The 136,832-nt window shown below is 46.3% G+C and overlaps 7 protein-coding genes and 2 pseudogenes across 20 annotated transcripts; 4 read left to right on the top strand and 5 right to left on the bottom strand.

Moving 5' to 3' along the window:
* Positions 1-17,005: 17,005 nt before the first annotated feature.
* Positions 17,006-21,299, bottom strand: LOC130596327 (N-alpha-acetyltransferase 20). 2 transcript variants are annotated; one of them, XM_057403822.1, is made up of 6 exons: positions 21,221-21,299; positions 21,052-21,076; positions 20,885-20,975; positions 19,374-19,509; positions 18,218-18,363; positions 17,006-17,333 (listed from the first exon to the last, which is right to left on the bottom strand). In XM_057403822.1, exons 1-6 carry the CDS (start codon positions 21,271-21,273, stop codon positions 17,248-17,250), a joined length of 537 nt encoding a protein of 178 aa, XP_057259805.1. In that variant the 5' UTR covers positions 21,274-21,299; the 3' UTR covers positions 17,006-17,247. The 2 variants fall into 2 exon arrangements, with proteins under 2 accessions (XP_057259805.1, XP_057259806.1); XM_057403823.1 differs by having other exon boundaries at positions 19,374-19,434.
* Positions 21,300-23,953: 2,654 nt separating this feature from the next.
* LOC130596326 (guanylyl cyclase-activating protein 1-like) lies at positions 23,954-34,381 on the bottom strand. The gene is made up of 4 exons (XM_057403821.1): positions 33,893-34,381; positions 28,064-28,213; positions 25,696-25,786; positions 23,954-24,669 (listed from the first exon to the last, which is right to left on the bottom strand). Exons 1-4 carry the CDS (start codon positions 34,088-34,090, stop codon positions 24,542-24,544), a joined length of 567 nt encoding a protein of 188 aa, XP_057259804.1. The 5' UTR covers positions 34,091-34,381; the 3' UTR covers positions 23,954-24,541.
* Positions 34,382-36,972: 2,591 nt separating this feature from the next.
* GOLGB1 (golgin B1) lies at positions 36,973-82,508 on the top strand. Of its 9 annotated transcripts, none has more exons than XM_057403812.1 (23): positions 36,973-36,991; positions 39,497-39,614; positions 40,203-40,355; positions 41,118-41,270; positions 44,616-44,774; positions 46,724-46,846; positions 47,276-47,389; positions 49,044-49,455; positions 50,125-50,216; positions 50,500-50,599; positions 56,155-56,228; positions 58,902-58,986; positions 59,726-59,793; positions 60,605-65,625; positions 66,645-68,592; positions 69,745-69,923; positions 71,121-71,286; positions 72,971-73,102; positions 76,690-76,848; positions 76,983-77,080; positions 78,019-78,153; positions 80,293-80,398; positions 81,610-82,508. In XM_057403812.1, exons 2-23 carry the CDS (start codon positions 39,504-39,506, stop codon positions 81,742-81,744), a joined length of 9,723 nt encoding a protein of 3,240 aa, XP_057259795.1. In that variant the 5' UTR covers positions 36,973-36,991; positions 39,497-39,503; the 3' UTR covers positions 81,745-82,508. The 9 variants fall into 9 exon arrangements, with proteins under 9 accessions (XP_057259795.1, XP_057259794.1, XP_057259798.1 ...); XM_057403811.1 differs by lacking the exon at positions 36,973-36,991 and adding an exon at positions 37,167-37,246; XM_057403815.1 differs by lacking the exon at positions 36,973-36,991 and having other exon boundaries at positions 39,192-39,614; positions 41,118-41,228.
* Positions 82,509-86,265: 3,757 nt separating this feature from the next.
* LOC130596323 (hematopoietic lineage cell-specific protein-like) lies at positions 86,266-104,123 on the top strand. Its single transcript, XM_057403810.1, has 15 exons — positions 86,266-86,534; positions 88,549-88,632; positions 90,264-90,337; positions 91,108-91,237; positions 92,409-92,519; positions 93,131-93,185; positions 95,835-95,945; positions 96,400-96,510; positions 97,118-97,173; positions 99,072-99,141; positions 99,387-99,520; positions 100,483-100,599; positions 101,078-101,369; positions 102,087-102,158; positions 102,518-104,123. The coding sequence occupies exons 2-15, from the start codon at positions 88,549-88,551 to the stop codon at positions 102,652-102,654; spliced, it is 1,554 nt and encodes a 517-aa protein (XP_057259793.1). The 5' UTR covers positions 86,266-86,534; the 3' UTR covers positions 102,655-104,123.
* Positions 104,124-106,025: 1,902 nt separating this feature from the next.
* LOC130596330 (olfactory receptor 2A12-like) lies at positions 106,026-107,649 on the bottom strand (annotated as a pseudogene).
* An 8,117-nt stretch (positions 107,650-115,766) lies between these two features.
* Positions 115,767-119,185, bottom strand: NME6 (NME/NM23 nucleoside diphosphate kinase 6). The gene is made up of 6 exons (XM_057403809.1): positions 119,087-119,185; positions 118,689-118,791; positions 118,564-118,603; positions 117,972-118,132; positions 117,541-117,717; positions 115,767-116,074 (listed from the first exon to the last, which is right to left on the bottom strand). Exons 1-5 carry the CDS (start codon positions 119,174-119,176, stop codon positions 117,572-117,574), a joined length of 540 nt encoding a protein of 179 aa, XP_057259792.1. The 5' UTR covers positions 119,177-119,185; the 3' UTR covers positions 115,767-116,074; positions 117,541-117,571.
* Positions 119,186-119,251: 66 nt separating this feature from the next.
* Positions 119,252-130,499, top strand: LOC130596321 (rab-like protein 2A). Of its 4 annotated transcripts, none has more exons than XR_008971502.1 (9): positions 119,252-119,388; positions 119,471-119,500; positions 119,635-119,714; positions 125,671-125,750; positions 126,610-126,721; positions 128,592-128,689; positions 128,935-129,018; positions 129,270-129,656; positions 129,937-130,499. XR_008971502.1 is itself a non-coding variant. In XM_057403808.1 (9 exons), the coding sequence occupies exons 5-9, from the start codon at positions 125,709-125,711 to the stop codon at positions 129,345-129,347; spliced, it is 414 nt and encodes a 137-aa protein (XP_057259791.1). In that variant the 5' UTR covers positions 119,371-119,388; positions 119,471-119,500; positions 119,635-119,714; positions 120,216-120,263; positions 125,671-125,708; the 3' UTR covers positions 129,348-129,689. The 4 variants fall into 4 exon arrangements, 3 of the variants coding, with proteins under 3 accessions (XP_057259788.1, XP_057259790.1, XP_057259791.1); XM_057403808.1 differs by lacking the exon at positions 129,937-130,499 and adding an exon at positions 120,216-120,263 and having other exon boundaries at positions 119,371-119,388; positions 129,270-129,689; XM_057403805.1 differs by lacking the exon at positions 129,937-130,499 and having other exon boundaries at positions 129,270-129,689.
* A 1,897-nt stretch (positions 130,500-132,396) lies between these two features.
* ARSA (arylsulfatase A) lies at positions 132,397-136,338 on the top strand. 2 transcript variants are annotated; one of them, XM_057403804.1, is made up of 8 exons: positions 132,397-132,652; positions 132,953-133,193; positions 133,644-133,862; positions 134,313-134,482; positions 134,984-135,108; positions 135,270-135,397; positions 135,698-135,800; positions 135,912-136,338. In XM_057403804.1, exons 1-8 carry the CDS (start codon positions 132,414-132,416, stop codon positions 136,211-136,213), a joined length of 1,527 nt encoding a protein of 508 aa, XP_057259787.1. In that variant the 5' UTR covers positions 132,397-132,413; the 3' UTR covers positions 136,214-136,338. The 2 variants fall into 2 exon arrangements, with proteins under 2 accessions (XP_057259787.1, XP_057259786.1); XM_057403803.1 differs by having other exon boundaries at positions 135,264-135,397.
* A 334-nt stretch (positions 136,339-136,672) lies between these two features.
* The window catches only part of LOC130596318 (acrosin-like), a 3,770-nt pseudogene continuing 3,610 nt past the window's right edge, over positions 136,673-136,832 (bottom strand).

The raw sequence follows: 136,832 nt of genomic DNA, 5'->3' as shown, positions 1-136,832 counted from the left end.
GCTCACATTCATACAGGAAAAGCATTTGAATAGAATCAGTCCAGAGCCTTCTCTCTGCTGCGCAGCAACACAGTCAGCAGAATGAACAGTGGCATCTGCTCACACGGCAGAAGGAGCAGCAGGCTTTTCCATTGGTGCATTCATCGTTGCTTTCACTGCTCACTTTCATACAGGAAAAGCATTTGAATGGAATCAGTCCAGAGGCTGCTCTCTGCTGCGCAGCAACACAGTCAGCACAGAATGAACAGTGGCATCTGCTCACACGGCAGAAGGAGCAGCAGGGAAAGCTAGTGCTCTGCTTCTTCAGCACACAAGCAGCTTTGCAACAGGGTCACCATCATTCCCGTCAATCTCCCGTAGCCCGGCCCTCCCGCCGTTCTGATTGGTTCATCGCCGCAAGTGCAGCCTTTTTTCTCCACCCTTTGCCGTACCGATTATTGGCCATGTGATCGCAGCACCCATCGTCTCCGGGCGCCGTTCCTCTGCTTCCCCACGGGCAGTGCCGCGGTTTGGACACACGGTAGCACCGGAACGCGGCCCCCAGCCGCTTTCCCCCCATCACCGCCCGCTTCGGTGCTGAATTTTCGACAGGGAAGGGGAGCAGCGGGCGGTGCCCGGGGCCACAGCGCGGCCCCCCCCCTCCCATCAGTACCGGGATTTCGACACAAGATGGCAGCAGCGAGCGGCGCTCGGAGCCGCTCCGCCTCCCCGCCTCTATCTCCACCGGGACCGGAACGGACCTGAACGGTTCCGAACGGATCTGGACTGACCGGAACGTACCTGAACGGATCCGAATGGATCTGGACCGACCGGAACGGCCCCGGACTGTCCGGAATGGATCTGAACGGATCCGAATGGACCCGGACTGATCCGGACTGATCCCAGTGGATCGGAACGGACCCGGACTGACCGGAACGGATCCGAACCGACCCGGACTGACCCGAATAAACCCGGACTGATACGAATGGATCCGAACCTAACCTGGACTGACCCGAATGGACCCGAACTGACCTGAATGGACCGGGGCTGACCTAAACTGCTCTGAATGGACCTGACTAATCCAGAGTGACCAGAAGTTACCCAAAATAGACCCAAAAATGATCTGAAGTAACCCAAAGTGCCCCAAGTCACCCCAAAGGACCCAAAGTGACCCCAAATGCCCCCCCCAAATGAACCAAAGTGACCGTAAACTGATACAAAGTAATCCCAAAGTGACCCCAAACTGCTCTAAGAACAACTCAAAATGGCCCAAAGTCACCCAAAACTGCCCAAAATCACTCAAAATGGCCCAAAGTTACCCCCAAAAATCACTCAAAATGACCCAAAGTAACCCCATACAGACCAAAATGACCTAAAGTAACCCCAAAGAGACAAAAATGACACAAAGTAACCCCAAAGTGACCCCAAGTAACCCCAAAGTGCCAAAAATGACCCCGAGTAACCCCAACGTGACCTCTAGTAACCCCAAAATGACCTGAAGTAACCCCAAAGAGGCCCTGAAAGTGACCTCACTTGACCGGAAGTAACCCCGGGTTGCTCAAAATCAGAAGACATGACCCCAAGTAACCCCCAAGCCACCCAAATGACCCCAAGTGACCCCCAATGACCTGAAGTAACCCCATTGTGACCTCCAAGTGACCCCAATGACCGATAGTAACCCCAAAATGACCTGGAGTAACCCCAATTGCCCCCCCCCCCCCCCCCCCCCCCAGTGCCATTACCAGTGATGGACATGATGCAGGTCGGGGAGTCCCCCATGGGGGTGACCCTGTCATGGCCAACACAGCCCCCACTCCCGGGAGGGGGGAGGGGGGGTGGGGCACGTCCTGGACTACGAGGTTAAATACTATGAGAATGTGAGAGGGTGCAAACGGGGAGATGGGGGCACTGGGAGCAATGAGGGTAATGGGGGCATTGGGAGCAATGGGGGCACTGGGGGCAGTTAAGAGGGGAAGGAGTGCTGTAAACTGTGCTGTCTCATGGGCCGGGCTACGAGTGATTGACAGGAGTCTCGGCCAATGGCGACAGCGGGGTCGGTGCCAAAAGGGGGGGGGGGGGGCTACAAATGATTGAGGGGCTTCTCTGCCAATAGCGGCCACCGGGTGCCTGAAATCCGCTCCCATTGCCGCTCTGCGGCTCCTCCCCTGCAGTACCGAGTTTCGACCACAGGATGGCAGCAGCTAGCGTTGCACTGAGCCACTCCTTTGCCCTCCCATCTCCAACACCTGCAGTACCGAGGTTTGGACACATGATGGCAGCAGCGAGCCGTGCCCTGCGCCACGCCATGCCCCTCCCGTACCTCCACCACCTGTAGTACCGTCGTTTGGACACGTGGTGGCAGCACACGATCACTTTTCGGGACCGAGCTGAGCGCAACAGCGGTCCCCAGCCCAGTTTACGTTCTCCGGGGAACACCCACTGCTGACTGGGGACCTGAGGACTGCACTATTGGGGCTGGGCTAAGTTGCTAAGGGAACTTTTATTGGAGATTCTTTCAGGCTTGTTCACTTTTATCCCTTTATGTTTGCTTTGCAGGAGTTTATAATCACATTCTGCTCTTGTACTTTTTATTCTCTTTACACATTTTTATTTATTTGAGTTTTCATTCAGGGTTTTTTCAGCTGTCCTGCTTTTTAGTAACTTTTTTTTTTAGGCGCCCCATACCTAAAATGGGCAAAAACGGGTTAGAAAAGGAAAAAAAATTGATTTAGAACACATTACAAATGGTCAAAAATAGAATAGAAATGGCCCCAAATGGATTAAAACAGGTAAGAAGTGGGTAAAAATGGGTCAGAAATGGGCAAAAATGGCTTAAAACGGGTTAGAAGTGGGCAACTACGGGACAGAAATGGCCATAAATTGTTCAGAAATAGCAAAAAAAAAAAAAAAGCTTTAAATGCGTTACAAATGGGAAAGATGGGTTAGAAATAGCCAAAAACGGCTTAAAACTGGTAAGAAATGGGCAAAAAATGGCCATAAATTGTGTAGAAATAGAAAAAAAATGGCTTAAAATAGGTTAGAAATAGGGAAAAGTGGCTTAGAAACAGAAAAAAATGGCTTCAAATGGGTAAGAAATGGGCAATAATGTGTTTTAAGTGGCAAAAATATTGGTTAGAAATGAAGAAAAATGGTTTAGAAATGGCCAAAATGGCTTAAAACAGGTTAGAATTGGACATTAAAGGGTTACAAATGTCTAAAAACGTCATAAATCGGGTTAGAAGTGGCCAAAAATGGGTTAGAAATGGTCAAAAATTGGTTAGAAAAAGAAAAAAGTGGGTTAAACCGAGTTAGAAATGAGCCAAAAAGAGACGGAAATAAAAAAAAAATGGCTTTAAACAGGACAGAAGTGGACAAAATCGGGTCAGAAGTGGCAAAAAGAGTTTAGAAATAGCAAATAAAAGCTTACAGTGGTTTAGAAGTGGGCATAAATGCTCTTGAAATAGTCAAAATGGGGTTAAAATGGGTTAGAATTTGGCAAAAATGGGTTGGAAATGGCCAAAACCAGTTTAGAAATACAAAGAAAAAAATACATTAAAATGGGCTAGAAATGGGAAAAATGTGTTTAAAAAAAAAAGTCAAAATGGCTTAAAATGGGTTAGAAATTACCAAAAATGGCTTAAAACAGGTTAGAAATGGTCAAAAATTGGTTTGAAGTGGCAAAAAATGGCATAAAAAGGGTTAGAAGTGGCCAAAATTGGGTTAGAAATGGGAAAAAAAGGTTCAAAACGGGTTAGAAAGAGCCAAAAAATGGCTTAAACTGGTAAGAAATGGGCAAAAATGGGATAGAAATGGCCATAAATGGCTCCGTCTTTCCCTCCTTCCTTCCCTCCTTCCTTTTTTCCCTTCCCTCCCTCCTTGCTTCCCTCTCCTTTCTCCAAAATCCGAGGAAAGCGGCCCCCAGCAGCAGCTCATCACTTCAGTAACTGCATTCACACAGGCACACACACCCCAAAGAAAAGGCCAGAAAGATGAGGGGACAGCACCCACAGTCCTGTCCCACAGGCTGCAGAGGATGGTGCCATGGCTCTTGATCAGGCTCTGCTCCGCCATGTTCCCTCTCTGCTCCCATGCTGGGACAGGCACCTCAGAGCACCATGGGCCCCGTACCTACTGAGCATCACGAGACATCTGCAGCAAAAGCCCTTGAAGGTACTTTTCTCCCCACCCCCCGGAGCTACAGACACTGCTACCAAAGACCCTCAAATTCAAGCCCATTTGGCTACCAAGGACCATTTACAGATAATGTTAAAAGTCTGAAAGCATCCACTCCATCTTTTTGTGTTCTGGCCCCGCTCCTTGGCATACAGATGCCAGTGAGAAAACACACCAAAACCAAACTCCTTCTTGAGCATGTGTTTCGAGAGAGCAGTGTGCAGAGCAGGTAAACACAGAGTCCTGATGGGCTGGAAGCAAGGCCAAGGCTCTGAAACAAGGTGCGCAGGAGAGGGGAATGGTTCTGATGGGGTCAAACTATGCCAGGCTTCCAGGCACACCCCCAGAACTGTTCTTCCTGGTGCTGCAGCGGCTGACCCCAACAGGGACACATGCACCCTGCCCAGTCAATGTCTGAAATGTGCATCACTTCCATCTAGTTCCTCTTGGTAAGAACCTTGAACACAGAAGACTTATTTCTGCCATGGCCCTCACTGGGGTTCACAACAAATATGGTACTGATGGAGGTGATGAGTGAGAGACTTGGCAACCACAGCCTGAAGAGAGGTGAACTGAGGTTAATAGCTTACATCAATGAAAAGCCTTATTCAGTAAAAAACCACAGCGTGCCAACTACGAATGCTGTTCTGTTGCGCTGGTATGTTTACATAGATATGTTAAAAGGAAATGGATGCAATAAATACATATAAAATACCTTTGTTATTACAAATTACATATTGCACTGTTCTATATTACCCATTTAATAGATAAATGCATAGTGAATTCTGTATATGCACACTTTCATAAATGAAATGTAAGAACCCTTGGCCGAAGTTGGGTGGAAAGAAGGGAAGAAAGATAAACTCATTCACGTTGGAATACATGGCTGCAGTCACTCAATGAAGTTGTACTAAAAAGAACCCAAAACCCCAAGGGGGAAGGATATTCAACTTCTCACTGATCTCCTGTTACTCACTTTCTAAATAAAAACTGATCAACCGTGTCAATACCACAGTAATTTGCTATTACTGTGCTACAAAAAAGTTGTGACTGCCCAGTTCTGGAGAAGCAGCACTCCTGGACTTTACATTGCATTAAGAGTAATGACTGAGAGAGCTGGAGCCCTCCTGAAATAGGGAACAGCGGGATTTATGGATGCACATTCAACAGTGCAAGTAGAGCATGCCTATGCAAGACAAGTGGACCACTTGTTACAAAGACTGCTTTTCGTCAGGCAAGATCTTTGCTATCAGATGTAAGAACCATAATAGCAGATACATCGGAAGAAAATACTAAACGTTATACGACTTCTTTGTCTCTAGAAAATAATGAAATATTTTCTAGACTATAATATTTTCTATAGTCCATTATCAAAAAGAACTGCGTTCCTCATGTCGAGGAAATGCTTTGATTTCAGGTGTGTTTTGTGGAAAAACCCCATGAAGCATATGGTCTTTCAGTAGTGAATATAATTCAGACTAAGCATTAAGAAATGAAAAACGTGGAAAGCAATGTTTTGTAATGCTATGGGGAAAACCAGAGTCACCTCGCAGCCATTAAACTTAGAGCAACGGCCTGTGCAATACGTTCCTGTCGCTCATCGCTCTGCCCAGGTGCAGGAAAAACAGGAAATCAATTCTTCTTCAGCAGCCTTCCATACAGTGTTTTATAACTGGTTCAGAAATACAGACTTTACCGACATCTGCTTTGCTAAAACCAGGGGCAGTGCTCCCATATGCTTCCAGGAACTGAAAATGTCTCTGAGTTTTATAAAAACTGTGAATTACTCCATTACAATTTTCTGTTACATGATTTGTGATTTCCTTTGCACCCACGATGACAGATGATGGTAGGGAGGAAACTTTAATCCTAAATATATAAAGACAAATCAGGGGTTTTGATGTCATTTTCCCTACCTTCCACACTATGTCTGCCAGAATTAACTCGACCTATTTTTGGAGGTAGAAATTTTTATTTTTATTAAAATAATTTTTATATACATGTTCTCTGTGTGTCTCGTATTGGTTTTAATAAGCAGTACGGTTTTAGGAGTCACAAACAAAATGCCTCCCATGTTACCTCTGAGACAGGCTTCCTCAAGAAGTTACTGCTGGTAGCACTGTAGCTGCGCAGGATGGGGCACATGAGGGGTTAAAGCTGAAAAATGGCATGAAGCAGTTGAAATGAAATGGAGAAGCAGTTATCCCATTGCCCCCAGTGGCTCCACTGCAAATCTCCTGCTCCTTCCTTTCCGAATGCCCTTTGGACAGTGGCTTCCTCACATTTTTTTCCCCATTAGAAAACTAAATGGGAAAAAAAAGAAGCAGCAAAGAGCTGTTATCAAACATTAGATTCTGGTTTGCTTCCTGCAGAGCCTCGAGCTTCCTGACAGTGACAAGGGCATAAAGGGTGCCTAATACTTACTTTTTAAAAGGGAGAAGCTGAGGGTCAAAAAACAAACTGTCTTTACAATTCTGTTTCATAAAGCACTTAGATTTCTCAGAGTAAACACTGATGCAACATCCTTCCTTCCTGAGCAGCTATTTCCACGCAGAAGTGCTCTGTTGAAATCAAGGGATTCATTTAACTCTCACAACTCAGAATTTAAACCAGAGACAAGCAAAGCAAGGCGTGCAGCAGGTATCCCAGGGAAGGTGTGCTTACAGCTGCCTGCCTCCCAGACCTCTCACTCTCCTTGCTATGGGCACTGGGTAAACACCAGAAAAAAAAAAAAAAAAAGAGTCCTTTCCAACCCAAACCATTCTATAATTCTATGAAATCCCCCCCACCAACCCTTGCAGACCCAGAATCAGGGGTTTTGGAGTATTTTTGGGCCAACAGAGTGACTCCAGCTCCACAAGCACAGCCCATCATGGAAAGGTCATTTTGGGGGAATCAGCCCCAAATCAAGCTGTTACCCTCCTTTGTTTGGAGGGCCCCCCATCCTCTCATCTGCTCCTCTGCCAAATCATCAGCCGCCACAGTGACACTGGGGTGCCTCAAATGACACCATCCATCCCCAGATTCCCACACATCACCCTTTTTATTTTACCACCCAAAAACCACCTGCAAAAAATGAAAAAAAAAAACATCCCAAGGAGCAGCTCGCTACTTCATTACTTTCATAACTGCCATTTACACAGGTACATGCACCCCTAAGAAAAGGGGGGCTCTGCTTGAACGAAACAACAGGGACAGCACCCACAGCCCCTGTCCCACAGGCTATGGAGGATGGTGCCATGGCTCTTGCTCAGGTTCTGCTCTGTGACATTCCCCCTCCATTCCCATGCTGGGATGGGCACCTCAGTGCACAATGTCCCCAGTCCCTGTGAGCTCAGAGGTATCTGTTGAGCATCACTAGATGCCTGCAGCAAGTCACCTGAAAAACAGAAATCCCAAATTACGTTTCCGCATGTTAAAAAAAAAAGAGCACAGAAGAACATACATAGATGCAATCAAAGGCAGATGATATAACAATTGGTGAGGTTAGAGATCCCCACATGGTTTTACTTGGCAGGAGGAGTGGGAAGGAAGGAGATCAAGTCCCCAGCGCTGCAATCCATCAGGCTGCCAAAAAAGGACTGGTAGATTTGCCAACGCTTTTGGCTGTCCCAAAGCACACAGAGAGGAACAGGTTTTTATCCTGTCATAATAACAGTTTTTAACTGTTAAAACTGAAACCTGCAAAATCAGTTGTCATGGTTTAAACCCAGTCAGGTAACTTGTTCACTCACTCCCAGTGAGTGCTGCCAAGCTGACAACAATCGAGGTCCGTCCGTCCGTCCCCCTGCACCGGGGCTCTCCCCTTCCCCGCTCCCGGAGGAACGGGGAGGAGGATCGAAAGAGTGCAACTCCTACGGGTTGAGACAAGAACAGTCCAGCAACCAATGTACAACACAAATCACCACCGCTACTATCAACTACAACAATGATAAGGGGAAATAACAAGGGAAGAGAATACGATACCACCGGCCAAGAAAACGAGTTCCACCCGGAAGCCCGTGTCCTTCCAGGTAACTCCCAGTTACCCCCCACCCCGGGCATGACGTGCTGTGGTATGGAATACCTCCCCGGCCAGCCCGGGTCAGGCGCCCCATCTCTGCTTCCTCACAGCTTCCCCTCCTCCCTGGCAGAGCATGAGCCTCACAAAGTCCTTGGTCAGAGTAAACATCACTTAGCAACAACCGAAAACATCGGCTTCACCAACACTGTTCCCAGGCTGGAAGTAAAAACACAGCACTGCACCAGCTAACACAAAGGAAAAACATGACTGCTACTGCTGAACCCAGGACATTATCCACCCCTTATTCCACACCATTCACGTCGTGCTCAGATCCCACATTATCTAGGTGTTCCTGCTCCGGCAGGGGGATTGGACTAGATGATCTTTCAAGGTCCCTTCCAATCTCTAGCATACTGTGTGTGTGTGACTGTGTGATTTTCAATACACCATCGCTCTCCCATATATATACATCCATATACATACAGACCAAGAGGAAAAGATCATTTTCTTAGTGCATGGACCAATCCCTATAATGCTGCCGAGTCCATTCGGCCCATGATGTTCAAAGTTCATTCTCTGTTGGGATGATGGCTGGAGGGAAGTCAGGGCCAGTAGCTGGTTACCTGGAGACATCTAGTTGATGGGCTATAAAAGTATTACACAGCAGGCAACAGCATACAATTGAGTTCACTGGCTGTTTTCCCCTAAAATCAAATCCCCTTGAGGTATACATCGGACTTCCCCATCTTCCCGCATTACTCACCAAGTATATCCAGGTCCCTGAGCAAAAGCAATCCCATGAGTGGGTTTGCCTTTACCTGAAGCAGGAATAACCCAGACTGTCTTCCCCAGCAAATTCTTCGTATGCACCACGGGAACTTTGTCCCCCTCTACAATATGTAAAAGTTCTGACTGGGCTGGGCCAGCCCTGTTGGCAGATCCTCTGGTGTTGACCAACCAGGTGGCCTTTGGTAAGTGTGTATCCCAATGCTTGAAAGTTCCCCCACCCATTGCTCTCAGTGTAGTTTTTAACAGCCCATTGTACCGTTCGATTTTCCCAGAGGCTGGTGCATGGTAGGGGATGTGATATACCCACTCAATGCCATGCTCTTTGGCCCAAATATCTATAAGGTTATTCCGGAAATGAGTCCCATTGTCTGACTCAATTCTCTCTGGGGTGCCGTGTCTCCACAAAATCTGTTTCTCAAGGCCCAGGATAGTGTTCCGGGCAGTGGCATGGGGCACAGCGTATGTTTCCAGCCACCCGGTGGTTGCTTCCACCATGGTAAGCACATGGCGCTTGCCTTGGCGGGTTGGTGGCAGTGTGATATAGTCAATCTGCCAGGCCTCCCCATATTTATACTTCAACCATCGTCCTGCATACCAAAGAGGCTTTAACCGCTTGGCTTGTTTAATTGCAGCACATGTTTCACACTCATGAATAACCTGGGCAATAGTGTCCATTGTTAAGTCCACCCCTCGGTCACGGGCCCATCTATATGTTGCATCTCTGCCCTGATGGCCTGAAGTGTCATGGGCCCACCAGGCCAAAAATAATTCACCTTTATGTTGCCAATCTAAGTCCATCGGAGCCACTTCAAGCTTAGCCGCTTTATCCACTTGTTGGTTGTTCTGGTGTTCCTCAGTGGCCTGACTCTTGGGTACATGGGCATCTACATGACGTACCTTCACCACCAGGTTCTGCACCCTGGCAGCAATATCTTTCCACAGTGCAGCAGCCCAGATGGGTTTACCTCTGCGTTGCCAGTTGCTCTGCTTCCATTGTTCAACCACCCCCACAGGGCATTTGTCACCATCCATGAGTCAGTATAGAGATAAAGTACTGGCCACTTTTCTCATTCAGCAATGTCCAGGGCCAGCTGGATGGCTTTCACCTCGGCAAACTGACTTGATTCACCCTCTCCTTCAGCAGTTTCTGCAACTTGTCGTCCAGGACTCCATACAGCTGCCTTCCATCTCCGATGCTTTCCCACAATACGGCAAGAGCCATCAGTAAACAAGGCATACTGCTTTTCACTTTCTGACAGTTTATTATATGGTGGGGACTCTTCAGCACGCATCACCTCCTCCTCTGGTGACATTCCAAAATCTTTGCCCTCTGGCCAGTCCATGATGACTTCTAGAATGCCTGGACGACTGAGATTTCCTATTCGAGTTCGTTGTGTAATTAGTGCAGCCCATTTACTCCATGTAGCATCAGTTGCATGATGTGTAGAGGAGACCCTGCCTTTGAACATTCAGCCCAGCACGGGCAACCGGGGTGCCAGGAGGAGCTGTGCTTCAGTGCCAATCACTTCCGAAGCAGCTCGAACCTCTTCATAGGCTGCCAGTATCTCTTTCTCAGTTGGGGTATAGCTGGCCTCAGATCCTTTATATCCCCGACTCCAAAAGCCAAGGGGTCAACCTCGAGTCTCCCCTGGAGCTTTCTGCCAGAGGCTCCAGGTACGACCGTTCTCCCCAGCCGCAGTGTACAGTACATTTTTTACATCTGGCCCGGACCGGACAGGTCCAAGGGCTACTGCATGAACTATCTCGCGTTTAATTTGCTCAAAGGCTTGTTGCTGCTCAGGGCCCCATTTAAAATCATTCTTCTTCCGGGTCACATGATAGAGGGCTTACAATCGAACTGTAATTTGGGATGTGCATTCTCCAGAACCCCACTGCACCCAAGAAAGCTTGCATTTCTTTCTTATTAGTTGGTGGAGACATTGCTGTTATCTTGTTGATCACATCTGTGGGGATCTGTCTTGCCATTTTATTCCCATCTTGCCATTTTATTCCCAAAAATTGAATCTCCTGTGCAGGTCCCTTGACCTTACTCCGTTTTATGGCAAAACCGGCTTTCAGCAGGATTTGGATTATTTTCCTCCCTTTCTCAAAGACTTCTTCTGCTGTATCACCCCACACAATAATGTCATCAATGTATTGCAGGTGTTCTGGAGCTTGCCCCTGTTCCAGTGCAGTCTGGATCAGTCCATGGCAAATGGTAGGGCTGTGTTTCCACCCCTGGGGCAGTCGGTTCCAAGTGAACTGGACACCCCTCCAAGTAAAAGTAAACTGTGGCCTGCACTCTGCTGCCAAAGGAATGGAGAAAAATGCATTGGCAATATCAATCGTGGCATACCACTTGGCTGCCTTTGACTCTAGTTCATACTGAAGTTCTAGCATGTCCGGTACGGCAGCACTCAATGGTGGTGTGATTTCATTCAGGCCACAACAGTCTACTGTTAGTCTCCATTCTCCATTAGACTTTCGCACTGGCCATATGGGGCTATTGAAGGGTGAGCGAGTCCTGCTGATCACCCCCTGACTCTCCAGTCTATGGATCAGCTGATGGATGGGAATCAGGGAGTCTCTGTTGGTGCGATATTGCCGCTGGTGCACTGTTGTGGTCGCAATTGGCACTTGTTGTTCTTCAACTTTCAGCAACCCCACAGCAGAGGGATCTTCTGAGAGACCAGGCAAGGTGGACAGCTGCTCAATTTCCTCAGTCTCCAAAGCAGCAATACCAAAAGCCCACCGGTACCCTTTTGGGTCTTTGAAGTACCCTCTCTTGAGGTAGTCTATGCCGAGGATGCATGGAGCCTCTGGACCAGTCACAATAGGGTGCTTTTGCCACTCCCTCCCAGTCAGGCTGATTTCAGCCTCCAGCACAGTCAACTCTTGGGATCCTCCTGTTACTCCAGAAATATAGATGGGTTCCACCCCTTGACAGCTTGATGGCATCAGGGTACACTGTGCACCGGTATCTACTAGAGCCTTATACTTCTGTGGGACTGATGTGCCAGGCCATCTGATCCACACAGTCCAGTAAATCCGATTGTTCCCTACCTCCACCTGGCTGGAGGCAGGGCCCCTCTAATGGTCGTCACAGCGTTGGACACTTAAGTCGTGGTGAAAGGGATTATTCTTCGTTATCACAGGAGCTGGAGTAAAATCAGCTCTTCCATTCCATCTGGGAAACTGCTCACCAGAGACTGAAGCCGTAGCTCTCATGGGACGATCAGTCTTGGCCCTTGCTCCCCTCTTCAGTCCACTCACCTGTTCCTCCAAAGCTGAAGTAGGTTTTCCATCCCACTTTGTCATGTCTTCTCCGTGATCCAGCAGGTAAAACCATAGGGTACCCCGTGGCATATACCTCCTGTATCTCCTCTCTTGAACAATAGGACGCCTTTTGTTAATAGCTGAGACGTGTGTTGGTACACATGAGGAGCTGGATAAATCAGATAGATCGTCCCTCAATTGTTCAAGGTCCTGGGACAGTTTTTTCACAGCTGAGATGATGGAAGGGGTGAGATTGTCTTTGAACTCTCGGAGTTTATGAACCATTTCATCCACTGTTAGTGGTACTATGTCATTCCAGGTTACTGTTGCCAGTGAATGGGCGTATGATGACGGTGCATTCCGTGTAAGTTTTCGCCACATGGGTCGTGTACATTCAACTTCATCTGGATCTATAGGTGTATCCCCATTATTCGGCTTGATGTGATAGATCATCTCTACGATGGCCGATTCCCTCAGAGACTGGATGCCTTTGTCTATAGTAGTCCACTTGGCCGAACGACTTGTAACATCGTCCTTGTACGGAAACCTTTTTTTCACAGCTGCCAAGAGCCTCCTCCAAAGGCTGAGGGACTTTTTCTCTCTTGCAATTGCTTTGTCAATTCCCCCTTCTCTAGCAAGTGATCCCAGCTGCTTGGAATACCTCCCCGGCCAGCCCGGGTCAGGCGCCCCATCTCTGCTTCCTCACAGCTTCCCCTCCTCCCTGGCAGAGCATGAGCCTCACAAAGTCCTTGGTCAGGGTAAACATCACTTAGCAACAACCGAAAACATCAGCTTCCCCAACACTGTCCCCAGGCTGGAAGTCAAAACACAGCACTGCACCAGCTAACACAAAGGAAAAACATGACTGCTACTGCTGAACCCAGGACATCAGTGATGCCATCAACTTCTGGGAGTTGCACTGTGCTTGTGTCTTTGGAAGGAAATGGACTTTCTTTCTTTGTAGAAGATGAAAAGTCCTCTTGCTGATGAGTTTACTACCTAGAACAGCAAGAAGGGATGTGAGGTACAGCAGAAGGGATCTGAAGATCCCCTCTGATGGAGAGTTCCACAAACACAATTTCTTTGAGAAAGTTTTCTCTTCCAGAAATCTCTTTCCAACTGACATAAAAATTTATACATCGTAGGGTAAGGAAAAAGGACACCACTGAAGCAACAACTCACCAAAACCACATCCAGAATCACCATCCCTGCTTACAAGGCTGCCTATGCTTCTCCAGAAAGCCTGGAAAACACACAGAAGCAATACTAATTTATCCCTTGGGTCCATGGCTCCTCTGCAATCTTGGTTGCTTCTAGTACAGGCACTAATGCCTTACAGCAAGGTTCTCAAGTACTACTGCAAGCTCTTTTAAAAACTTATGAACTGAGAAAAGAGAAAACTTTGTGAATATCTGAGCTCTTTCAAACACTTTCTTTTCTCTTTCAGCACTGCAATATTTTCACAGTATCATTTAATTGTTAAGTGCACAGAAACAGATTGTGCTTACAGGAGACAATAAATGGAGGGGAGTAAGCTTCACATAGCATCACATGCTACACAACAGACCTTATTTTAAATATTTGTCTTAAAAATATTCCATAGAAAAAAACAGAGAAGGAGAGTTGGCATAGTCTTGATGTCAACTTTAAAGTCCATACTACAAGTACCTTTGGAAAAATCCAGACACATATCATTGACATACCTAGTGCTTGAAGACCTCTACAGATTCATCCCTCTTCCTTTTCCTTTCATTATGGAACAAAGGGCGACTGCAGTGAAATGGTGGCAGCCAACCTCAGGCCGAGAGAGGAAAAAAAAACCTTTAACATCAGGGTGGATAGGAATCCAAAGCTTCCCTTGTTGGTGCAGCTTTGTGAAGACTACAGCCAAACCAAGGTAAAAGTATTTTTCATCATCTTTGTTACAGCTGGTGATAGAGGCTGCTAGAGCTTTGCATTGTTTAGACAACCCTGCCTCTAACTCACTGGCAGCTTTGAGTTTCAGTAGAACTGCTCTGGCGGAAACACAAAGGTGAGGGACACAGATACCCACACGCTTTTTCTCGAGCCTACGCACAGCCAGGACTTCCTCACCCTGCTGGTTCCAAGTTGGATATTTTTTGGTTAAAGTGTGCAGCAACACGTCTGCCCTTGTCAATGCCTCCTTGCAAAAACTGAATTATTTTTATTTTTCCAGGCCACTTCTCCAAATGGCCAAGATCTTTCACAACTGCAAGTGTGCCACCTAAGGGCATGACTGAGGCTGCCTCCCAGCTTCTGACCATCCTAAGATTTAACAGACACATGCTCTATTCCATCTCCCAACAGCTAAAATACTTAACGCTCTAAGACTCGGAGCACAATCCTGTGCCTGCCCACACACGCCTGTTGTTCATACAAGGAGCTGCCGAGCATCCCTGTGAGCATGGCAGCGCACACAACATCAGTTTCACCAACGTCGCTGTTCAGTGAACATGGTTTCTGAGGCTTTAAACCAAAAACCGTTATCTTGACACTTCGCCATAGTGGAAGCGATCCCTAACTCCAACTCTGTGAAAAAGCAGCAAAACAAATTACAAACACACAGCAGCAACATGTCCCAAAACATTTAGACTCAGAACAAAAAAAAACCAGCTCCACTGCATGGCAGAGGCAGGCAGAGAAAAGGGTCAGCATTCATAGCCCCTACAGGGTATGGCATTCTCCTTCTATTTCAGAACCAATCTGTTAGATTTAAATATTGCAGCACTACTACAGCAATATTGAGAGTAGGCAATGACAGCCCTGCTGCTGGACCTGCTATTGACTGATGCCATTTACTCAGCAGGACACACAGACATGTTTTGCCACACACAACCCTGATTTCTTGAATATTTACGTTTCTCAAAAATAGCCATTTGGAACATAAATTCATTACATTTCTACTGGCATCTAGGTGCTCATAACCGAACTATACTGACATCATGTATTACTAGAAATCTAGTTATACATATAAAACTAAAAGGCTACTTTAAATTTGCCCACAAAATTAGTATGATGAAACAGAGAAGAAACTGTCCAAAAGACATTAACAAGCAGTTCTTAATTTATCGTGGATAAAAGTTCATGCTTCTACCTGCAAGGAAAACATTCTTACCTATCAAGGGACCAGTTCAGGTACGGGGCATGCTCTGTTGACTGCAATTTTTCATCAGATTTTCTGCACCAGCAGCGAATCTGCCTTTTCTCTGGGTCCCACGCAGTTTCTGCAGCATCCTCGAACTTGCTTCTGCTGGCTGCGAGCACCAGAGGCTCTGGCTGGGGGATTGACCACTCACTTGCCCAGTGCTGGTCCCAGAGCAGAATGGAACCAAGCAGCCACCACTCCAGCCCCGAGCAGAGGGAAACAATAGTGATGGGCTGCAGGACAGAGACAGGAGGTTAAATACAGGCACAGGGAGCATGACAATGACACAGAGAAAAAGGGACAGAGAAGACAGCACTGGGGGAAAACCAACTGTAATGGGCACTGAACAGCCCTGAATGTGCCTGCTCTGCAGGACTTGGGGAAAGATTTCATAAAATACAGTGAGGATGTAAAAGTAGCCACTGAAAGAACATTTTAAAAGCAACCACACTGAGGAAGAGCAAGAGAGGACAGCAAATTAAAACCCAGACACAGAAAGAAGTAGGACAGAGAACAGGGAAGAAGGATTGAGCAATAGAGAGAGATACAGATAGGAACAAAGTGACGGAGAAGTAATGGCATGAAGGACCTGCTTCTAGCAACCTGTCACTCCTGATGTCAATTCCTCGGCCTCGAAAATTGGACATGGCAGAAGATAGAGGAATGGGAGAGTGAAGGAAAAGTCACAGGGCACTTCTTAAGAAAAAAACAAGAGACAGCAAAACAGTGATGGAGAATGGAGTAGGGATTGGGAACAAGAGAGGAACAAGAGAGACTGGATATCAGACAGAATGTGAGAGCTAAAAAGGGATGGGAAGCTGGATATAAGGATGGAAGAAAACCAGGACCAAACCCCAGTATTTGTTACACAGTGCAGCCAATTAAATGTAAATAATCTACCATCTTGAATGGAATTACTCACCACAGTGGCTTAGCCTGCATTTGTTTATTGGCAGGGTACAAAGCACTGTAAAACCCATGATAAAGCAGGACAAACATGCTTACAGGAGCAAGATAAATTAATTATGTGCACAAGATCTGATACTGCTTAGTCATAATCCTGTCTTGTATGGCAAACTAATACTCTGTTCTCTGAATTTCACTTCTGCCAATCCCACATTTATCCATGTTTCTCCATTAACCATCTTGAGTGTTAGATACAGAGTTGTTTGAAGATGCCGAAGATGCAGGTTCCTCAGAAATCCTACACTGACCTTGAAGTTGAGCAAGAAGAGTTGAAAAAAAACAATAAATCTTGACCACAGATTACTTCAGTGAACACAGCATGTTAAGGCAAGTATGGGGGTACCCAGAACACAGAGCTCATCCTGAATCTGGTCCAAGGTGGAAAGAAAGCATCAACTGCTTTGGCTGTCTGGCTTTTTCAAATCAAACCTCAGTTCAGTTCCAGGCCTGTGCCATGAAGAGGGGAAAGACATGTCTACATGTGTAACAGCTTTATGTTCTATGCCAGTATTAATACATTGCTTTCCCCTGCTGTGCTTCTTGGATATTGTATTGTGTTCTCACTGGTCATGAATAAATGCATATGAAGAGTTTTTACTGTTACTGACTTCAGTTATGTTTGGGCTGAAGGAAAACCAAGAAAACATCATACATGAGGTAATTCCATTTTAATAGTCTCTGAATTTCCAGTATTTGAAAGGAAAAATAATGGGGTAAGTGCAGGAGTATGCAGCCATTACCAACAGAGCTGCACTAGTAAGCTTCTCAATGTTGCTTTTTGGTATTTCATGGGGAAAAACATTGAGATTAAGATTTCTCATCTATTAGTTCTTGGGGGCCAGGGGTATAGAAGGAACCTGACACTCTTCAGTTGCCCAAGGACCACAGCTTACAGTTACTCAATATCTTCTGGTCTCACTGGATGAGGCAGAGGTATAATTGATTTTTTCTCTGCATCTCTGGAAAGAGCTTTTCTCATATCTGTAGTAAAAGGGAAAAAAAAAAAAGCTATTCTAGTAAGACAGCCAATGCACAAAGCCAAAGTGAATGAATTCTGCAGTGCAGTAAGATCAGTTTTAATTGCTCAGCAGCGTTATAAATTGGATTATAACACTGCATGAAACTCAACTGAATGGAAAGCAAATGGCTGAAAGGTTAAATACAGAAATTAGGGTGTCTGCAACACTGGTAGATTTCTGTTTGTAGCTCCTGTTTTTTACAGTGATATACAGCATGGCCAGGTAACCCACTGGGGAGGATCTTAGAGGAAAGAAGGTCTAGAAAGAGGAAGCTGGTACTTAAGCTTTGTTAACAAAATTAACATTAACATACTTGAAGTTCTATGTTCCTTCCTTTTAAACTGAAAATGCCACCCAGTTCTTTCACACTGTTGACCACTGACAGCTGGAAATTTGTAGCTGGACATCTGAGAAAAACAGAGCTTCAAGTCCCTTTTGTGGGAAGAAATGAGGAAAACACTGCAACTCCTTCCCTCAGTAACAGTAGCAAAAAGGCCAGCCACTGGGTGTGAGCATTTCTCAGCAAGAAAAACTAGATTAGAAACTGCATTTTTATTTTCATCTTACATACAGGATGAGTGTCTTTGTACTTTTAGTTTATTCTTATTCTGTATTTTGCCACAGGTGCTACAAGAAGTGTAAACTACAAGATTAAGTTTTATAACTGATGTAATCTTCAGTAGGAGAAGCTACCTAAAGAAGTATGCAAAATTCTATTCACCAACACCTATCCAAACCTGTTTCAAATTAAAAAAAAATAATAAAAATCATGCAAACAAACCCAGGAACCCTCAACATGAGAATCTTTCCATTCAGCTTGAGTACTTACCATAAGCAAGTACTTACCATAAGCATCTTCATCTGGCTCTCCACTGCTAGCAGAGTAGTACTCAAGTACTGTTCGGTACACACTGTAGCCTAGCTGCTTATACATATTTACTGCAACCTGGTTTGATACCCTCACAAAGAGATCGACGAAAAAGCCACCCTTTCTGTGAAAAAAAATCCCAAAATCACAGTAAGCAGCACCAAGTGAACATGTTTCTAAATAATAACCCATAACTTGTAATCAGATTAAGAGCAGGTCCATTGATGTGGAACACTAATCCAACATCTGTCACACTGTGATAACAGATGCACTCCTTTACCAAGGGACAAATCTAGTACAAATTTCATTTTATTTTTGTCATTGACCATTCCTTTACAGCCACTGCAGGTTCAGAATTATGAACTGAAAGAACAGGACAGGCTGAACACCCACACAGGCCTCACAGCCACAAGAAATTATAAAAAAAAATAAATAAATTAATCCACATTTTAGATTGCACTGACTTAGGGACTGCGTCCTTCCAAGTGCATGGCTGGGGGGAGTGATGGAAATAGTCACAACTCGGCAGCTGCCCAACCAGAGACAACCCTTCTCCCAACATGGCAAATTTCTCAAAACGTGATACTACTTTCTGATCCTACTGATTGCAACTGGGCTGTGCCACCAGCACAAGAGAGGACATTCCCCCATGGATTCATCTGATGCTAAATTAAACTTTCAGGAGGTACAAACACCCAAGCACAGGACAGCGAGCTAAAATACTGTTTGCCCTACAAAATTTTTCCAAGACTCTGCATGTGGGAATTGCATGGAGCCCAAGATTCTGAACAAGTGTGTTTGAGGCCCTACATGAAGCAGTTGATGTTTCATGAAGCTCTCTTCTGTGAAGAAAAGGGCCTCTTACACAGTATCTCTGTTGGAATTCAGGCTAATTATTACCCATCCTGGGAAGTCAGCTTTCACAGAACCCTGAAATCTTACAGAACAAAGCAACATTTTTAAATCTTCTCTAGCTACAGGGAATTTCAGTCAGTTAGAACACTACTTAAAACAAAATTCTGGGCATGTTTCATGCAAATACCTAAGCCATGAACAGGTGTCTGTAGAAGGATTAGTTTAAAAGATAAATTCAATCTTTAAGTTTTAAAAGATAAATTTAAGGATAGTACTCACTTTTCTGAAATTTCTTCCAGAAGTTCCATCAGTTTAGCAGCCAAACCCAGGCGTCGAAATTCTGGTGCAACAGAGAGAGCAGTAACATGTCCATGCCATTCTTCCCTAGCCACAGAGCCTTCTGCTTTACCCATTACTGTGAACACAGACAGCATCAGCACAGCAACATCTTTAGAACAATGCACCACACTCTCTACACCTTTAGCAAAACACCCCCCAGCATATAAATAAACGTTGGAAGGACTGTGGTAAAGGCTCACACAGGGATGTCTATGTTATCACTTGGTGCTTCAGCAACCACTACAAATGTCATTTTGCTCAAGTGTTACAGCTGTTCCTTGATAGCGTAAAAGGAAAAAAAAAAAAGGAAAAAACTGCCACAAATATTCTGAAAATCCCTGTTTCAGGCATGACTGCCAAATGCAAATTTTAAGGAATTCTTGTGAGTCTTTAACTGAGCAGAATCCAGGATCTAACTAAAATAATGGAGGAATGGAGGGCTGGAAAGCCAAAACTAAGTCACCATCCTGGAAACTGCTGGAGACTTTTGGTGACTGTGGAGGAGCAGAGCCTGGGAAGCTTTGCCAACCTGGTAACAGAAGCCAAGGCCTTGTAAATACAGAATGTTTAAGAAAAAAACCAAGGGGCTATTGGGGTGTTTTGGGTGCTTCTCTGTATTTCCTCTCCTTTCTACACAGAGCCAAATCAATGCTAGTTCACTAATGAATACTCACACTTCTACATGGTACTCTTATAAACATCAGTCACTGCCAATAAGCAACTGATGTGGTAGGTACAGAGAAACCTTCCGTAGAGCAAATGCTTTAAGCTTTACTATGTTAAGTAATTTATTTCCCTTAAAGACCCTTTATTCTGCTCCCCAAGGGAGGTCAGAGGCAGGGGGGAAGGAACAAACAAACCGACGTTTCCATGTGGAATGATTTCTGCAAAATACAAATATTCCACAGCAAATAAGCAGTAGACACCCATTCCCAGAGCTTTCCCTTACAGGACAATGCCAAACCCAAGCTCAGAATTTTTACTTATGATGACTGACAGCATGAGATCAGAGCTGAGCGCAGGGAGTGAGGCTTACAGGCTGAGAAAGTTGGGGCTGTTCAGCCTGGAGAAGAGAATGCTGCGTGGAGACCTCATAGCAGCCTTCCAGTAACTGAAGGGGGCCTAAAGCAACTCTTCATCAGGGACTGGATGATCTTAAGGTCCTTTCCAAACCTAACTATTGTATGACTCTACGATTCTATGATTACAGAAATGCTTGTACCTGTGTAAAACCTGCTACCACAGTCAAGAGCTCTTGCTGGCTAGCAACACCAAATCAAAAACTGGCGCTGTGAGTCCTACCTAATACCCTAAGAAAGGTATGAAACAGGAAGATGCTATGCGATAGTCCTCTTCCCTGTTGGAAAAAGTGAGTAGTAGGAAAAGCTCCTGCGTTATAACCCCCCAACATGCAGCACAGCGAGACGGCAGCGCCGGGACCCCGCACTCACTGTAACCCATTAGCTCGCCGCCAGGCGCCTCGGCGACAATGAAATACTCGGGCCAGTGCGCCAGGTACTGCAGGTAGAACGGGATCCCGTACTGGGCTCTCGGTTAAGGAGCAATCTGCGGCAGCCCGGGCTGCGCCCCGCGCTCCCCCCGGCAGCAGGAAGGATACGGTCTCCGTCAGCGGGTCCAGGTTGCTGCGGGGGAAGAACAGCGGTCACCGCGGCCCGGCCCCGCCAGCCGAGCGGCGCCCCTAGCTCCCGGGGAGCCTGAGGGAAGCCACGGCCGAGTGAGACGGAGCTCGGATCGGCGGGGCCGGGCCGTGGCAGGCCGGTGCTCACATGTTGTTGAAGCAGAAGAGATCATCGCACGTGAAGGCCCGAAGCGTCGTCATACCGATGCCGGTGGTGGTGCTCGGTGGTGGTGCTCGGTGGTGCCGCTCGGTAGCGCCGGTGCTGGTGGTGCCGCCACACCTACCCCCACAGCTCCAGACGTCGTCATCGCCGCCCCGGAAGCACTCCCGCCGCCCAAAGGCCCCTTCCGCCACGGAGAGGCGGAAGTGGAGCGATGTACGCCCGCCGGGAGAGCTGCCCCTGGGGGTTCTAGTGAGCAGAGGCGGCGGGGAGCGGCAGTGGAGGGGGGGTCGGGCTGTGGAGGTTGAGGCCGCTTTCGGCGCAGCGCGGAGCGGCGCGGCTGCGAGGCCGAGTCGCCCTCGGAGCCCGGCGCAGCGGCAGGGAGAGCTTGAGCAGCGCCCAGGGGTATCCCCGTGGCGAGCCCCTGGCAGTACGGTTCGGCCGCACAGATCGACACTGCGCGAAACATGGGGGAAAAAGGGGAAAAAAAAAAAAAAGGCAGCCCTTGGCCTGGGATCTTTATGGGCATTGATAACACACGTCTTCTCTAGGAAATGCCAAGGAAGACCACTACAGAAGTACACACCTACTGGATGCCTGTAAGAAGCAATGCCTGTGATACCCAGATGGATGGCAACAAAAAGGACCTGAGAGAACACGGGAGGGACACAGCTATGGTGCTGAGTTGCTGGGGGCACACCTCAGAGTGAATGCATAGTAATATATTTCACTCAAGCCGAATGAACAAGGATACTATTCACTGTGGTCCACTTTGTACAGCCTGTTCCCTACCCCTCTGGCTACTATTCACCTCTCTGAGCTACAGTTCCTACAATATTTGCCACACTTGTGCCTAAATCATACTTTCTCATTAAAGTAACCTCAAGTGGATGGGAAGTGGACTAGAGGGGTTCAAAGGGAGTAAGAGAAAGCCTTGGGACATAACGGGGAATGCAAGAGGGGTTCTGAACTACTGAGTCCTCAAAAGACTACAAAGTCGAGAAAAAATCTGTACATTGTGTATAGCAACTTGCTGTAACACTGCTGGCAGCTACAGCTTCTTGGTGATTTCTTCAATATGTCAGCTGCACTTAAAAAATTCTTCACTTTCCCAAGAACTAAAAAGGGGGGGGGGGGGGGAAGGTGGTTTCTGTATGTCACATGATAATTAAATTATATTTACATAAAACCCCCTTGCAGGGGACTGAGGACATCTAACAGGAACAGGACAGGTTCAACAGAATCTTGGGGGGAAGAACTCAAGTCTTCATCAGTATACGGGTTCCAGCTGGGATGGAGTTAATTTCCTTCCAAGTATCTGGTGCATTGCTGTGGTTTGGCTTTAGTCTGAGAACAATGCTGATAACACCAATGGTTTAGTTGTTGCTCAGTCACTTCCCCTCACCACAGACTTTTCAGTCTCTCATGCTCTGCAGTGAGGAGAAGCATGAGAAGCCAGGAGGGAGCAGAGACAGAACACCTGATCTGAACTAGCCAAAGGGGTATTCCATGCCACAGCACATCATGCTTGGGATAGAAAGTGGGGGGAGTTCCCCAGAAGGGGCTGATCACTGCTTGGCCCAAGCTGGGTATCAGTGGGTGCTGAACGATTGTATTGGGCATCACTGCTAATTAGTGTTGTTTTTCTCTTTTTTGGTTTTATATTTTGGTCCCTTGTTATTTTCCTTATCGTTAGGAGTAGTATTACAGTGTACTTTAGTTACTAAACTGTTCTTATCTCCACTCGTGGGATTTATATTCTTCTGATTATTCTCCCAATCCCACCCTGGGGGTGATCAGGCGGCTGCTGGTGCTGAGTTACCGGCTGTATTTAAACCACAACAATCAGTCCAAAGGAACAACAGAGTCCAACAGCACATACTTAAAATAATCCCCTGGCAAAATGAGTGATATTTGCAATACCCAGGTTCTGAGTCCTCTCAGAAGCTCTATGACTGCAGACATAAACATAACAGTAGGACATGGGTATATGCCCACCTGGGAAAATGTTGGTGCCTACTCTAAACGTGATCGCTCACTCCAGTGACAATACTAACTAAATCTCCTGTGACTTAGAGGTAAGCCTAGACACTTTGGTATACATAAGCCATCACAGAAGGTTAAACATAGGCAAGACTAAATCCACTCTCAAGTCTTCGTGTTACTGGTCTGCAAGTTCTCCAACTGGCACAGGCACTCTGCTGAACTTTTCCTGAATTCCTCTTAACTTCTGATTCTCTCTCCAGATTCAAAGGACTTTCTGATTGTGACCTTACCTAATGTCTTGTTAGTAAACAAGACAGAGTTTGCTCAGTTTCTATTATGCTACATGCTCTTCCCATCATGTACAAAGACACAGAGTCATTTGTGGCATGCTGATCTAAACTATCAACTTCAGTAGTCACAAAGTCACCTCACTGAGTTGTTTCTTTTGCTTCTTAGGTTTTCTCCCCAAGAATAAAAAGAAAAACCAATAAAAGATGTGTGAAGCAACAATATTAAGAATAACTTCACATAATTTATTCAGTTGTATGAGAGAAGTAAGACAACTACTGTAAAAAATAGTTAATTTCTCAGGTAATTTTTCTGCTTTGGGAAACAGAGTAGCACATTTTATTCAGTTACAGAAGCTGTTCCTAAACTGTTGATTTGTTTGGTAAAGAGCTCTTTGATCACAGAAAGCTGCAAACAGCATTACTGACAGTGCAGCTGGGAACAGATTTGTTGTCAGACTGGTTTTTATTTTGGTTCTGAGATCTTATGAATAAAGCTATTTCTGTAGAGACTACAAAATCCAACCAGATGTTGTATGGACGAACATGCTGGTGTTTATGATCTAATACAATAACAAGAACAGTGGAAGTTATATTCTTTCGATAGCTCTTTATATTGATAACAGTTTGATGCTCCTCTTTATACACATCAGAAATTCTCCACATTCCATCATCCAGTTCTGACAGTGGTCTTCATAAACTTAGTGTTACTTTTAGTCCATTGCCACTTGGCAATCAGGGACACAGAATAAAGAGGAAATACATGCCTTGAAACTTGGCCTTTAAATTTTAGGAGGTCAAGTCAAGCATTGCCGTGCAAATCCATTTTTTCTGAACCTGTCCTGCATGTATGTGGCTGAGCTTCAATATTTTTACAGGAACAGGCACTCAGATACACAAATACAACAGTATCTTTCTGTTCGCAGTTCCATATGCATGTTTATGGAAACTTTTTTGTTGTAAAAAATGCTGTGTCTCCTTCCTGGTGTATGTACATCCTTCTGGCTATTGGCAGAGTGTTTTCACCCAGCTTGATTTATACACTATGACGACGGTTGTTGATCATGGCCACAATGTGTGACAGGTCCAAACTTTTCATCATAACCTCCATGAACTCATCATCCTTCCTTGCTCCCTCCACAAATTCTTCCAGAGAAAGTTCACCTGTGTCAGGCACAGACAGAGGAAATTACAATCATGTCAATCCACAAGGAGTATGGTAATCTAACTTTAGAGAGCACTTACTATACATACAGTGTTCTAAAGCACCAAGAGGCCTCAGAGAGTCTTTTTTGAGTTCATATGAAATTTCCCCAATATCCAGGCTATTCCAGCTTCCTTTCCTTCCTTTCCCGACGTCAGGGAAAGGGTACGTAAGAAAGAATAGAGGAAGTGCATAGCTAAAGAGTGGGATCATAGTGGGATCATCCTGTAAATAAGGCTGTATTAGTTGCTTCCTTTTTGGCCTAACCTGTCAAGGTCCTAACCTACCCCATACTTGCTGGTTATCATGTTTAAAAGAAGTGACAGAAGGGAGCTGTGGCAGGCAGAAATAGGTTTTCTGTCCTAGGTCAAAAAGCCCCTGTGCAGGGAAGCAGCTTGGCAGAGTTCTTCTGGAATAACAAAAGAGCATGTCAGAAAATAATAAGCACATGAAGCAGCATGTATGTGTCAGGGACAAATAGCAACTACAATGGCCTTGACCAGCTTTTGACTGACTGGATCACATTACTTCATGTGCTTGCTTGCCTATACCAGACCCAGTGAAGAAACTGTGAACTTCATTAAATTCCAGTTCTTCCTTTCCCTGCTGCTGAAATATTTAGGAGCAGTTTGGGACATCTGTTGATATTTCCCACTTCTACCTCTGACATCAGCTACACAGCAACATACAAAAAGGAAAAAAGAAAAAAACAAACCCAAACCAAGCAAATCTGCTCCAAAACCCCACTACCAAACTCATGTGGACAGAACACAGCTGAGACTTTGTGTGGGGAAAAAAAACTGTCATACTGATTATGTATGATGCAAGGAAAGAATGCTTCACGAAATTCATGGAGAATGCATTCCTGGATGAGAATTCAAATATAAAATGAGGAGGCATAAAATTCAATCAAGAAAGGAAGACATGGATGTCTCTCTCTAGCACAAGAGGCTATCTGTGTTGAATGATGTAGACAAGGCCTTTACCATCTCCATTCACATCAATTTTGTTGAAGACTCGGTTGGTGAATTCTTCTGCACTAGTTTCATGGTCACCACCATTAATAGCTCGAATAGCCTAAAAGAAAAGAGCAAGAATAACAGGAAGCTGCTTAATGGCTCCCAAAAAATGAGAGAGATTCCACTGCAGCCTGCCAGCATTGATTCAGAACAAGGCAGTCATCCCTGGTACCTTCCCCATACAAATGAACCAGCATCATAGGTAAACACAGCAGAAATATTCAGGCCTTACAGTTCGCACTGAAAGGTGCAAAGGGAGCATGGTTCTGAAGCATGGAATGAGCAGGGAAACCCAGAAGATCACCCTAAATCTGCTTAGGTAGCAGTTAAGCACTGCAGAAATGGCAGAATCAGGATCCACCTACTTGATTCACTTTTTATTAACCTATGGTCCACCAAGGCCCATAAACACTGTCAAACACCCTTTACATTTGACATTACGAAATTCCTTTGTTATACGCTGTGATCATTTATTTCTATTCTTGCTTTTCCTATTTCCATTTATATACTGCTTTGTGTATGTCATGTTTCTCCCTGAAGCTCACTGGAAATTAATTTTCAGTAAACAAAGGTTAATCATTATTCATTACTGTTTATTGGAATTTATCTTATTCATAACCATATAGTGAAGGGTTCCCTTTCTACGCCTTTTTTTTTCCTTTGTTTAAGGGTGTCCATGAAATTATGTGATTCCAGAGCCTTCACATTGATTCCAAGACTACTAATTTTCTAGTTTTTACCTTCTGATATGTGGATTCTTCATTCTTTTTCAAATGCTGTTTTACTAAGTCTAAGTATCACCTTAGCAACTTGCTAAGTCTGCCAAAAAAGACACTGAACTCACAAAAGCCAAAGGGCAGTAAATTCATTGCTATTATGGTTTAAGCCCAGCTGGTAACTCAGAACCACGCAGCCACTTGCTCACTCCACACTTTTTTCCCCTCCCCTCCCCCACCCCACTTGTGGAGGGATGGGGAGAATAATTGAAAGAAAGTAAGTCCCATGGGTTGAGATAAGAGCAGTCCAGTAACTAAGGTATAACACAAACCACTGCTGCTACCACCAGTAATAACAAGGGCAGAGAATATAAAACTAAAAGGGGAAAAGGAAACAATAACCACAAGTGATCCCAATGCAATTGCTCAGCACCCACCAACCAATACCCAGCCCAACCCCAGCAGCAATCTGGGCCTTGCGGGTGATTCCCCCCAGTTTCTATACCGGGCACGAGGTGCTGTGGTATGGAATACCCCTTTGGCTAGTTTGGGTCAGGTGTCCTGTCTCTGCTTCCTCCCAGCTTTCCATGCCCGTCTTCACTGGCAGAGCATGAGATTGGAAAAGTCCTTGATTGGAGTAAACATTACTTAGCAACAGCTAAAACACTGGTGCGTTATCAGCACTGTTCTCAGACTAAAGCCAAAAACAGCTCTGCACCAACTACTAAGAAGGAGAAAAATAACTGTTACTGCTGAACCCAGGACAATCGCCACCAGTTATCACCCACAGGACTTGTTTTTCAAGAGCTCTGTGTTAAACAGTTAATATTTCTTGCTTCACTGTGATGTCTGTGTATTTCTATTGCAAGTTATTGGTAGGAGGCTGTATATTTTCGATTTGATTTGGTCTCTCCATGCCCAGCACTAAAATTCATATCCAGATGAGAATTCATTGCTAACATATTTTTAGTGGTTTTATTTGTGACAACTCAGGCTTCAGATCTTTATCAAATCCATTTTCTGACTTACTTATTCAGAAACATGAATTCTTTATGGTCATTTAGTCTTTCCTGCGTCTTTTCAGTTTTACAGTATCTAGAGATAATTCATTCTGAGATACTCATAAGGTCATCTTTATGCCTGTAATTCCAACACCTTCCACAATAGCTATTTGTATACTTCTTTTTTTGTTGTTGTTTTTTAATTGACAGTCATTCTTCTTCAAACTATTTCCCAGAGTCAGAAATTTTGTATTACATTGGCATTTAGGAGCTGGTTCTAAGAGACTAACTGGGAGTAACACTCCAACTACAATTTGCATGGGGAAAAGGAGATACGAAGGACACGTTGCAGAGACCACAACTGACAGTCATGGGGTCTGAAATCTTGGAAAGTGCAATTTAGGTCCTAGGCAGCTAAAAAAATGTATGGAGTTCGCTATGCTGGAACATATGCTGTGGTGGACTACAAGATTGTGGGGAATTCTGCTAAAAAAAAAGAATGCTGTTAAAGAAGGTCTCATTCAGGATCATCCATATAGGAAACAGCAAAAGTCTTACATGCGTGGTGAAATTTGTCTTTAAGGAAAGAGAAAAGAACATAGATCCCTGCAGACTCACTTTAATGATGTTGAGCAATTCATGTCGATCAATGCAGCCGTTGCCATCTACATCATACAGCTTGAAATACCACCGCAATTTCTGCTCCATCTTCCCACGGAGAACAAGGCTGAGGGCAGCCACATATTCCATGAAGTCAATATATCCATCCTGTGGGAAAATGGAAACCAAACTGTGACAGGAACAAACTGAGGGACTTGCTGCTCTGATGCTCTTTTAACTTTTCGCTCTCTAGATTCACAGCTAAAAAGAAAAAGAAAACCAAAATTGACCAGGTTGCTCCAAGCCCCGTCTAGCCTGGCCTTGAACACTGCCAGAGATAAGACAGCCACAGGTTCTCTGGGCACCCTGTGCCAGTGCCTCTGCACCCGCACAGGGAAGAGCCTAAGAGCTCATCTCAACCTCCCCTCTGGCAGGTTAAAGCCATTCCCCTTGGCCTGTCCCTACATCCCTTGTCCCAAGTCCCTCTCCAGGTTTCCTGCAGCCCCTTTAGGCACTGGAGCTGCTCTAAGGTCTCCCCTTCAGGAGCCTTCTCTTCTCCAGGCTGACCCAGCCCAGCTCTCTCAGCCTGGCTCCAGAGCAGAGCTGCTCCAGCCCTCGCAGCATCTCCATGGCCTCCTCTGGCCTCGCTCCAACAGCTCCATGTCCCTCTAGCCCTGCTGCCCCAGAGCTGGATCAGGACTGCAGGGGAGGTCTCCCCAGAGCACAGCAGACGGGCAGGATCCCCTCCCTGAGCTGCTGCTCACACTCTGGGGGTGCAGCCCAGCACACGGGGGGGTTCTGGGCTCAAGGGCACACTGAAGCCGGGTCATGGAGAGCTTCTCATGGCCAGTGTGAACAACCCCTCTCTGCCCACCAAAGCTGACTGCCTATGGCCTACTGGGAGAGAAAACTGATCCAGAGTCCTGGCTGCAAGAAAAGTGGAAGGTAATTCTGCCTTAGGTTTTCTGTACTAGTCTGCTTTGTCATCGTGGAAAACTACTGTTATTTCAGTGAGCCATAGATCTTATCTCCATTCTCTGGAAGAAAAGAAGTGACTGAAGATATTTTTTAAAACACATAGAACACGATTTGACAGCTGGAAAAATTGTTTTGTATTTAGGTTTTTAAAATTGATTTCTTGCATTTGCAAAGAAACTTAAAAATCTCTTGTTTCCTCTGGAAGAAAAATGCCAGACAGTAAAGGTTCATAATCCCTAGACTTAACACTGACTAAAATTTGAAGTGGTTAAAAAGAAAAAACAACAAAAAAGAAAATGTATTTCTGTCAAAGATTCTGAATAATTACTTCAACAAATTACAGAGCATAAAAATGAAGCTTTCATTTATTGAGGTATTTAAACGAAGTCAGGTGCCTTTCCAGAATCAATATAAATAAATAGCAACTGCAGGTGGGCTAGCAGAGCACTGCTGCTTCACAGCAAGCATCATGACATTTTCAAATACTCATCCAGGATCACTGTAGTATTCCCCTTATGTGAGTTTTTCCCAACTTCATTGAGCAAAGTCAAGGAAAACAAAAACAGCTCCAAAGATGACAAGAAGGGCATGAGTGCAATTTTTAAAATAACTCTATTGAAAATTTGTCCTTTTGGTCCTCAACATCTGAAGGTCCAGGGAGCAGATTATTCCATCCATCAGCATCTGTATTACAACAGAGTGGCTCTTCCTCTGGGTGCTGTTGTTCCTTGCCCTTGTTTATGAAAGGAGATTAGATTAAGTGGCTGTTACAGGCTAAGATTAACTGATGTAGATCCATCTCCACTAGTTGTCACAATCTTACTTCATTGCCCTTGAGATCACTATCACTTTATTTAGAAGATATCTTTTTTATAACCAAATTTGAATTTGAGAGTCTTTTTAAAACATTGCTTACTGCATAACATGGGGCTTACAGGAGAACTTTGGGATGTGTAACATCCTTGAGCAAATTTTGAAGTCCTTAAATATCCCAAGAAATGGCAGAAGTAAAGGGAAAGACTTGTGCAAGACCTCTAAATGCATTGGTTTAGTTTATTAAACTGTTTCTCGTCACTGTCATCATCCAGGGCACAAAGAACTTCAGGATTAGAAAGGATATTCTTTGAGATGTGCAGTGATTTCCAGTCATTACATGCACCACAAGGTCTCAGCTACCCTAATGGAGCCTGCCTGCTCTAAGAATTTTGTAATATTCCTTAGAATTCCTTAACACCTTACGCCTTCTCACATGTTGTCCAAACCAATGCTCTTTGCTCAGTCCCTGGGCTTTCCTTCTTCAAAACTGACCCTGTGATTTCCCAGCTGTTTCATGTGTCCCTGTGACATGCCCCTCCCTGATTCACAGACATTTGCTCCAGCCATTTCAGAATCTTGGAGCAGAGAGCAAAGCTGAATTATCGAGGCTGCCATAAAACCAAATTTCTCTGTTACTGAGGTTACAGGCCTTCAAGCATAGGCTTGAGTATATATGGATAAAAACAGGCAAAAATGAGGGCCATTGCATGCTTAAAGGAATTATGGGGGCTACTGGTTCTTACCTTAAAGACAGCCAGTGGTTGCCTGTCACAGTGAGGAGTACTACCTACCTCCTAGCTCCTGCTACCTGCTATCACAGTATCACAGTATCACAGTATGCTAGAGATTGGAAGGGACCTCGAATGATCATCTAGTCCAATCCCCCTGCTGGAGCAGGAACACCTAGATAATGTTACACAGGAATGTGTCCAGGCGGGTTTTGAATGTCTCCAGGGAAGGAGACTCCACAACCTCCCTGGGCAGCCTGTTCCAGTGTTCCGTCACCCTCACTGAGAAGAAGTTTCTTCTCAAGTTTAAGTGGAACCTCTTGTGCTCCAGTTTGTACCCATTACCCCTTGTCCTATCATTGTTTGCCACTGAGTAGAGCCTGGCTCCATCCTCGTGACACTCCCCCTTTATATATTTATAGATACTTATAAGGTCACCCCTCAGTCTCCTCCAAACTATAGAGACCCAGCTCCCTCAGTCTTTCCTCATAAGGGAGATGCTCCACTCCCTTAATCATCTTTGTTGCCCTGCACTGGACTCTCTCCAGCAGCTCCCTGTCGTTCTTGAACTGAAGGGCCCAGAACTGGACACAATATTCCAGATGGGGTCTCACCAGGGCAGAGTAGAGGGGAAGGAGGACCTCTCTCGACCTACTAACCACCCCCCTTCTAATACACCCCAGGATGCCATTGGCCTTCTTAGCCACAAGGGCACAGTGTTGGCTCATGGTCATCCTGTCGTCCACTAGGACCCCCAGGTCCCTCTCCCCTACACTGCTCTCTAACAGGTCGTTTCCCAACCTATACTGGAACCTGGGGTTGTTCCTGCCCAGATGCAGGACTCTACCCTTCCCCTTGTTATATTTCATCAAGTTATTCCCTGCCCAACTCTCCAGCCTGTCCAGGTCTCGCTGGATGGCAGCACAGCCTTCTGACGTGTCAGCCACTCCTCCCAGCTTAGTGTCATCAGCAAACTTGCTGATAGTACACTCAATTCCCTCATCTAAATCGTTGATGAATATATTAAATAATACTGGTCCCAGTACTGACCCTTGAGGCACTCCACTAGTTACAGGCCTCCAACTAGACTCAGCCCCATAGACTACAACTCTCTGGCTTCTCTCCTTCAGCCAGTTCGCAGTCCACCTCACTACCTGATCATCCAGTCCACACTTCCTCAATTTAGCTGTGAGGATGCTGTGGGAGACTGTGTCAAATGCTTTGCTGAAGTCAAGGTAGACCACATCCACCGCTCTGCCATCATCCATCCACCGTGTTATTTCCTCATAAAAGGCTAAGAGATTGGTCAAACATGATTTCCCCCTGGTGAAGCCATGTTGACTGCCCCTCATAACCCTCTTATCCTTGATATGCCTTAAGATGGCACCAAGGATAAGGTGTTCCATCACTTTCCCAGGGATGGAGGTGAGGCTGACCGGTCTATAGTTACCCAGGTCCTCCTTCTTGCCCTTTTTGAAGACTGGAGTGACATTTGCTTTCCTCCAGTCCTCAGGCACCTCTCCCGTTTCACAAGACTTGTTAAAGATGATGGAGAGTGGTCTAGCAATGACTTCCGCCAGTTCCCTCAGCACCCGCGGGTGCATCCCATCTGGACCCATGGATTTATGGATGTCCAGATTGCTCAACTGGTCTCTAACCCATTCCTCATCGACTAAGGCAAACCGCTCCGTCGACCTGACTTCATCTAAGGTCTCAGGGGTACAGGGCTCTTCAGGACTGCCTGCAGCAGAGTAGAGAGAGACAAAGAAGGCATTCAGTAACTCTGCCATCTCTGTATCTTCTGTCACTAGGGCACCCATCCCGTTCATCAGTGGGCCTACATTGCCTCTGGTGTTAGTTTTGTCTGCCATGTATTTGAAAAAGCTCTTTTTGCTGTCCTTGACCCTTCTCGCCAGGTTTAATTCTAAGGATGCCTTAGTCCTCCTAGCTGTCTTCCTACTTCCTCTAGCAGCAGCCTTATATTCCTCCCAAGTGGCCAGCCCCTCCTTCCATGACCTGTAAACTCTCCTCTTCCACTTGAGCATACCCAGCAATTCCCTATTTAGCCACGCAGGTCTCTTGGCCCTCTTCCTTGACTTCCTACATGTCGGGATGCTCCGATCTTGAGCACGGAAAAAGCAGTCCTTGAATGTCAACCAACTATCTTGGGGTCCTTTACCTTCAAGCAGCCTTGCCCATGGGATTTCCCCTAGCAATTGCTTGAAAAGGCCAAAGTTTGCCCTGCTAAAGTCCAGGGTTGCAATCCTACTTGGTATTCTACTAGTCCTACCACACAAGATCCTGAACTCCACCATCTCGTGGTCGCTGCAACCAAGGCAGCCCTCAACCCTTACTGCTTCAACCAGATCCTCCTTGTTAGTGAGGATGAGATCCAGCAGCGCTCCTCTCCTGGTCGGCTCATCCACCATTTGCAGGAGGAAGTTATCATCCATACACTGGAGGAACCTCCTGGACTGTGGCTGGATTGCCGAGTGGTCCTTCCAGCAAACATCAGGGAAGTTAAAATCCCCCACGACAACCACAGCCTGTGACTGTGAGGCCGCTCTCAGCTGCCTGTAGAAGGCCTCGTCAACTTCCTCACCCTGATCTGGTGGTCTGTAACAGACACCTACAACAGCCTGCCCCTTAATTCTCACCCACAGACTCTCAACTCGCTCGTCATCTGTCCCTGGACAGAACTCGGTGCATTGTAGTTGCTCCCGCACATAAAGAGCAACCCCACCACCCTTCCTGGCTGGCCTGTCTTTTCGGAAAAGGACATAGCCCTCCATGACTATATTCCAGTCATGTGAGCTGTCCCACCACATCTCTGTAATTGCCACCAGATCATAGTCTCCTGACTTAACACAGGTTTCCAACTCCTCCTGCTTATTTCCCATGCTGCGCGCATTGGTGTACAGACATTCCAGGGAGCGAGCTGAGCACACCTCCTAGCATTGAGGGAGCGAACTGAGCACCTCCTAGCACTGAGGAGAGCCCCATTGATCATCTGCCCAGTCTGTCTGCAGTGTGAATTTCAGATGCCAATACCTGGAAATTAATTCCTCTGTGAATGCAATAATGATTTCTATTGGTTTTGATTCCTGAAGTCTCTACTACCTAATACAAATACATTTTCGAGTAATAAGAACATATAAGAATAATAATGAAATCTCCTTTTGTTAGTATTTTGCTAGTCAAATAAGGCCAAGTCAATTAATACACAATTAGGAATTCTCAAAATTCAAGGATGAATTTGCACAAGGTGGTTAGATAATAATGTGCTATTAACTGTGGCAGTTAATCTCCTTGCAGGAGAACTCACCTTATTCATATCAAATGTGCGGAACATCTGCTCAATGTACTCATTGGCCTCTGGATCCAGCCCTCGAAGCCCGAAGAATTGTTTAAATTCATGCTCTGTCAGCTGTCCAGAAGGACACTCCATCATGAACTTTTTGTACCAGTGGTGGATCTCGACAGCCTGTAGATCATCCACTGTGGAGCTGCTGTTGTTCCCCATATGTATGCGTGATCAGAAAAATGGTGCTACAGGAATGATCCTCTTCCTCCTGTTACTCTCACAGCACTGCCTGTCTGCTCCTGTCCACGTTTGACATTAGTGTCAGTTAAGTGGGGGATCTAAATCTAATCTGCTTAGAGGACAGTTTACAAACCTGAAAGTTTCAATGATACTGTCTTCTTAGAATGGAAAGGAGGTGCAAGATAATCTAGCAAATCCCTGCTATTTCAGGAGCCAAATCAGAAAGGGTGAGAAAGTTAATCAGACACTGGCTTCAGGAGCTATACTGGTACACTACTCTATTTTTATCCTTGGTATAACTATACATGAAAGTAAGAGGAAAAATCTACTATATGTGGGATTTGGGGTGAAGTAAAAATCTCCTCCTCTAACTGGATTTGAAAGTCTCTTTTCTCAAATAGAAATGTCGGATAATTTAGTGTATAGGACCAGAAAGTGTTACAGAAGCAGCTCATCATAATGTTAGGCTATGTGTGAAAAAGCTTACCTTCACACACACATAGGGACAATGGCAGGTGGGGAAACCCAAATAATGCCCTGACCTGGCTAATCCCAGAACCACAGAGAAGTGCAATCAACCCATACAAGTCTCATTTGCACAAACATGAATGAGCAAAAAGAGACAATCACAAGCTGGGGAACCCAAATAACCCAGTAGAAGAAATGAAGCCTCTGTCCCAGCTCCTTCTAAGGCTGTCATAGGGGAGCCATCAGCCCTGTGGGCCTGGAGGTGATCCTATCACAATGAATCAATGGGAGAAGCTGTCAGAATGCCTTACAGGCTGAGTGGGGTTACTGCCTAGGAGTATGGGAAACTTTGCTGAGTGCAGGGGAAGAGCATTTGGGGATTGCAGAAGTTATAATGGGAGGTTTATGGGAGGAACCAAAGACAGGGAAAGGGATGGATCTAGGTGGTTTGGGGATGAACAAGCATGGGAAAATGCTTGTGCTGCTCACACTTCGTAAAGTCTTCATGAGCAGATCCTCCTGGAAAAATACACTCAGGCACATGAACAATAAGGAGGTGACTGGTAACAGCCAACATGGCTTCACTAAAGGCAAACTGCCTGACAAATTTGGTGCCTTTCTATGACAGTGTTGGTCATACTGAAGTGAATAGATAAGTGAAGAATGACTGATGACATCTGCCTGCAGCTGTGCAAAGTTTGACACTGTTCCACACTGTTGAGAGATATTAATTATTTAGCAGCTTCTTCCCTGGCACATATGACATCATTTTCTCTAAATTGGAGAGACATGGATTTGATGGATGGACCACTTGGTGGATAAGGAATTGGTTGGATGATCGCACTTGGTGGGTTGTGGTCAGTGGCTCAATGTCCACATGGAGACCAGTGATGAGTGGTGTTCCTCAGGGGTCGGCACTGGGACCAACACTGTTCAGCGTCTTTGTCTGTGATGACACCGCGCTGTGTGGTGCAGTTGACACACTGGAGGGAAGGGATGGGATCGACAGGGACCTGGATGGGCCAAAGAGGTGGGACTGTGTGAACCTCATGGAGTTCAGCATGGCCAAGGGCAAAGTCCTGCACATGGGCTGGGGCAATCCCAAGCACAAACACAGGCTGGGGGAGACTGGAATGGAGCAGCCCCAAGAAGGACTGGGGTGTTGGGTGAGGAGAAGCTCCCCATGACCTCGCAATGTGCACTTGAACCCAGAACCCCCCTGTGTGTTGGGCTACATCATAAGAGGTAGCCACGGGTCGATGAAGACCTCAACCCTCTACTCCGCTCTGGTGATACCCCACCTGGAGTGTTGTGTCCAACCTTGTGACCTTCAGTACAAGAAACGTGTGCCTGTTAGAATCATAGAATCCCAGATTGGTTTGGGTTGGGAGGGCCCTTAAAGCTCCTCCAGCTCCAACTCCCTGCCATGGGAAGGGACCCCTTCCACTAGAGCAGCTTGCTCCAAGCCCCTGTGTCCAACCTGGCCTTGAACACTGCCAGGGATGGGGCAGCCACAGCTTCTCTGGGCACCCTGTGCCAGCACCTCAGCACCCTCACAGGGAAGAGCTTCTGCCTAAGAGCTCATCTCAGTCTCCCCTCTGGCAGGTTAAAGCCATTCCCCTTGGCCTGTCCCTACAGGCCCTTGTCCAAAGCCCCTCTCCAGGTGTTTGCAACCCCTTTAAGTATTGGAAGACTGTTGCAATGTCCTTCTGTTATGAGGTTAGAGCAGGTCCAAAGGAGGCAATGGACGGTGGTCAGAGGGCCGGAACACATCTTCTGTGAATAAACACTGAGAGAGTTGGGGCTGTTTAGCCCAGAGAGGGGCTTCAGGGATACCTTCTGCAGCCTTTCGATATATAAATGGGACGCGGGCGAAAGTCTTTTTACCGGGGCCTGCAGTGACTGGAGAAGGGGAACCGGTTTTAAGCTGGCGGGGGGGAGATTTAGCCTGCACATCGCTGGAGCCGTTCAGAACCACGCTGATCAGGCTTTAAGTAATACGATACGGTCCGAGGCCCTGCTGCCCCACCAAGGGCTGGGCTTCACCATCCCTACCGGCCCCTCCCCGCCCGGCCCACACCCGCGCCACCCGACCCCAGTCACTGCTACGCCCCCAGCTGTGACCCAGAGCGCCTTTCTGATTGGTTGTTTCCTTGGTTTTGGGCGTGTCCCAGAAGGCCGCTCGGGATTGGTGACTTTGTGCCATGTTGCAGGATAACCATGGCGCCAAGGCGGCTGCTCCGCCTCAATTAGCTGATGGTTACGTCTATCTCCGTATCTTCGCAGCTGATTGGCTGGCCCGCTGGGAGGCGGAAGCGGCTGAGAGGTGTTCCGGTGTGAGCTGGCTGGGGGCGGAGTTGGGTTAGAGAGGTGGGGGTGTCGTTGCGGCTGGCGGGCCCGTGATGTCGGCAGGTCAGTGGTTCCGCTCTCGGTGTTGTACCTCCGCTGTGCGCGGTTCGCGGGGCGGGCTCCGTTGGCAGGTCAGTGGTTCCGCTCTCGGTGTTGTACCTCTGCTGTGCGCGGTTCGCGGGGCGGGCTCCGTTGGCAGGTCAGTGGTTCCGCTCTCGGTGTTGTACCTCTGCTGTGCGCGGTTCGCGGGGCGGGCTCCGTCGCCAGGTCAGTGGTTCCCCGCTCGGTGTTGTACCTCCGCTGTGCGCGGTTCGCGGGGTAGGCGCTGTCGCTCGGCTCTCGGCGGTGGTCCCTGACTGGGCCTCTTACGCCGTGCAGCTTTGGGGCTCTCCTGCCGGCGTGCAAGGCCGGAAGGAGCAGGGGGGCTGGTTGGCAGCTTCTTGGGGTCCGGGGCGGTGAGGAGCAGCGGGCGGGCTAGTGTGCTCTCTCGCTCTTGGGCTACGTGGCGCGGCCCGGCCCGGCCCCAGTGCGTCGGTGCCAGCGCTGCGATAGCTCTGTCCTTCGCCGACGGTCCGAGTGTGGTGCCCAGCGGTAACCGGCAGTGGACCCGGGCCTGGAAACGCTTCTGGTTTGTGAGGCCGGCCAGGGATATTGCGCACAACTAAGCTCTCGGTGTATCTGCGGGATTGGTGGGGCATCCAAGTGTTCTTGTAGCCGTATCACCCCTTCCCTTGGTGAAGGGTTGTTGCTGGCTTCTGAGGCCTGTCACCAGGTGACTGCGGTAGTCATGATCTGTTGCTCTGCTTGGATCCGTGTCCCTTTCCGAGCACTTCTGCACAGTTCAAGAGGTTTGATCCAGGGCTGGTGTAAAGCAGCAACGCCTTCAATGCGTGGTTGTCTTAAAAAGAAACGAAATGCAAGGAGTTAGACTTACGTAGAATAAACTTAAAATAAGTTAGGGAAAGCCACTGTCAAGTCTATCTTCCCTATGGCTGAAACCTAGAGGTAGAATACATGGATTTATGCACTGCTTATAGCTCGCATGCAGGTTGTCCTGTGGCTAGTAATGGACTTAGGCTGTTTGGGTTGGTAAGAGAATTATATATCAGAGTAAAGTAGCCTTTTCTAGAGCACCACTGGTAGCCCCAGTGTTCAAAGTAAAGTCTCACAACAAGAATGCCGAGTAAAACACTATTTTAAACTACAGACAGGATACAAGCTGTAAGGGCTCACATAATGAATACAGTGTAGGGCTTTTGTGTTCTGCAATTCATTACAAAAATGGAAATTCATGCCAAAGTCAGTATGATCCTGGAAGAGCAATAGTCCTGCCTCTGAGAGCTGTACTGTTTACTTTATTTGGGGGAGGAGGTGGAACACAGAATAACCTTTTGTGTTTGACTACTCCTGTTTATGAGGAAGTCGGCCAGCATTTTATAATGCTTTCCTGCTACGAACTCAGAAGTGAATATGAAGTGCAAGCATCAAGGTATTCCTGCCACAAGTCCTTGATGTTAATACATAAGACAGCTGCCACATCATGTGTGGCTTGTTGGGTTTGGGACAGTATTTAGAGCTACATTGTGCTAGTTCATAGAATCATAGAATGGTTTGGGTTGGAAAGGATCTTAAGATCATCCAGTTCAACCCCCTGCCATGGGCAGGGACGCCTCACACTAGACCATGTCACCCAAAGCTCTGACCAACCTGGCCTTGAAAACTGCCAGGGATACAGCATTTGCCACCACTTTGGACAGCTTGTTCCAGGACCAGGATCTTCTTTTCTCCAACTTTCCATCAAGTGTCAGTGGATGGGGATTCCTGAAGTATGGTCTTGCCACAGAAAGCTGAGGGAAAGGAGACAGTGAGTACCTCAGCCTTTTCTGTGGTCAGGTCCACTGTCACTTTTATGGAATCATAGAATCGTTGAGGTAGCAACAGATCGCCAGGGCTCATCTAGTCCAACCTTGCTGCTCAAGCAGGGTTACCTAGAGCACATTGTTCAGGATTGTGTCCATTTAGCAGTGGGCCTGTGTTTTCCCTGGGGTTCCTGTTGCTGTTTATATAATTGTAGAATCACTTTTAATTCCCCTTCATATCCGTTGTTGTGTTTAGTTCACCTCGAAATGCAGAGGAACTAAGGCCTGTCTGCACCTATTTGCATGTGAAAGGAAACAGGCCATACCATGTGCAAATAGATGCAGACCTTAGTTCCTCTGTTTGCATTTTAAGGAGGCCAGCTGTGAGCCAAGCCATGTAAGTAGGGCATATTAGCTTGAGTTCGGTATTGGGTTAATGTAGCCAGCCTGGACAGAGACCAGGGAATCTTTACATAGTCCATGTATGCATGCTTGAAATTGTAATGCTTGTAGCATGCAGATATGTGCTGAGCTCCACACATATTTCTGGTTACAGTGGATGCCTGCAGATGCGTAGATTCTACTTCTGTATTTCTAATACCACTTCAATAATTCATCTGTTGGTTCTATCATTCCTAAATCAGGTGATGCTTTTCTTCTTAGCAGTTTTGTCTCTGTAACTGTATTCTGATTCTTTGTTTTGCTTTAGGCTAAAGATGCTGAGCCGTTTGTCAGGTTTAGCAAGTACTGTTTTACAAGAGCTGTCAGGCGATGATGGAGATGCAGTTACTGAAGCTGGAGATTCAGTTACTGAATCCTCTGTCTCCGTAAGTATAATGTTATATAAAGACTTTCAGATCTTATTGAGAGATAGGTTGGGGCGTGTGAATTATTTGACTGCAGTGAGAATTGTTTCCTACTTCTTCATTGCTGAGCACTAGACTAAGCTGTCATTCTGCTCTGCTTCTCTTAGATTCCTGACCCCTTAAGTCAGCAATTGACCTTAGCTCTTTTTGAGTGTGACCATCCAACTAATTCCTTATCTACCAAGTGGTCCATCCATCAAATCCATGTCTCTCCAATTTAGAGACAAGGATGTCATTGGGGTAGTGCCATAACATCAGTCAGTTTTTCCTTATCTGTCAGTGTCACAACCCCATCATAAAAGCCACCAAATCTGTCATGCTTAGTTGTCCCCTTAATTTCCATATGTCAAGGTAATCCTGGAAAACAAACTGGAATTTGGGTTAAGAAAGATTTTTAATTATTTTTTTTTTAAGAGTACCAGTGACTGTGTGTAGTGTAAAGGGGAGCTCTGGATGAATGCCTGACAGTGGAAGGCTTGACCTGTATGTTGCCCTTTTGGACTTTTGAGGCTTTTTTTTCCTTCCAGAGCACTTATTTCACTGTTTCAGGTACAAGCTGTAGAACCAGAAGCAGGAAGCATGGAGGAGGCACCTGAGGAGCTCTTGGAGCGCCTGGCCCAAACAGAAAAACTGGTTGTTCAGCTAAAGGATTTGATCCGAGAAAAGGATACCCTGCTCCAGCAAAAAGAAACTGTACTAAAGGTATCATTTCCTTCACTGGGGACCTGGGAGCAAGAGTAGAAAATGCTGCTTCAGCTTTCTGTGCAAGCTAGTTTCTGGTTTCTTTTGAACATTTGAGACCTTCACTACTAAATGCATCAATTCCAGAGAATTACTGGAATACAAAGAATGGACCCTAAGCCAAGAGATGAAGGATAGCTTCTGTTTGTATTGGTTAGAGGTAATTCCTCCTAGGAGAGATAAGTTATGTCCAAGTTATGTAGCATTTTATCTCAGAGCTCCTCAAGGCCCCTGCAGTTTCCTGGTGGCTCGCAATAAATACTCATCTTTTTGTAAGGTTTTTCTTTACCCACTTCAGAGTGTTTGAGACAGTGTATTCTGTGCTGTAGTCACCCAATAGCCCAGTGATTTTTTTTGGTATGTAACCAAAGGTAAATATTAAATATCCTGAGCCATGACATGAAAGAAAATGCAGTTACTTAAGATGTTGTTGAGGGACTGCATATAGTAGAGGAAGTCAAACTGAGTTTGTACTAACTGCTAGGAAAAGTCCCTCAAGTGATCTGTCCCTTGAACAGAAAATGCTAGAGCAGAAGTGAACTGTTCTGCTGTATTTAGTGTTCCAGAGCAAATTTGTTTCCTGGATGTGTTTTAGGTAGCACTGTTACTGAAGGCAGGTTTGGGCAAAGACCAGCAGACAGACAAATTACATAACCTTTCCAAGTGGTGCTTTCAGGGTGAGGGCACTGACATTTAAGTGCAGTTTGTATCCTTCTTTTCCAGGAAGAACGAGAAGCTGCAGATGCCAAGCTGATGAAGCTTAAACTTCAGGCCAAAGCCAGACTGGCCTCTTTGAACAAACGCATTGAGGAGCTGACAGAGAAAGGATCACTGGTGCCTGCACAGACCTTACCAGAAGAGCAAGTGTGTCCCAAGGTTGGGAGAACATGGCTACTTAAAAGATGTTAGCATCTACTAATAATCTGGTGCCACCCTACATTTTAGGTCCCAGTGAGCTTGGCAGGTCTTGTCTTGTTAGCAGGACATTGTTAGCAAGGATGTCTGTGCTGTAGGAAGCCGGTCTGTCTAGCTTTCTTGTACTGCAGATGCCTTTGGAATACACAACCTGATCTCCTCAAGGGTATGGGCCAGTTTCACTTGGCTACAACAGATTACTGAAGATATGCAAAGTTCTTCCCTGCAGAAGTTGCCTGTGTGGGCTGTAAGTTTCAAAATGTTACCTGTCATGTGAGTAAAGCAAAGGAGAGGGAAAGTTGGCTGGAATTCAGGAACAAGGAGGTAAGGAGGCCATTAAAAGTCAAAGGCAGTAACTTAAATATAAAAAACCTGATTTCCAGCCATGTAGCTTCTGTGCCACCACAAAGTTTTATGGTTAACAAGCCATAATTGTGTAAAGCTAGGTAAAAAATGAGGGAAAAATGTTCTATATCAAGACATTAAAGAAGCTATTGCTCCCATTCATGCTGGTAATTTTTTAAAACCTAAAACTGTTCTGCTGACCACATAGTTTTGTTTAAAGTTAGTAATACTAGGCAAGGGAGAAGTAATAAAAGTCTAAACAGTTTGCAGGACATCAAGTGATATTTGCAATCATAGAATGGTTTGGGTTGGAAAGGACCTTAAGATCATCCAGTTCCAACCTCTTGCCACAGGCAGGGACACCTTTCACTAGGCCAGGTTGCTCCATCCCTGTTCAAGAGCACTGCCAGGGATGGGACATTCACATCATCCTTGGGCCACCTGTGCCAGTGCACAGGCTTTGTTTAGCTTATGCATATATAGCATTTGCAGACCTGTGTGCTGTTACATTACCTTATGTAGACTTGCTGTTGCGGACTAATGAGTGTTCTTGCTTCAAAATTCAAATTTATCAGTAGAAGAAGGAAAAGGAGGAAAAGCTTATCAGTTAGTGAGTGTAATGTGGTTTTTAAAGAGGCCTACTCTTTTTTTTTTTCCTAACGTAAGACAAAGTTACCCTTCCAGCTATTTTACTAAGCCTGGCAATGTCTTGTGTGGAGTTCTGCTCACTTAGAATTAGGAAAGAGAAATTCTGAGAGCAGCAAAAGACTTTCCATTCTCCTATCATCTTAGTAGCTGCTTTTACTAGACACTCAAAATAGCTTGGCTATTTAGTTAACCCAAGGAAGAGAGGAAACATAATTTCTACAACAGTATGAGGAAGGTAAACACCAAGAACTTGGGAGAACTGTTAAAGTGAAAGGACAGTACTTGCAGGTGAATGGATGGGTGTAAATTAGTCATTGATACAATGAATGGCCTTCTAATTGGAGGAATGAGGCCTTGATGCTGTCTCCGGTGGAAATGGTATGGAAATGGCCTTATTGGTTTTGGGTTAGCACATCATTTAAGACAAGTCATGTTACAGCAATTATCTCCAATATTATGTATTTGACCCAGAAAGCACTTTCTAGATTCTTTCTTGTGAGGTTAGACCTACTGAGAAGCTACAGATTTCTTTAGTTATTTATAATTACTTCTCATGTAGATGCTGTCCTGAGTAATGGTGTTATTTTGTAGACAGATACCTGTCATTTGAAGAGGAGAAATTTAGGTTAGGGTTGTATGTTGTGCTGAGGTGTTGAACATTAGTGATTCCTTTGGGAATCATGAGGGATGAATACAGCAAAGGGCTTTTTTATCCCTCTTCATTATGGGGGGGCCCAGGGAAAGGCTCTGTGTTAAAAGCCCAAAATGTAACAGTACCAATGAGATATTTGACTGCCTGATTTTGAGAATCAAAATACCAGCTTATAACTTTTTATGAAATAGTTGGCATGTGTCTGCAGAACAGATGAGACTCCGCTTAAACTTTTAAAGTGGCTAAACACAAATTATGTTCTAATTTATACATTTTGGAAAAACATTATATTTGAAAGCTTGAGCTCTGGTGACTTTGTGGTTGTGTTACTCTCCTTAATTGTGGCACTTCGTGTAGTGGCCAGTGTGTAAGGACTTTACTAGAATCTTTTCCAAGCCCTGAAAGCTAGTCTTAAGAAAGCAAAGTAATCCACTGATCTTTCCCCTGTTTAGCCCCAGCCTTATAAATTGTATCTATCCCTGGCTTCTTACAGCTTTCTTCACTTCTGTTGTTTCTTTTTTTCCTCTGTTCTACTGAGCTTAAGTGGAATTAGAGCTTTCCTTGTCTGCCTATTCTGTGTGCTTCTAAAGACCTCTATAAGTGGCATGTATTTTGAGCAACAGCAACTTCTTGCTTATTCTTATTACATGGACTTGCAAGCTATCGTGGTTTTAGCCTTCATAAATTTTTCAGAATGGGTTTAAAGGATGTAAATACACATATGCTCCATATGTTATTGGTGATCTTTGGCCCAATACCTGTAACAAGGAAAAGGAAGATACATTTTGTATATATTCAGTCAAAAGCCCCCAGTACTCAGTGCTTGAAGTAGTTGGGAGTGCTGAGATCATAACAATAGAAGGATATTTTTCCTGCTTCTCAATGACATGGTTGATACCTGACTCTGTGCTAAGTAGGTGCAACTGTGGTGTTTCAGAATTGCTTGCCATACAGGTGGTCTTTGAAAGACAGTGCAGGTGTAAGTGTGTTGGTGTGTCTGAGGTGTCATAGCTGAAGCATGTGTTTTATGCAAAATGTTGACTAAGTTTAAATTTGGTGGTCATAAACAGAGGATTTTAGTGCCTTAGAGGGGAGCAGAATTGATGATTGATTGCATGTTCCCTTTGCTTGTTTCTAACAGGTTCATTATTATAAATCCCTTTAGTCTAAAGAGATTTCCACAGGCATTTTCTGTCGTTTAGAATATTTAATGTCTGTCCTTTCGTCACATGGAGAATACTCTTCTATTGCTAATTAAAAAACTTTAATTTTTTGTATTATAGAAATCTGTGAAATTAAAAAGCCTCACAAATCAAGCTGGTCATATTGTAGTTTAAATATTATATTTTATTTAAGAACATGATATATATTAGTTTGTGGTAAGTGTTCATGGTATTAGCTGTTCCAAAGTGATTTGATACTTCCTAATGAGACACCTTGTTCATATCTACGCAGAAACAGGGAAAGTGGTTACATGATATAGGACAACTTCATTTAAAGAAGCAAAGAAAATGTAAAGTTTAAAAAAATTAAGAACTGTAGAAATAAGCATCTGGTCAAGAAGCCAGCATGCAAAAGCATTCCAAATTTTTTATTTTTTTTTTTTCATTGACCAGCAATACTTTCTTCTGTTTTTCTTCCCTACTTCTTTCCTCTGGCAGTGTCAGAATAACCAAAATACAAGTGAAAGGCATAGAGAGGAAGCTGAAGCACTAAAAGAACTCCTGAGGGAGCGAGAAGAGACTGTTCAGGATCTGAAGGAACAGCTGGCTCTAGCCAAAGTGAATCTGAAAGATGCTGAAATCAAATATGCCACACAGGTACAGAAAAACTATCTGTTCATCAGTCTGTGTCTGTTTCCCACCCCGCTATTTACACTGAGCAGCTGAATGATAGTTCAGCTGTAAGTGACCTGCAGTGATCATCTAATTCAGCTGCCTGACCACTTCAGGGCTGACCAAAAGTTAGTGTTTCTATTAAGGGCATTGTCCAAATGCCTCTAACACTGACAGGCTCTGGTAATCCAGTTCCAGTGTGTGACTGCTCTCTTGGTAAATAAAGGTTTCCTAATGTACAGTTTGAACTTCCTCTGGTGCAGCTTTGAACCGTTCCCATGTGTGTTGTTACTGGATAACTTGAGACTCAGTTGTTCCTGAGGCCATGCTGCTGCTAGGGAATCTGGCTAAGTCCTGCAGCCTGGCAGAGGCAAGGCTGCCAAAGCTCCGTGCTCCTCAGTCCAGCCAGTAATGTGGCTGAGAATGTGTTTCTAGCTGGTGCACATGTGCCACTCCTGTATACATGTATGACCAGCCACATAGATAACAGCCAGAAGCACCCAGCACTCACACAGTTCAGCATCCTCACATTATCCCTCTGTGGCAGCTCAGATGAGAGTATACAGATGTACATTGTGGATCTTGCCAAAACCTGTGGTTAGACACTCAGTCTGCCCAGTAACTGGTCCCTGGATTCAGGTCTCTGCAGTTGCTGGCATGTGAACATGCAAAGCCTCAGGACCCTACGGTTCCACTCCAGCTGCTGGTACAGAGCTGTTGCTCACACATGTGCACAGAGCTGGCTGGGACTCCACTGGTCCCTCCAATAGCCACCCCCCCTGTGCTGGCTTGCATTTTAGAAAAATGTGTGTGTTAATGCTTGCGTGCACACATGTACCCCATTACCACACCTGACCAGGGATCCTGATCCTTCTGGTGGCCAACCTCCATGTGCTCTCACTTTTAGAGACACAGGGATGTGCAGGGCTCTCCTGGTCTCTCCAGTAGCCAGCTCCCTCAGAGATTTGCACATACACAAAAGTGGTATGCTTGGCAGTCCTGGGGTAAGGCTTGGACTTGATGATTTTAAAGGTCTTTTCCAGCCTCACTGATTTCTATGACTCTAAAAGCAGGTCTCATCCTTGGAGACCTTCAACACCCTGTGGTGTTTGGTAGCTGGCCAGGACTTCCCTGGTCCATCCAGTAGCCAAGTCTGCCTGTGGTTGGTCTCTTGGGCCACATCCCCTCTCTGTCTTAGCTCCCAGGTTACTTTGCCTACTTGTCAGCTAGTCTGGCTTGATCCTCACTAGTGATCATACAATGACTTGTACACTGACACTCATTCCTGTTTCTGGCCCTATATACACACAGGCACTCTGACCTGTGGTCCCACTGCAGAAAGTGCAGAAGAACTGCACTGAAGTTCACTTGCTCTAATCTCCACAGTTGCTGGTACCATGGACACACAGGCCCTTTGACCCACAGTCTGAAAATATTCTTTCAGCTCCTAGACCTACCATTGCCCCTCTGTGTTCTACTGTGAATGTGCAGAGGAGCTTTTTATCACATAAAGTAACAGCTGTTTTATGTTACATTGTGCTTATTTTTAGAAAGATTTCTGTTAATACTCTGCATTGCAGGTTTAACTTTTCATCTGTGAATTGGGCTTTTTCCAGTACAAATAAAACCCCAGAAGTTTTATGGACTTGGAATTACGTTGTAATCATATTCTTATCATTTTGCTTATTTCTAGGTGAAATTCTATGGTTTTGCTTTCTGAAATACTATCAGTTAATATATACGTATTAGACAGATAAAGGTACCGCTTGACCAAGGTGGCATATAGGATTATAAAGCTGAAGACCTAATTGCATACATAATATGCTGGTGCATGTTGAAAGCAAGCCTGTGTGTCTATCAAGGTCATCACCTTCTTGGGTTTGGTTTGTTGGGTTTTTTGTTTGTTTTGTTTACTTTGTAGCTTATGTTTTCAGCTGAGCTCCTTGCAGGAAGTGATTCAAGAGAAGGAAGCTCTCCTGGAGGAGCAGACTCACCAGCACCAAGCTGAATTGCTCAAGATAGTGGCCCAGTCAGATCTGGAAGTAGAAATGCAGCAGGTATATTTGATAATCTTGTTATGGGATGAGAAAGGAAAAGAAATTTTGATAGTCTGATGACACCCCAAGAGAGCAATTCTCATCAAAGTAACTCGGGGTGAGAAGAGATATGATTTGATTGTTTGGGTTTTGGGGAAATGCAGGTTTGGATTTTCAGAGTCCTAGCTTCAAAACACTCATTTGCTATCAGTTAAAAAGAAAGAACAGTTTAAAAGAAGTATTATATCATTGTGCTTCAGTTCCCTCTTTGTGAAGCAATGGTGAGCTCTTCCCACTGCACAGGGGTTCCAGAATAAGTATTAACAAAAGTTAAGTTATCCAGGCTATTAAAGTAACTGTTACGAAAACTAGATGTATGGATGAAACCAGGAAATCCTGCCTTCTTATGTTAGCCTCCCAGATACTGGTATAGCACTGTCTTTCTCACAGAACCTGCGTACACTTCAGAGAAAGCTAGAAGAGCAGGAAGCAGTTCTTCTGGGGCGAACTCAGGTGGTAGAATTGTTGCAACAGGAACTAAGTACTGCTAAACAACAAAACCAGGTACCTTTTCATGTTTTGCTTATTGCCTTACTCTCATGTGTAAGTGGTGGATGTGTCATTTGTCAGTAGCTCAGAAGTTACCAGATTAAGTTGTTTCTGGCACCAGTTTTCCATCGTGAACTCAGCTGGGGGCTCCCTCATTCATGTTTTAGAGCTGCAGGTTTCTATGCATAGGTTGTAGTAGGTGCAGGCAAACAACAGGAATAGGGATGCTACAGCAGCCACCTCTAGTGACCCATATTCTGGGCAGGTGAACAGAGACAAAATCTATCCATACTCCATGCTGCTGTTTCTGGACTGCACTGTCCTGGCTAGATCAGAGCATAGACAGATATTCTTTGATATGTCTCGCTGAGATATGTCTCGCTGAGAACTTGCTGATAAGATGACATAGCTTTTGGAGAGGTGTTGACTCTCATTTAATCATTTTGGAGTGTGAGGAGAATGAGGTCAAGTTGTGCAGATATGGTTATATATACATGTGCCTCTTGAGACAGGGTTTAGTATGCAGTCTCTTCAAAGGCTCATTTGCAGGTATAGGATGACTGTATTTTAATTATTTTTTTTAATAATATCAGAACTTCTAAAAATAATTCTCCATCCCTCTAGAAAAATACTGTATTGGTCTCATATTAAAAGGTTGCACCATCTCTAGCCAGTCTAGTGCTGAACCTCGCTTTGATAACTTTTACACACACACTACTCTATTTTTATTTTTTTTTTACTGTGTGTCACAGCCAGGATTACTGGTGGGACCTCTTACCACCAGGAATAGGTGAAGAACCTCAGTGAGCTGATTTGTACTTGCTACTGATTACATTGCTCACCAGGGTGTTCTGTGGAGTGGTGGCATAGATGCCTTAATGGCATGGATGCTGGGGTTCCCTGACTCCCCCTCTGTGTGTTTAACTCCCCTCATGTACATTATAAGGTCAGACAGAGACCTTGGAAGATCTTGAGGCCATGTGGCTGAAGCTTCTCTTCCTATCCATAGCTAAAGAGAGCTTCTTCCTCATCAGCCTCCTCCTGAAACCGGCTATGCTGCTGTTCTGACCCTCCACCGCTCCAGGAGGAGGAAGTATGATGAAAGGAGTTCTGGCAAATGTATGGTCTCTTTCTGTTCTGTGGTTCTTAAATCTCCGATCAATGTCAACCACTTTCTGGGATCTTTCTTGAAGCATAGAGCACTATGAAGCACTCTGTTACCTCCAGTTGCCTATTTCAGCATTTTTTAAACCCATTTCACACACGCATTTTTGTTCTGGTTTTGTTTTGTTTTGTTTAATTTTACTGTAATTGTTGAGTCTCCTCTCTGTTGCCATCCTTCCCTTTTTGGGAAGCTTTCTTTCCTCTAAAAGAGAACTCATGGCCACTGTTCTGTTGTTTCTTTCCTTTACATTCCTTTCCTCTAAATTAAGACTTTTCTATACCAAAATTCAGAGTTCTTTTTTCTCCCAGCATTGCTTTCTTCCAATTTGCAAATAGTAGAGGAGTTTCATTCAAACAAATTGAGATTTATGCTATATTTATTTCCTCCTTTTTGCTATGTAGGTATTTGAAAAGGATTTAATGTCAAGCTTAAAATATAATTTGGGTATTTTGCCTTGGCAAGGTGTTGAATTAGTTGAGAGTTAATTTCCGTATCCTTTTACAGACACTTGTAGGTCAGTGCCAGAAGATGGAAGTGGATCTAAGTTCCCTGAGGGATGGCCTAGATGCAGAGAGACAACGGTCTCAGGATCTCAGAGAGAAGATGGAGCTAGAACTAGCTGAGAGGAAGCTGTCCTCCCATTGCTTGCAGGAGGAGGTGCAGTGTCTCTCGGTGCAGCTGGAAGAAGCAAGAAGAGCACAAGCTGAATTAGAGGCCAAGTGTAAAGACCTGAAGAAGGAACAAAGGCTGGAGGTGGAAGAGAAAAACCTGCAGATCAGTGGTCTTAAGGTGGCTAAGCAAGAGCTGCAATCTAGCCATGCTGCCCTTGTAGCTGAAAATGATCGGCTGAAAGAGGATGTTGACCGGCTGTTGATGCTGTCTGCCAACAACAGTGCTACAATACAGAAACTACAGGGTAAGCAAGCACAGTGGTTCAGTGAAGCACGTTCTCATGAGCTTAAGGATCATTGAGCTGCCTTCTATTTGTATTTGTATTTATAGTAACTCATAAGAAAGTCTTGGTATAACAGTTCCTAATTGCAGAGGAACATAGGAGGGCTTATATTGTATCAAACTAAAGATCTCTTTATTGTGATCCCACGTTTCTGTCTTTGGCGGTGAACAAAGCCAGTTGCAAGAGGAGGAGTGTAAGAACAGGGCAGCATATCTGATGCTTTTCTTGTGTACTGTCCCAGCCTATGATCTTTCGAGGCTTGTAGATTTCTTGAAACAGATTGAAGTTTCTTAATTAATTTTTAATAACTTGTTGGATTTGTTTCTGTCAGCTTACGTAAGTTATTTTTAGATATGCCACTTTCATTAGAGTCTGAATTTCTACTGAAATTATAAGTAAAACAACCAAGGAAAACATTTTCTCTCTAAGCTCGTATTAGAGCTAGTAACATTGATCTTGCCTCAAGCTACTATTTGAAAGGGTTTTTTTTCCCAGCCCTGTTATGTCCCAAAACTGAAGCAGTGACCGAGAGATAAGTGATCTCATATACTCTTGTGCATACATGTAAATTGGATGTTTCAGCAAAAAAGGCGAGTCTGCACCCTAATTCCACTTTTTCCTCTCCATTAGAAGAACTTGTACAGAAATCTGAAGAATTTGTCTGCTGTCAGAATGAGCTGAAATCCCAGTCAGTAATGCAGGTCCATGAATTGGAGAAACAGGTATGATCTTTTCATATCAGTCTCCTGAAATTTCCCATATGCTGGAGAACTGAAGTGGAATTAAATGTTTGAAGTTCTTTTTTGCCATATTCTTGAGAAAGGCTTTTATGGGTTCTCTTAGCTGCTGTGCAGACAATTTATAACTATGGAAGCCTGGGAAGAAATAGGAGTCAGTCTGAGTAATTTAAAAATTTCTAATGGATTTGGTTCACTGGAAGATTAAAGTGCATGTATAAACTGTATTGAAATGTATCTTTCTCCCCTCCATCCTGTATTTAAATAGGATGAAACAACTTCACAGGAAAAAATAATAGATCAGGAGGATCAGAAAGAGACTTCACTTCTACCCACGAAAAACTTGGAAATGCAGGAGACTGAAGGTGGTATGATTATCCTTACCTGTTTTAATATTCTTAAAGAATTTAAGAATTATTCTTGCCTATTTTTAGCTAATAAACATAGAATCATAGAATAGTTAGGGTTGGAAAGGACCTTAAGATCATCTAGTTCCAACGCCCCTGCCATGGGCAGGGACACCTCACACTAAACCATCTCACCCAAGGCTTCGTCCAACCTGGCCTTAAACACCGGCAGGGATGGAGCATTCACAACCGCCCTGGGCAACCCATTCCAGTGCATCACCACCCTCACAGTAAAGAATTTCTTCCTTCTATCCAATCTAAACTTCTCCTGTTTGTGTTTTAACCCGTTACCCCTTGTCCTGTCACTATAGTCCCTGATGAAGAGTCCCTCCACAGCATCCTTATAGGCCCCCTTCAGATATCGGAACACTGCCATGAGGTCTCCATGCAGCCTTCTCTTCTCCAGGCTGAACAGCCCCAACGTTCTCAGCCTGTCTTCATACAGGAGGTGCTCCAGTCCCCTGATCATCCTCGTGGCCTCCTCTGGACTTGTTCCAACAGTTCCATGTCCTTTTTATGCTGAGGACACCAGAACTGCACGCAGTACTTCAGGTGAGGTCTCACAAGAGCAGAGTAGAGGGGCAGGATCACTTCCTTTGACCCGCTGGTCACGCTCCTTTTGATGCAGCCCAGGATACAGTTGGTTTTCTTGGCTGCAAGCGCACACTGAAGCTGGCTCATGTTCATTTTCTCATCGACCAGCACCCCCAAGTCCTTCTCCGCAGGGCTGCTGTGAATCTCTTCTCTGCCCAACCTGTAGCTGTGCCTGGGATTGCTCCGACCCAGCTGTAGGACCTTGCACTTGGCATGGTTAAACTCCATGAGGTTGGCATCAGCCCACCTCACAAGCGTGTCGAGGTCCCTCTGGATGGCATTCCTTCCCTCCAGGGTATCAACCGAACCACACAGCTCTGTGTCATCGGCAAACTTGCTGAGGGCGCACTCAATCCCACTGTCCATGTCAGCGACAAAGATGGTGAACAAGACCGGTCCCAACACCGATCCCTGAGGGACATCACTCGTTACTGGTCTCCAGCCAGACATTGAGCCATTGACCACAACTCTTTGCGTGCGGCCATGCAGCCAATTCTTTATCCACCGAGTGGTCCATCCATCAAATTGATGTCTCTCCAATTTAGAGACAAGGATGTCATGTGGGACAGTGTCGAATGCTTTGCACAATTCCAGGTAGATGACATCAACTGCTCTACCCCTGTCCATCAGTTCTGTAGCCCCATCATAGAAGGCCACCAAATTGGTCAGGCAGGATTTACCCCTAGTGAAGCCCTGCTGGCTGTCACCAAGCACCTTGATTTTCATGTGCCTTAGCATGCCTGCCAGGAGAATCTGCTCCAAGATTTTACCAGGCACAGAGGTGAGACTGACTGGTCTGTAATTCCCCTGGTCATCCATTTTCCCCTTCTTGAAAATGGGGGTTATATTTCCCTTTTTCCAGTCATGGAAACTTCACCTGACTGCCATGATTTCTCAAATATGATTGACCGTGGCTTAGCAACTTCATTCCCCAGCTCCTTCAGGCCCCGCAGATGGATTTCATCAGGTCCCATGGACTTGTGCACGTTCAGGTTCTTAAGATGGTCTCGAACCAGTTCCTCTCCTACAGTGGGCACAAGGTCTTCATTCTCTCAGTCCCTGCGTCTGCCTTCCAAGACTTGTGTGGTGTGGTCATAGCATTTGCCAGTGAAGACCAAGGCGAAGAAGTCATTCAGAACCTCAGCCTTCTCCAAATCCCAGGTAGCCAGTTCTCCTGATAGCTTCCTGAGGGGGCCCACGTTGATCCTAGTCTGTCTTTTATTTGCAGTGTACCTATAGGATCCCTTCCTGTTATTCTTAACATCCCTAGCCAAGTTTAATTCTAACTGGGCCTTAGCTTTTCTCACCTGGGCCCATAGCTTCCTAGACAACATCCCTGTATTATTCCCAGGCCGCCTGTCCTTGCTTCCACCTTTTATAAGCCTCTTTTTTCCCTCTAAGCTTCCTCAGCAGCTCCTTATCCATCCAAGGAGATCTCCTGGCCCTCCTGCTACACTTCCTTCTAGTTAGAATGCCACACTCCTGAGCTTGTAACATGACCATGGTTACTGTTTCATTATGCTTTTCTTGCCAAGATCTTAAAAAAATCCCTTTATGATTCTTTCCAGTGATTAAAATAGAATTTAATTTTAATGGGAAGAGGAACTACTTGAATCTCAGGCAGTGAACAGACTGACAAATAAGTAAACCATCTGGACTGTGCATCCATTGGCTTGCCTGCATGGTGGTGTCCTGTGATATGAAGCGATGGTTGGTGTTTTGGCCATGAGTGGGTACAACTTGTTACCTGTGTGGTTCATGTGTTTCATGTTCCTGCGTGTATGATTTATGGTGATATTGCAAAGAACAGGGAGAAGACATGAAAAAACTAGGATGAAAGCAAGGAGGTAATATTATGTAAGCTTTTCCATAAAAGGGTGCCAAGGTTGCCTTTATTTTGATAGGCATACTAAGTTCAGTGAATATTTTGGTTTATTTGAATGTCAGTTATGCCTAAGGATGGTAGGAAATTTTTTTCTTTCCAAGACACTGCACACTAGCACCTTCTTAGATTGTACAAAGCAAGATAAAACTGAAGTAGCAGCTCCTCCCTGATACAGAATGCTGACAATCTGCAGGTTGTGCTCCTGGTGAGGGTATTTTTGGTACATTTTGCTGAAACAGTAAAGGGCCCATACATGTGCCACATTAAAACAAAAAAAAGACTTTGTTTTTGAGTGTCTAGTCATGTAGACTGGTAGCAGTAATATTACCACTCTGTCAGAATTGTAGTATAAAAAGATGAATTCCCACAGTTTTTGACTTCAAGGTACAGTGTTATAGTAAATAGTATTGGTCCCAGTATGGACCCTTGAGGGACACCACTTATTACTGGTTTCCACTTGCCCATGGAGCCATTGACTACAACTCTTTGCACACAACCATCCAGCCATTTCCTTATCCATCCAACGGTCCATCCATCGAACCTGTATCTCTGCAGTTTAGTGGCAAGAATGTTGGTGGGGGAATCCTGTCAAAGGCCTTACAGAATTGCTTACAGAAGTCCTCCTGTTATCATGTCCTGAGTTAAGTATATCCAGAATGCACCTGGAAGGATTCCATAAAAGCAAGTCCTTCCTTTGTGGAAAGGAATTCCACCTGAACCATGCAGTGACTTCTAGAACTTCACTGTCACATCACTTAAAAGGTCTTTTCCTATGCATGTGTGCCTACATGTTTACTTCAAAACAAGCTGTTTTTTGTTGTAATTCTGTTTCCAGTGGGTGTCTTGAACATTTGGTTACTGACTTATTTTTCAATTTTAATACTGGGTGATGTAATTTCTTTACAAAAAAAAAAACACACCAAAAGATTAAATGGAAACATGTAAAAACTCATAATCTTTAAAGCCTACTCTGTAGGTTCTAAATATTTTATTATTCATGTTCATCTCTTGATGATTTTCTAATTTGTCAGTCTTATTTCAAGTGGGATGCCTAAAAATGCCAACAGTACTCCAGTCCTAACTTGAGTAGAATGAAGTAAGGGTTTACATATAGTTACCTTATATTTTGCAATTTCTTATGATTTTCAAGCAGACTTCAGGTTGCCCAGAGAGGTGGTGGATGCACCATCTCTGGAGACATTCCAGGCCAGGCTGGATGTAGTTCTGGCCAACCTGATCTAGTTGAAGATGTTCCTGCTTGTTGCAGGGGTTTGGACTAGATGACCTTTGAAGGTCCCTTCCAAACCATTCTGTGATTCAGCAAATGCTTCCAAACTACTTAAGTATCATTTTCTAACATATAAACATTTTTTAAGTATTTGTACAGTCTTTTTATTTTCATGGGCTTAGCAGCCCATTTTACTAGTATCCCTCTTGCTGTCTTTACTGGCCACCTGGATTCCTTAACCTTTTCTTGAAGCAGTTTCACCTCTACACTAAGAAAATAGACAAGAGTTAGGTTAACAGTTGGACTCCATGATCTTAAGGATCTTTTGCAACGTAAATGATTCTGATTCTGTTATCTTCAGGAAAAGCCTATGAAATTCAGGCAGTTTCAGAGATAGCAGACATCTGGATTGGGTGCTCAAGATTGCTTTTCAGAGTCATTGTATAGATAATTTAACATTAGATATAGGGCTTTTCCTAGTTCACTTAAGGAAGAAAAAGTTGTTAAGACTACAAGTATGGTATGACTTGATAAAGGAAAGTCAGTTTCACTGCAAACAGACAGACTGCTTTCCAGATACTAGAATTCGTAAAGCCAATTCATCTGAGCCTTCTCAAAATGCATACTTTTAACTTGGCAAATACCATTTTGTATGGCTGATTATATCTAGAAAAGGGTTGAAAGAGGTACAAATTAAAACATTGTGCCATATGTTAATGCTGTGTTGTCATGGTTTAACCCCAGCTGCCAAATAAGTCCCACACAACCGCTTGTTCACAACACAGCCAGTGGGATAGGGAGGAGAACTGGAAAAAGGGTAAATCCATGGGTTGAGATAAGAACAGTTTAATTATTTAAGTAAAGTACAATGTAATGCTACTACTGAAAATGGTAAAAAGGGAAATAACAAAAAGAGAAATACAAAACTAAAAAAAATAAACAACCCAAAACCGAACCCCCAAACAAACCAGAAACTAACAAAGGACAGTGATGCATGGTACAATTGCTCAGCACCTGCTGAAGAAGAATTAACTCTGGAAGTTAATTCTGAAGTTTCTGAAGAAAATGAGCTCTGTTACAGCTTAAACCAGGACATATGTCCTTTGGATGCTCAGAATTGGAAAGTATAAAATTTTTATCCCTAACAGAACAGAGATTGAAGGCAGCCAGTCATTTTATCACATACCATGGCATACCTAAAACAAATCTATGTTACTGTATATGCCAGTTTACAGAAATGTAAGTGTAAAAATTTTCTGAGTCAAACAGCAGCTGAGTTCTTGCACCAGTCTTGACTTGGGCCATAGCCCTTGAGTGTCTTATTCTTCTCTAATTTTAACAATTTCTCATTTAACTTTTAGCCAAATAAAATTTAAAACATTTTGCTACGCTAATTCTTTCTTTTCTCTCCTTTATCAAAGTGTTTCTTAAACTTGAAACTCTATAACTCTGTCAGCTGTCCGTTAATTATTATTTTCTAAAACATGCTTACACCAGCATCTTCTTTTGGTGGTTCACATTAAAAAAAAAAAAAAGACCCAACACAAAACAAATTATCCAATGAGAAACTATAGAATCATGGAGTGGGTTGGGTTGGAGGGGGCCTTCAGCGGTCATCTAGTCCTTCCCCTCTCCAATGAGCAGGGACATCTTCAACTAGATATGAGTTTATATAATTTATATATCTTCACTACTAGTGTTACTAACAGCTGTGTGCCTTATTCTTGAAAGCTCCTGAAAGAATATCCTCTTACTCTTTAAATCAGGTTTTTAACTTTCAAAGAAATTGTTTGTGTTTGAATATTTCAGAAAAACCAAACTTGCAACTTGTACTCCAGGAGCCTCAGCAGGGAGCTGTGGTGGTTGCCGAAAATGCAAAGCAGGTAATGATTAAGCTGCTGAAATAAGCTAAAATAAAAATAGGTCAAGGACTGGCCTTAAACAGATAAGCTGTTATGGCCTTTTTTAACAATCCTCTTTGAAAGGTTATTATTAACTGGATTAATGATGAAAGATGGAAATAGCTTCCAAATACTGCTTGTACTGTCTTATCAGATTGGATTTCCCTTTGCCGGCTGTGTGGAATTCCTGTGTCCTTCATCCACCCAATCCATATTCATGCTATTTTCTGCCTCTTATGAGTCAGTTCTTCAGCAAAACCATAGGCTAAACTGAGGTAGATTTCAGGAAATACAATTCCAAATGTTCGGCTGCCATTCCAGGATGCCAGCCAACCCTATCCATTCCCACTGCCCTGATGGGGATCTGGCAGACTGAGTGGAGGAAGCCGAGTTCTCTTTGTTAAATGGGAGACAAGTAGACTCTGGTAGTACTCTTGTACTGTGAACAGCTGCAGGTACAATTGCAGTCAGTCTGTTGGTGAGAACAGTGCAGGGTTACATACCTGCTGCTTTGCTTTATACTCAGTTAGCATGGTGATGGAGATGACTGCCTCTGTATGTCTGTACTAAGAACTTGTAGAATTTTTAGGTTAGAGCAAGGCTTGGGCTCTTTCCAGGCTGCTCTGCTCTGTTTCAGCCTGCCAGCAGAGGGAAGAAAATACTGTGTTTTATCTCATATATTCCTCTCCAATAAAGAGTTAATAGTATATATGTTACTGTGAAGTATTAGGGCAAAAGTTGAAATTTGGGACTCGTGTTGGAACTGGAGAAGGCATTTTGAGTCAGGTCATTCTGCTTGACTTCAGACCCTTACATTCCAGCTGTCTGTAGTTGAGGTGTATGCTGGTAGATCAGTGGGTACACTCACACACACACATACACACATATGGTCTTTTTGAGGGCAGATACAAGCTTGATATGGGGCAGATATGTCTATTTTCTAGTCTTCTTTGTAGACAGTGGAGATAACGGGTTCTTTAGCATATGATTCACTTAGACCAAGGTGGGTGTTGAAGATGGGTGTCTTGGTTGAGACCCAGCCAGTAACTGAGCACCACACAGCTGCTCACTCACCCCTTTCCCTGTGTGGAATGGGGAAGGGAATCAAAAAAATGTAAAACGCATGGGTGGAGATAAGAGCAGTTTAATAACTAAAGTACAATATAATACTACTACTACTATTAATGATAAGGGAAACAACAAGGGGAAACTAAAAGGGGTAAGGAAAAACGAAGAATAACCAGCAGTGATGCCCAATACAATTGCTCAGCACCCGCAGACCAATACCCAGCCCAATCGAAGCAGCAGTCTCTCTCTTCTGGGTAGTTGCCCCCAGTTTCTATCCAAGCATGACATGGAATATGGAATATCCCTTTGGCTAGTCTGGGCCAGGTGTCCTGTCTCTGCTCCCTCCTGGCTCAAAGGGTCAATGAATTCAACCCTAGAATTGTCCATTTCAATGGCTTAATTCTAAAAAGAGTCTGGCTAAATAGCTTGCACGTAAGAATTTACACTTGCACATCTATATTGTGCATTTGTGCATCTTACCCATGACTTTAGGCCAAGATATGTGTGGATCCAAACACAGTTCAGGGGTTTGGGTGATGTGCAGAAGTTATTCTGATGCATATAATGTGTTCCATTTCAGTGCTTGGCGCTTGCAAAGGCAAAGTGCTCTAGAAGTTTGGGCTAGCGATGATTTCCTTGGGACCTGTTAGTGCTCTGTACTTACATTCTAGGTATTTACAGCAGAAGTCAATTCTGAACACTTCATTTTGTTTTCAGTCTTTCTATTGTTGGGCTGGGTAGGGTTTTTTTTTCAGTTGCTTTTTTTGGAGTGGGAGTGAGTAGATTTTCTTAGGGACATTTTACTTACAGTCTCTTTGTATTCTAATGCAGACCCTTTCCCACAGAAGCAGTACCAAGTGTCAATTTTTTGTTGTGGTGAAAGCCTATGTGTGCTGGGAGCTGGCCAGAAATACTGCTATTCAGTTTAGGTGCTCTTTAACTTGTAAGTGGACTTTTCAGAACGAAGAAATTAGTAGATGAAGTCTCAGTTCCTGTATGGATGTCAACAGCAAACTAACCAATTTCCTGAGCAGTTTATTCAGCATCTTTGTGTGGGTAAAAAGAGTTTGTGTGTGTGAAATAGCAAAATCTCCCCATTTTTCCAGCGTGTTCTGTCTTGTTCAACAGTCAGGTTCTGTCCTGTCCGATAGAGAAGCGGGAGACATACAGCAGTTAATAGATTGTTGTGGGGTGATTTGTTATCTGTGTGGTGGAGCCTCGTGTAACTTTCCTGGGAAGACTCCACATTCTTTATCTGCTGGAGTAGTGAGGCACAGGGAGCGTAGTGGTAACCACATGACTTCTCACTTTCTCTGCTTGGGTGTTTCGGTGAAAGGTTATGGATCTGTAATGAGACTCTTTGAAGCAGTAAAGGTGCGAAGGAATATCATAACCTGCTGAGACAGGTGTTAGTCTTTTGCTTAACATCAAAACCAATTTACCAGTTTTTAAAAATATCTTTCTTAGGCATCAGAGTTACATCTAAAGTTGGGACTGATAGTTTTTACTTAAAACTTGGCAGAGCAGCTAAGATACCTGTCTTCTAATGCAGAGATCAAAACTAAGTATTTTTTCTTCAACGAACAGAACAAAAAAGTTGGACCTGAGGTGAAATGTCAAGACCTGCAGACTCTGGAAGCTCCAGCCTCTTACATAGACTGCTCTTCTGCAGGTGAGGACACAGAATAAGGCATGTGACAAGAAAATTGTGGAAATCTGAGAAGTTTCAGGGACAAATCTAAGGTGATTTGGAAACAGAATCTTTGAAGTCAGAATCTAAAGATTTCTAGGACTTAGAAAAGATGCACATGAGGTAGAAGAGAATATGGTAATGTGGGATGGATAGGATATATCAGAAGAGAAGAAAGAAGTGGTTCCTGAGATGGGAAGGAAAGAAGGGTTTGAAGGAGAGTGTGTTTGTAGATGCAAAAGTTGATGTATAAGACACTGAAGAGAATTAAGATAAGATGAAGTGGGTTCCTCTCTGCAAGCCAGCAAATGTCTTTTTATGTCTGGAATTACCACCACCCCACTAACCCAAATTAAAAAAAACACCAACCAACCACTACCAACAAAAAAAACAGAACACAAAACCCCAACAAACCAAACTAGTCTGCTACCTAGTTCACTTGTCTGTTTACCTCTTCATTCTTCTGCAGAGGTTAGATATAGTGCGGATTTAGGTGATGCCAGTATGCAGCACATGCATTGCGTATGCAGAGCTATTGGGATTGACTGGTGTAATGCAGGTTCAAACTCTTTTGTTGGTGTTTTTTTTTGTTGTTTTGTTTTTTTTTTTTAATCTTTCTCACCTTGGAAACTAGAGAAGCTCCAGTGTCATCTATTGTGTCCATTTACACACTGACTTTACATGCAACATGTTATGCTGGTGGTGTTTCTTTTATCACTAGGTGTGTCAGGAGTACTGGTGAATTCTGAAGTGCAAAAGCCTTTTATTGACACTTCAGTGCTCCCTGAGGTAAAAATTTGGTCTGTAACTTTTTTTTCCTCTTGGTATTGTATGCATCTGTGTTTAATTTAAAAGCCCCAGAGAGCTGTTTTATTAACATCCTGACACTGCAGCAGGTTGTAAGAGAGGGCTCTCTTTTAGCGGTTTCTTGTAAACTGTTTCTGCTCTCCAGACTGAGGAACGGACTCATGAGCCTTTATAACACAAGAAGTTGACTTATTGGTGGGCTGCTGATTCATTCTTTCTGGGAAGGATTTGTGACTGCTTTTCTTTTGTTATCTGTTTTTGAGGGTGGGAGGAAACCTTAATTATTTGGAAAAAGCCAGGCACTTTGATACAGATGCTTTGTCTAGTGCTCTCACTTTGAGATGGACACAGGTGGGAATATGGGCTTCTACACCCTTTCTTTGCTGTTTTAAATTGACAGAATGGGGAGCAAAACCTCCTCATTCAGAGACTATGGATAGGATGCCAGGAAAATGTGGCTGGATAAGTACACTGGAGGGCTTTTGAGAATTGCAGCAGAATTGAAACACTTCAGAATCATACTGTCTTGTAATCAAGAGAGAATGGGAAATAATGGCATAGGAAGTTATAGTTATGGTCTAATTCTAAACCCACAATCTTTCATGCTGCAACTTCAGAACTGAAATGAACAGAAATAACCTGACAAGTCCTCCTGTTATTAGTGAGGCTACAATTCATTTCAATAGCCAGCTCAGGAAACGGTATTCCTAAACTAAATGGGAATGCAGATACTTCCAGAAGTGACTTTTTCACAGGATTCAAAGGAAAATTGAAACCTATTACTTTCTTTTAGGCAAGAACAGATGCCTTTCCCACCGGAAGTGAGCAGTTTACTGAGGGAAGTTGTCCACCTGAAATTCTAGAATATCTTGCTGCAGAGAAACAGAAAGAACTGTCAGTTTTGCTGCTGGAACTGAAAGAAGCCCAAGAAGAAATAAATTTTCTGAAAAGGCAGCTCAAGGGCCCGAATGATCTAACTTATACAGGTAACCAAACAGGAAAAGCAGCTGACCAGCCAGAAGGTAATTCCCAGACACAGTTTCTTGAGAGGGAAGAACAGAAGGCTTCACATACACAAAATGAGTTTGGCAGTTGCTCATTACTGAGAGAAATAGAAATTGGTGTGCTTCAGGAAAACACAATTGGTCTTCAAGAGGTGCCCCAGGGGAGTACTGTCCCCTGCAGAGAGGAGAATGAGGCAATGCAGGATTCTACAGCAGATCCAGAGCCTGGCATCTCTCAGTCTGAAGAACTGTTCAGGTTGCAAAGACAAATTAGTGAACTGCAAATAATTCTGCAGAAATCAGAAGAATCCTATAAGAAAGATCGAGGAGAAAAAGATACAGAAATAAACAGGCTAAACCAGTTGGCTGAGGAATACAGAAAAAAAATAGAGGAGTCTGACAGTGCATTTTGTGTTTTGACTGAAGAACGAGATCAGCTCCTGTGTCAGATGAAGGAACTTTCTACCATAGCAGAACTAAAAGAGCAAGTGAGGAAACTTGAGGACAATCTAGCTCTTTCAGAAAAGCAGAGGCTGTCAGACAGTCAAAGCAGTCTTCTCAGAGAACAAATCCAGAGCCTTAGAAATGAATTCAAATCTAAGGAGATAAAAATTGAAGCTTTGCAAAATGACCTGGATGAAGCACAGCTTCAGCTTTCTGACCAGGACATGCAACTAAAAGATCTGAGAAGCCAGATTGAGAGGAAGGAATGCGAAGTACTTGATCTAGAACAGCTTTTGAGGAAGAGTACAGCTGAGGTAAAAGAACTTTACCAAAACTTAGCCTCAAAGGGGGAAGAAGCATCAAGCCTGAAACAGCTTGTTGCTGAACATACCAGGTCTATAGAGAGCCTGCAAAAAACCTTGCTGGAGAAAGACCGACAGATGACAGAGATCAGTGTTAGCATGTCTGAGAAAATGGTTCTGCTGAATGAAGAGAAATTTTCTCTAGCAAATGAGCTGAAGAGTCTGAAAGGGCAAACAAGTCTATTACTAAAGCATCAGGAAGAAAAAGACCAAAACATAGAAGCAAAAGATACGTATCTGATTTGTGGGGTATCTGAGCACCAGTATGAGACAGAGGCAGCGTGTAAAGACACTGAGTTGTTAGTAAATAAAGTTGAACTTCTGAAAAAAGAAAATGAGCAAGTAAAGCGGAAGCTGCAAGCAGCACTTGCTAACCGGAAGGAGCTTCTGAAGAAGGTTAGCAAACTGGAGAATGAATTACTACAGTTGCAAAGAGAACATGAATCAGAACCCTCAGTGGCTCAAGCAGCTGAAGGGGAAGAAAGTTCAACAAGCATGATAAGCAGAGAAGTGAATCTTGAAAGCCAGCCCAGTGAAGAGTATCTAATTCAGCTGCTTTCTGAAAAGGAATCTGAGCTGCAGAGCATCCGGAAGGACCTGCAAGATAAAGAAACAACTGAAGCACAGTTACAGGCAATGATTGAGGAGATGAGGCAAAGGTTGCAAGGTAGGACAGATATTGTTCCAGTTAAAGATGGAATCATGGGGAGTCAGACAATTGCTGACAGAGTTGTTGAAACCAATAAAAGCCCAAAAGACAATGAAGAAAATGAAAAAAATACTTCAGAAGTTATAAATCTTGAAGAAAACCAGAAGTCTGCTCTGAGAGAGAGAATTTCAGCTCTTGAACAAGAAAAAGAACAACTTCAAAAAAAACTTCAGGAAGCTCTGGCATCTCGCAAAGACACTATAAAAAAAGCTCAAGAAAAAGACAGGCATCACAGGGAACAGCTGAAACAGCAGAAAGACGATTACAACATCCTACAAGAACAATTTGATAAGCAAAGCAGAGAGAAGGAAAGCATCCAAGCTCAGCTCAGACAACTCCAAGAACAGAAAGGATCAAGAGAGAGTATTGTTTTAAATCCAGGAGTGTTGGAGTCTTCATGCACAGAAACAGAAAATACAACAAATAACAAGCTTGTACAAGTTGCAGGTGTTTCTGGGGAAGAGGAAAAACTTGAAAAATTGTGGGTGAAGAAGGAGGAATTGGAATATAGTCTTAGCCATGTGCAAAGTGAACTTGCTTGCAAATCAGAATTAGTCTTTCATTTGCAAGAACAGACAGCACAGTTGTTTCTGGAGATAGAAAGGCTGAAGAGAACCTCTGACCAAGCTGAGGCTAAAGCAGCAAATCTTCAGGCAGAACTGGAGGAGAGTCGAGCAAACATTTCTAGAGAGGGCAGTCTGGAAGACCTGAAAGCACTTACACACCAAAAGGATGAAGAAATTGAATTTCTTAACTTGCAGTTAAGGGAGAAAAGTGAGGCTCTCAGTCATGTGCAGACACAGTTGCTGGAAAAAGAGGATTCAGTCAAGAGACTATGTAGTCAATTGGAAACTCAAGCTCAGGTACATGAGGAACAAAGCAAGCGACTGCAAAGAGAGTTACTTGAAATTCAGGAGAAGCAAGATGCCGGTGCAGAAGCAGCTAAACAGAAGAATCAAATGCAGAGAAAGTTGCAAGCTGCGCTTATCTCTAGAAAAGAGGCACTAAAGGAGAGCAGATCTCTAAAAGAGGAGCTGGCTAATGCAAAAACTACTATTGAAAATCTTTGTGTCAAGTTGACAAATATGGAAAGCCAAATATGTGGCCATGTTAAAGAAAGAGATACTTTGACAGAAAAGTTAGCTGGCCTCACGGAACAGCGAGAAAAACTTATTGCAGAAGTTGAAAAAGTACTTACAGAAAATCAGAATCTTGATGGATGCTGTAAAAACCTGACATTTACTCTGGATAAAGTTGTTTTAGAGAAGGAGCAGCTGGAGAAGGAAATGGGATCCTTGAAATGCTTTCAAGCTGCTGAGAATTCTGAGTGGCATGAGAAATACAGGGAGCTGCAGAAAGAATATGAAACTCTCCTGCAGTCCTATGAGAATGTGAGTAATGAGGCTGAGCGGATTCAGCGTGTTTTGGAAGCTGTTAGGCAGGAAAAACAGGAAATTTTCATTAAGTTGAAAAGTGTTGAAGCAAAAAAAGAAGAAACAGATAAGCAGCTACAGGAAGCTGGACAGGAAATTGATGGAATGAAGGAGAAAATGAGGAAATTTGCAAAATCAAAGCAGCAAAAGATCCTGGAACTAGAGGAGGAGAATGAGAAGCTTAGAGCAGAGATGCATTTTACAGATGGAGAGCCACACATGACTGTAGATGTCATTACAAATTCTAACCTGAAAGAAGACATGGAGAGTTCTAGGAGGGATTACCAGTCTCTTTCTACTCAGCTTGAGACAGTAATGGCTGAAAAGAAGTCTCTTAATCAAGAGATCACAGACTTAAAGCGTCACTTGGAGTTAGCAGAATCTAAGCTGAAGGAAAGCAGAGAACTGGTAGACAAGTATGTTTCTCAGAAGACAATAGAGGAAGAAGCAAATGAGGCAGTTGTCACAGCACCACCAATAGAGAGGACTGAAAATCAAGTGGACGTAAGTTTTAGACCAGAGTCTTCTACTGCAGAGCTGGAACAAAATGCATTTGGAGGTAGTAGTCCTTGTGAAGATCTTGGTACCTACATACAGCAGATAGCTGAGCTCACAAAGCGAATCACAGAACTAGAAGATAATAGGAAGGCTTCAGAACAACAGCTGGATGACATCCACATGTGTGCTGAGACTTTAGCAGGTGAGAAAAGGGCTTTAGAGACCCAAATGGAAGAGAAAGTCCATGAATTGAATTCTCTTCAGGACACAGTTGCAAAGATGGAACAAACACTCCAAAAAACCAAAGAGGACCTCATCAAGATGACAGAATTGAAGGACACACTAGAGGCTGAGAAGGATGATTTGGAAGAAAGGCTCATGAATCAGTTGGCAGAACTTAATGGAAGTATTGGAAACTATCAGCAGGATGCAAAAGACTTGCAGATCAAAAATGAGCAACTGCATCATGAGCTTCAGGGTTTGCAGAGAATGATGCATGAACTGGAGGAGGAGAAATGTCAGATGGCAAAGGAGAACAGTAAAGCAAGTTCGGAAAAGCAAAAGGAATTTGTAGAAAAGCTAAAATGCAGTTGGAGGGGAGACAGCAGCACGTATGTAAGGGACCTTCAGGAACTGCTGAAACAGAAACAGCAGGAGATTAAGCAGCTGCAGAAGGACTGTATTAAAAGCCAAGAAAAGAACAGTAGCTTAGAAAGAACTGTTAAAGCTCTGGAATTTCTGCAGAGTGAGTCTCAGAAAGAGATAGAAGCAGCCAGAGAGACTTTAGCTAAAGCAGTTGAAGACACCAAGAAAGCCCAGGCAGAACTTGCTGTCTGCAGAGTAGTACTGGATGACACCCAGAGTGAGGCAGCAAAGGTTCTAGCAGAGAGTGCCAAAGTGAAAGAAGAGTTGCAGACAAACAAGGAGAATATTAAAAATCAAATGAAGAAAAAAGATGAAGACTTTGAGAGAAGACTGGAGCAGGAAAAAGACAACCACTCAAAGGAAGTTAAAAGCATGGAAGAAAAGCTGGCAGCTTTGCAGAGGGAGAAAAGCTACCTGGAAATGACTGTTGGTGATCTTCAAAACTCCTTGAAGACAAAGGATCAAGAAGCCAAGCAGCTGGAAGGCAACCTAAACAAAACACTAGCCCAGCTTGCAGCCTTCACCAGGAGCATGTCTTCCCTTCAGGATGACAGGGATAGAGTAATAGATGAATCAAAAACATGGGAGAAGAAATTCACTGAAACAATTCAAAAGAAGGAGGAAGAAATACGTTCAAAAGAGGAAATCTGTGTTGCTCTAAAGGACCAAATGAAGCAGATGACCTTACATGTGGAAGAACTTCAGACTCATATATCCAGGTAAAGAAAGTGATAATTACTCAGCTAGTATTCTTGTATTTCCTTTTGACAAGGCAGCAACCACAGGTGAGGTGGGAATAGCCTTGCCTTTTGCAGTATACCAGAAAGAATCTGGAGTGTGTAAATATGCTAAAAGTGATACATGATTGGCAAAACTAATGAATGCCTAAGATGGTGAGCACATTTAATTTTCCTGCTAAAGCCATAAACATAAAGCTTATCTCCTGGATCACTTATGTTTGGATGGAAAAGAGGTTTGGAGTTATGTCGTAGGGAGTTACTATGTATTTGTTGTCTGCACAAGGATAAAGGGAATACCTATGTTAAATCTGTTCTCTATGACAAGCAGCAGCCATCCAAATACCATCTGGAGCCTTTATTAATCTCAAATTGGAAATAGATTCTTTTGTGTAGTTGTTGCAGTCAGAGGTTAAACTTGGCAGGTCAGGAGAGGATTGGGATACATAATTACAGTTTAATCCCAAAGTAGATTTTGACGGGAAAATGTGCATCTGGGAATTTCAAAAACTCAAAGCCTTAACTGTTCTTACATGAGTAAAATTGTTCTATAAAGTTTGTGATCAAAATACTATATGTTTGCATGCTGGACCATGAAATGAACATCAAGCATATGACAACAGTGATTTCATTGAAATTTGTTTATTTGTTAGCTGCAATGGATGACAGAAAATAATTTTAATGAGAAGGAGGTGGTAACATTCAGTGCTTAACCTCCTCCATTTCTCCAATATTGACATTAAGATTTATCTCACTGGACCACTTCTAAAACATATTCCCCTAGCATTACCCCTTTCAGACGTTACTGCAGTCATAACTGGGAAGGATGCCTTGAGTTTCAAGTTGAGGGAAAACGAATCACCTAGATGTTGCCAGCTTGCTTGCTTAAAGTAGAACTAGTTTTGTGGCTTTTCTAAATCAGTATAATCAATGAAAATTTACTGTGGTTTTGGATACTGAGGTATTTTATTGATTTGCAACTTTCTCATCTTTGTTTGTAGGCTGGAATGGAACAAGAAAGACTGGGAGTCTGAATCCAGGAAGGAGATTCAGCATCATCAAAAAACATGTGAAATGTTAGAGGAGGAAAAAAAGGAGCTTTTGACTCGGCTTGAAGGGTCTCAAAAACTGTACAGCAAGTCTCAAAATGAACAGCAAAAACTGGAGTCAGAAATCAGTAGCCTAAGAGATCAGCTTGCTGACTTACAGAATTCCTTCACCAAATGTGAATCAGTCAGAGAAGAGCTGGGGAGCATGGTCAAGCAACAAGAGACCAGTATCCAGAATTTCAAATTCACCTGTGAACAGCTTGAGGGTGATCTGCAAGCTTCCAAGGATCTAACCAATAAGCTACATGAAGAAATTAGTGCCAAAGATCAAAAGATCATTAGCTTGCTGTCTGCCAAGGAGGAAGCAGTTATGGCTGCTCTCTCTGAATTACAGCAGCTACATTCTGAAGAAATTAATGAGTTGGAGAATAGACTAAGTAAAGAGGAAGAAGATAAAAAAACCCTGGAGAATGAGAAGAACAAATTTCTTGACAAACTTGACTCTCTCACTGAAAAGATGAAAATAAGCAGAGAAGAAAGTAAGCAGCAGAAGGCACAACTGGACTCTTTCACTAAGTCCATGTTATCTTTACAAGATGACAGAGACCGCATTCTGAGAAACTACAAGCAACTTGAGGAACGTCATCTTACTATAATCTTGGAAAAAGACCAGCTAATTCAAGAGGCGGCTGCTGAAAACAATAAGCTTAAGGAAGAAATCAGAAGTTTTCATAGCCGGATGGATGACCTAAACTCTGAGAATGCCAAGCTGAATGCAGAATTGGTGAGGTATAGAGAGGACCTGAACCAAGTGATTTCAATAAAGGACTCCCAACAGAAACAACTTCTCAAAACACAGCTTCAGCGGAGCCAGACTCTGGAAAAGGAGAAGGCAGTCATAGAAATACAGCTGAAAGAGTCTGAACATACTCAGGATGATCTCAGGAAGTGCATGGAAGCTTTAAGAGAGGATAAAGTCAGTATGTTGCAAGAGATTGAAACCCTTACATCTTCTCTGTCTCAGGCGCAGAATGAGGTGACAGCATTACGTGAGGGTAGTGCTATCATGGAGTATCAAGCACAACTGAAGGTCCGAGCAGAAGAGGCACAGGAGCTGAGTCATAAGCTTTCCCTCTCTCATAAAAGGATAACAGAACTTGAGGCAGAACTAGTATCTATTCAAAGGGATGCAGCCAAGAAAGTGGGAGAGGCTGAGGACAGGCTTTGGAAGGAATTGAAGCACCTGCATCATGATGCAGGGATAATGAGGAATGAAACAGAAACAGCAGAAGAGAGAGTAGCAGAGTTGGCACGGGATTTGATGGAAATGGAACAGAAACTTCTTGCGGTCACAGATGAAAACAAAGATCTCAGAGCTCAAATTCAGTCTTTTGGGAAGTCCATGAGCTCTCTTCAGGATAGCCGGGACCAGGCCAATGAAGAGCTTCATGTTTTGAAACAGAAATACTCTGCAGATTTAGAGGAACAAAAGATTCTAGTGCAAAATCTTCAGAAAGAGGTGGTTGAGCTACAAGAGGAGCAGCATTTCACTGCCAGGGACCGAGATACAGCAAGGTCTGAGCTGGCAGAACTGCAGAAAGCCACTGATGAAAGAGGTCTTTTGGCTGAGATTGAGAAACTTAATCAGAAGCTCAGCATGAAAGATGATGAGCTCCTCCATTTGTCTTCAGAACTGGAAAGCTCTTCCAACCAAGTCAGATCTTTCTCCAAGGCTATGGCAAGCCTGCAAAATGAGCGAGACCATCTGCTGAATGAATTGAAAACACGTAAGATTGAAGAAGCAAAGCAAAAAGCAGAAGGGAGCACTTCCACCACTCTTTCAGAAGTGCAGAGTCTTAAGAAGGCACTGTCCTCCTTGCAGAATGACAGAGACAGAGTAGTAAGTCCTTGTTCTCACTTCTTGCTCTTACTTAAAGACCCATAGGAGATTTGGATCTTTGGATCTTAAAATTTAGCACACTTAGATTGCATATTTGCAGTGTGAAACACAGATACTTGTTTTCACAGTCATAAAATAATTGAGGTTGGAAGGGACTTCTAGAGATCTTCTATTCCACTGTCCTGCTCAAAACAAGGTTAACTGGAATAGGTTGCTCAAGACAGCATAGAGTCAGATTTTGAATATCTCCATTTGTGGACATTCTACAACTTCTCTGTGCACCGTTTTTTTCATGTATCTGGAAGTGGTTTCTGGAATTAGTTGCTACATCACCTTCCCAGGGGTGCAGATGAGGCTCACCAGCCTGCAGTTCTTCAATTCCTCCTTCTTGCCCTTCTTGTAGGTAGGGATGACATTTGCTTTCCTCCAGTCTTCAGGAACTTCTCTCAGGCACTGTGACCTTCCAAAGGGAATTGAGTTGCCTCACTATGTCAGATTCTTTTTGTTAATGTACGTGTTATGGTTTAACTCCAGCTGGTACCTCAGCACCAGCAGCCATTCACTCACCCCGGGGCTGGCTGGGGAGGAGAATCAGGAGAATGTAAAATGTTCAGGCTAAGATGAGAACAGTTTAATAACTAAAGTACAATATACTCCTACTGCTACTACTAATGATGATAATGACAAGGGAAATAACAAGGGGAGAGAATATAAAACTAGAAGAGGGAAGGAAAAAAAAACACAACTGGCAGTGATGCACAATACAATTGCTCAGCAGCTGCTGACAAATACCCAGCCTGGCACAAGCAGCAATTGGTCCCTTCTGAGTAACTCCCCCTGGTTTCTGCCCCGAGCATGACATGCTTTGGTATGGAATACGCCTTGGCTGAAACCAGGACAGGATGTTAAATCTCATTAACAATAGAATTCTTTGAAGATTTGAGGGTTGGTTTTGTTTTTTCCTGAACAGTTTTTAGTAGAGTGCTGTAATCACTGATTCAGTGTCTAGTTTCTCTGTCATCTGAGTGTGACTTCTCTTTCTCCAACTGCCAAAGAGAGAAATACTCTTAAATACTTATAATCCTAGCTGCTTGCTCAGTTGTCACACTCTGATATTTCCCTTTAATTATTTTTTTATATTTACCTTTAAAGGTAAGAGAGTTGAAGAATCTGCAGCAGCAATATATCCTGGTTGGGGTAGAATCAGCTGAAAATTCTCGCTTAAAAGCACAACTGCAGGAATACCAGCAAGAGGCAGATAAACAGCATTGTCTCCAAGAACAGCTGAAGCAAGAAAGTGTTTCCTACCAGCAGGAGATCCATCAGCTTAGGTGAGAGTTGTCTGATCACTGCCTCAGAGATGCAAATAAGCCATTTCTTTCACTCCAAGAGCAATTGTGGGCAGAAGGCAAAGTAAGCATTGAGAACCTCAGTTTGCCTGTGTCATCTGTCACTAAACCACTGTCATGTTCCGGTATTTATGTGTTTTCCTTGTTCAGCTTTTGCCTCAGTCTTAGGGTGAAGAATTACAGCCCAATGTATTGGAAGGAAATGCCTGTGAGAAATAGATCAATGATCTTTTAATTTTTATTTTCTTCATCCAGTGGTGGCCAATATCATCTGTTTGAGAGGAAACTTGCGCTGTTTCTTGTATTGGAGCTTATGTATATAATTACAAAACTCTCCAAGCTGATAATGAATACCATTTAATATCCCACTGATACCATTGATAAGAAAATGGTCATTTTTTATGACTGTCTAATCCTTTGTTTCACTTGTTTTATGTTTTCTATTTTTAAAAATGTCTGTAATTCAAGTCTAGTAAATTGTCATCTCTGGCTGGACTAAAACTAGTTAGACAAATATGCTGTATTCTAAAAACAGGAAAAAATTCCTTTTGGGTACTTCAGAGATCCATCTAAGAATGACTGAACCTGGAGTGAAAGGGGTGAGGTTTTTTTTTGTGGCAAGATACATGGCTTATTCTTGTTCAAAGCGATACAAAAACTTGTAGTGCACCCTCCCCCTGCCACTGATCTGACTCTCAAACTACACTTCATACCTTGTGAAGTTTGAAGCAGCTTACAAATTTTAATTATCTTCTGATAAAAGGAGATTTATTTCCTGTCTAGCTTCTACAGTGTAAATAAGCTAAGGCATCAAGCTTGCATACCGAGATCCATGCTATGGTTCTGGTGTGTATCTGACTGAAGCAGCGATAATGATATAATGACAAGTGGCATTGCCAGTGACCTGCTTCACAAAGCTGTCTTTGCAGGAAGATCAAAACAGTGTCCAGGAATACTGAAAGTGTGAGCGTTGAGCAATCTGTTGAGCAAATACAGAATACTTCTCTAAACCTGCTTTTAAGGTTCCTGTGCTTAAGTGGGTTGTTTTGGTTTGGTTTAGTTGTAAAACTTCTTTTCTGGCATGGGGTGATCATAGGAAATAGAATCAAATCAATACCTGGATATCGTAAGTGATACTTGTAACTTCCTGGTGATTTTCTTTTGTGTTGTATTGGGCAGGCAGGAGAAAACTACCTGGGAAAAGCAGAACAGCAGCATAAAGGAGCAGTACCTGATGGTCATAGCAGAAAAAGACAAGCAACTGAGCCATTTACAAAGAATTATGCAAGAAATGGGACTGCCCCTCAACAAGTCTCAAGTTGTAGAGGAGCAGTACCAAACAAAGGTGGGTGGAAATACACAGACCCTTCATTGCATCAAAATGTGAAGCTTGAAATTCAGCCAAAGTAGTGTGTGTTGCTTGTATTCAGCTCGTACAGACCACAGTATTGGATTTTGTTATGTGGCCTCAAAGGACTATCACAACATTGCGACTTGAATAATTGAGAACCTTTAGAAAACTGGCATACGCTTATGTGCTCTTCCCTTAGCTCATGGTTCCTAATGTTTCAAGAGAGTAGGAGAGACAGGGCTTCCTAGACACCTTAGGTTCTTCTCAGCAGTATGGAATTCTCAGGTCTTTCTGGCTATTTTAGAATCACCTCTTGCACTGTGTTTGAAACTAACATCTTCTGGTTTGGTTCTCCTTTCAATGTCACTTTCTAATTTGTAAGTTTACTATTGCATTTTTAGTGCTTTTTTTACTGTGATGGATATCCACAATCCTGGCTTAAGCCCAGAGAGGCTGAAGATAGAACATTGCACTTCCTGCCTTCTTTCCCCTGTATCACAGTGCTAAAAGTTCAGTGTAGTATGCTGAGTATTTTGCTTGGTCTGGGGAAGGGCACTTGCCTGCCGCATGTACAATAATACTAGTATCTTATGAGCAAGGAAAGAACTCTCCTGCCCACATCTGTAATGTTCCAGTAAGAAGCTTTTATGTCAGTAGGGGGAAAGAGGAAATCCTCCCTTATCCCTTTGACACACGTGTCTATACGCAAAGAAGAAACTGGAACAATTTGCATGTGATGCTTTCCAGGACAATGTGTTTGTGCTGGAACTTTTAGTCTGTGTTGAGTGAGAGCAGTGTGGACATTGCTTTGATTTTTTTGTTTGTTTTTCTTGTTCTCATTCAAATGCTTTTTTCCCCCCTTCCTGTATTGTAGACAGTTTTAAGACAACTTCTGAGAAGGATTGGCATGATTTAAGCCCAGCCAGCAACTAAGTTCTGTGCAGCCATTTGCACAATTCTTCCCTCTCACCATCAGTCGGATGGGGAGGAGAATGAGATAAAAATGTAAAAACCCACAGGTTGAGATAAAACCAGTTTAATAATTGAAATAAAAAGCAAAATAACAATAATGATAGGAAAAAAAAAAGAGAAAGGAAGGAATAAACAAGTGGTGCACAATACAATTACTCACCACCTGCTAACTGATGCCCAGCTCATTCCCAAGCAGTGACTGGCTCCTTCTGTCTAACTCCCACTAGTTTCTATACTGGGCATTATGAGCTGTGGTATGGAATATCCCTTTGGCTAGTTCAGGTCAGGTGTCCTGTCTCTGCTTCCTCCCGGCTTCTCATGCCCCTCCTCACTGGCAGAGCACAAGAGACTGAAAAGTCCTTGGCAATTGCCACTGAGCAACAACTAAACCATTGGTGTGTTACCAGTGTTATTCTCAGACTAGAGCCAAAATGCAGCACTGCACCAGCTACTAGGAAGAAAATTAACTCTACCCCAGCTGAAACCAGGCCAGAGACCCATCGTATGTGCAACTTCAGTGATCTTTCCTAATTGTTTGGATTTTCAGAGGGCTTTTAGGATATTTCTGTTTATTCCCCATTTGCTGTTTCACTTGAGCAGATAAAGTACCAGGAATAATGTTGGGCTTTGACCTTGGAATACTAAACAGAAAGGACGAATACAGGAGTGGGTTGCCATGTGTGCAGTATTGTTCTTTCCCTGGCAGATTTCTTCAGAAACTCTGAGAGGGGACTTCTCAAGCCTTGAAACAGAGACAAAACATCTCCAGGCCCAGTTAAATGACAGCCTGAAAGAACTGCACCAAAAAGAGCTCAGAATTCATCAGTTAAACAGCAAGGTACTGATTACATTTTATACGTACTTGCAGTCTGGGAATAAGGAGTTTGGGGAGGAAGGTAGGCTTGAATAGGGCTTGGGTAGCAGGAATGAATCTTTCTGTTCTTGTGGACATTTAGTGAAGTTACACAAAATCAGAAATACTAGTTGGAAGACACTTCTGGAGATGATCTAATACATCATTCTGATGCTCAAAGCAGCACTGTCACAAATATTAGATCAGGTCAGCCATGACTTTGCCTGGCTGCTTGCTGAAAAAATAGAGATTCCAGAAACACACTGGACCTTTGTCCAATACTACTGTACACTTCTAACACAAATATTTTTCTTAATGTTTATTCTGACTCTTCCGAGCAACAATCTGTGGCTGTGACCCCTTACAGTATTTTCTGCCACTATCAAGAAGTCGGCTTTTTCAGCTTTATGACTCCCTTTAATTTCATTGTAAGCTATTGTAAAACGACCCTTTAGCATGTTCTCTTTAGCAGGCTAAAGCAGCCCAGCTCTTACAGGCACCATCTGCTCCGATCTCTCAGTGATCTCAGCAGCCTTTTCCTTGGACTCCTTCCCATTTCTCTATCCATTTTAGAATCATTTAGTTTGGAAAAGACTTATGGAGACCAACCATTAACCTAACACTGCCAAATAACACCACTAAACCATGTCCCTCCATGCCACATCTACAGGTCTTTTAAATACCTGCAAGGATGGTGACTCACCCACTACTCTGGGCAGGCTGTTCCAAAGCTTGACGACCCTTTTGGTGAAGAAATGTTTCCTAATATCCAGTCTGACTTCCCCTGGTGCAACTTGAGGCCATTTCACCTTGTCCAATGACTTGTTACTTGAGAGAAGAGACTGACCCCCACCTCATTGCAACCTCCTTTTAGGTAGTTGTAGAGAGCAGTAAGGTCTCTCCTTAGCTTCCTTTTCTTCAGACGAATCAAATCCAGTTCCAGTCAGCTGCTCCTCGTAAGACTTGTTCTCTAGACCCTTCACCAGCTTTGCTGCTCTTCTTTGGAGATGCTCCGACACCTCAATGTCCTTCCTGTAGTGAGGGACCCAAAACTGAACACAGGATTCAAGGTGCCACTCACCTAGTGCTGAGCACAAGGGGGCCTGCTGGGCACACAATTTCTAATATAAGCCAGGATGCTACTGGCCTTCTTGGCCACCAGGAAACAGCTGTCAGCTCATTCAGCACTGTCAACCAGCACCCCTGCGTCCTTTTCTGCCAGGAAGCTTTCCAGCCACTCTTCCGCAAGCCTGGAGTGCTGCATGGGGTTGTTGTGGCCTAAGTGCAGGACCTGGCACTTCATCTTGTTGAACCTCATACAGTTGGCCGCAGCCCATCAATCCAGTCTGTCGATGGCATAGATTTTTTTATTCTTAAATAGTTGTTTAACCTTAAATAAAACCTGAACATGCTTTTTGACTTCCTGGAGGGAAGGGGTGCCATCCAGAGGGACCTGGACAGGCTGGAGAGGTGGGCCAATGCAAATCTTATGAAGTTCCACAAGACAATGTGCAAGGTCCTACAGCTGGGTTGAGGCAATCCCAAGGACAAATACAGGCTGGGTGGAGAATGCATTGAGAGCAGCCCTGATGAGAAGGATTTGGGGGTGTTGGTTAATGAGAAACTGAACATGAGCTGGCTTCAGTGTGCACACACAGCCCAGAAACCACCTGTGTGCTGGGCTGCATCACCAGCAGCATGACCAGCAGGTCAAAGGAGGTGATCCTGCCCCTCTACTCTGCTCTCATGAGGCCCCAGTTGGAGTATTGTGTACAGTTCTCGTGTAAAAAGGACATGGAGCTGTTGGAGCAAGTCCAGAGGAGGCCACGAGAGCTGGAGCACCTCCCATATGAAGACAGGCTGAGAAAATTGAGGCATTCAGCCTGGAGAAGAGAAGGCTGCGTGGAGACCTCAGAGCAGCTTCCAATATCTGAAAGGGGCCTAAAGCAACTCTTCATCAGGGACTGTAGTGATAGGAAAAGGGGTAATAGGTTTAAACTTAGGGGAGATTTATATAGGATGTAAGGAAGAAATTCTTTATTGTGAGAGTAGTGAGGGACTGGAACAGTTTGCCCAAGGAAGTTTTGATTGCTCCATCCCCGGCAGTGTTCTTGGATGGTGCTTTGAGCAACCTGGTCTAGTGTGAGGTGTTCCTGCCCATGTCAGGGGGTTGGAACTACATGTTCTTAAGGTCCTTTCCAACCCAAATTATTCTATGATTCTATGAACCATATTCAGTCTAGAGGAGAATGAAGATTTCGGAAGAAAGGAAAGAGGAAAGAAAAGAATAAAGAAAGCTGTAGGAAGACATCTCCCCCATAGGTTGTCCCTTCAAGAAGAAATGGGAAAAGATACAATTATTAGTAGTTCTGAGTAGATGACTCCCAAATTACAGAGGTGATGACCATGCTGAATACACATAGCAGATTAGTTTCATGACTATTCTTTCTATCGTAAGCCAGTGTTACAGAGTACATAAAAATTATTATCTTAGCCTGGCCTCAAGGATAATAAACATCACTGCAGAGGTGAGGTATCACATATGACAACCCTGAGAACAAATGCAACAACTCTGAGAGCAAATAAATCAACACTGTGACCAGTGATCTTAAACCAATACAGTGAATGCTTGTAACACATTTGTTTTTAACACTCTCCAGTCAGATCTGTTGTTATCTCAACCCTCATGCCCCATGTTAGTTGCCAGCTGGAGTTAAACCATGACAGTCCTTTCTGGCACCCAAGTACCATGCAGCAGCTCACATCCCCACCAGACCCCCACCTTATGGGGAGGAGAAGGGATCGGAAAAAAAAGTAAAACGTGGGTTGGGATGAGAATAGTTTAATAATTAAAATAAGGTATAATTTAATTCTACTACTATTAATAACAATAAAAAGGGAAATAACAGAGAGACAAAACAAAAAATCCCAAACAGTGATGCCCTGTATGGTTGCTCAGCACCTGCTGGCTGATACCCAGCCTGACCCGAGCAGCTATCAGCTCCTGACCAACTCCCCCTCGTTTCTATCCCAAGCATGACTTGCTGTGGTAAGGAATATCCTGTTCGCTAGTTTGGGTCAAGTGTTCTATCATGCTCTTCTCATGCCCCTCCTCATTGACAGCATGAGAGTTTGAAAAGGCCTTGATCAGGGTAAGTGCTACTGAGCAACAACTAAAACACCCATGTGTTGTCAATATTATTCTTAGACAAAGCTGTCCAATTCCCACAATGAAATGGAAATCTCAGAATTTATCAATCTTCAGAGCTGCATTCAAGGAGAAAGTAAGAATATAAAATTATAATTTATTGATTATATTTCTGAAAGATTTAGGTGAGATTTAGGAAAGATTTATGTTATTCTTTATATTGTGTTGATGTTTTGAGACTCCTTTCTGGAAACCTTAACCACAAGCTACTGTTGGATATTATCACTCGTCTTTGGACCTTAGTAACATGCAGTGGGGCAGTTTCCATGTTCTCAATAGAATTCTTACCCTCACTTACACAAAGAACAATTTTGCTTTCACAAAAATATGAGTTCTTTACTCAGCAGTTGTGTCCTCTTCTCAGCTGTCTCAGGTCTTTGAGGAGAAAAATGCTCTCTCCCTCCAGTTGCGTGGTAGCAGTCGGCATATCTGTGAGAGCCATCAGCACTACAGTGAGGTTCTGAACCGCTGCTTGGTGCTTGAGAGGCAGCTCCAGGAGCTGCAGTCTGCGGACAAGGGCATGGTAAGGGTGGTCTTCTTGGTGCAAGGGAGGGGAAAGCTTGCTGCAAATGGCTTCACTAACTGCAGCATTGCAGCTACTTTCTATCCTCTTCATTCAGTGCTGTGTATCTGCCATACATTCTTGCTTTGTTTCAGGAGTTGTTTGCATCAGATGCTGCTCCAGGAGCACCTCAAGAAAAGAATGAGCCTCAGAGAGGCAGTTACACACCAGAACTGCAGGAGTTGCAGCTGAGGTAAAGAACACCTGAGAAAACAGGAGTGGGAGGTGTTAGTCCTGATAGAAGTCTTTGGACTAGTGATGAACATATTTCTGTTACTGCCTCAATGTTGGAAAAACCTGCTTTCACACTAGGGCCTTGTGGAAGTGGAGGAACTGTTATATGTTATATGACTGCTGTCATCAGTCATAGAATCATAGAATTGTTTGGGTTGGAAAAGACCTTAAGATCATCTAATTCCAACCCCCCCTGCCATATGCACGGACTCCTCATCCTAGACCATGTCGCCCAAGGCTCTGTCCATCCCTTTGGATGGATGAAAATGAAAAAATGAAGAGACAATATGCAGCAGCAATTTCTTTTGACCATTACCAGCCAAATGATCATCTTTGATTTGATGGGCTTGGTCTTCATTAACTGCTGAAGTATATCAGTGGTCCTGGTCTCAAGGCTGTTAGCCTGAGAGTGTCTGGAATTAAGACCTAGCACACGATTCCTAGTAACCTTCTGGAACTAAGATCTATTACATGATTACTCGTACCCTTTCAAAATAATTTTTAGGAGGTGGGGCTGTGGATGGCAGAGCCAAAGAACACCTTGATGTGACACAGAAGCTTCAAGAGATTTACCCTTCTCTCTTGCTTTCCAAATAATTTAAATTCCACTGTTCCCTGAAGCATTCAAGAAATGCGTAGATGAGGCCCTTAGTGACATGGGTTATTGGTGGCCTTGGCAGTCCTGGGGTAAAGGTTGGACTTGATGATCTTAAAGGTCTTTTCCAACCTCACTGATTCTATGATTTTATGAAATATATTAATAAAATATTATTAAGTCTTCTGTGAAATGGAAAGGAATTGGACTCTGTTCACATCCTGCATAGATGAATATAATAGAAACAGAATGATCTACAAATTAGTCCTTTTTTTGGTGTATGCTTGGTTATTTTCTAACAGGTTGTCTGAAACAGAACATTTACATAGCAGCACAAAGCAGGATATGAGGTATTTGGAGGAGCAGCTGGAGGAAGAACGGGACCGTCGTCTTGCTGTGGAGGAGGCGCTGTCTGCAGCACAGGATCAGATCAGGAGGTGAGGGAGCCTGGGCAAACAGGCAGTGTCACCATAGAAGTATGGTGATCCTAATCTGTGTTCGTTTAGCACAGCATTACATCCTACTGTTGAGTGTCACTGGGAGCATGGAAATGATTATACCATGTCTCTGACAGAATGGCTGAGGTTGGAAGGGGCCTCTGGAGGTCATCCTGTCCAATGCCCCTGCTCAAGCAGGGCTATCTAGTGTCAGTTGCCTGGGACCATGTCCAGATGGCTTCTTAGTATCTCCAAGGATGAAGACTTCATAATCATCCTGAGCAGCTTGTGCCAGTGCTCAGTCACCCTTACATTAAAAAAAAAAGACGTGTTTCCTGATGTTCAGCCTATCCTTCAATTGTAGACAAAGAATGAGACAACTGGCTAGACATTAAGACAAATTCTGACTAGAGATGCCAGCTTTTTCAATGAATTAAATTAACTATTGGAAAATATAGTTTGGAGACTGGGAATCGGGTAAAGGTAAAAGAGGAGTTTTCATACTTCCAGGGGATCTGTCTCCTCAGTAAGCACCTGTGTGTCATGGGCAAAATGGTCTGGACTTGAAGAATGTCACTCAATTTTAATTATTGCTAATTAACATAAACTTTTAATTAATTTCAATATTGAGAAACAATTAAACATTTGGGAAAAACACTTTCCCCTCCCTGCCTTTCCCAAGCTCAACTCAGCCTAGGCGCCTTTCCCCTTTCTAGTGCCTCCTTGCTTGCACTGCACATTACACTCTGTCCCTTTTGTGAGGCAAAGGGCAGCATAGGAGGCTGGGATCAGCATGTAGTGACTTATCAGTGCTGCTCCTTGTTTCTTACCCATTTCCTCCTTCCCAGTCGCTACCCTTTGTTAAATACATTTGAGCAGAAGCACCATATGCTCCTCTGGTTGTAGTTTTAGCCACAGTAAGGCATCACACATTACCGAGCCAGCTGTGACTGGTGCAGGGCACTTCATGGCCTCCTGCCACACAGCTCTGCCTTGCAAAGCCTTGCTGTTTATACCTGAAACACATGTATCTCAGGTTACTTGACAGATGCCATTATACTCAGTAGAGAAAAGGAACCTGACCTACACTAGATGTTAGGATAAGGATGCAGTGAGGCACATAGCCTGTTTCTCTTCATTGACTCTAAAAGTGGGTTTTATCATATAACTTGATTGTAGGCACTTGTGCTGTGCAAGTTAAAATAAACCTCACTATTGGAGTCTTTTACGTGAAAGCAATGGCTTTCTTCTGACACATGCTTACTCAGAAGGAAAATGGTATGTGGAAGACTTCTAGGCCTCGGTTCCCTGGTGATCACTACATGACTCAGACAAGTGTAGCCTCTTCTAGCATCAAAGTCTATGTAAGCCTCCTACAACTGGTTTCACTTCACTAATTAAAGCTGGCCTGAAGATTTGACAGTGCTGCTTCTACATTCCATCATTTAATAGTATCTTATCCATCTTGAATATCTGTTACTAAAAAATAGTTAGCTAGAACCGGCACTACTGGGACCAGAGCTGGTTTCCAAAATAATTTCATAAAATTAAAAATATACAGTTAAATCATCTGCCCTGGTTTCTTTCAAGTCACACACTATGAAATTTCACTTGGAGGCCCCCAGTAGAACACAGAAACCTCAGTTAAGTTAAAGAGCTTGAAATTTCTGAAAGACAAAAAAGTTAAAAACAAGCCAAACAGCACCAAAAGAGCAATGAGTTGAAGTGACAGAATATAAATTAGGGAGAACTCTGCTGCCAGCAGCTGAGCTGTCCTACTGGAGAGGAATGGTAATCTGCACATCATGCAGATGGAAGTTTTACTCTTCTCTCTGACTAGAGTTATAACAATGGACACAGGAAGTGGCTGGCACTGAGGAAGCACAATATGCCTTCTCTGTCATGGTTTCACCAGTCTCCTGGTGGAGAAAGTAGGATTACCCAGTCCTTCTGCACAGCTTGAGTTCAGCAGGCACTACAGTAGTGCAAACAAAACCAGTTCTTGTCAAGTGAGGCCACAGATAGCTTGCAATTTTTGGTTTCTGTTTGAAGAAGTACCTTCTTTCCTGAGCTTGTCTGGAGTGCTGGTTTGGGATATCACAAGAAATTTATTCTCATTTCATGTTTTGTTTGTGCCAGGTTGCAGTCAAGTGAGTGGACATCTTCCTTAAGTGCTAGCGCTGATATGACTCCAAGTCAAGAGCACTCCTTGCTGATTGACTCCATGGATAATAATTACAGCAAAGTAAGAATTTACATCCACAGCTGTCAGTGATGTGAGCCCTGGCTGATGCAAGAAAGTGTGAACTGAAAACTCTGAACCTGTCGCAGCTAAACCCTTCTGTAGGCACATGTAAATCCTTAGGGTTTGTGTAGGTTTCTACTTGTCTTGCTCTGGTTTTCAAGCCAAAAACCACATACTGTTCTTATCATGGCTGTGCTACAGTCTGCATAAGCAGACTAAATTTCAGGGCTCACCAAAGTGTAGGCCAGCATTGTCTGTGCCTAAAACATGGTCCTGTGTTCCTTGTAGAATATGCAAGGCCTCAGTGGTGAGCAAATAGGCAAAGTCTGTGCAAACAGTGTGCAATCTCATGCATAACAAATGTATGTGTTACTGGCCCTAGCATCTGTAATGTCTGGATAATCTGCCTTTTTTGTTTAGCAACCATCTCATATTTTTCTCACTCATGGTCTTTCAAACCTGCATCAGTCAATCTGGAAGCTGAAATGGGGAGCTGCTTTTTCACTGCTTGGATGACAGCCTGGCAGTAACCTGTCCTGTTTTGCTAAAGATGAAGCCCTGCTGAAGAGTTTCCCTCTGGTCTCTCCAAGATTTGGGGGTGATGCTTTCAAGAGCAGCATCAGCAGAATTATGACAAGAGCCATCCATAACTGGATGCTGTTCTGTGCTCGTGCTTGGGGTTTGTGACCAGAATAGACAGTTGTTTTTTTTTTCTACTGGAACTTTGCCAGTTGATGTTACACTGACTCCTGGAAGAGCCCCTGTAGAATAAAGTCACTGTACAACAGCTGGTTCAACAGCTTCAGAAGTCCTTTCACTGCAAGTGTGATACAGCAAATAATAATTTTATTCTTTTAGGCCAGATTCCTAGTAGCTCGAGGCTCTAGCAGAGAAGTACCATTGATCCATTTGTTTATATTTCACTTGGAGGGCCTATAAATTCATAGGGACCAAATGTTAAAGGGAGATGTTCTGCATTCTGCTGCCTTTTCTCAAGCAGAATTAGAGAAAGCTGGTTCATGAGAAACCTGCAGAGAGCAGGAGAAGGGGAATATTTCACAGAGGATTTGCTCTAGAGGTCAAATCTGACAGTGGAACAGGTTTGGGAAGATTCATGCTCATTAACCTTCATGGTCTGGAGAGCTCTAGGTGAAGGCAGCTGGGGACATATCCATTCCTGGTACTGACTGGTCTCTCTTTTACTCTTCCAGACTCGGAATATCCTTGGACTACGACGCCTGTTACGCTCTCTCTTCCGTTCTCGGACGCACTTGCCTCTGCTAGCGGCCATGTATCTGCTTGCTCTCCATGTCCTTCTCTTCCTGTGCTTTACAGGCCACCTATGAACAGGAATAACAGTCTTTTCTGGAGCCACAACCCTCCTTGTAATGAGGGCTTGCATTCTATATTGACATGGTAGCACTTCACTCAACTGCCTTCTTTTTCCAAGTCAGCCCATAAGGAGCAGCTGCAGCCAGCACCTTGTGCCTAGGTTGGTTGCTGTTAAGTATGCAGCAGCCAGGGCTGATGCTTGGGATCTGTTTCCAGGACATATGCCATTCCTTCGGTGTTATAAATGAGTGGTATGTTTTCTAAGCCAGGGTCCTCATGCTACAGGCTTCAAGGATAGCATTTCTTCCTGTACCTGGAGGTAGCACCACTCATTTTAGATAGTATTGTGCTGTGGTAGGAATAAGAAAAATATTCTTGAATTGCTGCAGTACTACAGCACTTCTAGGAACTGCAGAACCTTCCCGCTCTTAGACCGGTAAGTGAGTTGGGTTGGGGAAACCCTGCAGCTAGGTACAAGAAAGAGCAGCTTCTTCTCTTTCTTCCATCCCTTAGATTTGCTCCGTGGCTCAGTGCTGCTTAAAATGCACATCCTAAGGAAGTTGTGGACACTTTAAGGAACATGAATTGAATTGCAAAATTGTGATTCCTGCTTAGTTGCATCTCCTGTTGAAAAAAGGCCAGAATTAGTATATCCAGACCTGCTGAGCGTTCCATTTAGAAGCAGTCATATGTCTGCCCTGACAAGCTTGTAAAATAATGCCAGTAACTTAGCTATTGAAAAGGAATAGGAAAAAACTTTTTAGCTCTAAGTGATGGAAGGTGCTTGCATACCTCTTGAAATCAGAGCAGCCATGCTCCAGCATTCTAATCCACTGAAGCCTTGCCACAAGATTAAACCTGTGCAGGCTGTGTTTAAGGGTTCCGGAATGTGGAATGTGGGCCCAAATCAAAAGCAGAAGCTCCAGAAATAAGCTGTTTTCCCTATGCTGAGGAGGGGACTGCAATTTCAAAACCTTCTGACATCTCTGCGTTAGGAAAAGTCTATTGTAGAAAGCTAGTGCTGGTCATTGGATCTAAAGCAAACTGATGTAAATGGACTTGATCTTATTTCATACATGGAAAGCTGTCTTTTCTAAAGAGCTCTTGAGTATGTCCTGGAATTGAGACCACCCTGTTCCAAGGGGAGAATGCTGAATGCAAAGAAGATAGCTCCAGTTAAGTTCCCTGTCAAGAGACCAAGTGGTCATTCTGTTCAGAGTACTTGCTAGAAGGATTCTGTTTGCCTCTTACTATAGCATTAACAGTCATGTTTTTTTCCCATGGGAAAGAAATAATGCTTCTGATATTGCTGGTAAAGTAAGATTTCTCTAGCCAGTAAACAAAGCCTGTTTGAGGCTGACATGATTTCATCATGGTAAAATAACTGGATTTCTGGCAGGTCCAGAACATTGGCATTACATATCCATTTGTGCACTACCCTTGATTATCTGTGTGGACTTCCTCAACTTTATAAAATTGAGAGACCAAATACTTTGCCTATAGCTTCCTGGGACATGTATATATAATAAAAATTATTTTTCTGGTGAAATTTGTATATTATTGTCATGTAAGGTCTGCTGATGGGTATGGAGCTGCTGTATCATAACTTTTACAAGATCATCACAGGACTGTAGGTCACTTTTGTGTACACTTCCTTGTACGCTGATAGCAGAAGCTCTGTTTCTTCGTATTATTTGAATGCCTCTGGAGATTACCTTTTTCTTCTGTCTCACCTCTCCCTCAGCCTTTTTCAGCTTTTACTGCCATGACGAAAGAACAAAATAGCACTTTAATAATGAAAGCAATTTCAGTAAAACAAGACCTGCTTGGATTTGCTTGTCTTTGCATTTGGGCATATTTCATGGAATCATAGTACAGTTAGGATTGGAAAGGACCTTAACATCACCCAGTTCCAACTCCCCCAGCCATGGGCAGGGACACCTCACACTAAACCATCTCATCCAAGGCTCTGTCCAGGCAGGCCTTGAACACCACAAGGGATGCAGCATTCACAACCTGGCCTCACCACCATCACAGTAAAAAACTTCTTTCTTATATCCAATCTAAACTTCCTGTTACAGTTTGAACCCATTACACCTTGTCCTACCACTACGGTCCCTAATGAAGAATCCCTCCCCAGCATCCTTATAGGCCCCCTTCAGACGTCAGAAGACTTCCATGATGTCTCCACACAGCTTTTCTTCTCCAGGCTGAACAGCCCCAACTTCCTCAGCCTGTCTTCATACAGGAGGTGCTCCAGTCCCCTGATCATCCTCGTGGCCTCCTCTGGACTTGTTCCAGCAGTTCCATGTCCTTTTTATGCTGAGGACACCAGAACTGCACACAATGCTCCAGGTGAGCTCTCTCAAGAGCAGAGCAGAGGGGCAGGATCACCACCTTCGACCTGCTGATCACGCTCCTTTTGGTGTAGCCCAGGGTACGGTTGCTTTCTGGGCTGCAAGCGCACACTGAAGCCGGCTCATGTTCATTTTCTCGTCAACCAGCACCCCCAAGTCCTTCTCCGCAGGGCTGCTCTGAATCTCTTTTCTGCCCAACCTGTAGCTGTGCCTGGGATTGCTCCGACCCAGCTGTAGGACCTTGCACTTGGCATGGTTAAACTTCATGAGGTTGGCATCAGCCCACCTCACAAGCGTGTCAAGGTCCCTCTGGATGGCATTCCTTCCCTCCAGGGTATCAACTGAACCACACAGCTTGGTGTCATCGGCAAACTTGCTGAGGGCGCACTCAATCCCACTGTCCATGTCAGCGACAAAGATGTTGAACAAGACTGGTCCCAACCCTGATCCCTGAGGGACACCACTCGTTACTGGTCTCCAGCCAGACATTGAGCCATTGACCACAACTCTTTGTGTGCGGCCATCCAGCCAGTTCTTTATCCACCGAGTGGTCCATCCATCAAATTGATGTCTCTCCAATTTAGAGACAAGGATTTCATGTGGGACAGTGTCGAATGCTTTGCACAATTCCAGATAGATGACATCAACTGCTCTACCCCTGTCCATCAGTTCCATAGCCCCATCATAGAAGGCCACCAAATTGGTCAGGCAGAATTTCCCCTTAGTGAAGCCATGTTGGCTGTAACCAAGCACCTTGTTTTTCAGGTCATGAGATCCCTGAAATGAGGATCTATCTCAGCTGGATCAGGACTGCAGGGGGGGTCTCCCCAGAGCACAGCAGAGGGGGAGAATCCCCTCCCTGAGCTGCTGCTCATGCTCTGGGGGTGCAACCCAGCATCCGGTGGGGGGGAGGGGGTGGTTCTGAGCTGTGTGCAGACCTTGCTTGTCCTTCTTGAACTTGTTGAACTCCACGAGGTTCACACAGTCCCACCTCTCCAGCCTGTCCAGGTCCCTCTGGATCCCATCCTTTCCCTCCAGCCTGTCGATCACACCACACACCATGATGTCATCAGCAAACTTGCTGAGGGTGCTCAATCCCACTATCCATGTCACTGATAAGGATTTTAAACAGCACCAGTCCCAGTACTCACCCCTATGGAACACTATTTGTCCCTGGCCACTATGTGGACATTGAGCAATTGACCTTAGCTCTTTTTAAATGTGACCATCCAGCCAATTCCTTATTCACCAAGTGGTCCGTGCATCAAATCCAGGCCTCTCCAGTTTAGAGACAACACTATTGTGCAGTGTAGTGTTAAATTAGGAACCATTTCTTTACCAAGAGGGTGATCACACACTGGAAGAGGCTTCCTGGAGAGATGCCCAAAGCTTCAGTGTTTAACAGGCACTGGGACAATGTCTTTAACATGGAAAATGCTTTAACTTTTGGTCAGCCATGAAGTAGTCAGGCACTAGGTGATCACTGTAGGTCTCTTCCGACTGAACTATTCTACTCTGTTCTATTCTAAGCCCTGTATGTTTTGCCATTGTGTCAATCAGAAATGACTCCTCCAGGAGCTTTTCTTGTTTCGCTCATTCGGTAAGGATGTTATTTTGTTTTGAGATGTTTATCTAGTGTTAAACTAGTGTGATTCATGCTACTCATTCCAAATGTGCACTTCCCATCAGTAAGCACTGTACCAAAGAGTTTGATCTGTAAGTGCATAGGATTCTTTAACTACATGCTTTCCCTCTTCCTAGTTTAATCTCCATTTTTTTGTTGTGTTTTTTTTTTTTCTGGTCCTGGAAGATCTTTCATGTATGTGTAATACATGGAATGTGTAATACCTGTATATACATGTATGTGTAATACCTGGAATACATGTATGGAATACCTGGAATACATGTATGTGTAATACCTGGAAGATCTTTCATGTATGTCTGTCAGTCTGTCTGTATATATATTTTTAATTGTGTTTTAAAGCACTGAGTCAAATTCCGTAACAAGTTCTGTAAGCAGTAGCTTGCTTTCTTTGGATCTCCTTGTAACTGTGAAGCCCAAGGGCTTCAGCCTTTTAACTCTCTTGTACTCTTATGGCAGAATGGTTTTCTGGAAGAGCTGAAGATGGAAATCACAATCTGGTTTTGCACACTAAGAAATGTAATTGTGCCCCATCCAGCACTACGCACGGAGTCAGCAGTTTGGATCCTTGGTATAAGCCTTGTCAGTCCCACAGAGCACAGGCAGCATGCAAGGGAACCACAGCCACCAGGGCAGGTTTTGGTGCTCATAACTGAGCAGAACTGGGGGCTGGGACACAGGAAGTGAAGATAGCTGAAGCTAAACCAGGAACTCAGAGTCAGCCATAGTCCAAAAGCTGCTGCGACCAACAGGTGCCTGAGCAGAAAGCAGCAGGTTTGCCAGCAGGAGCTGGTGCACCTTTAAGGTAAGAAAGCTGAGTGGGGGCTGAGAATGGAAAGTGAGAAACATCAAAAAATGTAGGGTTTTGGTGGGCAAAGAGCACTCCTTCCTTCCTGACGCAGCTTGTGTGAGCTGATAGTGCTCAGCTTTTGCTTCTCAGTCTGTTCTTTGGTCATCCTAGTTCCTCTTGCGCTTGAGGCTCTGAAGAAACATGCTTCTAAGTCAACTAGTATGACTGTGTTGGTGTGGCAGCCCTGTATTTGTGCTGTAGTGGATACTTTCAGGGGGAAAAATGGGATGAAACAAACTGAAGGTTTGAGCTGCTACTCTGATGTTCATCATTACAGAGAGTATCTGGAGCCTTGTGGTGTGATTAGAGTCTGAGGTTTGTCATGGTTCCCAAGATGCATGGTGGCTGGCTGTGGACAAGAGGCGGTCAAGACCCATTTACAGTTGTCTTTAAAATCCTGAAGCACCTGCACCTGAGCTAGCTGCTCAAAGAACTGCCCTGTGGACCAGCCCTGTGCCAGCTGGATACTGCTCTTGAGTTATCCTTAACAAAAAATGAGACACAAGCTTTCAAAATCTTTGGAGTGAGAGATGCCAATAAATTACTGAGGGGCATTTATCATGCTATATATTGTCCACATGAGCCTTCCTACTTCACCTGCTTCTATTTGCAATTGACTATATTCAGTTTGTCATAAGATTAGTGTCAGTGCATACACACACAGCGGAATTATGCTGCAGACCTGCTGTGTTCTGCTGTGCTCTTTCAGTTTCTGTTGTCTTTGCTCTCCAGTCTTACGCTGTGGATTCTCTAGACAGTTGGTAAGGGTAGCTTGCAACTGAACTGAGCAGTGCACTGTGCTGAACTGGAAGGTGATTCACTTGACAGCTTTTTGTGTTGTACAATCAATGACTTGTTCAGCATAAGCATTTTCTTGCACAGAAAGCAACTGTCCTGGGCACTTGGGGCTAGTTTGTACTGTATGGTTGTAGCATTCAGGAGTTAGTGGTGTCAAGAAGCACTTAATAAAAATGTGCTGTTAAATGAGGATCCATCACAAAGTTTTTCTCTTCCCTCCTGTTGGTTTGTTTACAGGTTTATGTGATGTTTGCAGTGATAGAAATAGGGCTCAGCAGCCTCATCTTAGCTGCACATTCTCATTCTGATCCATCTTTGTCTCTGCTCCAGTGAAAAGCTGCTTTGAGCATCAGTAAGAACAACAGAGCTCCTCAGCACCACAGGCAGTAATAGGTGGTGGGATGTGAGAGCTCTGCTGAGAATGGTGGCTCTGTTGTGCAGGGACAAGCAAACTGTTTCATCATCTGTTTCTCATTTTGTATGAACTGTGTTGTTTGGAAGGCACCTTTTCATCGTGTTTTTTCACTGTCACCTTGAAAATGAAATGCAGGAGTTTTAGATTTCACATTACTTTTATTTAACTTCCTCTTCATGGGCCTATCCCTTCCTCCAGGCTTCTCTGGACACCCTGTACAAGCCACAGCACAGCAGCTTCAGCCTTTTCCGCCCTGCACACTTTAGGATTTTAGCCCGTTTTTACCCCCCAACAGACATAAACCCCACACAGTGCACTGTACCAGTATTGTCAGAGCACATGCAGCTTTTCTCTGAACCTTCTCTAGCACACTAGGCGTGATGAAAAGGTTGGAAAACACACAGAAACTTGAGTCCAACCTCAGGTAAATAAGCATTGCATCATGGTGGCAGAAAGGAAGTTAAAGCAGGGAACTGTACTTTACTAGTACTAATTTGCATTAGAATACGGTGTGCATTTGAACTGTGGAGTCAGTGTGCCTGAGGACTGTGGTTTTCACTTAGTGTTGCTGGGGCTCAAAAGTTAACTATTTTGGGTGCCTTGCACTGTGTGAGAGACTGAGACTAGCAAGGCAGATGCAAGGGGTCCTTTCCAGCCAAGTTCTGTCATGACTCCTGTGGTCTGACATTCCCATGGCTGTGAGCCAGCAGTGTCCACAGGCTTGGCTCTGGGTAATGCCATGTCCTCCTTGTGCAGATGTGGAAAGCAGCTGTGGGACATGACGTGTCAGTGAAGGTTGAGGCGCAGGGAGACGACTGGGACACTGACCCTGACTTCGTGGTGAGTGTTTGGTGGGCTAATTCACAGTGCTGGTGGTGCTGTGAAGGGCCCTTGGCACATGCTGCTCAGCTGGGCCAGGGCTTGGAGCTTGGCTGTGGTGAGAGCACCACTGCCTGAGCAGATCAGCCAAGTCCCAACAGCTCCTTGCTGTTACTGTCAGGTCAGGTAATCCATTTCTGACCTATACCTATGTTTAGTCTCCAGAACTTCCTACATCAGTGTATCACAAGTATAAAATATTTAGTTTCTTTTGAACTTGCTCCCTGGTAACTTCACCAAGTTGTCCTCACAACTTATATTACAAAAATAGCAAAGACTTACATTTTCTCTTTCCCAAGATGTTTGTAATTGTACAGGGTTTCAGCATTGCCCTCATCTGTCTTTTGTCGAAACGAAAGAATCCTACTCTATTTACGTCACCTTGGGCAGATGGAGCTCCATCCCTCCAAATAACCTTGTTTTCTTCCAGTCTAATTCTCTAGGTGAGATGGTAAAAGAATAGAAAGTCTCAGCCTGTGGGAACCTCATGCATTTGGTGTCATGACTGTCTTTTTCTATTTGATTCTCTATTTCTTTCCTATTAAGTTACTTACACTTTGGCTTTTTGGCCAAAGCACAGTTGCTACTCTTGCACATAATTGCACATAATCCCATGTTTAGTACTCCCTCCTTAATGGTAAATATTTTGGAACCATCGTTGAGCAGATACAATTAGGATTATTTTTTTTCTATATGCTTTACTTTTGTACTTGCTACATTACCATTCATTTCCAATTTATCACCCATTGTTTTGACTTTACATGATTTTTCTGCACTGCTTTACCTTCTGGGTTTGGGTGACCTGAACGGTCCTTTGCTGCATCAAGACACTGACATCTCATTCTTCATACCCATTTTCTAAAACTCTTAGGAGCACAGAGCACAGCAAGTCCTTCTCCTCTTGGTGCTGGGGAGCGCCAGCCATGCTTTAGAGCCACAGGTCTCTTCTGAGTGCTGCTGAGATTTTGGTTTCCTTTCCAAGACAGTTTATTGATGGAGTCTCTTCTGTTACATAAGAGCTTGATGTTTTCAACATTCAGCTTTGCCTGGTTATTTCCAGTAAGAAATTCTAGTTTGGGACAAAAGCAATTCCCCTCCCCTAAGTTCCAAATCATTAATGATTACCTTCCCCCCCCCCCCCCCGCCCCCCCCAGCACTCCCAGTATTTTGAGATTTTATTTCACTTTTTCTACTTGTGGGGGCATTAAAATAAGCCTGCACAGAAAAAAAACTTTGTCTTAATTTCAGATTTTATTTTGCATATGCATATGTTAAGCTTTACCGTTACTGACGCTTCATCAAATAAACCTCCACACGTGGACAAAACAAGCGCTCTCAGAACAAAGCTGACGCGGACCTCAAGCGGACCTGGGTGAAACGTTCGCGTCGGTGTTTTCCCCATATTTTCCTACACAATTCATCTCCACAGCGGTTTCGTTTCCCAGCTCCTCCCCGAGCAGGGGGGATGGAGCCGCTCGCAGCCCCGCTGCCAGCCCTGCACGGCTCCGTGGGCCGTGCCCGGACCCAGGCGCAGCCCTGCTGGCCGGAGCCCCGTGCTGCGGGCCCGCTGACGGCTGCGGTTCGCTCCGCAGAACGACATCTCCGAGAAGGAGCAGCGCTGGGGAGCGAAAACCATCGAGGGCTCCGGCCGCGGCGAGCACATCGAGTGAGTGCGGCCGGATGCGGCGCGCTACGCCGGGGCTGAAACCCGCCACATGAGGGCGGATGCTCGGCGGGGAGGGAGGGAGAGGGCGTCGGGGCCCCGCCTCTGGGAGCCTCGTACGGGGAACAGCGCGGCGGTGGCCTGGCCCCAGGCAGGAGGGGATCGGGGCTGCGGCCTGCGCGGGTGCTGCCGGGGGCTGAGGCTGGGGCTGGGGCTGGGGCTGGGGCTGGGGCTGGGGCTGGGGCTGCACCACGGGTAGAGCTCAGAGACCGCCCATGTGCTGAGAGGGGAACTGTTCCGTATGTCCAGGCAGCGGCTGTCCCCACGGCAAAGGCTTCCTGCACCTTCCGTGGCCAAACCAGACCCTATCCAGCAGCTCCCTGCACATCCCAGTACTGCCCTGCACATCCCCGTAGTGCCCCGCACAGTGTGGCCAGTGCAGCACACAGGCACACGGAAGTGTGGTCTCCCGTTGAAGGTGGGGTGTAGCCTTGAGTGGGATCTGCAGGCTGGGGGCTGGATGCGCTCACTGAGCCTGCAGCTCTGGGTCTTATCGCCAGCCCTAGGGTAGCGGCATGCCCTGCCCGTGTGCAGTGGGTGTGTATGTGTGGCTACCACACAGAGGGGCCCGGTGTGGGGGCATGTGGTGGCAGCTGGCAGCAGGTTTACATCCTGCCCTGTACTGTGCTCTGGTACAGTGGCGCTGGGACACTCCACCTGGTTGCATGGGTCTGCAAAATCCCACAGTGATTTACCCTCTCTTATCTCACCAGCATCCACCAGCTGAGGAACAAGGTGTCAGAGGAGCATGAAGTCACCAAGAAGAAGGAGCTGGAGACTGGCCCCAAGGCCTCCTATGGTTACGGGGGCAAATTTGGAACAGAGAGGGACCGAATGGATAAGGTAACAGAGGGCTTCCTTTGTCCCCAGTGGATGTCTTCTCCTCATAAAGGAAAAAGCATCCCTCTTTTCTCAAGGGAGAGAATGGCATAGCTGAGCACATTTGCACATGTCTAGCTGGCCCATAATCTTTCTTCAGGATCTGTTTGAACCCATTTGTATAATACGTCTCTAGAACTTCCTTGCAACACTCCCCTTAGCTGTGAAAAAGGACTTTCTGTGGCTTGTTTCAAACCTGCTGCATAACAATGACATTAGGTACTTCCCTACTTGTGCTTGGAGAACTAATGAGTAATAATTCTCTCCTCATGTTCTCCACTGCAGACCTCTGTCATATCTCCCCATGGTGAAGCTCTAGTTCATATTCTCTGTTCTCACGTAACATCTGGTTTATGTTTCTGATAATCATAATCTTGGTATACCTTTCAGCATTTAATACTTACTTGTTTTCAGAAGTGAAGTGATAAGATTGCAGTAGCACTCGATATATGGGGTTGCTGTGGGTATGCATGATGCCAGGATGGCAGGGTGAGAAACAGACCTTTCCAGGAGGCAGAAATGAACCAGCCAAGCTCAGACCCTTCTGCTGTTTTTGTTGAGCAGTTCCTCAGCCTTCATCCACTCTCACCAGGATGTTGCAATCATTCAGCCTCTGGCCCTTCTCCCAAGGAGCGTGAGCGATTCCTGGCCACGCTGCCTCTGGCAGGTAGCAGCAGGACCCTGGCTTGCCCTGTGTTAGGCATAAAGGGTTATCCCAGCCATGTGTGCTGACCCTCATTCTCAGACAGGCAGCAGGCACCAGCCCTGCTGCCTGTGGGTGTTCAGCTGTGTCTGCCGCAGTTTCCCCATGTGATTGTCCATGACTCTACTCCACTGGCATTTGGGAGCAGCAGGTATTCAGAATCCCACAGTGTGCATGATGAGCTGGCAGTGGGGCCAGCTGTATGTGATGGTTGCCTTTGAAGCTGCACCACAGGTCTGAGTGCACAGCTGGTACTGGCAAAGGCTGGGCAGAAGGGATTGCCACCACCAGCACTGAACCACCAGTTTGGACCTGTCACGTCGTGGCTGCAAGCACTCGGCAGTGGGGCAGAGCAATTGTGTGGTGCCTGTGTCTCTGTCTACCCTGCCAGTCTGCCCATGGGTGCTCATGTCATGCTGTCTCTCTTCTCAGTGTGCAGTTGGCCACGAGTACATTGCCAATGTTGGGAAACACTCCTCGCAGACAGATGCAGCCCAAGGCTTTGGGGGGAAGTATGGAGTCCAGCGGGACCGGGCTGACAAGGTGTGTTGGACAGGGCAGCGATCTGTGCTCAGTGCTGCCCCTAAAACCCCGTCCTACCTTTAGGATTGTGGCTGCAGCTTTCAAAGGGCTGGTGGGTGCAGGTCCAGCAAGGAGCTCACCTCCTGTGTGCAGGACAGTGATTCAGGACAAATTGCAGGGCAGCTGTGGAGATTAACTCTCCGGTGTGCATTAACATGTTTGCACTGTCCTATCCAGGCATCACTGCATTTGTCTTGGGGACTGTGGCGTTTTGCATCTCCAAAGCCCCAAGCTGTGCCATGCACTGTGATGGCAGTAGCAGGACTGGATGGGGACAGCAGGATGGTGCCCCTGCTGTGCACATCCTGGCATCAGATGCTGCCCAGGCACCTTGCCTGTGGGGTCAGGATTGTGGCCCTCTTTCCTGGAGTGCATGGGCTCTTGCAAGGGCCTGTTCCTGGGCACACTGCTAACAGGGACAGCAGGGATGGTGTGAGAGGCTGAGGAGACCTGTACCAGCCACCACAAGACAGAGAGCAGGGTCCCGAGGTCCCAGCCTGTCCCCTGGGGGAGGGTGATGGGACCCAGCTTGGTCCACAGGACCACTGACATTCCTTCCCTTCTTGTTCCAGTCAGCACTGGGGTTTGAATACAAAGGTGAGGTGGAGAAACACTCGTCCCAGACAGGCAAGTCCATGGGCACACGTGGCTCCTTGACACTTTTCCAAGCTTCTCTTTTGCTCCCAATATCCCCTGCTGTATGCTGTGGCACAGTCGCCTTTGTTACCCCTGTCCCGTCTCTTGTTTAAGATTCCTGTTCCCAGTCAGACACCCTTACAGCCCCATTCCCTGCTATCCTGTCACCACTCTTCTGTTGTATATTCCACTTATCTCTAGTTTTGCTTTGACAGAAACCACATGATAAGTGAGCAGGGAAGACACCCCCACATGCACTCCTGATGGAGGGATGATGCTTTCTTTTGTCTAAAAGTCCTTCTGAGCAGCTGCTCCAGAAGGAACCCAAGCACTTTAGAAGTGGTTTCTGAAAAAGTGGCATATAAGAAAAGGAACAACAATAAATACGTGAACAAAAGCCTCCACAGCACCCAAACTTGTGCACAGTTCTGGAGATGATTCAGCGAACTTTGACATGTCCATACAAGCAGCTATATTTATGTCCTGGGTTCAGCAGTAACAGTTATTTTTCTCCTTCTTAGTAGTTGGTGCAGAGCTGTTTTTGGCTTTAGTCTGAGAACAGTGCTGATAACGCACCAGTGTTTTAGCTGTTGCTAAGTAATGTTTACTCCAATCAAGGACTTTTCCAATCTCATGCTCTGCCAGTGAAGACGGGCATGGGAAGCTGGGAGGAAGCAGAGACAGGACACCTGACCCAAACTAGCCAAAGGGGTATTCCATACCACAGCACCTCGTGCCCGGTATAGAAACTGGGGGGAATCACCCGCAAGGCCCAGATTGCTGCTGGGGTTGGGCTGGGTATTGGTTGGTGGGTGCTGAGCAATTGCATTGGGATCACTTGTGGTTATTGCTTCCTTTTCCCCTTTTAGTTTTATATTCTCTGCCCTTGTTATTACTGGTGGTAGCAGCAGTGGTTTGTGTTATACCTTAGTTACTGGACTGCTCTTATCTCAACCCATGGGACTTACATTCTTTTGATTCTCCTCCCCATTCCTCTGGGAGCAGTGGAGGAAGAAAGGGGGGCGTGAGAGAACAGCTGCATGGTTCTGAGTTACCGGCTGGGCTTAAGCCATTACAATTCATTAAGAATTTTCATTGCAACAACTGAAGCTAAAGATGTTTTAAACATTTTGCAACCAAGAGAAGATCAGAGGCAAGGTCCGATACACGTGAGGAATACTGCGTTACCGGGAAAAGAACTGTTCATTTCAGAGAAAATTATAAAAGAAGGAAGATATTCTGAGGCATTCTTGGTTGATCGTAAGTTAACAAATTGCATGCACTTGTGCTACGTTAATGCATTCCCATATACTAGATTGTGGACACAGAAATTCATCAGGCTGTTTAAAACCACAGAAACCACTCAGGACAAAATGAAAATGTTAGAAATAGGGGAAGGTGTAAGGATTGTTTTTCATAAAAATGTGTCCATGCTGGAAACCCTGCCGTCAAGGTAACAGTCATAAAATCTGTATTTGCTGAAAGCAGCATCCTAAAAAGTCCATTTTATAGTGGCCTAATGCGTAAATAATAGTTTAATTGAGGAAAGTTTAAGAAATTTCTGGGATTTACAGACTCATCCTTAAGTGACTGAGCTGCCATGAAACAGCCATTCTTGAATACAAAATGTTTTCATGCCTATTTCTGTAGATTACAGTCTTCATGAGTTGATAAGGCTGAATTTGCTGGAGAATCCTCAACTCCTATGAAATGCACACCTGTAAGAATAGGGTCAGGGAACAGAAAGTAACTGCGATTTACTTCTTCAGAAGGATTTGGAAACAGAGCTGGCAGACCAGTCCGCTGAGAGGAAGGTGTCTTTATGCAGCCAGAAGCTAGGATAGAGGCTGAAATTTCTTAGGACAATAACAAGTAGTCCTTGGAGAGTAAGTAAACACAGCTGAAGTAGTTAATACATTACTAGTTCAGCAGATGGGAAAGGGGATGTGTAAGGAAGATTTACTGTGCCTCTATCACATAATGGTCGAGTGTGTCAGAGACAGTGTGGGGGAAGAGCTGGAGCATGTCTGCAGAAACATGGGTTTCAGCCTTTGCTGCTGATTCTAGGCAGTGGTTTCCTTGTAGAAGCTGAGATTCCATTATAGCAAATGTAAGCTGTACAACAAAACTTTGCCATCTTTTGTGCTTTCAAGGGCTCAGTATACTTATGCACAGACCTTTTCAGAGACTGGCAGACCACAGGCTGAAATCCTCTCTCTGGTGGTTCATTAATGGGTGGATGCCCAGACTGTCAGTGCCGAAATCTTGTCTTGGCTTTGCGTCCTTGAGTGGCTGAGCTCCTACAGCCTCCCTCGCTGCTCTTGCCATGTTGCTTTTTTTCCTTGCCCTTTCAGCCTGCTGTATCTCCTGCTGCCCACAACCCTCAGGCTCTCTTGCTGCCATCACCCACACTTGCCCTGGGCACCCATTCTCATGGGCCCTCATCCTTAAGGGTCCTCATGGTGCTCCCTGCCATCTACCCAGTCCCCTCCAAACTCCTTGCTTTCTCTAGCATTTTCCATCATCCCTGCTGTTCTTCCTCCTCCTTGCTGCGCCTCCCCAGTGCTGCTCCCCATCTTTACCCCCTCCCTTCATTAGCCCTGTGCTCAGGGCAGTATTTCACTCCATGCACCACCTCAGATTACTCCAAGGGTTTTGGTGGCCGTTATGGTTTGGAGAGGGATAAGGTGGACAAAGCGGCAGTGGGATTCGACTACAAGAGTGAGGCAGAGAAGCACGACTCTCAGAAAGGTGAGCTGGGGGTGCATCAGGCATGTCAGTACTTGAGCTCGGGAATGTGCTGCTGGGGCTTTCCTTGGTGTTTGCAACCTGCTGCATGGATGGGCTTGGTCAGGTGAGGAAAGCCATTACCTGGGGTGTGACTGCTGGGAAAAGTTCCAGCTAAATGAAGAGGAGCAGCAGGTTTCTATGGGCACAGGGATCTGGGCAGTATGTCACCAAAGGAGGGGTGCAGAGGAGACCCAGGGGCTAATAGCAGGTGACATGCCCCAGGGAAGTGGAAGGGCTGTTGCTGCAGACACCAGTAGGGGAGTCTGACCTTGCCCCGTGTCTTTCTCTAAATCCTAGCAAGGGAAAAGACTGTTGCCCCTGTGAGAAAAGCCTCAACTCACAGTGCTGCCACTTTTCTCTTTCCCTCCCTTGTCTGTTCTCTTCCATGCTGTGATCTGGATCCCTGTGGCTGAAGACTATTCTGTGGGCTTCGGTGGGAAATTTGGGGTCCAGAGAGATCGTCAGGACAAGAGTGCCCTTGGCTGGGACCATCAGGAGGAAGTGCAGCCTCATGCGTCCCAAACAGGTAGGACTGCTGCCAGAGGTAGCGGCACAATTGCCTTGGAGCACACACAGACCTAGAGTTAGTGCTTCGTACTTGACAGTGATTTAGCTGATGGAAACTGAATGCGTACAGTATGTTGTGAATCCTCAAAGCACAAGGGTAAACTCAGCCAGAGTAGGTGCATGACTGGGTAAGTGCAAGTCCCTGAATGAGGCTTCCCAGACTATATTGTGCTTTCTCTGGGAGCTACATGCCTGATCATAAGCTCATTGAGCAGATGAGCACATGGGAACAAGGCAAAGCAGGTTCCAGGAAAGGCATGACTGTGTGCTTAACTTCAGTGATCAAGTCAACTTTGCAGTCAAATGGCATGACTGTCTTCTCACCCCAGTGCCTGGGAAACAGATCTGCCAGTGTACAGCACTGAACGATTGTGCCCTTTGCTGAAGGAAATGAAGAATTAGTCTTACAAGCTAGTGCCCAGAGCATTTTGCCTGTATTATATTTAGTTCCATATATGATAAGATGCAGACAAAGCTATCATGTATCATTGGTCACAGCATGCTGAAGTGAGAGGCGCACTCAAAATGTAAAATATTATACAACACCTCATTATTTTTCCATACAGACTATGCCAAGGGATTTGGAGGTCGTTACGGGGTCCAGAAGGACAGAGTTGATAAGGTAAGACTTTATACTTGCAGCCTGCAATTGCTTCCTGCTAGTCAGTGCTCATTGCACTGCTGCAAGAGCAGAGACTTCCCAGATGCAGTGAGGTCTCACTGCTCAGAGCACAGCTGCTGCAGGGGTGAGGGAGCTGGCCAAGTATGAATACCAGAGTGCAGAGGAAGATGGATACCATATGAGCCCAGGGAGACTATAATGCAAGAAAGGATTTTTTTTTTTCCACTGTCAGCCGCTCTTGAAGCATTAAACTCTCAGACTGAGAGTCATAGACCTGCTTTGGGGCAGGATTTAATAGCAGAGCCACAAAGAGGTTTCTAAGCTGTCTCCTCTTGGATATCTAGTACTGTATGAGATACCGGGAGTGTTCTCTCTGGCTGCTTTGCTGTCACTCCTGCAGGTCCTGTGAGTACCAATTCAGCCAGGATGAGCTGAGGTAGCTCCTTGGAGAAGAAATTTTGTAAGTGCAGCCTTTTGAGAAGTCTGAGAGGCCACAGGCTATTGCACTGGGCAGGAACTGTCTCTTACACAGGAGAGGTGCTGGATCAGACTGAAGACCCACCTGGCGTCCCCAGCACTGACTGGCAGGTGATAATGCAGGGAGCAGTATGCATACAGAGAGGTTCTTGCCTTGGAGTACCTCCAGTGAGGTGGTACCACTGAGGCTGCCATTCCTCTTGCTGTCTTACATAAGGTGTAAGGTTTGTTAGCAGCTGTCACACCCAGACATAAACGAGGCTTCCCAGAAGCTGGCTTGAATCTTTGGTCCCTCGACGTGCAGACCTTCCCAGTCTCTTCTGAACCTTACAGAGATCCATGTCTGGATCCAGTGTCTGGCTCTTTATCCTCTTGTACTACTCACCAGCTAGTGCAGCTTTGTGTGTGAATGATTGGTCCCATAACACCCTCTCTTAACTACTGGTGAAATCTAGCCATTCCTCGTGGTGGTGTGTGTAACCTTCTGCAGGTGTGTTGTTACCTTCTGCAGGCTTTTCTGTCCTGTTCAGGAGTTTCTTATGGTCTGTTCAGCTGGCTAAATCTCAGTCCAGGGGGTAGTCATCTGCCTGCAAACCTTAACAAAACCAGGGATGGGGCTGGCAGGAACTTGCCAACCACCCTGTTGGTGACACCTGCAGGTAGAACCCTGAATGTGGCTGTATTCGTCTGAAAGCTGGATCGTACCCACACTTTCCTTTTTGTATTAAATAGTGTTCTCATTAAAGTAGATTAAGCCACTCTATTGCACTTTCTTTTTTGCTGCAAACACCCCATCGATGCTATTACCAGTTTAGGCATCTCTTCACACCTCATGAAGCCAGCGGTATCTCAGTTGTTCACACAGGTTTGCACTTGGATGTTTTCCAGCCCATGCCTCCGTAATGCACATACTGAAGGCAGCAACTCGCTGAAGGGACACGATTTTTCGTGGTTAGGCAGCTGCAGCTCTGCATCCAATAGGGAAGTGCTTCCATGTCTCATACCCACTGGGAGTGCAGGGAACAGGGACATCGGGGCCCTGGACCTCAGGAAGCGGTAGACTGCCAGCTGTCTGCTCAGCTCTTTGTGATGTTTCTAGCACGCATTTCTGCCTTGAATGCCCAGCCCTTGCTGCTCCGAGCAGCACTTGTCTTGCCAGTGCAGCCTCCTCCATTTGGCTCCACACTCAGCCCTCCTGAGCGCCTCTCTTTGCAACAGGAGCAGCCCTTGGATTTGGCTGGAGGGCAACAGACAGTCCCAGAGCAGGGCAGGATACAGCCAGCAGCCTCCTCAGGGCTGTGGCACTTGTACAGATGAAGACAGACACAACTGGGAACAAAGCCTGCAGACATCAGTAGCCAAATCCAGCAGGGAAACTGAGCACTAGCCCTGTCTAACCTGCTGGACACTTCCTCTCACAGAGTGCTGCTGGCTTCAGTGAGATGGCTGCTCCCACCTCCCGCTATGAGAAAACGAGACCACTGGAGGCAGGTGAGACAGTCGAGTACCAGTCCTGGGCTTGGTGGGAAGCTGTGGATGGGCCTCACGGTACCTCTGTGGCAGCAGACTGGCAGGCATGTGCTGTGGTGGGATGTGGATTTGACCTGTGTTAAAGTGCAGGAGAGGGTGGCTGAGCTGCAGGCTGCTCTGGGAGAGCAGAGGTCTGGGTTTGTCCTGGATGCTTGGGGTGTAGAAGGGAGTCACTGAGCAGACTTCATCTGCTGCCTTCTCCACAGGAGCTTCCAGTGGCACCAGCAGCCTGCGGTCACGATTTGAAAACATGGCTAAGGCAGCAGAGGAGGAGAGAAGGCAGGCAGAGGGGGACCGGGTGAGGTGGCAAGGTCGCAAGTGCCTGGCAGCTCGGTGGAAGGTGAGCCATGGCCATCTTGACATATCACAGAATCACAGAATTATATAGTGGGTTGGGATGGAAAGGACCTTAAGATCATCCAGTTCCTAGCCCCCTGCCATGGACAGGGATGCCTCACCCTAGACCACGTTGCCCAGGGCTTGTCCAACCTGGCCTTGAGCAGTGCCAGGGATGGGGCAGCCACAGCTTCTCTGGGCACCCTGTGCCAGCACCTCAGCACCCTCACAGGGAAGAACTTCTGCCTTAAATCTAACCTGAACTTCCCCTATTTAAGTTTGAACACGTTACCCCTTGTCCTGTCACTACAGTCCGTGGTGAAGAGTCCCTCTCCAGCATCCTTATAGGCCCCCTTCAGATACTGGAAGGTTGCTCTGAGGCCTCCACGCAACCTCCACGCAAAGCAGACTTCTCCTCAGGGCCGTGCAGCTCCACATCCTTTTTACCTCATCTCTTTACAGTAATCTCTTGCCTAAATTGCTTCCCTGTAACTGCCAGGAACTGCTGCTGAGCTTCACAACTGTCACTGGATTTCTCCTTTCAGCACAGATCAGAATGTGTCTGCACCCAGACATAACCTCCCGTGCTTTGGCCCAGGCTCCTTCAGTCACATGTCCCCAGTATCACCATCCCAGCAGTCTGCATTCAGGGTTTTACAAACTGGAGATTGCACCCAAAACTTCACAGTTAGAAGACCTCCTTCTACACTGTGCTGTTTCTGCATTCAGTGTGCAGATAAGGTTTCACCAGTAAAGCACTCCCTGATATGTTCTCTCCTTGAACATAGTTTCTGCTGACCGCATGGTGGTTACAGGCCTGCTGGTGTCCAGTCCTAGGGCTGCTTCATGTGGGCTGGAACAGATTTCAGCTGAAGGAGAATTTTCTGAGTTGCTCTGTTGGGAATGGACATTGCTCTGGATTTCATTCAAAGGGATTGAGAGGATCTTATGACTTTTCTCCATCAGGAAGTCCCACAGAGAGAGAAGGATCACACAGAGGCAGCCTCTGCCACTGTGCCAGCAAGGGTGCCCAGGAGTGCTGACCAAGACAGACCTGTGTCACAAGAAGAGGTGCCAAGGCAGGTGAGGGAGGGCAGGAAGGGGAGCAGGCAGAGGGGATTGCACCACAGAGGGGCTGTGCTTCATGGGAACCTCTGCAGGAAGAAATGAGGTGCAGCTGTAGCATGGGAAAGGCTTTGGAAGGAGTAAGGGGGAAAATGTTGGGATGGTGATGGGACATGGCTGCACAGCACCTTACACCGTGAGACAAGCTCTTGGGTCAGTGCAGTGGCAGTGCAGTGAGCTGCAGCTAAGTATGTGAGAGAGGTTCAAACACATGGGCCAAGAGGGTCTTCACAGCAATCCCAGGCGCCAGTTCAGCACAGACCTTATTGTCCAGAAGATGGTGCTCCATTTGTGTAATGGTAGCACTAAAAGCACCTGCAGTGGAGCAGGCTCCCTTGTGTTGAGTGCTGTGCAGTCATGGGAGAGATGCCTGCAGTGGGTGCTTTGTAGGTGACCTCCCTGTCACTTTCTCATTTCATGGCAGGAGACAGAAAAGGATGAGGAAACATCACCCGCTTTGCCACCAAGGCCAGCAGATCTGAGCGAAGAACTGTGCAAGAACCCCAGCCAGGATCAGCCAATCTACAGTGAAGGTTTGGGTGTTGGTGGAGACTATGAGGAGCTGCCAGACCCTTCTGACTACTGTGACAGTACTAGTGGAGGTGCTGACTATGAGGAGCTGCCAGCCCCCTTGGGAAAGGATGCCATCTATGACTGTGGAGGAGATGGAGATGAGGACTATGAGAATATGCTTCCTGAGGAGCCCAGCCAGAGCCAGCTGCTTGTTGGTGAGTACTAATGGAAGAGCCCATGTCTGGGGGAGCTTGTATCTGTCTGCTAACCACACTGGGTGTATGGGACAGACTCCAGAGGGAATTTCTATCCTGAAGTCTCCTGTGGCCAGGGGAGCAGCCCATGATGATGCTGCATGGGGTGCTGGGCCAGGCAGCAAGTATCTGCTGGAGCAGTGCTCAGGCAGGAGGACCAGAGAGCTCTAAAGAAGCTGACCTGGACTCTCTTGGTGCACTGCCTCTTGACAGTGACTCCTGGCAAGTGACTGCTGGTGCTGCACTGAGCCCTGGGGGTGCCCTCTCAATTCTGCCTGTTGCTCACATGACTGGTGCGCATTAGACCTGATCTGGTGGTGTCTCCTGCACATGAGGAGTGCAGGATGGTCTTCCTCAAAGCATGTAAGCAAACTGCATAGGCTACTGTTGATGTTTCTGTTGCAGCTTCGCTGGTAGTGGAGATGGTAAGTGGAGAGGTTGGAGTTAACATCCAGCCTTTTCCTGGGAGAAGAACATGAAGCATCAGGACCCCATCTCTCTCCTTGCAGAAGGGAGGGAAGTCCTACCATGTTTTGAGCCATGGGAAACCTCTTCCTGTTGATAGGGATGTGGTTGGATGTTGTTCACCCGAAGGCTGACAGCTGGATGGAGGGTGGCACTGACCAGACCTATATGGCTGCTTCCAGCTTTCTCATCTGCCCATCCTGTCTTCTGCAGGGGAAATGGACAATGTTTATGATGTGGAGAACCCTGGGACCTGTGCAGTGGCTCTCTATGATTACCAAGGAGGTGGGTCTGCCATCCAGGCTGTGAGTAGAGGCACTGGGAGCTGGCTGGCATGGTGAGGCAGGGAGGTGGTGGCTTACACCATCAGCAGTGGTGATTTCGATGTAGGTGGTTTAAATTTCTTCTTCTTGGAAAGCAGAATGGGACCTGACTTGGGAACAGAGAAGCTTCACCTTTCATATGTGAAGTCTTGCTCCTTCTCTGATTTATCTGTGTTGTTTGATGGGGGTCGGGTGAGATGGACTCTGGGGGTTATCAGAATTCTTGTTCTATATTCTTCTCTTGGGGATGGGTGTATGTAAATCCAGCTCTTTCTGGGTTATTTTTGCATTGTGACTATCTTTTCTGAACAATTTTTGCAGATGGCGATGATGAGATTTATTTTGATGCTGATGACATAATCACACACATCGAGATGGTAGATGAAGGCTGGTGGCGGGGGCAGTGCCGGGGCAAAATAGGCCTCTTTCCAGCAAATTATGTGAGGCTTCTCCAGTGAGACCGGCATTGTCCAAGGAGCTTGTGTCCAAACTTCTGCATTTCTCTGCTTCAGGCTTTTGCATGGTATTGGCTTGATTTGGCTTGGCCCGGCGTGTCTGCATGCAAGAAATACAAAGAAACAAACTGGCAGTGTCTGCGGGAATATTTCAGCCTGTGCCCAAAAGGACTTTGGTTCCCCTCCACTTCCAGATGGGAAAGGTGGGATGTTTTAAGTGCATGTGAGTGCAGTATAAGACATCTTTTCTACCTAACCTGCCCTGCAGTGTCAGCCTGCAAACAGAGCTATGTCCATTCCTGTTTCTGAAAGGGCCATTCACAGAAAAGAAACACCAACTCTAACCTAGTCAAGGCAGAGGGGACATAATCTATGGGACCTTTTTAAGTTGCTGGGGCCCTGGATTTTATCGTACCCAGGGGTCAAGGAAAAGAGGACCATGAAGGGCAAACCTGCCTTTGGTCACAAGCAGCATGAGGCTGGTTTATCTGGGCAAATTGCAGGGCTGGGGCCTGGGAACTTTTCACCATCCCAGGAACACTGCTGCCTTTTCCTGTACATAAACACAAGCTTGGCTGTAGTGAACTGTTCCATTAAACAACAGAAGTGTGTTCCGGCTCAATGAAAATGTGGGATGACGTTGCTAGGGTAGGAGATTACTCACTTGGTTTTCCTCTGTGTGCCAGGAATGCTGTTGGGAGTTTTGTCATTTTCTGGGATAAACCTTGAAAAAAGAACTGTAAAAAATAGATTGTTTTATAGGAAAAAATACTCTGGAAAATCTGTCTTGGAGCAAGAGTAAAATACTAAAAGGCTTCACTTAACAAAGAGTTTGTTAATAACTACTGCCCTTGTCCTCATCTGGGCAGCCCATCAGAGGACTGTTCTGCTAGGGAAATCCTTTCAATCTAGCAAATTAATCAGAATAAGTGCTGCTTGATACAGGCAGTAGAATACTTTTAGGACAGTGCCATATCTCCTGTTAACTGCTCTGACAGTGTAACTAAGGGTAGACATGCAGATGGGGCCGGAAGAGCCATCCCACAGCTTGTTTCTAACCTAAGGGCTCCAGTGTGTTTTGCGGTCCGTGCTAAAGGTAGGTTCCCCTATCCAGTATTTGGCTCAGCCTCTTCTCCATGCTGTTGGGTGAGTCCCTGTGCTGAAGCCAGGCCTCCTCAGTGTGGCAGTAATATAGGTACACCTAAACAGGCCTTTGCGTGACTTACTAGTCAAGAAATACTGCAGTTTAATTAACAATGGAGTTAGTTACTTGGAGGGTGCTGGCTATAGCCTCCTTATCTAAAGGATGCTGCTTTTATTTACAATATCCTGCGTATCTGACACTGTTTGGAGAAGAATGAGTTGCATAACCTGAAGGTACATAAACTTCGTAACTGCCCCCTTTGGGCAGAATTCATCCGGGCAGCATCTGTCACTCTCTCATAGCTGTAGTAATAAACTGACTAAAATTGCATCCTGGTTGTTCTGTGACAGCACATGTCCCTGTGTTTGTTGGAGGCTCAGTTCCTTGCACAGTGAAAAGGGCCCCTGATTCTAGCCCTCCTTCGTCCTGGGTGTGGGGAAAGGCTGAGCAGGTGGGATACAAGACGAGGTGAATTTTTAATGTTCAAAACAGGTTTCAGTAATAATGCAACACAAACTGAAGCCCTCCCTTGAACTGGTATATTCCAGGCTAGATTCTCAACATACCACTCTAGGAGTTGTTGTTCTTTTGTGGTATGCAAATACCATCACAATAGGAATAAATAAGGGACACACTGGGGGGGGGGCGTGTGGGGGGGTGGGATGTGTGCAGTGTGTGAGAAACTGTAGTGTTTGATATTGAGAAAAATCACAGTCTCTGCCTTTACATCATGACACACTGTGATTTGGGTTAGAAACTTCCAATTTTAGTGTCAATTTTCTGCTATTGATTTTTTTTTTTTTGGGGGGGGGGGGGTTGGGGTTTATTGTTTTTTCTCTCTGAAATCACTTCCCTGATTTTTTTCCTCATGCAGTTCACCCATTATTTCCTGATGTTCCTTTCCAGGAGGCTCACCAGAATAGGTCTGGTTGTGACAGACTCTGTGTGTCCCAGTGAGACTCTGAACTAGGGGTGTTTTTAATAACTTCATACAATCAAGAAGGGTGTATAGCAAGCAGAGCCAGCTGCAAGGCTTGCAACCTGTTTGGCTGGGAGCAGCAGCCGTTCCAGCACATGGGCTGCAGAAGCATTTCTTTCCCTGAAGGATAAAATCAGTGTGTGTTGTGTACGAGAACTGGCAAACTGTTCCCAGCAAGCTGTATGCCTCATGGGCCTGGGGTTTGACTCTCCAGCAGTTTTCTTTGGGAACAGACTGGATTTTGCTGGGTATCTCTTGTAACTGAGCTATAGGTGAGCATGTGCCCCTCTGTGGCGCAGCTGCAGACAGGGGCTCATCTGCTTGCGCAGCCTGTGCCAGCTTCCTTCCCCGCAGCCCTTTGCACTGGTGGCTGCCTGTGCGTTTCTTCTGCCATGGCGTCGGACACTGACTCATGCAGCTGCCTGCAGGTTTGGCCATCAGTGGGGTTGCCCCATCCCCCTGCAGTCATTTGAGCTTGGGTCCATTGCAGAGCCCCAGGAAGAGGTTAAAGGGAGTGTCACAACCGCCCCATGCCACCAACCAGCCCTCAGCCACTGTCATCCCCAGCCACAGCTCACAACTGCAGTTTGATTCTGCTATGGCTGTAAAGTGAAACAAGCATTTCGGGTGAGGATTTAAGCAGTTCCAGCTCATGGCTGAGTGCTGATGACTTGCTGTTTGACCAAAGCATGGAGAATAATGGGTGGCCTGTTTAAATGACTGGCTGCTGGGCTAATGTGCAAAATGCCACAGAGCTTTCATGGCAGCCTCGAGAAACCCAACAGACAGGAGACTCTGTGCCAAAGCACGCGTGGAAGGAGGATGGTGTAACAGCCCTTTTGCGGAGGCCACATTTTGCAGTCATAGACACTGCCCCTTGTCCTATGCAGCGCCTGGCTGTGCACCTTGGGCAGCCCCAGGTGAATGCTCATGGCCTTGTTCAGAGCCAGAACATGTCTGGTACCACATGAAATTAACTTTTACAGCATTCCCTGGAGGCAGTGCAGCTGCAACAGGTCCTGTGCTGAGCTCAGCACACAACACTTGCAATATATAAACATAATCCTGGAACTGTAGCCTTGCTCCCCACTTGATTTTGCCATTCTTCCATCAGTGATGTGCTGAGGGTCAGACAGGTGATGGTAGAGTGCCACAAGCAGCCATGGTCTGCGCAAGGGGCCCTGAAATCAAAGATTTCCCCTAGACGGGCACTGGTGCCACATCAGCACCCTGTGGCAGCCCTGGTACTGCTTATGCATTGCTGCCAGGGGAGCCCAGTGTGCCCCAACCCCACACAGCCTTCCGCAGGGCCCCCCGCACCTCCTGGTTTCGAAGCTGTAGATGAGAGGGCTCAGCATGGGGGTAATGATGCAGTACAGTGCAGAGACCAGTGTGTCGGCTGCCAGGGAGTAGCCGGAGCTGGGCCAGTTGTAGTTCAGGTTGGCTGTCACAAAGTACACGGCGACCACAAACAGGTGGGCAGAGGATGTGGAGAAGACCTTGCAGCGGCTGATGGCCATGGGCATCCCAAGAATGGTGGTGAGGATGTGGAGGTAGGAGACAACGACAAACAGAGACACTGGCAGTATGGACTGCCACTTTGCCGGGGCGGGTGTTGCTGCAGGCAGCCCTCAGCAGCAAGGGGACATCACAGATGTGCTGGAGCTGCGCAGAAGGAGAGCCTGGAGGCCAGGAGGGTGGGCATGGCAGAGTCCAGCAGCCCCCAGAGCCAGCAGCAAGCTGCAGCGGCCATGCAGGCTCCACGGTTCATGGCCTGTGCATAGCACAAGGGCTGGCACATGGCTGCGTAGCGGTCATAGTCCATGACAGCCAGGAGTGTGCACTTGGACCCCACGCACCCCATCAGGAAGAACGTCTCTGCCAGGCACCCATGGCAGGAGATGGTTGCCTGCTGACGCAGGGCATTTGCCAGCATCTTGGGCATTGTCACTGAAGAGCAGCAAATGTCCAAGCAGGACAGGTGACTGAGGAAGAAGTACCTGGGGCTGTGGAGATGGGGATCCAGGAACACGAGGGTGAGGATTGCAGAGTTTCCCAGCAGTGTGGCCAGGTAAATAGCCAGGAAAAAAGCAAAAAGGAAGGGCTGACCGTGGTGAAAGCCCAGGCACACGGACTCTGACACCTGAGTCAGCACGAACCTGCCATGGGGCCACTTGAGTTGGCCTTTGGGCAGAAATGAGCACTATGAGGAGGAGGTGGTGATTGTGAGCCAGGGGACCAAAGCACCACCAACCAGAAGGCAAAGGTTTTACTGGTAGGATGGCTTTGGTCCTATCTCCATAGCGGTTGAAAGCTTCCCATGTTGGGATTTCACATGCACTAGGTTTTAGAGTCCAGCGAGCTGCCAGTCAGTGTTGGATACCTGACTGCAAGAGAATCACACAGAAGAAACCAAGAACAGTATGCATCAAGGTGAAACCACACCTCTTGGGTTCTCCTGCCAGCCCAACCCCTGGTCTTGATAAGTATACCACACACGTCTCATCCTCCTGGTGGCACTTATACAGTGACTATATACTTTCCTGCCCCTAGACATGGTCGCATCATTTCTTAGGTGCCACAGCCACTAAGTTTGCTCTTCCCAAGCCACTGGCTGGGGATGTGGCATCACCCTGCACCAGTCAGAAGAGTTTTTTTCTTTATCTTTACCATTTTGGGGGTGCTTTGCTCTGTGATAGCCAACACTTAGAAAAGCACAAGTTCTAACTGGGGGTGACTCGAGACATTGTTTGTTAAGCCACAGGCAAATTTACATTATCAGGGATCTCAACTGGCCTTTCTTCCATCATACTATTTCAAGTCTCACCATGACACAAGGGTTCTGCTTACTGCCATGCGCAGCTATGACCACCATGTCCACATGGTGGTTGAAGCATGAGGAAGCAGTTATTGCTCATAAAGCTCAGATAAGGGCTGCTGAAGCTGGTGCTTACTGGGTGCTTGTGACGAGGGCTGCTGCAGCCCCCCCATGCCAGTGCCAGGAAGCCCAGCAGATGGAGGCTGAGTGTTCTGGTGCACAAATACAGCAGATACGGTGTGAGGCTGCTGAAGAAATGGGGCTGAGAGAGGTAAAAATCCACCTGCAGTCGCCTTGGCTTGGGTGCAGACCTGTCCCAGACAGCACTTGGCACAGGCACAGACTGCACTCGGCCAGCCTGAAACTAGCAGCTGCTCTTGGCTGGGTGAGGGAAAGGATCCAGAGAGGTTTAAGCTCACATATATGTTGATAAGGGAGCACCAGGGCTGGAAGCACCAGCACAGACTGTGACTGCATGGCAAATCTTAATTTCTCTGTCCAATGCGTTGTATCTCCATATCAGTCACGATTTTAAAAAGTTGACCAATGGAGAATTCACTGATTCTGTTGGGAGTTTTTTTCTTACAGCTACTTACTGCAATAATCTGTCCAAGCAGTTGCTCATTGTGGGCCTTTTTCCTGTTGGAATTGCTCAAATGTCATCTCTGTCTCATTCATAATTTTCAGGTCTTTCTCTTCCTAATTAAGGACCCTGCACTCTAATAGTGTTCTCTCCTTGTTTCTACTTGCACACTGTGATCAGTATCAGTGTTTGCTAAGTAGAAGAGCCAAGTTCTGATTCATTTCTCTTTTACTCTCCAGTTTTTCAACTTAAACAACAACAACAACAAAAAATATTGAGAGGAAAACCTTCAGTCAAAAGATGTTTTGCCTCATGCATGACGTCCAAACTTGTCTCTCCATCCTGGATGTGGGTGTTACAAGGCTGAGAACTAGTGTTGAAGTGTTTTTTTTTGTTACTTGTTTTGCATCCATTGGACAGGTACATAAGGACTGTCTCATCCAAGATTCTGGAAATCTCAGACCATCGCTGCTTCCGGCCAGCCCACAGCCAAAGCTGTGTGCATTTTGATGCAAGAACAGCCCAACTTGTTTGTTCCAGTATTGCAGCCAGGAGCAGGAGCCTGAGAGGGGCCAGCGCTGGGAGGGGCAACAGCAGTATTCTCAGAAATTGTTTTGTCTCGAGCTGTCCCTGTCTGCAAAGCTGCAAAATGCACATGTTGATCTGTATCATTTCAAGATAGGCGTTTGTGAACTGTCAGAGTGCTCAGGCAGTGGATTTCTTAAGGCACAAGTGCCTCCATGGTGTCGGTGTGAGAGGGGAAGAGTCTGTCCAGAACCTTGTTGGACGCTTTTACCTGTGACCTGTAAGACAGAGGCAGGAGTCTGCTGACAAGTTACGGTGAAGCTGGCACCAGTGAAGGTGGGGACCTGCCTGCTACACGGGAGGAATGGGGCACCTCAGGAACCAGAGTGATAAAAATGAGAATAAATTTGATAGTAGGAGGTTGGGCATGTCACCTTGTGCTCTGAACTGGGGTTCAACACTTGGAAATAGGAGCAGGTGAGCAAGAGTGTGAGACCATCACATGCTATCAATCAGCCCTTGGTCTACTGTGGGTACACAGCCATGACCTGTGGGTCATCGTGTTTGCAGCAGCAGGAGGGAATTGTTAGTTCCACTGCAGGAGGGACAGTGAGTTCTGGAGAGCTGCAGATGGCGCTTTCCCCATGCTGACAAATCCAGGCTGGATTAGGCGTGGAGCTACAGGGCTACAGTACAGCCACAGGAAACCTGCAGAGGAATGACGCCAGTTTTTCACCATCATCTGGAGCAATGTGGTAGTCAGTAGACCCAGCCACATGACAAGAAATGTCAGATTTAAACCTCAGACATCCTGTACACAATGGACAAAGAGGAAGATATAATAGGAAAATCTCCCTTTTTCTCCTGGGCTGCATAGGAATGAGCCTTGAAAGAATCTCCATCTTGCTTCAGCTGCTTTCCTCTCTCTCTCACTTGCACTGATGCGGTTTCTCACGGTAACTAATGACTTACCAAGTATTTTGCAGTGCAGTGACACCTCTGCTCAGTGCTGACTAGTCCAGAAACACTGTACAGGGGGCAGAGGGGGAGTACTGATGCCACCAGTGCTGGGGATACAGCTGGTTTCTGTCATTCCTGCTGAGGGAAGGAAGGTTCCCCTGGCCACTGTGATGGTGATGCACCAGTGTGAGACCCAGCTCAGTGCTGGTGCAGTCCCTAAAGCAGGGTGCCTTATGTCACCACGATGCACTTCTGCATAGCTCCAGCGTCTGAGGGCAGATGCCCTCACCCTTCCTCCTACAGTGGGCAGATGTGCCCCATGCCCACCCTGGGAAGCCGGCTGCTCCTGCAGGATGTGGCTTTCCTCACAGAGCCACCGCATTCCATTTGCACTTGGGTGGGCAGACCAGATAGCCAGAGCACATCACCATGGGAGGTAAGGTCCTGAACCTTGGGCATGGTCCAGCCCCAGTTCCAGGTGATAGCTGGACTGAGGGAGCCAGCAATTACACATGGTTAACCTCTGAAAAGGACTGGATTGCTTTGTTTGAGGCATCACCAACAGACACAACCCAGACCACCCAAGAGCCCTGCGTGACACTACTAGGTTTGCTCCCAAGTAATGTGCCTATAGGGAACCCTGTGAGAGTCCAACCATGACTGAGGCCCTGCCCCACCCCAGGCAGCAGTCCTGCCCTTCCAGCTCTCCCTTCCAGCTCTCCCTTACCTCCATGTCCAAGAGCAGTGGACGGCATCCAATGCTTGGAAAGAAGAAAAAACTAGCAATGATGTGCCCAGCTGCTGTCCAGCTGTCTTACCTGCATGAGGAAGAGTCCTCAAGGCTTGTGAGTGGAGGAGAGCCTTTTAACCCTGTGAGGGCACTTAGGGAGAGGCATTCACAAGTAGCTCTTGTTCAGTGGCAGGAGCAAGCAGCAGAGGAGCATCCCTCACTCAACCTGCACAAGTGATACTTGCACCTACAGCACAAAGCCCTCCTGGCACAGGACCCACCTTGATCTCCTGTTCTGCTCTGGGCTGTGCGAAGTGCAGACCAGCCAGAGCTCTCTAGCCTCTGCCTCCTGCTCCAGGCCTGTGGCAGCTCTTGGGGTGCCTGGGCTGCAGCTCCAAGCAGGTCCCCATGCCAGGAGCTCAGGGCTACAGGAGGGTGGCTGGCTGGGGTGGCCAGGAGCTACATTCCCTATGCCCTAAGTCCTTCCTTACGAGCCAGTTTTATCTCTTGCAGGGCTATGAGGTGCATACACTGGCCGATGCCAGCAGAGAGGCAGCAATGAGGAGGGCTAGCTATTGGCAACGGAAAGCCATGCTCCCACCATCTGTGATAACTGCCTGCCCAGCCCAAGCTGGGCAGGGCTCTGGGGTGGAGTGTGGTCCAAGGGACCAGGGGAACCTGGCCACAGCGGGACTGTGATCTGACAGCAGCTCTGATTGGACTTGATTAAGGCACCAAGTAGTCCTGTGAGTTCTTGAAGAGCTGGGCAGCAGGATTACATGGATTTACACAGAGTGAATGCTTTCTGCTCTGAGCCTGGAGCCCCTCCTGATAGGAACAGCAGGTTTAGCTGGAGTTCACCACATGGTGCCATGGAAATGTAAAGTAGGAAACCCAGGAAATGTGAAGACTGCAACAGGGAGTGAATCTGGAGATCAGGACTGAGACATGATTCTGCAGTTCTGCAGCAGGAATACAGCATTGCTTTATTGCAGTCTTTTTTCATCCCTGTTTCCTGATGATCCTATAGGAGCTGATCCTGTAACAAGCTCTGTGTCTGAAGCTTTAAGAGTTGAGGAGCTGAGCAGAAATGTCATTTGAGTAGGGACTGGACAGGCACCAACACTTGAGGGGAAGGAATGCCCCATGTGGAAACCAGCATAGACAGCAGAGGAGCTACTACCTCAATGAGGGCGAAAATCTGATCCATGTCTGTTTTCTGTGGTAATGTCTTCAGGACGGCCTTTATGAGAAGAAATATCAATGTTTGTGTCCTCCTCTGGTCTATTGAGGCATACTAAATCTAGCCTTGTGGGCCTGGTGAGAAATCAAATCTCCATGAATTTGTGAAGGGTCAGGGGGGGTGTTTTAAACTGAATGCCTAAATTTGGGTGAGCATCCACAAGGATCAGGCCCAGCTCCTGCAACCACTCAGCACTTTAGGAAATCAGACTCTAACCTGGGTGCAGGGCCCTTACCTTCTCCAAGGGTAAGTGTTGCACTTTCCAAAACCCAACTGTACTGTTGCAAAACTGGGAACTTCCCCAAGTCAAGTTTCCCTACTTGTTCGGAGAGATGCATCCTTCCAGCTCAAGAATTCCTTCTTGAGCAAAACACACCATTGCTTGTATTGCAGATCACTACAGCAGTGCTGCTCACTGTTTGTCGTTTCCACTTGTGCACAAATGCTTCCTTGGGACACAGAGACAGGAAGACCTATGCAAATCATGGCGTTCAGGGTGGTGGGAATCTGCTTGCTGCATCCAACCCCTACCCAAAGCACAGCCAGCTCCATGGTCAAAGCTGCTGTGGGCTGCATCCAGATCTCAAAGCCTTCCTGAGACCCTGCTCCACTACGTAATGATCCTCAGAGTGACTGTTGTGCCTTACCTCCAGGTGGAAGGAAACCTCTTGAACCTCCAACTCTGAAAACTCTGGGGGTTTTGTTTATGAGAAGTTCAATATGAGTCAACAATTTGTCCTGCTGGCCAAAAGGGCCAGCTGTATCCTAGAATGCATCAGGCACAGTATAGCTAACTGGTCAAAAGAAGTGACTGTCCCACTGTGCTTAGCTGTACCTCAGTACTGTGTGCATCACAAAGATGGTGAAAGGACTGGAGGACACGACTTACAAGCAGCAGGTACTGAATTTGTTCAGCTTACGGGAGACTGAGGTGACTTCATTGCTGTCTACAACTTGCTCATGAGGGGAAGGAGGTGGAGCGGGTGATTCTGATTTCTCTCTGGTGTTGCAGTGATAAAGCATGAGGGAATGGCTTGAAGCTGTCAGGGGAAGTTCAGATTGGATATTAGGGAAAAGCAGTCAAGCACTTGAACAAGCTCCCCAGGGAAATGGTCATGGCTCCAAGCCTGCCATGACCATTTCCCTGAGGTCATGGGGGAAGTGTTCAGGAAGCATTTGGACAACACATACTTGGTTTAACTTTTAGGTTGCCCAATATGGAGTGTAGAGTTGGACTCAGCAATCCTCACAGGTCCCTTCCCACTGAGAATATTGCATGATTTTATGAACTTGAAACCTCCTGTCTGAATTTTGCCTGCTGCCTCTCATCCTCACTCCCTGCCCCAGTGATGAGCCTGGCATTGTTTTCTTGATAGCCTTGCCACAGGTAACAGACTGTTAGGTGGTCCTCACAAAGCCATTCCTTCTGCAGGCTGAGCAAGCCCAACTCCCTCTGCCTTTGATCACAGTGGAAATGCTCCAGCCCTGGCCATCTTGGTGGCTCTTCACTGAGCTCTTCTGAGTCTGCTGGTGTATTCCTTGTTTCAGGGAACCCAGCACTGGATGCAGCACTTTGATATGACATCAGATGTACTGACTAGAGGGCCATAACCACTTCCCTCATTCCACTCTCTTTGGTGCTGTTCACACAGCTCAAGATGCTGTTGACCACCTCTGCTGTCAGGGCACACTCATGTCTGATTTGCAGCTCACCAAGGGCCCCTACGGCCTTTTCCACAGAGCTGCTGCTCAGCAAGGCACCCCCAGAATGTATGTTTTCAGGGCTCTTGCTTCCCAGGCACAGGACTCGCCATTTGTCCTTGCTGAACTTCATGCAGTTATTTCTGGCTTATTCCTCTGGTCTGTCCAGGTCCCTCTGGATGGCAGCCCTGCTCTTCAGCATATTCACTGGTCCCCTCAACCTGCACACTCTGTCACCTTTCCTATCACTAATGAAGATGTTAAACAGGACAGGTCCCAGCTCAGATACCTGTGATGCTCCACTTGGCATCAGCCTCAGGGTCACTGTTTCTGGCCAACTTGTACTCAGAAAGCAACAAGGAAGTCACCGAGCAGCAGGTTTGCCTACTGATTGTAACCTTGTCCTACCTGGTCAGCTGTGGCCCTGCACTCACAGCTCCGCTCCTCACAGTCCCTATGGCCAGCTCTGTCCTCTCACTGCACGGAGCCAGCTCTCCAAGGCTTCTCACCTAAGCCTTGCCCAGGCTTGGGCATCCAGTCTGCCCTAGAGGCCAATTAGTGCACTTTAAACAAGATACTTTAAATAGAAGGCTGAAGTTTGAGAGAGAGATTTGTTTCCAGTTTGTCTGCTTGGTTCCCATTCCCCACAGGCTTCTCTCCACAGAGAAAATGCCATCAGAGCTTCAGTGCCCATTACTAAGAGCCCAGAGCACTGCACTTTCTCCCTTCGCAGGTTTTTGTGAGACCTGTAAACAAGGCTTAGAGTGGCTTATTAAAAGTTTGAGGCAGTCACTCAAGAGTAACTTTGAAGCTGTTCACATCTGCTGTAACCAACTGCATCATCATGTCATAAGCAGCAGAGTGAGACATGTGAGAAGAATGTCTTTGTTCTGTGCAGACTCCCGATCTTTGAAATGTTCATACTCTAGGCAAAGAAACACATAAAGTTGTTGAAGTACTAAAAGGAGAAAAAGGTAAATAATTTAACCTGAATGACAGTAAACTTTATGGAAAACTTCAGCAAATACAAAGCTGAAGTTCCACAGTCATTTGTAATAATGATTGTGCCCTCTTGCCCAGATTTCCTCTCTACTCTGAGGCAGTGTAGCTACACTATAGATGTATACTACGGCCGTGTCAGGTAGGTATTGTTTCTGTGAAATACGGGGGGAGCACTTCCTTTGGAAAGCAGAAACTCTGGTTCAGCAGCCTTCAGTCTAATTCAGGTACCACGCTTCTGTGCAAACAGGCAGAAGGCATTTAAGCATTAAGAAGAGGACAACAACCAAAATACAAATGTTGACTGTACATGAGATTTTTGCAGCATCAGATATTACATATTTAAGCTAAACCAGCATTTAGATAGCTTGCCTTTATTATTTCACAACATAATGTTTGCAAGTCAAATAAAGAAACCAAAAATCTTTACAAAAGAGAAGAAATAGCCTGTGCTGGGCATTACCAGGATTTATTAAAAATAATCAGAGGTTTCAACTTGTTCTGTAAAAGCAGATTAGGGACAGGGAAGGGGCAGGAAGAAAAGTGAGAAAGGGTACAAGAAATTGTTTTAAATTAAAGCCATGGGAAGTTACAAATTCAAGTGTACAGCACAGGACTGGGAGGCACAAGGAGGTACACAGAACACACATGAATTGTCATTATGAACTGGTTTCAGCTCTAACAGTTATTTTTCTTCCTAGTAGCTGGTACAGTGCTATGACACACTAAAGAAGTGAAACATATCTTCAGCACTTACAAAGAGAGGAAAAAAAAACAATAAAAGAAAGACTTTCCCAAGAGGCCTCAAAGCAGAGCTTCTGCTAAAATCCAAAGGCTTCCTTTGATATTAAAAGCATTATTTTGACACTATCTCCTCCATCTAACACCAAATATTTCAGTATTATCAGAATCATGGGAGGATCTGGGTTGGAAGGGACCTTAAAGCTCATCAAGCTCCAACTCCCTGCCACAGGCAGGGACACCTTCCACTAGAGCACAGTGCTCCAAGCCCCTGTGTCCAACCTGGCCTTGAACACTGCCAGGGATGGGGCAGCCACAGCTTCTCTGGGCACCCTGTGCCAGCGCCTCAGCACCCTCACAGAGAACAACTTCTTCCTTATATTAGATCTCCTGACAGACTTCACAGAACATCTTTAGATTTACAAAACAAATGCTCTATGTAGGGCAATGGCACTGCACAGTTCCGACAACCTCTTCTCAGGTGCAGTCTTGGTGGACCAAAGAAATGTTAATATGGACATAACAACTGGCAGTAACCTAAGGAATGGTGCCGGTCACCTGATAATCACTCTGTGAAAACACTGCACCACTAAGCCAGTGCTGTTTGTACTTGAAATTTTAAAAGGATTGGTTTCTCCAAATGTAATAATGTCAAATGACTAGGAACATTAACACATTGCAAACAAGAAGTGTAAGCCAGCAATTGTCATTTAATGGCACCCCAAATGAATAGCCAAAAAAAGAAAGCACAATATAAATAAAGAAGAAAGATGAAAATAAAATCGTAAGGGTTACTAATCACATGAAAACCCCACAAAACTGACAGACACTGAGGGAATCAATAAAATATCAACTGACAGTAGCATTATGGACAGCAAGATTCCAGAGCTGTATAAACACAAACTCAGTCATAAGCAGATCCACCTTTGGATACTGCTGGTGAAAATAAAACAGCAATGCAAAAATGCAGAAATATTCCGCAGATCCTTTTGATCTGTACCTGGAACAAAACAATGACTGCATTTAATCTCATATAATGGTAATGAAGGAACAAACATGTTGATGCATTTGGTCAAGGAAACTCTACATGAGCATTTCTTACAATTACACATTTTTCAATCAAATGCCCAGCATTTCACATAGTTGTCTTAAACTAGCCACAGCAACTTCCCTTTGATCTGTACTATAATGATGCACTAATGAATTTGCGACTCAGTCAACAATCTAGTCAAGAACTGTAGGGAAAGGTATCCTCAGTGCTAGTCATGCATAACTTCAGAAGAGGGAATCACTAACAAACTTCTTGCCCCAAACGCAGTACAACGGTACCTTCACCAATACAGTGCATTTGAAATTAGCTGAAAGAAATCCACTCAGTACAACATGGCACCTTAATTAAAAATATTAGCATTGTAACTGCAATCTGGGGCAGTTTAAACGGATTAAAAACTGGTACAGGAACAGAGCTCAAAATGCATCAAACAGGGAAACATAAATAAGCATATCAGAACCTTGCTTTGTACCTCAAAACCAAGTCCTCACACACCAGGATATTATATCAATTACTGCATAACGAAATTACTTTGTCCATATAATTTACAAAGGACATGCAACTCAGTACTTCAATGCCCGGCAGAAATTCTACAGCCCCTTTGTACCAGCATTCAAATCAGCTTCTCTGGCCTTTTATTATGGATTTGAGAAATCCATAGCTCTAATGGCCACTATCAAGTCTCATCAGAACTGCAGATCTCATCCCCCAGGCAATCTAAAAAGCACAAACAGAAGATCCTTCAGAGTCACTGGAGTATTCCACACCTTTCTGCATCTTCCCCTAGAACTCGTGCTGCAGACTTGTCAGCCCAGCCCAAATCAACCAAATGGGATACACTGCTTTCCTCTTGGGAACGGCTTCTAACTGTGCCCCTCCACCAGAAGCTCAAGATCAGAATTATGATACAAAACTGAAGAGAACCTTGTTTTCAGCTTGGATCCAGGAAAGCAAGGACAGGAGAGTTAGTATTACCCTGCTTATTGAGGCCTTTTTTCATAATTTTTTCCCTCTCTTTTCTCCTTATGGGACTCTGGGAACAGAGCAAATATTAAGACTCTCAGGACTACCATCAGCAAAACAAACCATATCCTAACTGGAACTAGCAACCCCCTTTCACCTACCCTGTTGCTGGACTCACCTGTACCGCTTATGTCTAAATAAAACACCAGGGACCAGTGAACTCCATGGCTAGATCTCTACATCCAGATGGAGTACTGCTACTTGAGAAGTTTTTCCCTAAACTGCCCCAGTGCCTGGACGCTGCATGAACAACGTTAACTCCAGGTCACACAACATGATGTGCATTAGGTCTTTCTCTCCCCCACGCTCCTTAAAACATGCCATAGCTCTATGTCTTGTTATGAGGCTGACACAGTGTGTCTAGCAGCTACTCCCAGCTCAGCAAAGCATACCCCCGGGTAACTCATGTCAACTCTTGTCTCTTCATCCCTGAACACAGTGGACACGCTCCTCTGCATTGTAATACACCTGCCCTTGGCGCAGACGTGGCTCTTCCTGCTGGTACCAGAGCTGCTCATCGAACTCTGGGAAGAAAAAGGCAATTTCTCTGCTGGCTGATGCTGGTGAATCTGTTGGAAAACAGAGGAGAAGGTGAGTGATGGCAGTGTGACACTACAAACGTGCTACATTCCAAAGGGAAGGGCAAAAGCCACAAGAAAAGCACCAGGCTCAAGTCACACCAGGACAGGGGTGAGCGGAGTCTGCAGAAGTGAGTAAATCACTAACTGTGACTTCTAGACTGGAAAGCAAGCAAAACACCAGTGCTCACACCTTCCCGAGCTCCAGCCTTTGCCCAATACTCAACAAAGAAGGATGGGTCTACCTGAGCCATGAGTGGTATTCCTGGTGTCAGTGAGGCCATAAGCTCCTCGAATGGAGTCTGGGACGCTGTTTCGGGCTCGGAATACTTTGGTGGGTCCCATCAGGGATCTCCAGAGAGGGACAGCGTTCTCATGGGCCAAGATGTAAGCCCACATGGGGCCACTGAGAAAAAGACCAAGGAAGAGGAGAAGCAGATAAGGCTGCAAAAGGGCACAGCTTCATTCTTATAGATACAGCAAGTGCAAACAAGGAAGTGCAACTGTCTTCCAGTGCTTTTGGGAGGCCACACAGCCCTACCATGGCATAGACCCTGAGTCTGTGGCTCAGAGCAAAGCATTTGTGTGAATGCCCTCCTCCTAGGTGATGGCACCCACCACCCTTGGGGCTGCCACCCCACTAAGTCCTACTATAGTCACAGCAGGGTTATCTCCTGGCACTTCTCCACCCCTGAGCCCAGGGCCTTCCACCTTGGGTGAGACACGTCCCACACCAAAGTGGCCCCTCCACCCAAAGGCGGGACAAGGGTCCTCTGTGAAGTGAAGGGAGCGCCCTCCTGGCGCCCCGCAGGGACCGACTGCGGGCACGGCAGGTACCTGGCCATGAACTCCACCAGCCGCTGGTAGAAGAACCGCCCTGCGGGAGAAAGACGGGCGGGTCAAACCGTGCAGCGCCGCCGGCCCCGGACACGCTCGTCCCCCCCCCGCCCCGTGCCGCCTACCCGCGTGCTCCCGGTAGAACCGGCGGCTCTCCTCCCGCCCGCACCGCAGCTTCTTGGCGCGCACTATGAGGAACCGATTGCTGAGGATGGTTTCGTGCACGGCCTGCGGGCAGAGGCGCAGCGGCTGGGCGGGCGGCGGCCACCGCCGGGACGCTCCGCACCGCACGGCCTGGCCCGGTGTCTCGGGGCGGAGCGGGAGGAAGCGGAGCTGTGCGGGACCATGCGGGGCGGGACGAAGAGGACTGGTGCGGGACGATGAGGGGAGGGACGAAGCGGGGCGGTGCGGGATGATGCGGGGAGGGACGAAGCGGGGCGAGAGCAGGACGAAGAGGACTGGTGCGGGACAGTGAGGGGAAAGACGAGGCTGTGCGGGACGATGCGGGGCGCCCAGCGCTCACCTCCAGCACCAGCGGGTGGGCCACGGCGTCCGGCTTCAGCAGAGCCAGCGTGAGCTGCAGCGGCCGCCCACACGGCCTCGCCGCCGCCATGGCCCCCGGCGCGCCTGTGACATCAGCGGAACGTCGCGCTCCGTGATGCGGGGCCTGAGGCTGGTCCCGGTCCCACACATCGCGTAGCAGCGGGGACGCGGAGGCGGGGCCATGGCGGAGGCGCCGGAGCAGGCCCGGGCCGAGGCGGCGGCCGGCGCGGAGGAGACCGTGAAGATCATCTGCCTGGGCGACAGCGCCGTGGGCAAGTCCAAGTGCGTGCGTTCCCCGCGGGTAGGGCAGGGGCGGCTCGGGGAGGTCCCCCGGCCTAACGGCAGCGCCCTACTCTTTCCGCAGGCTGCTGGAGAGGTTCCTGCTCCACAGCTTGTATCCTTGTGCTGCCCCTTGCTGACCGCCCTGCGCGGCGGGGGCCTGGGGAAGAGCGGCGGGCCCGGCCGGGGGAGCGGTCGCTGCGGCGCGGGGGGCCGCCCTCCTCCGTCGGTTCCTTAACGCGGACGCAGCTGCTCCCAGCAGCTCTCCACCTTCGCCCTGACGCTCTACAAGCACCGCGCCCGGGTGGACGGGCGGGCGGTCCTCGTGGGTAAGTGGAGAGCGCGCCGCTGGGTGTTGCGCGGGGGACGGGCACGGGAACGGGGACGGGCTGTGCCGGCTGCGTGCAGAGCGGGCACGGCGGCGGTGCTGTGGGCAGAGGCAGCAGCGCACGGACCCCAGACCGCGGCAGTTTCCTGCACTGGGCAGTGGGGTGCCAAAGAGCTGTTTGTAGGCAGGGAAATGGGGGAATGGAGGGATCAGAGGATCACAGAATGGGGGTGATCAGAAGGGGGCTCTGAAGCTCCTGTCCAACCCCTGCTGAAGCAGGGCCACCTGCAGCCAGTTGCCCAGGACCATGTCTGGGTGGCTTCTGAATGTCTCCAAGGATGGAGACTCTGCAACCTTCCTGGGCCTGTGTCCAGCCACCTTCACAATGGAAAGTGTTTCCTGATGCTCAGAGGAAAACTGTGTTTCAGTTTGCCCCCTCTGCGCATGTCATTGCACACCACTGAAAAAGCCTAACTCCATCTTCTTTACTCTCTTCCTTCAGGTATTTATACTCATTGATGAGATCCCCCTGAGCCTTCTCTTCACCAGGGTAAAGAATTCCGACCCTCTCTGCCTTTTCTCATAAGAGGTGCTCCAGTCCCTTCATCATCTTCATGTCCATGTCTCTCCTGTACTCAGGAGCTCAGAACTGGACACAGTCCTGCAGGTGTGGCCTCTCCAGTGCAGAGTAGAGGCGAAGGAATATTTTGCCTAATGCAGTTAAGGATGCTGTCCTGGGTTCAGCAGTAGCAGTCATGTTTTTCCTTTGTGTTAACTGGTGCAGTGCTGTGTTTTGACTTCTAGCTTGAGAACAGTGTTGGTGAAGCCGATGTTTTCGGTTGTTGCTAAGTGATGTTTACCCTGACCAAGGACTCTGTGAGGCTCATGCTCTGCCAGGGAGGAGGGGAAGTTGTGAGGAAGCAGAGACGGGGTGCCTGACCCGGGCTAGCAGGGGAGGTATTCCATACCACAGCACGTCATGCCCGGGGTGGGGGGGGTAACTGGGAGTTACCCGGAAGGACAGGGGCTTCCGGGTGGAACTCGCTTTCTTGGCCGGTGGTATCGTATTCTCTTCCCTTGTTATTTTCCCTTATCATTGTTTTAGCTGATAGTAGCGGTGGTGATTTGTTGCTGGACTGTTCTTGTCTCAACCCGTAGGAGTTGCACTCTCTCGATCCTCCTCCCCGTTCCTCCGGGAGCGGGGAAGGGGAGAGCCCCGGTGCTGGGGGGGGGGGAGACGGACACGGACCTCGATTGTTGTCAGCTCGGCACCACTCACTGGGAGTGAGTGAACAAGTTACCTGACTGGGTTTAAACCACGACAGATGCCAATAGCTTGCTTTGCGGCAAGGGCACAGCTTGGTGTCAGCCAGGACCCCCAGGGCCCTTTCTTTGCAAAGCTGCTTCCCAGCTGGATGGTGCCCAGCCGAAACTGGTGCTATGGGTTTGTTTCTATGTACTTCTACTTGTTAAACTTCATAAGGTTCCTATCAGCCTGTTTCTCCAGCCTATCCAGGTCCCTCTGGATGGCAGCAGAACCTTCTTGTGTACCAGCAACTTCTCCCAGTTTTGTGCCATCTCCAAGCTTGCTGAGGGTGCAGTCTTGCCCTATGTCGTGGTTTAAACCCAGTCAGGTAATTCGTTCGCTCACTTCCCCCCCTTTCTTGCCCTCCCCCTGCTCTCTCTGAACCCAGGACACCCTATCATCCAGATCATTAATGAAGATGTTGAACAGGATCAGATCCAGTATTGACCCCTGGGGTACACTGCTAAGTTACTGGCTTCCAGGCAGACTCAGCTGCTGATCACCAGCCTCTTGCTGGACATTCAGCCAGTTTTCAGGCCACCTCACCATCTGCTCATCCAGCCCCTGCATCAACATTTTCTCTATGAGTCTCCTATGGGAGACGGTGCCAAAAGCCTCACTGAAGTCTAAGAACAGCCACTACTCTTCGCTCATCTACCATGCCAGATCACTGTTCAGTTAATAGGTTCTTCAGCTATGCCACTAATCCCCATGCAAGGGGATCTCTGAGTGAAGGATCAGCTCTGTTTTTTTCAAGGAGTTGAATACCTGTCAAAGCAATTGCTGCAAGAATCCTGATTTAACTGTGTTAGTCACTGTTCAGTGAGTGCCTGCTGCTCAGGATGCAGTGTTATGATGAAACTGAGCTAAGTGACATTTCAGATTTACCACGAAGCTAAGCTAGCTGCCCAGGAATGTTGTAGTCCTGTTCCCTTATGTACCACCAGTGTTCACTTATAGCCTAGTCCTGTCCACTGTCAGGCCAGTCCAGAAAGTATACCGTGTGTATTAACCACTCACAAAAGAAGGGAATGGATTTCTTCTCATTTGGCTTCCTAAAGCATCTCTGTATGGGGGCTTATACACACCTGTGCTAGTGGAAGGGGCAGGTGGGGAAGCACTGGCAAAGTAAGGAAGAGCACAGAGGGGGCTTGCTCTGGCTTGCAAGCTGGATATTAATCACTTTAGCTGCAGTATGAAGCTGTCTTCAGACTCATCTACTCTGTCAATATAGTAAATAAATGAGAAGAAATATTCCACATGCTTATAACAACAGAGTCTGCAGTGGGATTTAGCTGCCTGTCGACATCAATTCTAAAACCCATGCCATGCATTACTCCAGTAGATCTGCTATTTTAGTTGCTGAGGTTTTAATATATTTTAATACAATCTTCCTATCACTGGTTATCCTTTTCTTGGGTATTCTCACTTGGTTCATTACTTCTGGTGTATGTACCAATTGCTGTACTTCAAGTTTATAGAATTTAAATTTTTTTGCTGAATATGTCCAGCCTGTCAGATCTTATCATAAAATCCCACCTGTTTTATCTCTAGCTTTGTTAGGTTTTTTTTTTGGTAGAATACAAGCAGCGTGGCTTTATCAGGCATCTCTTTATCAGCCACACTCTCAACTGTCCCATAACGTCAGGTTTATCACAAGTGTGAACTTTCTATTTTTTATGCCAAAGAAGCATTGTTTTAACCTGTGAGATGTAGCCTCATAGCACAGTGCTGTTCACTGTGTGTTACAGATGGAAGCTCAAGAAAAGCATGATCTTATTCCGTGGTTTGAGTGGATATTCTGTAGTGCTGCGTCTGTCACTGCAATCATTGTGTTTCCAGAGTATTACAGCTTTTGGAAGGGACTGTGAGAGGACATCTTGCACATCTCCACACAGGAGAAACTCTTTACTTAATGATGCTTTTCACTGATACGTATCTATCATAGGGTCACCCCATAAGGTCATATATATATATATATATGTATCAGGTCATATCTGTATATTTATATATATAGCTATAAATAGATATATATTTATAAAACACATATTCAAAGACTTCCAGTGACAAAGCCTGCTTAGGCCATCTACTCCAGCCTATTAGGGTTCTTACTGCTAGAAATTCTTTCTTGATACTTAATGCAAATCTTCCTTGTTCAAGGTGAACCATTTATTTCCTGTGTTTCCTGGATACTGAACAATTTTTTTTCCCCCTTCCTGTTTGTGCCAGCTTTCTACATGTTTGAGCAGTGCACCTTTCTCCTTTGCTGGTGAATGAAAAACTGGACACAGGCCAGCAATGTGCAACTGCAGCCCGGAAAGCAAATTGACTTGGGCTGCATGAGAATAGTATGACCAGCAGGTTGAAGGAGGCAGTTCTGCTCTGCTCTGCTAGAGCCCCCACCAGGAGTCCTGCATCCACCTGTGGGATCCCCAGTACAAGATAAACATGGATCTATTAGAACAGGTTCACAAAAACTATCGCAGGGACGGAGCACCACTACTATGCCGAGAGGCTGAGAGATTGGGGTTGTTCAGCCTGGAGAAGAGAAGGCTCCAGGAAGGCCTTATTGTGGCCTTTCAGTATATAAAGGGGGTTTATAAGAAAGATGAAGAAAACCTTTTTATCAGGGCCTGTAGTGGCAGAGCAAGGCACAACAGTTTTAAACTGAAAGTGGGTAGGTGTAAATTGGACATGAGGAAGAAATGTTTCATGCTGAGGGTGGTTACACTGGGGAACCACTGGCACAGGGTGCCTAGAGAAGCTGTGGCTTCCCCATCCCTGGCAGCGTTCAAGACCAGGTTGGACAGGGCTTGGAGCAAGCTGCTCTAGTGGAAGATGTCCCTGCCTGTGACAGGGGGTTGGAACTGGAGGAGCTTTAAGGTCCCTTCCAAGCCAAACCAGTCTGTGATTCTGTGATTCTATGATCTTGTCTCCCTCCTTCTTCTGAGCTTGGTGCCTGCAGAGCTGGTTCTCTTTCATTCCCTCACTCTCCTCTGCAGCATTTTTGACTCCTTAAATATGTTATCACCAGCATTGCTGACTGGGAGTGATTTGGCCAGAAGGGGTCTGTCTGTCTTGGAGCTGACTGAAACTGGCTCAGCCTGGCATGGGGTGAGCTTCAGTGTCTTCTCACAGAAGCCATCCCAGCATCCCCTGCCCCTTACACAAACCTTGCCATTTACACCTAATAAAAGGTTTCAGAGAAAAGCCATGAGAACACTTGAAAGATGGTAAAAAGTGGCCTAATGATGAGGAACTCTGGCTTCTCAGGGGGAAGGTAAAATATTAGAGAACAGGAACTTTGTACAAAAGGAGGTTTCAGCGTAACAAGAAATATTTAACAGACTCTGATGTTAGGTACACTCATATAAAAGATGAGGTGGGGAGCTTTTTTAACTGTTAAGTGAAATACAGTTAGGACAACTTGCAAAAGTCAGGGACTTATTTTTAACATGGATTTAGTACTTTATGAAGTAACTTGGTCTAGTTTAAGTAATTCGTGTGGCTAATGTTTTGCAAGTGTTCACAGTGTCTTCTGCACCATTTATGAACATAAGGCTGATCATCCAAGCTACTTTGCAGAGAAGACCTCTCATGAAGTGTGGTTTGTAAAGGCAGATAATGTGATCTGAAGACTCAGACTGTACAGAATTACCACTTCCCTTGCTGGTTTAATTTTTACTCTGCTGAGCTGAGGCCATCGCCAAATTCCGCATGGTAGAGTTAGGATTGCATTAAAATGTGCTGTATTCATATTTATGAATCTTACTTTTCCCAAGGATTTTAAGGTTCTGGAGTGACATGGGGTATGACAGACAAATCTGGAGGATTTGGTAATAAAAGCAGCAGTGTTTTTCAGTAAGGCATGGCAAGTTCTCTTGGGACAGCTGCTGCATTGCCTGGGAACTTAATTTAGGGGCATTCAGTAGGTCATGATCACTGGCACCTCTTTTGTCCTTCTAAGTGAGGATTCTGAAATGGGACATTAAAAGGATTGGGGTGGGGAGGAGCCCTACCTAGACACACAGACAGAAAAGGGCATTAGAATGTTGCTGACTGTTCAGGTATGCGTTATGATACCCAGTCTACGAGGTACTTAATGAATTGGGATCTGCCTGTCTCCTCCCTTGGGACCCTGAACTGGGCCCTGGGCCCTTAGTAATTTTAGAATGAGTTTTGCCCCTGGGAAAAGTAGAGTTGGACTGTCTGTGAAAGCAGGGAGAATATTACCTAGGGCAGGCACCTGGCTGTATACCAAGGTGTCAGAAATCAAGCCAGTTACAAGAGGTTCAAGTTTTGTTTCCTGTTGTCATCTCTAGTGACAAAGCACTATGCATTGTTACCACTCTGCACTTTTGACTAGCTTTGTCTTTCTGTTCTTTACAAGTCATATCTACTGATGACTTCTCTTTTGCTGATATGTTTATAGCCATGTTCAGTGTCAGCACAACTCATAGTTAAGCGTAGCTAAGAAAAGGTTGTAGTTCTGCATAATCTCTTAGCCCTGGAATGTTTCAGATTAGTGAGGTGAAACCACCATCTGTGACCCTGAGTAGATGGACTGGGCTTTGTCTCCTGGGTTTAAGTTCTAAGGAAAACAGAACTTGAAAAGATGTGTCATTCTAAGTTTGGTTTTTGTGTCTTACAGACTTCTGGGACACAGCTGGACAGGAGAGGTTCCAGAGCATGCATGCATCTTATTACCATAACGCTCATGCTTGTATCCTGGTAAGGGCAGTGTCTCAGCTGTGATTTGGTGGAGTTTTGACTAATGCAGTACCAGCTGACACGCGGCCTGTGTGTTACTTGTGACAATGCTGCTTTAGATTTATCTCTTCCAGTGGTTTAAAAAACTTTCCTATATTGTTCTTTCTTCTCTCACCAGATAAAAGCAGTGTACTTGGGTATGTTTAGCTCTATTCTGTCTTTCCTCATAGCACTCTTACTATATTCCCTGGCTTTGCTGTCTTCTAAATTTCCTTACTTTTGTAAGCATTCCTTTCTTGTTCTGTTATTTGACTATTGGATTATGTAGTACAAAACTGTTCTGACATGTTCCACAGGGGTGCTACATAAGACATTCTTCTCTGGTCTTCTGCCCTTTCTGTTTTCCTGTAATTTGCTCTTCCCGTTTATTAGCTCAAATAAGTCTTTTTTCCTGACTTCTAACCCCCTGAGGTCTCTTGCTTTGTACTGTTGCTCAACCTTTCCATTCTTTCTTATCACTTGTGAGCATTAGTCAACTTCATTGGTATTTTAATTGTTAAACTGGAGAGGTCTTACTTCTGACCCTACTTAGAGCAGATCTTTCCTACACTTGTTGACTTGTCATAAGTGATACAGTATTTGTCATAGTACAAAATAAGATTGTAAAGGAAAATGAGGGACTGTTCCCTGCCTCATGCAAAGAAGTGGGCTGGCTGCATGTTTCAAGGCTTTCTGGATACTCTCCCTTGTCTTTCACACTTTCTAACAAACACCAGTTTCCTTTATTGATGTCCTCCTCGGAGAATTCTGGATTCTCTATTTGGTGGTCGATCAGGAGCTCTCCTGCTATGGCACATCATAGCTGGTTCTTTCTTGGAAGGTGTTTGATGTGCAGCGGAAAGTCACTTACAAGAACTTGAACAGCTGGTACAAGGAGCTGAGGGAATTCCGTTCAGAGATTCCGTGCATTGTGGTGGCCAACAAAATTGATGGTGAGTAGATCTTCTTTCAGCCTCTCAGGATTGTGATGTGATTCTCTTCAGAGAATCAGGCTGAGAATGTCGTTCATCTGTTAGGTCCAGATGAGTTCTTGAGTATTAGTCCCTCAGGGCTGTATTTTACCAGTGAATAGCTGGGCCCTCTGCTGACCTTGATGCAGTCTTACAGGCACTTGAAAATACAATTTGATCCATTTAAAGTTTATTCAAGTGTTGTCCTTCCAATTCTGTCCTTACCACACTGCCCTTTGCATCCAGCAAGAAACCAAAAGCTGGTTGGAGCAGTACCTAGTCAAAAATTGCAGGATGTCTTGCTGGAAGAGGAGCATAACCTATTACGTGGCATCCCCTGGCACAGTCAGTAACTGCCCTTATATTGCTAATTCAGGCTGCAGGTTTCTGTGGAACTCTGTGCTGAAGTGTCTATAATATACCTGATGGCAAAATTGTTTACCTTCCTCTGCCATTGACTAGATGCCTCCCTCTTCTTAGGAATGCCGGCTAGGCATTCCACACATTAGTGCTGTCACTTGGGTTGTGACTTGTCTCCTCCATCCTGTGAGAGTGCATAACGCCATCAGCTTTCTCCTCAGCATCAACAAGAGAACACATACCCTTAGGACCACAGTCTCCTGCTGTTCTCTGTCAAATACAGTGTCAGACGTGGGCTTCCTTGCTGACATTCGTGGTAGAAATCATCACAGCTATGAATAGTTGTGTCCACCTCAATAAGGTGTCCGGGCTTCCACTGCAGTCTACAGCAGTTCATTTGGTTCAGTGGTGTGGCTTAGGGCATGATTGAGCTTACCTAATGAAAGCCTTTCCTATAGGATGTGTCAAGCCAGCCTTGAATCCACTGGTTGCATGGACTGTAGAGGAAGTCCAAGGCAAATGGACTTGGTGTTGACAGGCATATTGTAGGCAGAACCTCTGTGTAGATGAATCCTGATCATGGTGCTCTGTGTGTGAGCGCACACTATTCCAGAGGAGTCCTTTGCCGTGCCTTCCTTTGCTGTATTGCACCTGGACTAGGAAATGATCAGCTCACAGCTCTTAACACAGGCCCAGTATGCAGAACAGTTGATCCAGCTTCCTGCAGAGAGGCCGGGAGCGGCTGCCGAGGCACTGCTCATGGGCAGCACTTAGAGTCTGAACTAATTCAGCTGCTGCTCTGTGAGACAAGGCAGATCGTTCCCCTGTGCAGCATACAGGCTGCCTATCAATCACAACTGAGCTGCTCCTGCTCTGCCAGCACGGCATCTAATTATGCAGTAGAGTTGTTCCAAACCTGAAATAAAGCCTCTGGCCTACTGAGGTTGGGACAGCTGGACCTAACTGCATGTTAAGTAAAAATATGTAACAGTAGGGTCATTTATATACTGTGAGCATGCCCTGGACACACAGGAGTATAGGTACATGCCATAAAGGCAGGGAGGAGTTCTGGCTAATAGGCCAGACTGAAGGGAGAGGCATTACTTGTAACGGTGATGGTGTCCAGGTCATATGGACACAGCTAAAATAACAGGGATGTGCATGGGAAACATTCATAGTTGCTGCAGGGGAAGGGAGTGGGTATTTTCTAAGCCCTTGTTCATTTATAGCACATCAGAATCCATCTATAATTTAGTGAAACACCATGGATAATCAACAAGAACTCTTAGTGTCTCTCATCAATGGTTTGCTGATGCTGTTGCTTTTAAAGCCCTGAAGCTGTTGGGGAGGACTCTCCTAGCCTTGTACTACAGTGAGGGGGCCTTGACTGCTCAGCTGGGCTGTGATCACATCTGTTCCACCACTCCTGCACATGTTGACATTCTGCCTGCAGTGATATCTTGCTGACCATTTCTCCTTTTCTTGTCCCCAGCGGATATGAAGGTGACCCAGAAAAGCTTCAATTTTCCCCGGAAGTTCAGTTTGCCCTTTTACTTTGTGTCTGCTGCAGATGGCACCAATGTAGTGAAGGTAGGACACAGATATTTGACTCAGCATACATGAGACCTCTGTGTGGTCCAAGAACATGGAGACTGCTGTAGGCACAGAGAGCAGGAAATGGGCTGGTACATGTTTGCCTATTTATGAGGTCTGGTAGCTATATGTACTTGCAGAGTTTCGGTTTTGTTTTTCTTGAGATGTGGGAACAGTTTCTGTATGTTACAGAAACCCAGTGCCCCTTCACTTTGAGTGACAAGTATTCTCCTCCTCGTCAGCTCTTCAATGATGCCATCAAACTGGCAGTTGCTTACAAACAGAATTCAGGAGATTTCATGGACGAGGTCATGCGAGAACTGGAGGTAAGAAAGGCTCTACTTACTGCCCTCCTCCTAAGAGCAGCTGTAGGCCAAAACCTTGTACGCATGGGAAGATTTGCCTTATAGCAGTGACACTATGGGGTTTGTGTGCTGCTCATGTCTAGGTTGGAAGGGGTGAGGTGATGATCCTCTGAAGAGCCTGCACTACCCTAGACCAAATTTGAAAGAATCACAGCACAGTATAGCTATGGCTCTCATGCTTCTCAGCAGTTCCTTGTCCTGCTCCTTTCCAGAGCTTTGACCTGCAGAAAAGTGAGAATTTGTTGGATCAAGAGGAGAGCTGCCCTGAAGAGAATCCCCCATCTGCCTAAGCCCTGGACTCTGAGTCTGAGTTTCCCTTTGTTCTAGATTTCTGGGGCTAATTAAAGCTGGCCTTCATAAAGGAAAGTGATTTTTCTCTTGCCCTGAGAGCTCAGCTGGGGTTCTCCCACTCTTGTGGGAGATTCTCTAGCCATGACTTTTCTTGATGTGGCCTGAGCTGCTGCGTATCATTGTCAAGGAGAGGGTGAGAATATCCACAAGGCTGCTGGTTACTGCTTGCTTCTTCAAGGCAAAGCTTGCCTGGAGAGTTCAGCCACTCTGGGACCTACAGGGAAGGGACCTGTCTGGAAGCTTTAATGGTACCTATTGGAGAAAACAAACACTAAAAACTATTTGTATTTTATATATATATATATAAAACTTTGAGCCTACATCCTTCCTGCACTTCTGTTCTAAAGCAGTAGTCCAGTTACTGTACAGTATTAAATCCCAACTGCCAGCCCTCCCCATTGCTTTTCCCAACCAGCACTGCCTCTGTCCATGTGTGTGAGCTCTGGTATAATTTCTTTGGGTTTTCTTCCCCATTCTGTTACGGAGCAGCCAGATCCAGTAGGCTTCCAGCACACCTTCTCCTTTCAGGTCTGCTAGAGCTGAATCAGGTGGAATCACACCCAGGAGGCTTGTCCTATCCCAGCCTGATGGATGTGGCTGCTGCTGCTCCCATGTGTGTGTTCAGGATACTTGTGCTGCACAAGTCTAGTTTCAAGTTCACCAGTGCATTGTACACACCTACAGGGATCCCACCAGTAGCTGGCCTAAGACATGTTGTGTTTCCAACTGCTGTCCCTGTAACCTCTGTGCCCTTCTTCCACTGTACCCTCACCCTCCTCTGAGCAGGCCCATTTGAGTGACACCTCACAGATAACTGAAGGGAGAGGTGGGAGCATTTTAGGGAGAGGCATCTGACAGGGACAGCACCACCCAGGCAGTGTGATGGAAGTCCAAGGTGACCTTGCTGTCTGCACCTCAAACGTCAAATCTGTTCACAAATGCAGCAAATCTCAGAGGAAGGTGGGGAAAATAACCAGGGGCAGATCACTTGTTTGGGACAAGAAAAGGGTGGAGAAAGAGGAGTCAAGGAGGATGGGGGGATATATAAGCATGGAAAATGGACAGAAACAGGGATAAAGGAGCCAGTTACAGATAAGCAACTGCTGATTGTTTTGCTTGTTTGACTGAGCCTTGCACCTAATCATGGTCTGTCCAGCCTTTTTGAGAGTGACTCCAGATGCTGTTCTGAGTAGCCCCAGCCTGTACCTGGCTGCAGCAATGGCAGAAGGAACATAGGCCATAGGGACCCAGCAGCTGGAATCACCAGCCAGCTGCTGGTGGGAGTGCTCTGGGGGTGTGTGCAGTTCACTAGCGAACTTGAAGCTGGACCAGGTCACAAGCAAGAGGAGACATAGATCTGGAAAGACCCAAGGTCTGTGCCAGCTGCTGGGTAAGTAGCTTGACATCCAGCCAGAGACATTAACTGAATTCCCATGCTCATATTTAAGGAACCTATGAACATGCTGTGCTTGTGAATCTAGGGAGTGATTTGTGTTTATGTTCCAGTCCTGATCAGCTGGAGAGGAAGATGAGTACTGGGTTCTGCTTTTTGTGTTAAGTGGGTTCTGGGAAAGGTCCTGCTCTATGCTATTTTGGTTTGCCGTTCATGCCTTTGAAGTATGTGTGCATGTTCTTGAATGTGATCTGGCTCTTTAGAAGCCCAACTAAGCAACTCACATCATTGGGTTGAGACAGGAGAAACCTCCTGAGAATGGGAGTGCTCCCAGTTCAGCTCCAGCTCTTCTGCAAGGAGGAATTCCCTGGGAGCACAAACACAGCATGCACAAAAACCGTGTGCACACCCTGTATTCACACACAGGGTGCATAGAGACACACATGGGGTACAAAGAGAAGGTGCAGTGCACAACCAGAGTGTGCACACCCAGACTCTGAAACACCTGTTTTGAGCACAAGGGCAATGCAGAATGTTCACATACACAAAGAATGCCTGTGTGCGCAAAACTGGCTCACACACACCCCCCCCCCCACATACACAGGCAGTGCATGCACACCGTACAGGACACATACATGCAGAATGCACCCACCCCTACACCCTGCGTACAGTATGCACCCATCCGTCTGCCCACATGCATGCTCACAGCATACCAAGTGCTGTATGCCACGTAGAATGCACCTCCTATAGATGCACATGCAAACTCACATGTGCATGCATGCATGCATACATGTCCACGCACACATACAGGCATAAGCACATGCCCACACTTCATACATGCAGAGATACAGAGCAAAGTGCCTGTGCTTTGTGCAGCATCTCGGGTCCTGCTGTACTCTTCTTCTGGATAAACTGTGCAGACAGAGGCCTTCAGGACATTCTGCCTCAGTTCCCTTCTCTGCCTGTTCTTGAGCTTTTTCTGGTTTTCAAAAGCAGACACTGCAGTCGGGTGCAGCCTTCCCGGGTGCTGAACCTACCCCTTTTTCCCTTGTTCTCCTTATCACTCCCTTCCCTCAGAGAGCTGCTGCTGCTCTTTGCACTGTCCCTGCTCTGTTTACACGTCACAGATCTGCCCGATATGGGCTCCTATATTCAGGCACAAGCAGCAGTCTTTGAGGCTGAAGGCGAAACTGCCGTTGCTGTACGCAAACACACTTGCTTGAAGAGCGCCCAGGCTCCCACAGAGCGCAGCCTGCTCCCGGCAGCGCCGCACCCTCTGCGTGTCCCGTGGGTCCTGCACCCTGCGCGCACCAGAACAGCGGCTTCCTCGGCTCTTCCCGAAGGCAGGAAGCCCGGAGCAACGGCCTGGGCCGGCACCTGCTGCCAGCCACGGAAGGGGGACAGCGGCCTTTCCCCCGGGCCACCCAGCCCCAGCGCAGGAGACATCCGCTCGCTGCCACCCGTGTCCCGCCGGGGCAGTCCCGGTCCGGCTCCGCCGCTCGCAGCTTCCCGCTACTTACAACGGCTCCCAGCACGCCCCGCGGCGGCGCTAGGTCACATGGTGCGCGGTGTCGGTGCCCGGTACCGGCGGGGCCTCTCTGGCGGCAGCGCAATGGGGCAGTGGGTCCTGCGGCTGTCCCGGGCCGTGGCGGTTTTGGCCCTCTTGGCCTTGCGCGGAGCGGCCGCCGCCGCCCCCAACTTCGTCCTGGTGCTGGCGGACGATTTGGGCTTCGGGGACCTGGGCAGCTACGGGCACCCCTCGTCTGCCACGCCGCACCTGGACTGGATGGCGTCCCGAGGGCTGCGGTTCACCGACTTCTACAGCAGCTCCCCCGTGTGCAGCCCGTCCCGGTACGTGCCCCGCGGCTCCCAGCCCGCTGGCCGGTGGCTGCTGCGGGGCCCCGGGGAGGGCACCGAGCTCGGGAAGCGTCGGGGCAGGGCTGGGCACCCACCGGGAGCTGCGGTGCTGGGAGGAACGGGGTGGGGGGGTGAGGAGGTCGCTGTGCCCTGGGGGCTGCTCGGTGCGGGGCCGGTGCAGACCGGATATATGCGGCCGGGGCAGCTGTGGGCTGCCAGGGCCCGAGGCGGGGATAGGGATCCCTCTTTGGAGAGGGACCCGTGCCGTGCTCTATCCGGTCTTCTCTCCCCTAGGGCAGCCCTGCTGACAGGCCGGTTCCAGATGCGCTCCGGGGTCTACCCGGGGGTGTTCAGCCCAGGCTCGCGGGGGGGGCTGCCGCTGTCTGAGGTCACCATTGCAGAGGTGCTGAAGGCTGCGGGCTATGCCACAGCCATGGTTGGCAAGTGGCACCTTGGCTTGGGGATGAATGGCTCCTTCCTGCCTGTCCACCAGGGCTTTGACCACTTCTTGGGGATCCCTTACTCCCATGACCAGGTGAGAGGCCTGCCGAGCTCTGAGGGGTGTCCTGGAACTGGCTGGGGGCAGTGCCCCACAGATGAAGCTGCTTGAGAGCATGTGGGGCAGGCCAGTGCTTTCCTGGGCAGATGGGTGAGGGTGGCTGCAGGCCAGGGAGATGGGTGCTGATGGAGAAAGGCCATCTCTGAGGTGCTCGTGTGGTTGGGTACTTGTGCATGGGGACATTGTCCTTTGTCAGGGGAGAGAGGGTCAGATTCTGGGCTACAAAGAAACATCTGCAGAGCTTCCATGAGAAATTGGGGTGAGGCAGTATGATCCTTGGATGGGTGGGTGGGCACAGAGCCCTGGCTTTCTGGGAGAGGCTCCCCAAAGGGTGCCTGTAGGACCTTGTGGTGGGCTGCTGTGAGAGTGCTCCCCTCCCTGTCCTGCAACACAGGTAAACCAAAAGGTGTTACTTGTTCTCTCCAGGGCCCCTGCCAGAATCTAACCTGCTTCCCACCTGACATCAAGTGTTTTGGGACTTGTGACCAAGGTGTAGTGCCAGTCCCGCTCCTCTGGAACCAGAGCATTGTGCAGCAGCCGGTCTCTTTCCCTGATCTGGTGCCACTCTACAACAAATTCTCACGGAACTTCATCGCTGACTGCGCCCGACAAGGCATCCCCTTCCTGCTCTACTATGCCTCCCACGTAGGAGAGGGGAGCACTGTTGCGGGTCCAGGGGTGGGGAAGGGACCCTTTATCCTCCATGGAGAGCAGTGAGTGTCTCAGCTCCTGCAGCCCAGCACTGTGCTGAGTAGTCAGTACCTGCTGCTGGGTGACCTGGGGGTGGTGCTCATGTGCCCTTGCCTTGTGGCAGCACCGTGCATATGATGTTCTTGGGCTGCTTCTTTCTGGAGCTTTGCCTGCTTCCCTGGGCCAAGTGTTCACCCAGGAAAACTTCCCACCCCAAGTTTGCACGTCTCCTTTGTGCCATTTCTGAGAGATGCTTCTGAAGCTTGGGGACAAGCCTTCTTTCACCTCATGGGTATTGTCACCTATCTCCATGTCCTAGCTGGGGTGCTGACCGTCTCTGGGTGAACTGGGAACAAGAAGCAGCTCTGGGAGTTTTCGTAGCGGTCTTCTCTGCCCTTTCTCCAGCATACCCACTACCCCCAGTTTGCAAGCCAGGAGTACACAGGGCAGTCAAGGCGTGGGCCATTTGGAGATGCACTTGCAGAGTTTGATGGTTCAGTGGGACAGCTGCTACAGGCACTGCAGGAAAGTGGCCTCGCAAACACAACCTTGGTGTTTTTCACCTCTGACAATGGGTGAGTGGGCTCAGCTGGGGGGACTTCGTTACTGGTAAGATTCTGCATCCATGGTGCGAGGGAAGTGGCATGAGGCATTGGTTTGCTTGGGGAAAGGGCACATGGCATTGCCAGGTGAGATCTCAATGACCTGAAGTGAGACAAGAGGTGGATCCTGCTCTGGAGAGGACCCAGTGCATGATCTGCTCCTTGTTCTTGTGACTCAGCTGTGCCCCTTGTGGACAGAAACCTCACAGGGTTCAGGCCAGGAGTGGCCAGTAGCCCAAATAGACCCAGTTCCATTGGTGTGGGGGTGTAGTTGGTCTCTGGTGCCCTGCTTAGGCCTCTTGCACACCTTGGCTTCTTCACCTGCCCCATGCCTCCTGCCTCCTGAGGCTGAGAAGGATGGCAGTGTCACTTGCTAACACCATGTCTCTCTTGTCATGACCCTCTTAGCAGTACTAGGGAAGGGGTAGTGTGGACCTGTGAAACTTGATGGTAGGTGGTTCTTCTCTCTCACAGCCCTTCCACCTTGCGGATGGCACGTGGAGGCAGCTCTGGCCTTCTGAAGTGTGGGAAGGGCACAACATACGAAGGTGGCATGCGGGAGCCAGCGGTGGCTTATTGGCCAGGCCGTATCACTCCAGGTGAGACTTGGCACTGCTTGTCCCTTTTGAGTGCTGATGCCAGCTGAAGCAGCTTGGCTGCCCCGGGACAAGCAGAGGATGGAAGGGAAGTGGGAATGCAGGGATGGGAGTGGGATCAGGTACTTGAATGTTTCCTTATGCCTGGCTATGGTGAGTGATAGGAGTGACGCATGAGCTGGCAAGCACCCTGGACATCCTGCCAACACTGACTGCCCTGGCTGGAGCATCTCTTCCCAAAGTTGCCCTGGATGGCTATGACCTGAGCCCGGTGCTGTTTGGGTTGGGGAAGGTGAGTCTTGAGGGCTGGTCTGGCCTGGGAAGCAGCTTCTTCAGGCTGCTTTAACAACTGCAGCATGTTGCCAAGCCCAGTCCATGGCTGCAGTGCATGGGCAGAGCCCCAGTATCTCTGAGTAGGGAGCAGTCAGAGCAGTCAGATGCTGCTGCTCGTCAGCTCCCCCCCCCATCTGGCCATGTGTTCAGTGCAGCATCTGTGCTCTGTGTAGCATCCCTGGAGTCTCTGCCTGGCCCTGTTGCAGACTCTTTAGCCTCATGGCTGGATGGGTGAGCTTCACTCTGCTGCTTCCCACAGAGTCCCCGTCAGACGATGTTCTTCTACCCGCCATCCCCTGATCCATTGCATGGTCCCTTTGCTGTCAGGCTTGGGAAGTACAAGGCCCATTACTTCACACAAGGTTAGTGCTGCCTCCTCTCCTCTGCATAGCAGCTTTATGATGTCCCACTTGGTTTTGCTGTCCAAAGCTCCAAGAGAAGAAACTGAGCTGCTCCAGGGGATTCTTTTGCAGGTTCCTTGCACAGTGATACAACCCCAGATGAGGCCTGCCATGGGCTCACCCCGCTGACACCCCACCTGCCCCCACTGCTGTTTGACCTGGAGTCTGACCCAGCTGAGAACTACGATCTGCTGCAGAGCGGTGTGGGGCCAGAGCTTCTGCAGGTCCTGAAGGAGATCCAACTGCACAAAGTGCTTTTTGAGCAGCGCATGGAGTTTGGGGGAAGCCAGATCAGAAAGGGCAGGGATCCTTCCCTGCAGCCCTGCTGTGTACCAAACTGCACTCCTAAGCCTTCCTGCTGCCACTGCTCCTAACCTCTTGCTGCTCTACCTCCATACTGGAACACTATCCCAAACCCACCAGACACTCTTACCCTGAGCTGCCAGAGAAATCGGGCTCTTCCTCATGGCACCTTAAATCCTGTCAACTTTTAACTGTTTGCTGTGGTCAGCAATTTCTCTCATCATGCTCAGGAGTTCCCCCTAATCAGTTCAGTTTGCTAATGCTTATGCCAACCCCTGAACGTGAGCTTGCGTGCTTTAATGCAAACAACCGGTGTTGTCTGCATGGCACATCTGTTTTTCCTACCCTCTTCCTAGTCTCGATTGGCCAGTCTTACTCATCCAATAGAGGCTCTGAGCACCCTTCTCTCTGAGCAGGCAAAGTTTCAGCCCCTTTGGGAGACCACTTCTCTTTGTGCCTGAGTTAACTGCCTGCAGCCTCATTTTGCAGGTGCTGGGCATGGAAGTGCTTGCCTTGCACAGGAGACTGAGTTGTACTGATGCATGTTAGCTGTGAAAACAACTAGCTTTATTTCAGGAACAAGTCAACATTTGTCTGAATTATGAAGAGCATGGAAAGATGGAGCAGGCCTTTGATAGTGAGGCAGCTTTTGAGTAAGCATGCATTGCCCCAGAGGGAAATGGCTGTGGT

Source organism: Pezoporus wallicus, unplaced genomic scaffold (assembly GCF_028554395.1).
Source record: "Pezoporus wallicus isolate ANWC-B61680 ecotype Strahan unplaced genomic scaffold, APGP_CSIRO_Pwel_v1 contig_6978, whole genome shotgun sequence".
In the NCBI taxonomy this organism is placed as follows: Eukaryota; Metazoa; Chordata; class Aves; order Psittaciformes; family Psittacidae; genus Pezoporus; species Pezoporus wallicus.
Note: the sequence above shows the minus strand (reverse complement) of the source record. Positions and strands in the feature narration are given on the sequence as shown.

Coding starts and splice junctions, on each gene's coding strand:
- LOC130596327 (XM_057403822.1), bottom strand. CDS start 21,273: ATGACGACGCTTCGGGCCTTCACGTGCGATGATCTCTTCTGCTTCAAC. Junction 21,077..21,220: donor CTCTTCTGCTTCAACAACAT/GTGAGCACCGGC, acceptor CTTCCCCCGCAG/CAACCTGGACCCGCTGACGG. Junction 17,334..18,217: donor GCCAGATGAAGATGCTTATG/GTAAGTACTTGC, acceptor CTTTTACTACAG/ATATGAGAAAAGCTCTTTCC.
- LOC130596326 (XM_057403821.1), bottom strand. CDS start 34,090: ATGGGGAACAACAGCAGCTCCACAGTGGATGATCTACAGGCTGTCGAG. Junction 25,787..28,063: donor AATTGCTCAACATCATTAAA/GTGAGTCTGCAG, acceptor CTTTTCTTTTAG/GCTATTCGAGCTATTAATGG. Junction 24,670..25,695: donor AATTGATGTGAATGGAGATG/GTAAAGGCCTTG, acceptor TGCCTGACACAG/GTGAACTTTCTCTGGAAGAA.
- GOLGB1 (XM_057403812.1), top strand. CDS start 39,504: ATGCTGAGCCGTTTGTCAGGTTTAGCAAGTACTGTTTTACAAGAGCTG. Junction 58,987..59,725: donor CATAGACTGCTCTTCTGCAG/GTGAGGACACAG, acceptor TTTTATCACTAG/GTGTGTCAGGAGTACTGGTG. Junction 68,593..69,744: donor AGAATGACAGAGACAGAGTA/GTAAGTCCTTGT, acceptor TTACCTTTAAAG/GTAAGAGAGTTGAAGAATCT.
- LOC130596323 (XM_057403810.1), top strand. CDS start 88,549: ATGTGGAAAGCAGCTGTGGGACATGACGTGTCAGTGAAGGTTGAGGCG. Junction 93,186..95,834: donor GAAACACTCGTCCCAGACAG/GCAAGTCCATGG, acceptor GCACCACCTCAG/ATTACTCCAAGGGTTTTGGT. Junction 100,600..101,077: donor AAGAAGAGGTGCCAAGGCAG/GTGAGGGAGGGC, acceptor GAGACAGAAAAG/GATGAGGAAACATCACCCGC.
- NME6 (XM_057403809.1), bottom strand. CDS start 119,176: ATGGCGGCGGCGAGGCCGTGTGGGCGGCCGCTGCAGCTCACGCTGGCT. Junction 118,792..119,086: donor CCCACCCGCTGGTGCTGGAG/GTGAGCGCTGGG, acceptor CTCTGCCCGCAG/GCCGTGCACGAAACCATCCT. Junction 118,604..118,688: donor GTTCTACCGGGAGCACGCGG/GTAGGCGGCACG, acceptor TTTCTCCCGCAG/GGCGGTTCTTCTACCAGCGG.
- LOC130596321 (XM_057403805.1), top strand. CDS start 119,288: ATGGCGGAGGCGCCGGAGCAGGCCCGGGCCGAGGCGGCGGCCGGCGCG. Junction 125,751..126,609: donor ACGCTCATGCTTGTATCCTG/GTAAGGGCAGTG, acceptor CTTTCTTGGAAG/GTGTTTGATGTGCAGCGGAA. Junction 129,019..129,269: donor AGGTCATGCGAGAACTGGAG/GTAAGAAAGGCT, acceptor GCTCCTTTCCAG/AGCTTTGACCTGCAGAAAAG.
- ARSA (XM_057403803.1), top strand. CDS start 132,414: ATGGGGCAGTGGGTCCTGCGGCTGTCCCGGGCCGTGGCGGTTTTGGCC. Junction 132,653..132,952: donor CCCGTGTGCAGCCCGTCCCG/GTACGTGCCCCG, acceptor TCTCTCCCCTAG/GGCAGCCCTGCTGACAGGCC. Junction 133,194..133,643: donor TCCCTTACTCCCATGACCAG/GTGAGAGGCCTG, acceptor TGTTCTCTCCAG/GGCCCCTGCCAGAATCTAAC.